Below are 143821 nucleotides of genomic sequence, written 5' to 3' on the forward strand. Positions count from 1 at the left end.
AGCAGCAGCAGCAGTATATCCTCTGCATCCTGCTCTCAGCGGTCAAACCTCTCTATACCGAGGCCTGATATCCAAGAGGATTGCCTGAGTCACTGACCCACTTCTACTCAGTTCTTCCCCCCACCAGCAAAAGCGAAGTGGCACGTTTCATCCCCTTATCTCCCCCCCCCTCCAACCCCTCTCCCTTCGTGTCCACACTCTTTCCCCGACCACGTGCGGGGGGCAGATGGCTGCTGCTATTTGCGGCAACGTCTGAGGCTACGAGCACGCCAGCTTGTGCGTATGCAGACTGTTTACTAACGCTTAATGCCTGACGGGGCCGAAACACTGCACGAGTTGTGTCTGGATATGTCGACAGCAGGGACGGTAACTGGACGGATGACAGGTTGACTGCACCGAACAGATGACTGGCTTAAATCCACCATGTTTGATCCACTGACACATATGGGATAGCAGAAAGGCCCACAGGTGGGTGGCTGACTGATGTCATGATGAATGAATAGTCCAGTAGAAACCCTGGACCAATCACAGGTGGCTGTGATCACGGCATTCAGCTCAGTCGCACAGCAGTTTGTGAAGTAGTCACGAAATTGAATGTATTGATTTGCGTACACAGACACAAATAGCACATTTTTCTTTGCACAAAATCAATTTGTATGTAATCCACGTAATTGTGAACTGGGAAGTATAGAGAGCGGCGAACAACATGTAGCAAGGAGGTCGGGGTGGATGGGTCGGTCAAAAAACACAGGACTTTCCCTCAGGAGACCGATGTTCCGTGTCCCATGTGACACCAGAAGTCAAAGTTGATTTATTTGTCACGTAACTTCCGTACTTACAGTAAGTAACGGCACCTCTAGAGATATTTTAACCCAAACCGCGTTCTTTTCCTAAACCTAACTAAGTAGTTTTGTTGCCTAAACCTAACAAGTCGATCTTTCCCTAAAGCTAATTAGGTCGATTTTGTCACATAACTTCCGTACTAAATTTTCGTCACTTCCAATGTTATTTAAACCCAAACCGCAATCTTTTCCTTAACCTAAATAGTTTTGTTGCCAAAGCCTAACCAAGTCGATCTTTTCCTAAAGCTAACTAAGTATTTTTTTTCACGTAACTTTTATACTTAAGTTACGCCACTTCCAGAGTTATTTTAACCCAAACTACAATCATTTCCTAATTCTAACTAAGTAGGTTTTGTCACATAACTTCCGTACTTAAGTTACGCCCCATCCAGAGTTATTTTAACCCAAACTGCGATCTTTTCCTGAAGCTAACTAAGTAGTTTTTGTTTTGTAATTTCTGTACTTAAGTTACTCCACTTCTAGATATATTTTAACCCATACTACAATCTTTTCCTAAAGCTAACTATGTCAATTTTATCATTGTAATGTCCGCACTTAAGTTACGCCACTTCCGGTGTTATTTTAACCCAAACCGCGATCTTTTCCTAAAGCAAACTAAGTAATTTTTATCACGTAACTTCCGTACTTAAGTTACGCCCCATCCAGAGTTATTTTAACCCAAACTGCGATCTTTTCCTGAAGCTAAATAAGTAGTTTTTGTTTCGTAACTTCTGTACTTAAGTTACTCCACTTCTAGATATATTTTAACCCATACTACAATCTTTTCCTAAAGCTAACTATGTCAATTTTATCATTGTAATGTCCGCACTTAAGTTACGCCACTTCTGGTGTTATTTTAATCCAAACTACAATCTTTTCCTAAAGCTAACTAAGTAGGTTTTGTCACGTAACTTCCGTACTTAATTTACTCCACTTCTGGATATACTTTAACCCAAACCCTGATCTTTTCCTAAAGCTAACTAAGTAGTTTTTGTTTCGTAACTTCTGTATTTAAGTTACTCCACTTCTGGATATATTTGAACCCAAACCATGATCTTTTCCTAAAGCTAACTAAGTAATTTTTATCAAGTAATGTCCGTACTTAAGTTACGCCACTTCCGGTGTTATTTTAACCCAAACCGCAATCTTTTCCTAAAGCAAACTAAGTAATTTTTATCACGTAACTTCCGTACTTAAGTTACGCCCCATCCAGAGTTATTTTAACCCAAACTGCGATCTTTTCCTGAAGCTAAATAAGTAGTTTTTGTTTCGTAACTTCTGTACTTAAGTTACTCCACTTCTAGATATATTTTAACCCATACTACAATCTTTTCCTAAAGCTAACTATGTCAATTTTATCATTGTAATGTCCGCACTTAAGTTACGCCACTTCCGGTGTTATTTTAACCCAAACCGCGATCTTTTCCTAAAGCAAACTAAGTAATTTTTATCACGTAACTTCCGTACTTAAGTTACGCCCCATCCAGAGTTATTTTAACCCAAACTGCGATCTTTTCCTGAAGCTAAATAAGTAGTTTTTGTTTCGTAACTTCTGTACTTAAGTTACTCCACTTCTAGATATATTTTAACCCATACTACAATCTTTTCCTAAAGCTAACTATGTCAATTTTATCATTGTAATGTCCGCACTTAAGTTACGCCACTTCTGGTGTTATTTTAATCCAAACTACAATCTTTTCCTAAAGCTAACTAAGTAGGTTTTGTCACGTAACTTCCGTACTTAATTTACTCCACTTCTGGATATACTTTAACCCAAACCCTGATCTTTTCCTAAAGCTAACTAAGTAGTTTTTGTTTCGTAACTTCTGTATTTAAGTTACTCCACTTCTGGATATATTTGAACCCAAACCATGATCTTTTCCTAAAGCTAACTAAGTAATTTTTATCAAGTAATGTCCGTACTTAAGTTACGCCACTTCCGGTGTTATTTTAACCCAAACCGCAATCTTTTCCTAAAGCAAACTAAGTAATTTTTATCACGTAACTTCCGTACTTAAGTTACGCCCCATCCAGAGTTATTTTAACCCAAACTGCGATCTTTTCCTGAAGCTAAATAAGTAGTTTTTGTTTCGTAACTTCTGTACTTAAGTTACTCCACTTCTAGATATATTTTAACCCATACTACAATCTTTTCCTAAAGCTAACTATGTCAATTTTATCATTGTAATGTCCGCACTTAAGTTACGCCACTTCCGGTGTTATTTTAACCCAAACCGCGATCTTTTCCTAAAGCAAACTAAGTAATTTTTATCACGTAACTTCCGTACTTAAGTTACGCCCCATCCAGAGTTATTTTAACCCAAACTGCGATCTTTTCCTGAAGCTAAATAAGTAGTTTTTGTTTCGTAACTTCTGTACTTAAGTTACTCCACTTCTAGATATATTTTAACCCATACTACAATCTTTTCCTAAAGCTAACTATGTCAATTTTATCATTGTAATGTCCGCACTTAAGTTACGCCACTTCCGGTGTTATTTTAATCCAAACTACAATCTTTTCCTAAAGCTAACTAAGTAGGTTTTGTCACGTAAGTTCCGTACTTAATTTACTCCACTTCTGGATATACTTTAACCCAAACCCTGATCTTTTCCTAAAGCTAACTAAGTAGTTTTTGTTTCGTAACTTCTGTATTTAAGTTACTCCACTTCTGGATATATTTGAACCCAAACCATGATCTTTTCCTAAAGCTAACTAAGTAATTTTTATCACGTAATGTCCGTACTTAAGTTACGCCACTTCCGGTGTTATTTTAACCCAAACCGCAATCTTTTCCTAAAGCAAACTAAGTAATTTTTATCACGTAACGTCCGTACTTAAGTTACGCCACTTCCGGTGTCATTTTAACCCAAACTCTTTTCCTAAACCTAACTAAGTAGTTTTATTTTGAAAAGACTGGAGCAGAAATTGACACATGCGTCACATGTTGCTGGACATTCGTAGGAAAACGCACAAAAAATATGTTGTCGAAAGTCGTGCTAAGCTCAGGAAAAAAAGGGAAATTCGTGTCTATGTACACAAATCAATTAGATTAAATAATGTGACTGTTTCACAAACTGCCGTGAGACTGTGTTTTGGCATTACATCGCAAAATAGGTCCATAAAACTAAAAACTAAAAGTTCTTCAAGCTGTATGGTTGAGGTTTGGCCGACTAAAACTACTGTATATAACTATATGTCAATCTGCCATTCAAATGGAATTTTTTTAAATATCCTGTTATCTTTCTCATTCTCACTATGAAAATGACTCCCGTACCTCAGATAACATTACAGTAGGTCAAAGGGCAGCCCACTGCATCTGTGTTGCACATAAAACAATCCCTCCCAGGGATAATGATTACCTCTCCTCCACAGAAGAGAAAAAAAAAAAGGTTTGCAGGCCGTTTGTAAACCTGAAATTTAGAGCACATGGATCAAAAAGGCTGTTAAATTATTCATACATTGAGCATTACTCTGCACTATCTAAAAACAGCGAAATACACAAAGAAGGCCCTATAATGCTATTATGGGGGAAACTGAATTGCAGTCTAGCACAATGGAATGACTCCATAATGGAAACCAGGCTGATGTTGTGAGTCAGGCTGACTATGTCTCTGGTAGAAGCAAGGCTGTATTACAGTTCAGGGTAGTGTGATGGAGGTACATCCGAGCTCAGAAAGCCATTACAGCTTTGTTATCTGCATTTAAAGGGGCAGTCCAATGGCATTACCAGCAATATAGAAGAGCAATTAAAGGGGCCATATCATGCTCATATTCAAGTTGGCACTTGCATTTTGGGGTTTCTACTAGAACATGTTTACATGCTTTAATGTTCCAAAAACACATTATTTTTTCTCATACTGTCTGTCTGAATATACCTGTATTCGCCCTCTGTCTGAAACGCTCAGTTTTAACGCCTCCTGTCTCTTTAAGACCCCCTCCTGAAAAAGCCCAGTCTGCTCTGATTGGCTTGAGAGAAAAATATGGTGCACCTTTGGAAAGGTAGTTCTCAAGCTGTGGACGGTATATTCTAAGTTTGCATGTGACATAGGAAGGGGAGCCAGATCTGAATAGCTTGTTGAATAACATGTTTTCTGATCCAGGCAGCACAATATGTCCCCTTTAAGGCATTCAAAAATCTAACTTTGAGCAAATATGATAAAAAGTTACTTAATAAAACTGTCATTATATCCTGACAGTGCATGAGACAGGTAATCTGTAAAAAACAACAACAATGTTGCTCCTCCAGTGCTCCTAAATAATGACATTTGCAAGATTCCACCACACCCAAAGGAAAACAACCAATCAGAGCCAAGGAGTCTCTGAGCAGTCAATCACTCCCGAATTCCGACCAAACGGTCAAACTAGGCAGCGCTGATCAAATATGAATCAATATTCTGTCACTGTAATGCCTATTTCTCATGGAAAATGTTTTGAGAAACATCTCATAGTGTACTGATTAGCTGTAAAATGAGAAAGTTTGTGACCCGGCAGCCATGTTGAAAACAGTCAAGCCAAAACCAAGCACCAGCCAAAGACTGTGATTGGTTGTTTTCCTTCCTGCCTTTCCATGTTGGGGCCCAAGGTCCACTATAGCCCTTCAATATATCCGCCCTTTTAAAAAAAAAATAATAATAATAATAAAAAAAAAAATATATATATATATATATATACTGTATATATACGCCCTTGCTAAGAACCCCCCCACCCCCCCGCCCCCTAACAAAAATATAAATCTTAAACGAAATGAGTAAACATTTAAAGGAAGAGGTAATTACATCCATATGAGCGAGAGAGCGAGAGAGCGAGAGAGAGAGAGAGAGAGAGAGAGAGAGAGAGAGAGAGAGAGAGAGTTCCATATGATCAGCATCTAAGCTAGAGAATATAAAATCATACTGTTATTTCTATTTCTGTCTACAACTTTATTGAGACAAACAACAAGTTTACAACATTTTGTGTATTCAACTTGAAGGTTTACAAATCATTTGGTAATCATTAACAAATACTTAAAGGTCCCATATCATGCAAATTTTCAGGTTCATTCTTGTATTTTGTGTTTCTACTAGAACATGTTTACATGCTGTAATGTTCAAAAAAAAATTATTTTCCTCGTACTGTCTGCCTGAATATACCTGCATTTACCCTCTGTCTGAAACGCTCCGTTTTAGCGCATTTCGATGGAATTGCAACAGGATTGCGTTGCTAAGCAACAGCTTGGGTCCATGTTTACTTCCTGTCAGCTGATGACATTTACATACACTGCAACAGGAAATAAACTGGGACACATTTAGAACGTTTATGTTTAAAACTACGTAAAGGGTCTAAATATTGTATATTTGTGACATCACAATTGGACAGAAATCCTGACGGCTTGTTTCAAATGCAGAGTTTCTGAATACGGGCTGTGTGTACCCTCCTGTGGATTGAGCGTTTCGATACTTTCACAGTATTTATATTGGACTGAAGCCTGTTTTATAATAAAAAAAACATGAAAATCTCACTTTTTTATAATATGTCCCCTTTAATATAGTATATAAATGTGATAATTATGTGCTACAATAAACTGTTAATAAATAGTTTACGAATGTAATCAGAATGTAACTGTTATCGGTTGAATATGTCATTTATAAACAAATTATTTCATATTACACAAACTAATGATAAAAAAACATGAATTATATCATTACTAATAATTAGTAAACATTATTAAATATATTTTCTTTCGTTGTTAACAGTAAAACAACTATTAACTAAGTTTAATTAATTCTCAATTTACCGTTTATATAAATGATGGTTATTATGAAGTGTTATTTATGGCTGTCAAATTTTTAAAGAAATCATACTATTATGTCTCACAGCAGCACACCAAGGACATGAAGTCCTGGGCCCCAACCCGGGTTCACCTGCAATAACAACCCCCCTTCCACCCTCCTCCACCCTTCAGGACCACAGACTGGCTTCAACACACGTGCATCGCTCTAGCGGGGCTCCTATTGGCTGAGACGCGTGGCTAAGTCCCGCCCCCTTCCGCGTCTACGTCACCGCGGGCGCTCCGCAGCAGAGAAAGAGTGAGGAGAGCAGAGAGCCGCACTGCTCAGTGAGAGCAGCTTGGACTGGGCGAGGCGAGGTGATCCCAGAGTGGTCCTCCATCCATCATCGCTATGGGTATTACCACAGCGTTCTGTGTGAACCAAGCCCTGATCCCGGACTACCTGAAACCGGTCCATCTGGAGACCCGGACTATAAAACAGTGCACTTGAGAGTGTTGTCGCTGCAGCAGAGACCAGCAGCTTCTCTCCTCTCCACTGAGCTGAGGATGATGATGATGATGATGATGATGAGGAGGAACATCTAGAGAAGAGTTTCTCTCTAGCAGAACTTGGACAAGGACGTTTTGCTCGACCCCCCTCATCTGTGTTCTTGTAGACCAGGACCATGTCTGCCGTGTGTGTGTCCGCAGTGGTGAGTGCGTTTTATTCTTTATTCTAAGGGATTCCTCTAGCAGGTTCTCCATTTAAAGGGACAGTGCAGGTTTTTTTTTTTTTGGTTTTTTTTCCGTCCCAGACAGAACTTCAAAATCATCCAAAATAATCTCTAACTTTGACTGTTGAATACATTGTTTTTCACTCAATTTTTTTTTTTTTTTTTTACATTTAACATCATCATAGCAGTGTGTAAATTGTTCCTCTGTGGGACACACAAAGAGTCTCCAGTGGAAGGATGGAGAAAGAAAGGGCAGTCTATTGTTTACCCTGTAATACTGTGTGTCAGCTGAACAACTGGAAATGTCAGTCTGTTGACTCTGATCCTGTCTCAACAAAGACCTGAAGTAAACAAAGAGAAAGGAAATGAAATTACATGGGTTTATTGAGCAAATTAAATACAAAATGTGAGCTCTGAGGTACTTTTTTTTTTTTCTTTTAACAGAAAAGGACATTTTATTATCATCATAATTTAAGAGTGGATGATGATGTGTTTATGGATGTTTTTATGTGCCAGTCATCATGATGTCATGCAGGCAGGGTTCCCCTTGTTCCCATGGTGGAGGTGTCCCTTTGTTAGATGCCACTGATGTGTTGACTCTAGTTGGATCTGGAGCTGCTGGAGTTCAAGGTTCTCCTCATCCTCAGAGAGCCAGACGAAGCTCTTTGTCCCCCGGGTTCATCAAGCAGACGTCAAATTCACTTATAATGACTTAATGAGATTTTTAGTTTGGAGTGTTTTGGTATTAACACAGGATAATGGTAAATAAAGATCGGACATAATCCAAAGTGTCTTATTCAGTGAAGACATGGGAATTCACCGTCCAGCTGTTGCTGCATCAACACAGCTGTTTCTCAGGATGATAAGTGTGCGAAAAGCGGATTATTTTAACTCCAAATTCAAATCAAACAAAAGCATTGTTTGCCACACGTTAATTTTTTACCAACTTCACCATTTTAAAAAAAACACAGAATATGAAAAATTCAGAATTAGGACTGTTAATCTAAAATATTTGATCGCGATTATTCGCACATTTTCTATCTGTTCAAAATGTACCTTAAAGGGAGATTTGTCCAGCATTTAATACTCTAATCAACATGCGTGTGGACAAATATGCTGCTTTATGCAAATGTATGTATATATTTATTATTGGAAATCAATTAATAACACAAAACAATGACAGATATTGTCCAGAAACCCTCACAGGTACTGCATTTAGCATAAAACAATATGCTCCAATCATAACATGGCAAACTGCAGCCCAACAGACAACAACAGCTGTCAGTGTGTCAGTGTGCTGACTTGACTAAGACTTGCCCCAAACTGCATGTGATTATCATAAAGTGGGCATGTCTGTAAAGGGGAGACTCCTGGGTACCCATAGAACTCATTTAAATTCACATATCTTGAGGTCAGAGGTCAAGGGATCCCTTTGAAAATGGCCATGCCAGTTTTTCCTCGCCAATATTTAGTGCAAGTTTGGAGCGTTATTTAGCTTCCTTTGTGACAAGCTAGTATGACATGGTTGGTACCGATGGATTCACACGAAGCACCGTGGCTGCTAAGTTAACGCTCCTGGACGGTGAACTGGAGACTAGTTGTCTGTTTTGCTCGTACACTGCAGCTGGCGCACCGCTGCATGCGAGGCACAAATCTTGTCGGTTAACGGTTAATAATCGGTTAACAAGGGTCGGTTATCGGTTAAGAATTTCTTTCAAAATTAACAACCCTACTGTGAACCAAAGACTATGTTTGCACACACTACACGACAATCAAGCTGATTTTGGGCCCGATTCCCCCCTCCCGACAATCGTCAGCAAAACCCAGATTTTTCGATGGTTCTAAAGATGATCTGGATTATCTTCTAGATTCTTGTGAGCTACGTTAGATTGCTTTTAACATCCCCCTCGGAAGTCCATCCTGGATGCACCGATTTCAAATCGTAAATATTAAACTTGTTCAATATTCACGATGTGATCTCTTACTGTGTGTGGGGAACCCCGAGGACAGCCGATGACGCAGCCACGTGGGAAAGAACGACCGCCAATTGAAAACCAAGCTGAATGAAGAATGAAGGCAAAACACTAAGCATAAAGTAGCAGTGAGATGGAGCCCAGAAATGGAGGACCAACTTGTTGATTTGTGGCAACAACACGAGTGTTTATTTAACGTGTCTCTGTGACTTCATCCATCCATCCATCCTTCGTAACATCGCTAATTCTTCTTGCCCGTCATCCGCCATGTTTGTTCACACTAAAGTCACATTCTATCGTGAGGGATTTTGTGAGATTTACGTTTTTTTAAGTCGGGACTTGTTCTTGGTTTTTGTTGCTCACCACACACTTCAGGAACAAAACTGTTCAATTATTTTAGTGTGGGCCAGCCTTAAGTTAAACTTTCACAAAGGGAGGAGCTCCCTGCTTCAGTCATCAGCAGTAGACTCAAATATTATCTACACAGAAACAATCACCGTCGGCTCATTGTCAGCGATGAATTCAGCTCGGCTGAATCCAAACAGAGTCTCTTTTCTCTGAGCTGAAATGAGCTGCGACCGCACGACCGCAGACAACACGGGGACACACAGCGACAGGTGCTGCTGCGCTGCCTGCTGTGTGGGTGAGCACGTGTGTGTGTGTGTGTGTTGGGGGACGGCAGTGAGTGTGTGCATGTGTGTTTATGGTGGGCCCTTCTTTAATTGGATCGTAATTACAGCTTAAATGTCTTCTGCCAAAACACACACAAAACATCCCACCCACATCCAAATGTTTGTATGCACACACCTCATTATGTAACACACACACACACACGCACACACGCACACACACACACACACACACACACACACAAGCCTAAACAGTAGCTTGATTGTTTTCTGTCATGATTCACCGTGTACAGTTAACGAAGTCGTTACTGAAAACCTGCAACCTTTCTAACAGAAAGACGGTATTGAGCCATCTGAACCGTCTCCTCTTTTGGGCCTCCGTCTACTTCCTGCTCTGTGGTGAAGTTTGCTGCCGCTAGGCATGAGTCGCGTCTTGTCACAGGATGAGTTCAGTTGGTGTAGCGGAACTGCGAGGCCTCACGGACAGACGGACGGCTGTACGTGCAGCCCTGTCTCTCCACGTGCACGTTAAAGCTGAAGTAGTAGTGAGATTGGAGCAAATATTATTAAAAAAGTATTTTTTTATAAAACGGTCGCTATATCGTGACAGTACAGTATAGTGCATGAGACAGGTAACCTGAAAATAATCATGTCCTCCGGTGCTCCTAACGGCATCTGTGAGATTTCACGGACCGGAGGAAAACAAGCAGTAAGAGCTGATCTGAGGTCCATCTGCCGTCTATGAGAGCTGGCTGTCAATCACTCGCGAACTCCGACCAAACGGTCAAACTAGGCATCAAATATGAATCAATATTATGTTACCGGAGCACAGCCAATAGGAACGCTCTCTCTCTCAATGAAATGACCTGTGATTGGTCAAAGTCTCCCGTCACGGGCTAGATTTTCTTAAGCCGGAAAACAGAGCCATGAGGAGGAGCAGAAGTATAGTTATCTCTCAGAACATTTGAATTACAATATAATGAAAGGTTATTATGGAATTTTTGCCCGATGATGCCAAAAATATACTGCCTACTGCCACTTTAACTGCTTATTTTGGGATGTTTTTTAAGAAATGTAAAGACACTCGAAGGTGCTCCTGTCTGTTGTTCATGTCAAGTTTCAGGTGGCTGGGTTAAGATGTGTTGTAGTCAATGGGGGATTAGATACAGTAAATTGTATAGGCAGTGGTTAAAAGTGCTGCATACATTATTATAAAATCAATTACAACATTGTTTTATGTATTTAATTTAAGTACAAAAAGAGGTTTAACAGGAGGCTCACTGTCTTTCCGACACAAACAGAGCTGCAGGTGTCAGAATTCCTCACAACAGCAGATAGCGGAAACAACGAATAGACAAAACAAAGTCACGATTCAGCACTTTTGATAACAGCATGCACAAAAGCATTCACCCATAAAACACATCCGGAAATGTGTTTTTTTATGTTACAGGAAGTCAACAGGCCTGAGCAAAACAACATTAAAGGGCAACTCCAGAGATGTGCAACTTGGTAGTGTCTTAAGCCTTGGTTACGCCTCATTTCTACATAGCTCTGTGTACGTATGCGTGTCAACCAGAAGTTCACTCATTCCTATGGTAACCTCCATTATCTCCGGTGTGTTTGCTAAACTTTTTTTTTTTCGATTTGCCTCGAGTACGTTGAAAAAAATTTAACTTTTGAAGCAGATACAGCTCTATTTATACCTTTTTAAACTACTTTATGCACTTTATGTTACGGCTAGCATGCTACCAATGCTGTGGAACTTTTTTCATTCGTCTAATGTCAGACTGGACTCACATATCTGCGGTGGTGTTTCTATCCATCCTTAAAGAGAAGCATTTCATTGCGTCGACCAGTGGGCTACCACCGGGTCTGAGAAGTGAAGCCAATATGGAACTGCCTTAAACTTGCAAAATGAGCCTAGATCTCTCTTGATTTATTACCTCAGTAAACATTTTAAACATGAGTTTATGGTCTCAATCGCTAGTTTCAAGTCTTCTTCAATACAGCATGATGTTCATTTAGTAAATTATGGTCCCATTTAGGGCGGGGCTACCTTGTGATTGACAGGTCGCTACCAGGGTGTTGTCCGGTATGGGAGTTGTTTGTGTTTTCGCCTTAGAACTTTAACCCTTTCACAGTGTGTTTCCAGTTTATGAAAGTTAATTATAACCTTTGGTTAGTCTTTTGGTTGTACTTAGCTCCACCCTCTCGTGTCAAAAACCAACATGGAGACGTCCAAAAACCAACATGGCGACGTCCAAAAACCAACATGGCGACGGCCAAAAACCAACATGGCGACGTCCAAAAACGACATGGCGACGGCCAAAAACCAACATGGTGACGTCCAAAATGCCGAACACGAGGCTTCAAAACGGCAGCCCACAAACCAATGGGGTGAAGTCCCGGTGACTACGTCCACTTCTTAAATACAGTCTATGTTCATAACGTCTTCCCTAGAAACTTATGGAGCAACGTCACAGATGTTTTTGTACAATCCACACCAATTCACCAATTCATCATGAGACAACAGTTGTGGCGTTGTGTAATTCTAAGATATGGCATCCAATAATGCATAGCAAAGTTTCAAAATGCTCCAGGCAACACATGCACACAAAGACAAGACTGTTGGTGCATATTGTTATTAAAACGAGAAAACCCCCCGTGAAAAACCACCCGTATTAACACACCCTCATTCACTGCTCCATTACTGTCCTCACCCCTCTAGAACTCTCATACCAGTCAAAACAAATATTGTGTGTTGAATTATGGGTGCAGCCATCACATGCCGAACATGTGCAGACGATGTACTTGCTCACGCACGAGAACAGGGAAGTGAAAAGAGGTTCAGGTTTAGCCGTCCGTCACCTAAAAAAAGATTTGACCTATCGGTTGTGCTTCTGCTCCGATGCCGACGAGCAAACCGGGTCCTGGGCGTGTCTCCTCTGGATGGCCTGTAGCTGCTGCTGGGGGGTAGAATTACAGGGTGTTCTGGTGGGGAGTCACAGAGTTAGGGTGGGGGGAAGGGGCGGTTGAGGTTTTTCTCTCAGTGCCTGTGTGTGTTAACAGAGGAACCTGCTCTGCAGTGCTGGTGCAGTGTTGTCTATATGATGTAAACAAGAGCTGCCTGACTGGCGACTCCACCCTCGGATCTCTCTCTTCTTCACCCTGTGTCTGCGCTGTCCTTTACTCTGTCAGTGAGTCATCAGCTGAAATGTCCCCAGTGATCCCAGCTCCACAGTTTCCAGTAACAGACTAAACCCCCGGGCATACAGCACAATCGAAGCGCGCAGTGTGTTTATCGCGAATATGACGATAAAAAAACATTATATTGTGCAGCCCTAATCATTATGACATCATTCTCAGACTTCACAAGGCTTCTCCAGAGCCACAGAATACATTATACATTGGTGGAATACCCTTTTGACTGTACATTGAGAACAACTAAAGCAGGTTTGTTTCCAACAAACACATGGACGGGCCATAGTTGTTGGCAGTGACAAGAACTGCAGTGCATAAGAAGCTGGACACAAAGATGTGGGAGTTAAAGAGGGATAACGTTAGCCCAGTTCTTGTCCCGTCACCTTGTGTCTGTCTGGCCGTCTGATTGGCTGCTCGGCCTGTGCACCAGGCAGAGGGTGTAGTTTATAGGCAGTGCGGCAAGACATAGAGACAGAGTTGGCATAATAAGAGGAAGGTCTGGCAGCACAAAGACTGAAATTGATTCATGCTTTGCTGAGCTGCAGAGGTGGCTGTGCAGAGAGGCTGTCTGTCCTGCGTGTGTGTGTGTGCAAGCAGGGATGCACTGACAAAATGCCAGCGCTGCACTTTGTTTCCTCTTCTGCTTTTTTGTGTCTTTGTGGGCATTTTATTTTCCTAATGGTAAACAGGAAATGCAGGAAACAAAAGACCGGTTTGCATGCTTGTGTCTGATCGGGAGGGAGCGGTGCTCACAGAGATCCACAACCACAGAAAGACACACACACACACACTGACCAAATGTGAGCATCTACAGTATTACGCTGCCATCAGCTTACTGCACTCTTTCATAGCAGTCGTTGCAGTAATTATCCTCATTGACTTAGAAACCGTGGCTTCAGACAGAGATGGGCCGCCTTAGGTCAGTAGAGCTTCATCAAACGCCAGAGAGAAACACAAAATAACATTAGCTCGGTGAAGAATTAAAGGGACTGTTCGTAACTTCTTACACGTATAAATCATTGCGGGTCTGTGTCCTATGCGCGCTCACGTGTGGCTACGCTGTTCAGACTGAGACTCCAACACAAATTACACGAAAGAACCAAAACCGCAAAGTTCTATCTAGTGAAGCCCGTCTGTTAAACAGTGTTAAAGGTCCCATATGGTGCTCATTTTCAGGTTCTTATTAGTATTTTGTGTTTCTACTAGAACATGTTTACATGCTGTAATGTTAAAAAAAACTGTATTTTCCTCATACTATCGCCCTGAATATGCCTGTATTTACCCTATGTCTTAAATGCTCGGTTTTAGCGCATTTCGACAGAATTGCGACGAAATTGCAACAGAATTGCGTTGCTAGGCAACAGCTTGGGTCCATGTGTACTTCCTTGCAGCTAATGACATTCACATCCACTGCAACCAGGAATAAACTGGGACACATTTAGAATGTTTACGTTTAAATCTGTGTACAGGTTCTAAATATTGTATATTTGTGACATCACAAATGGACAGAAATCCTGACAGCTTGTTTCAAATGCAGAGTTTCTGAATACGGGCTGTGTGTATTTCCCTGTGGATTGAGTGTTTCGATACTTTCACACTATTTATATAGGACTTAAGCCTGCTTTATAATAAAAAAACATGAAAATCTAAATTTTTTAAAATATGGGACCTTTAACTCTTCCTGCTTCAGCCTCCCGACCGCGGTCAGAAGACACAGAGGAGACCGTAGCTTTGGTCTCCAGGACCGGAGTCTCTGCTGTACTCTGCTCCTCTGCCTGCTTGCCTTCACTCACACACCGCGCTCGTTCTCACTCTCTCGCTCCACCTCTACACACGCATATGCGCACACTCCACACTGCAGAAGAGTTAGTTTAGCTCTGAGCATATCTAGTGAATGTACAGTGGACGTTTGTGCAGAAATAACTGCTGCAGCTCCTCCAGACCAACAGAGGTTTCCCGTGTCTTGTGAAGTGACGGGGCTCCGCAGAGAGAAACGTTATCATCTCCGATCAAAACTCTGGTGTCTCCCCTGTTCCCTCCGGCCGCGGTCGGGAGGCTGAGGCAGGAAAAGCCAACACTAGGATCAGCACTGATTCATGGAGGGACCTCCGTCTGGTCAGCTAACATTACTGCCAAGCAGCTGAAATATAGAGTGATATTGTGCTTTTAGCTGGCGTGTGTCGCCTCACTGTTTTGAGTGATGCTCGTTCATGTCTATGTAGAGCGAGCGCGAGCAACAGGACGCTGACTTTGGTTGATTTAACGGCCACAGGTGTCGCTGTTAACAAGACATTTCTGATTCTTACATAGAGTCCCTTTTAAGTATTGCTCAGTTTTGGTTTTCCGGTCTTCCATTGGCTTCAAATATTAAACGCTATGTAATAGTGGAGGGTAAATACAGTACATGCAGACTCAGCGTAGATGGCCCCTTTATTTACTGTGCAATATTTCCAGAGTGACATAAATCATCATGGCGTATAAACACTGTTCAAAGTAACAGTAAATGGGCGTGACAAGGTCCTGTATAGAAAATATTTCTATACAATATATCTCTATTGAAAAAAAATACGATCAATGATTAACATCTATGTGTAGGGTTTTTCATCCACATTCCCAATTGATTTGCATGGTGTCTAGCCTACGTACGGTACTGTATGTTCATGAACTTGCAGATGCAGAAGTGTATTTCAGGCTTTAGAATGAGCAATAGAGGAATCGTTTATCTAAAAATGAGTTATTAAGCTCCTTTTCTTGACTCTTAGGAGATGCCTGGTATTCTTTAATGAGTCTACTTCCCGGGTACCGGCATGAAAAGCATGAGCATTGTATACTAAGCCATCCCAAAGTTCCTGTTTAATACCAGCATTCCTTCTCTTCCACACGCTCACATTAAATAGTGAGTGATACACCTTAATTATGGTAATATTAAGGGGCATGCTGTTTCAATAATAAAAACCCTACAAACAAGCAGAAAGAGCCACGGGGGGGACCATCCATTGTCCCGTAACAAGCACAATGTTCCCATTCACGCGCACGCGTGCTCTACCGGCGTCTCACTTTGAACGTCGATGTGAATGAACGCATTGATGTTAACTGACGCAACCGAGTTATGAGCAGCATGTCGAGAACATGCGCTGATGTTTATGGATGAGGTTCTGGGAAACGAACACAAAGAGCCGAATGGGTTGGTGTGTGGTTGAGAGGGCAATGGAGCGTTGAAAGAATGGACTGCTTTATTCTTATTAGCACTAATTATCAAATGTCCTCCTTTGACTGTTTGATCCATTATCTTCCTCGATATCTCGCAAAAAGCTCACCATTTTTCTCCGTAGTGGATTCCATACGAATCAGGATGTCCAAACAATTATGACACAATTGATGATTTATATGTGTGGGCCCCTAAACCACTCCACTTCTGAAGGAAACTTGATGCACCGGTACTACCTTAGTGTGACCCTAAACTAATGCTTTTGTACAGTGCTCATGGATGACCAACATTCATGTGCTTCATCAGCTAAATTCTCCCCTCAGTGCCTCACTTCAAACCCACCAGAACTGTTTGTTCTGAACACACACACACGCACACACACACACACACACACACACACACACACAAGGGCTGCTAATCTTCATTCACTTTTGTCTGAATACACACATTCTCACTCTCAACTCATCGAATACCGCCCCCTTGGCAGAGGAGTCCGACGCACGACGGAGTACCCCTCTTGGGTTACTTTTAGACGGACCGGGGACGGCGTAGCAATATACTCACTCGTTACATGCATAGTGTCAAAATAAACCTCTGTGGTCGACGCCAAAAACCAAGATGGGGACGGCCAAAAACCAGAACTCGAGGCTCCAAAACCGTAGTCAACAAACCAATGGGTGATCTCAAGCCGCCTACGTCCACTTCTTACAGTCTATGGTCAGAAAAAACGATAGTCTTTCACTATGACACAATGCTCAGGATGACATTTTCCTTCCTGTCACCACACGTCTGTTGGTCTGGGCCATTATTGGGCTGATATCATATAGTCAGATCCTGACAGACTCACAGATTGAGATACAATTCTATAAAGAAAAGTACAAAGAGAAGTACAAAGAGAGCATAAGTATCAAGTTAAAATTGCTATGAGTTGAATTAGAACAATTCTTTATCACTTTTGACTGGGATTGTTGAATTGTTCTACAAAATAAAAATAGTAAGATGCTGTCAGCCCTCTAGCATTATTGGAGAGGAGGCTGTCTTATTGGCTCTGGCATGACTCAGACAGTGTGTGTGTAAACTTAGACGTGTGTGGGTTATTCCCCTAAAACTAGTGAGCTGTCAGCTTCCCAGCAGAGTTGAGAGGGGATCCTGGAACCCCTACCCCCCCCACAAAAAAACAAAGGAAAGCCAGAGTCATATGTCTGTTAAAAATCTCTGTTGGGGTTGTAAAGTGAATGCGCCCTGCTGGGCACTCAACTCAAGAGGGACAGGATGAGTCAGTGGACTGATTAAATGCAATGATGTGGGGTTAAATGGGTTTTTGAAAGAGATATTTTCCTACAAATCTCATCAAAGCAGCCTGATACATTGGGAAACTAAATGGCAGCAAATTGGACTTTCCAGAATCCATGTAACCCAACACACAGCACCCCCATGTCTGCCTGCCTGGTACGTGATGTCTCATACCAAATTATACAACGAGAAATCTGTTCGTAAGGCTTGGTCATTGGATATGTTCATGCTTTTTTTTTGGGGGGGGGGTCTTAATTTGTGACCTCAAACCCAACATCAAAAGTGAATTTAGGCAAACAGAGTGAAAAGGAGTCTCAATGAGATTGGGATGGGGGCGCTTTTGGTCCTTGTTGTCTGTTGCTCCGTCCAGCCAGCTGTCCATCTGTCTGTCAGTCCATCTGTCTGTCCAGCCCCTTTGATCAAGAACAAGACAACTTCTAGTCAGCTTGCTATTAAAAATCTGTGGGTATTCATGGTATTTGGGCGAGGATTCCTACTGGTGTTGGTCTCCTCTTGATTGTTCTTCAGTTACCGTTTCTGTTTTTTGGTGGATCATGGATTGGAGAATTATGACTGTTATTGGCAATTGCATGAACTTTGCTTTAGGGGCCCCCATTTCATGCTCCCTAAGGCAAGAACCATTCAGAGGAACCATTTGGAGATATCTAATTTTGTGACCTGTCCATTATCCTAGAAGTTATCAGCGCTATTAGAGCACCATATGACAAGCCAACAGTATACAGAAGACAGACACAGTTAGCGACTAGCTATGTATATTAACCTCAGGAGTTGGTGGAGACCAAACAGAGAGTGAATGTTGGCTAGAAACATGAATCAGAATGAATGCATATGTTGCTTTGGGACTGCTGGATGTGTATACAGCTACTTGAGAACAAGTTGGCCATATGAACTTTAAAGGTGTTGCATGAAAGTCGTATCTACTGTATGTAAATACCATTGCCTTCTTTTAGATTTCTCTTTAACTTCCACCCTTTCTTCTCCTCTCAGCTCTTATGTACTGTGGTGGTTGACATCTCAGCTCGGGTTTTGACCACGACCAGCCCAGCTGTCCAATCCATCCTCTCTCCCCGCCACTATCAGCACACCGACCCCGACTCGGGCACCCAGCTGGTCTGTGACAAGTGCCCGGCGGGCACCCACGTGTCCGTCCACTGCTCCCCGACGGCCGTGAGGGAGTGCAGCCGCTGTCCCGAAGGCACCTTCACCCGGGGAGAGAACGGGGTGCAGAAATGTCATCCCTGTCGGGCACCGTGTCCTGCAGGCTTCGTTGAGAAAGCGACCTGCACGCCCATCCAGGACCGGGGCTGCGCATGTCCCCCCAACAGCTTTTTGTTTGGGGATGGTGGCTCAGAGTGTAAGCCCCACTCGCTGTGCCCTCCAGGGACCAGGGTGAAAAGGCGGGGCGGGGAGACAGAGGACGTGCTCTGTAAGCCGTGCAACAAGGGGACTTTCTCAGATGCAGAGTCGAGTACGGCGAAGTGCCGAACCCACACGGACTGCCGAGCTCAGGGGTTGGTGCTGCTCACCCCAGGGACTAGAGAGACAGATAATGTCTGTGGATCCCCGTCTTCATCTTCGCCTGCCTCCACCACCACCCTACTGGGGCCTGCACAGGCTGGGCTTGTACAGGAACCCCTGACTTCTTCATCCAGTCCATCATCACTACTGACTGGACCTGCACATAAAGGTGAGAACCATTGTTTAGAGTATGTTAATTACTGTGAATATCTGTTAAAAACAAAAAAAAATAAATAAAGGCTATTTAGGTGTTCGTACTGGGAAGTTGATTCACCTAAAAAAAAAAATAATCCGCTGAGTTACAGACGTCTCTTTCCCAATGTCAGTCTATGGGAAAAAGTCTTTTTGGGCCCAATGGCATCACATGACAGACATGAAAGTTGTAGTACCGTCTGTCACGTGCGACAACTTCAGACAAAAAATAGGCTACGGACTTGGTGTGCAAGGCCTTAAGTATGGATGTACTTTCCTCAATAATTTCAGTGGCAAACCCATTGTAAAACGTTTTTGGGACATAGGCTTATTCACTTTCTAGATTTGAGTGTAGATGAGAAGATGCCACTCCCGTGTCTATGCCATTCGTACGGAGCTGGGGTCAGGATGAGCATAGCTTAGCATAAACAGTGTAAATAAGGGGAGGGGGGGGACAGCTAGCCTAACCTACCAGCACCTCTAAAGCTGACTAATTAATAACATGTTGTACCTTGTTTGTTTAATCTGCACATAAACAGAAATGTAGTCAAGTCAAGTCAATTTTATTTGTATAGCCCAAAATCACAAATCACAAATTTGCCTCAGGGGGCTTTACAATCTGTACAGGATACGACACCCTCTGTCCTTTACAGTACGACCCTCTCATCGGATAAGGAAAAACTTACGAAAAAAAAAACATTTAAGAGGGAAAAAAATGGAAGAAACCTCAGAAAGATTAACAGAGGAGGGATCCCCCTTCCAGGATGGACAGACGTGCAATAGATGTCGTCTGTACAGAGTAACAACAAAATAAAAATACAACATAGACAAAAAATAATACATATAATGTGAACAAATGTGAGAAAGTGGATCCAGGAGGATGTCAAGCAGCTTCAAGGCGTCGCCAAACAGGTAGAGCCAAAGCACACAAACTCTTCTCGACGCCAAACAGATAGAGCCAAAGCAACACGACCTCCTCTCCACGCCAGATAGGTAGAGCCAGAGCAACATGACCTCCTCTCCATGCCAGATAGGTAGAGCCAGAGCAACACAACCTCCTCTCCACACCAGATAGGTAGAGCCAGAGCAACACAACCTCCTCTCCACGCCAGATAGATAGAGCCAGAGCAACAAAACCTCCTCTCCACACCAGATAGATAGAGCCAGAGCAACACGACCTCCTCTCCACGCCAGATAGGTAGAGCCAGAGCAACACAACCTCCTCTCCATGCCAGATAGATAGAGCCAGAGCAACACAACCTCCTCTTCACACCAGATAGATAGAGCCAGAGCAACACGACCTCCTCTCCACCATGGAGCCTAGAGTTTTGTTTTTAAGTCACAGTAAAAATGTAAAAATGACAATTTGCGCTTTTTCTATTTCTTGACAAGGAATCCATTCACTCAGTACTTCTGTGCAGCGTCTCCGGCCATAGAGTGGGTTGCTAGCCCAAGTTCACAGAGAAATAATTACAATGCATAAAACCACAAACCACATTTCTGTTTGTATACGGATTGAGCGCAGCGGTACAATGTGTTCATTAAGTGATTTCAAGATGTGCCGGTTGAACCAGTTTTTAGTTTCCCTCTGCCTTCGGTCTTCAATTTAATCTAGGCGAATTTCCTCCTTGCTCTCCTCCATAAATACCATTAATTTATATTAATTAATATTTAAATTTATTTCCCTATAAGAAAATAGTTTGATATAACATATGAATATGCCATCTTTTCTGCAAATGATGCATTTAAATTATGCCTTTTAAAAGGTGAGTAAAACAATCAGTAAATGGCCTTATTTTTCTTACATTAACTACCGTACAGTATAGAACTGTTCCTTTGTAATGAGACTCAATTAGAATCATTCAGTTTACTCATTCCGATTTTTTAGAGAGTATAGATATTATTACGCATTATTACTCAAGATGCTGTTGCAGCATCCTCACATCAATGACACTGTGGGAATTCCTAAAAGGGAGGACATTCGTAGTCATGGAAACAAACTGGTGGCAGCTCCCTCATCTCAGGAATGTTACTATTTGTGGTCAGGAGGAGTTATGGGTATTTCAGTCTTTCACATTCACCCTCTTTTTTCTCCTGCTCCCTCCAGATCAGAGAATGTGTTTCCCTTTTGTCTTCCTGTTCTCCGTCCTCCTCCCTCCTGCGTCATCTCTGTTACTGTTTTTACATCAGCCTCGTCACCCCCAGTCATTTCTCAGAATCAACCATTTGTAGCCAGTATACCCCTCCTCCTCCCCACATAGACCCCCCACACCTATAATACTGTCACGACCGCTTGTGCTGGCATGGAATCGATGGCTTCTCAGCCAGTTAATTTGACCCTGTCAGTGCTGTAAGAGGGAAAGTGGGGGTTGGGGGGTGTTACACACTCACGACTGTTATTTTTCACCTGTCTTTACTGTCAGTGGAGAGGGTGGAAAATGAGCAGAGAAAAAGCTTCTTTAACTGCTAACAGCAGTGATAAAAGCCAAACTGTCTTCACCGTATTTCAATTTATATGATTCTCTTGACGTAAAGAGGCTCTAAAGTTACATCACAAATCTATTAGCAACCGTGGATGTCCCGCAGATCATTTCCTGTGATTAATATAATTTATATCAACTGGGTCTAAGAAAAGGAGATACCTGTAAAATAATGACTGCAACTGTACTGGACACATTTCAAAGGCTGCGGTCGAAAAGTCAAAAGATTACATCCTAACGTCTTTTCCTAATCAGTTTTCCTTAACCTCGATTAGGGATGCTAATTTTGAAAAAAAAATTCCTAACCGATAACCGACCCTAGTTAACCAATTATTAACCGTTAACCAACAAGATTTCTCCTCCTTGAAGGGGTGGTCTCGGTTTGCTTCCAACTGCGGTACGGTTCGGTACGCTTCGTTTGTAGTGAGAACATGATCCGACCCAACTGGAGAAAGCATTGCACCTTTTTGGATTAAACCAGCTCCGGTAGTGAGCTGCACTGTGCATGTCAACACCAGACACCAGACAACATCACTACAAAAGAGCCAATCTTTGCCCTCGCTATTCACATCAGTACTAAACAGGTGTAACGTCAGGCTGTGTTGAAGACCACGGGCATACGTGATGGGTCTTCGGAAATATTTCTGGCCGATGAGCATGTCACAGTTTAGGAGGGTTAATGCACGCCTCCTCCTCCGTACGTCTTGATATGCGCCTTCGGCGACTCCAGTGCATCAATACATTGTTTTCCAGTCGCCTCTTTTTCAAACTGTATCGTTTGTATTGAGTGAAAAATTGCTATGAGGTAAAGAAAAGATGACCAGGGCCAAGATCAAGCGGCGTAGTTGTTCCTCCATGGTTGCGTTCTGGAAGTCTGCTCTTCTTTGTTTACTTCCGGGAGTTTTCCAGCATGGAAATTCTGACCAATTAGAGAGCAGTTTCTTTGCGCACCACAATTTTGGTCTGCTTGTAAACGCTGCCGTGTGAACACAAACCAAACTCGGGGCAATATGCAACATTGTAACAATTCGGTCCCTGATTCGGACCAGAGCAAACCAACTACAGGTGTGAAAACGCCTTAGTTAGCTTTAGGAAAAGATGTGGTTTGGGTTAAAATAACTCCTGAAGTGCTGTAACTTAAGTACGGCAAAGTTACGTGACAAATAAATCAACTTACACTTGTGGTTTCACACGGGACCCAAACACCGGTCTCCTGGGCGAAAGTCCTGTGTCTTTTAACCCACCCCCGACCTCCTCCGTACGTGGCCTTCGCCGATCTTTATACCTTCCGGTTCACAATTATGTGGATTACATACAAATTCATTTTGTGCGTACCATCACAAATTTGTGTCTATGTAGACGGATCAATTCATTAAATTTTGTGACTATTTCACAAACTGCTGTGCGACTGGGCTGCATATCCACAATCATTGTTGCTCCAAACTCCACTATGGTTCGCAAAGGGTGCACCTGAAAGTCTCCTGTATTGCTCTAAAAAGTTGACTTTGTATGTTAAAGACTTTGCTTGCTGCCAGCCAAAACATCAGCCTTAATTTGTGGATTAGACCTGCACCTGTGTACCTGTCTGCTGATAAGAGGATGAGAGGGATTAACACCCTTCCGAGTGACAATCCAAAAAACATTCAGCCGCCCATTTATGATCTAATGGCATTATACAACACCAATCCCATTAGCAGCAGCAGCACACGGGCACAGAGCGAGCAGCAGGGAGGTGATGGCAGCCACGTCGATAATCGATAGAAGTTAATGACGCACTAATATCGACTGACCATTACGGTTTGTTCCCATGTCTTAAAAGCACTGTCCCCTGCCATTGTTTATGTCATACGGGACAGTCCTAATGGTTCTTTTTCCATTTCAACATATTACAGAGATTTGTTTGGCTGTGAATTGTCAGCCCATCCCAATGCCCTTCTCCTCTTTAGTTTTTTCTTCTTCAAATTATTCCTGCCTAGGAACTAGCCCAAGTCTGATTAGATTTGCCCTCGCTTAAGCTTAATCAAGGGTCAGACTGTGGGGTGAGCAATTCAGAGCTCATCTGCTGCGAGATTACGAGGTGGAGCACAGCTGGGCCTCGGCGTGGTGGAAAGAGTGCAGGCAGATTGTCAAAATTATGAGTGAATATCTTGGTATATTCCCTTAAAAAAAAGTACAAATGAGCAAATTTCCATCATGTTTCCTACATAGTTTTCTAATATCTGAGGTTTGAACGGAGCTCTTTTTAAGTACGTCATCTTGTTTTGCCCTCTTCTTCTGCAATGGAGTAATTGCACCCGACTTGAGAATTGGTGCCAAATCCTAATTTTGCCAATTTTTTGGAAATTTGGTTCAAATTTGCGCTACATTTGGATAGAAACCTGGCTATTGACGACCAGATAACTTTTATTGAGCATGGCGCATCTGTCATCGAAAATATCAGGTTTTTACCTGACCGAGTAATCTACTCAACTCCTTGCACAGGCATTGGCCTCTGCAAATGGTACAAAATGTGTAGGACTTGCATTAAAGGGGCCGTTTGTAACTTCTTACACGTATAAATCATATAGTCCCGTTAAGTTCAAGTCATTAATGCTTGTCTATAGAGTGATAGCCACCTATTTAAACTCCATCCGTCATTCAGGTTTAATCGCCTTTTCATTCGCCACGATCAAGCAGTGAACGCCAGCTAGTCCTGTGAAGCTGGAAATCTCAATCCAAGCTCTTCTCCTGAAGCCCTTCCAAGAGGACCTAACCTAAGATCACCAAACATGCTCTCTTTGTCGCTTATCTCGAAGAGCAAAGAGTCTCACTTCCCACACACTCGAACCTTTGTAATACTTGTATCAGGTGGAATTCGGGACTGAGCCTTGTGGCACTATATTCTTAGCGGCTTCTCCTGTATCTATCGTACCTCATTCATACATCACTTTGTCAAATGAGTAATTGTGAATATGAAGGTAAAAATGTCCTGCTCAATACCAGCCTTGTCACACTCCCAGGACATCAAATAACGACAATTGGGCAGTAGCCCTCGGCGTCTTGATAGCGACGCCCATGGGACTGGCGTTATTTGGACTCAAGACGTTATATCACGTGACTTTATGTCAGAAAATTGGCTGATAGATTGTTTTCTGACTCTTTAAACTCTCGAAATATCAATATCAGCCTCAAAAACCAAGTATTGGTTGGGCTCTAGTTAGGTGTACACCAGGTGGGCACCCGAGTATGGAGGAAGTCAGCAGAGGAAGCAGATGACTGAGAGCAAAGTGGGGGAGGTTATTCCTCCTTCTGTTTGTGTTCCAGATTGCTTGCATGGATTAAAGTGTTAGGATTCCCTCCCGTGATGCCTTCTGTTTTCATTGTCTGGGTTAAGGAAATCTCTGAAGTGAGTGAATTGATTCCCTCTCTCTGTGTTGTCTCTCACTTCTGTACTATCTTGTGTCTTTGCTCTCTTTGTTCTCAATTCTCTTCTTCTTCTTCCTTGCTCTATCTTCGTCTCCATCAATCATTCTGTCTCTCATCCCAGGCACCTACCACCAGTCAGCAGCCATTCAACTGAGGGGAAACCCGGTTGGGGAAGACCACCGTGCGGAGGGGCTGCTCCTCAGCCGGCCTGGCGCTCCCACCCCACCGAATCGTGATCCCTCGCGGACTCCACCGCTCACTGCTCACAAGCAACTCATTGACCTCGAGCACCAGCAATTCGGGCAACCCAATTCTGACCCTGTGCCAGGCCCCAACAAGGGGGCGGTAGAGGGTCTGGAGGGTGCGGAGGTAGTCAGGGTTGGGACGGGTATCAGCAAGGTAGCCGGGCAGGGGAGCGGAGGTGTTGGGGTCTCCAGCTACTACAGGCCAACTCGCAGGGGGTCCCCGAGGCCGAGCACCCACGACCACTTTGACATCAACGAGCACCTCCCCTGGATGATCGTGCTGCTGCTCCTGCTGGTGCTGGTGGTGATCGTGATCTGCAGCGTGAAGCGGAGCTCTCGCGTGCTGAAGAAGGGCCCCATGCAGGACCCGAGCAGCATCGTGGAGAAGGCGATTCAGAAGAAACCATCCCCCCCATCGCAGGTCAAAGAGAAGTGGATCTACTACTCCAACGGACAGGGTAAGCCTGCTGTAGCTTTGATTTCAACAAGAGTTGTTCTAACGAACGACGTCTCTAGACTTTATCACCCGTCTGTACCTACATCACAGGTCAGAAGGTTGTTTTCGAAATGCAGTGACGTATGAAGCCATGCTAATCCACTATATAGAGGATTCTACACGTCAAGACTTCCTTTTCTGGGTGCTGGTCATTGTCCAATTAGCAACTTAAGATGTGGGAATGGAGTTGGAGTTAAGACAGGATTGTTTAAGTTAACATAAAGCGAAATTGTAGTCAGACGATAGCCGATTGGTTCTGATATTGCATTCCAGCAAATGCCCGCTCAAACGTGATTGGTCAATACTACTCGGACTCCAAACGGAAGCCAGATTGCTTCTTGTCCCCATGCCTGCAGATTGTGCATTCATATATCTGTTTATAGAGATTTGGTTGGGAAAGTTTACTTGAGCAAACAGGTACTCAAAAGCACACTGACAGTAATTGGTGAAGGGATTTCTCATTTACATCTTACATCAGACTCTGGTGCCTTCCAGTGGTAGTATAAAATAAGATGCTGCAATTGATGCGACTGGTGGACAAGGAGATGAATGAGACATAGACGGCACCAATTTTCACCGAGATCGCCTGATTTGTCTATAAAAAAAACTTATTTTAAAGATGCTAAAATAACCTAAACATTTGTGTGTGTGATCTTTTGGCTATAATTTGTAGTAAAACAAAACGAAATCTCGCCGAATGAAATTTATTACAGTCCTGCGACAGCCACAGACACCTTGTTTTTTTTGTCAGAGCATTTGATTTATTGATCGGGACTGTCGGGATATAAGAGAATTTCAACAAATATAACATTTCTTTTTCTGAAATGCATTACCCACCCTAGCTCTAAAGTTGTAAAATGTCAATAAGCGAACCTTCTACACAGCTCCACGTAGGATTACAGTATGATGTCATGCTTATGATAATGTTAGTGACATTGTGATATCCTCCTCAGCAATATGCAAGACCAACCCGATATCACGCCAAAGCGCGCAATAGACCCGCCTGTCCACTAGAGGATAGCGTGTCAGTGTCATGTTTTGCCTCACAGAGACCAATATTACACGCCTGTATGAACGTGCAGTACCAGCAGGTGGCAACAAAACCACTCACTTAGATTCAGGCAGGGAAACCATTCACTTAGGATGAGGCAACAAAACCACTTAGTTAGGTCAAGGGAAATCACCATGGTTGGGCTTAAAATAAGTACGTTAACTAAGTAAAACACGTACGGAAACAATTTAACGTCAGTGCGGACACGTGACAGCCATCACTACAAAACACTTGACAAACGTCACTAACTTAACTTGCAAAACAACACCGGTTGAAAGTCCTGTGTCTGTTTGACCCCTCCACTTCCCTACCTGCCCACCATAAGTGGTCTTTCTCACTTTACCTACTACGTAACTCGCTCTGAAGTTAGACTTCTGTCACTACACAATACGTGACAACCGTCACTACGAAACACTGCACCTTCATGCAGGCGTGTAATATTCACGTCTCAGCAACACAAAACGTGACACTGACACGCTTTCTTCCGGTGGACGGGCGGGTCTATTACACCCTTTGCCGTGAGACTGGGCTGGCAAGATACAGTATACGCCTTTAGAGAAAGTTATTACCACAGCTCTGCAATGCTGTTTTTGTAATCTCAGGACTGGTGGCTCTACATGGCCTACATCTGCAGCCAACATGCGAGGTCATGGACTTTTAGTTACATGCTGGCTGGATGTCCCAGTCGGATGTAATGACATGCTTCAGTTCTGCTCCTGAGCCGCGTAGAACCATCTAACAATGTGATCGAACCACTGCGGGTATCTGATCCAATCAATTCTGCCCCACAGAACACATGGTGGTGGAGGGCAGTGGTTACACAAGCAAGGACGTGACCCCGTTGTAGTGCCACCTTGCTGTCACTATTCACCCCCCCAACACTCAGGTTGCATCACTGCTCTCGGTTCTCCAGTTTCATCTTGGTGTCTCCTTCCTTTCCTTGTCGCTCATATTTTACCTCTTTGTTCTACTACAGGGGTCAGCAACCTTTACTATCAAAAGATCCATTTTAGGCAAAGAATAAAAACAAATCTGTCTGGAACCGCAAAGCATTGTGATGAAGGTAACACAGTTTATAGTCTAAGTATATAGTATATAAGTCTAATGCAGTGAGAGCCAAAGTGCAAATGTACTACGGCGTATTAGGGCCATATTGAGGGAAAAGATTTCCAGAATAAAGTTATAATATTCAGAGAAAAAAAGTCGTAGCATTACAAGAATAAAGTCATAACTTTATGAGAAAAAAAGTCGTAACATTAGGTGAATAAATTCATAACTTTGCGAGAAAAGAAAGTCGTAACATTACGAGAATAAAATCATAACTTTCTGAGAAAAAAAGTCGTAACATTACGAGAAAAAAGTCAGAACTTTACGAGAAAAAAAAAGAAAATAACACGTAAAATTACTACTTTATAATATTATGACATTATTCTCATCATATTACGACTTCTTTTCTCGTAAACCTTTGACTTTATCCTCGTAATATTATGACTTTATTCTCGAAATCTCAGATTTGTTTTTTTTTTCCTCAATGTGGCCCTAATACTCCGTCATACCGTCGTACCATAGATCTTCAACAATGATAAATAAAAATGAAAATGTAAACAAAAAACAGTTATTCATTTCCATTTTTATAAATCCACAGGGAGCCACTGGAGAGTGGCTAAAGAGACGCATGTGGCTCCGGAGCCGCAGGTTGCAGACCCCTGTTCTAGTAGCTTCCCTCTTCCTTTGTCATTTCTCTCTACCTTTATTTCTGCTCATTTTCTCTTCCTATTTTGTTCTTTCACTCAGACTTTTTCCTCTTTCTCTACTGTTTCACTCGTGCAGCTTTATTTTTTTTTTTTTACCACTTCCTGTCTCCAGCTTTCTTATCTCCTTTGTGTACCTTCTACCTTTATTTGCCTTCCCTTCACCTCTCTCTACCCTCTTGTAGTGCTCTCCACCTCAGAGATTTCACTTCTCTCTATTACTACTGTTACACCCCCCCCCCCGCCCGCCCGCCCCATGCTCCTTTAGCTCCCGTCTATTGACACTGTGACTATCAACAGGTAGTGTACATTTTGCCCCCACAGCTGAGCTCTTGATTTCACACTGAAAGAGAGAAACAGACCCAAACCCAGGGGGACACCTCCTGCCTGAGACACTCGACTCTCCACTTTGAAACTCTGTATGCGTGTGTGTGTGTGTTTGTGTGTGTGTGCTGTGATAAAGCCGAGCCACCCGCCACCCTCTCTCTCTGGCTCCCTCAGTGCCTGACCACAGAGAACTGGAATAATCTGGTTTCAGCTGCATCAGGGTTGTTGTTTGGTTGGCAAGGCACATTAGTGGGTCAATCGGGTCTCTTACAGGGCAACAAAGAGATATACAGACAGAAGGGAAATGAAGAGAGAGTGCGATGGTGAAGGAGTGGTGTGTGTATTGGTGGGGGGGGGGGGGGGGGGGTTGACAGGGGGAAATGTTGTATTGTACAGTTGTTGGCGAACCACACCGGGGTTTCCCTGCCGTTACCTAGTAGCCCCTTGTTAGCCCGGATACTTAAGATGCCTGACAAAGAGAGGTATGGATATAAAAAGAGACACTTTTACGCAGCTTCTTTGACGTCGTAAGAGATAAAGTGCAGGTTTTCACCAACCCATGGACTGTATATCGTTACGCAAAAAAGTCTTTGAGTTTAGTGCCAATGCATACTGTAGTTACTGTACGTTAAATGCAAATGCTTAAAGAACAACTTTCTTTAAAGTCGCACTAATTAAAAGAGTTGTTCCGATACCAGTTTCGGAAAATGCGTCCGATACTGCCTAAAATTGGGTATCGGGTGTTGGCGAGTACGCCAGTCTATGCAACCGATCCGATACCATAATTTATTACAGGTCCCATATTGTAAAAAATGCGATTTTCATGTCTTTTACATTATAAAGCAGGTTTGAGTGCTATATAAATACTGTTAAACTATCAAAACGCTCAATATACGGAGAAACATATACAGACCGTATTCAGAAATTGTGCGTTTGAGACAAGTCGTTAGGATTTCTGTCCATTTGTGATGTCACAAATATACAATATATATAGATCATCACACGGTTTGTAAACTTAAACGTTCTAAATGTGTCCCAGTTTATTTCCTGTTGCAGTGGATGTGAATGACATCAGCTGACAGGAAGTAAACATGGACCCAAACTGTTGCCTAGCAACGCAATTCAGTTGCAATTCCGTTGAAATGCACTAAAACAGAGCGTTTCAGACAGAGGGTGAATACAGGTATATTCAGGCAGATAGTGTGAGGAAAATAAAAGTTTTTTTGAACATTACAGCATGTAAACATGCTCTAGTAGAAACACAAAATACAAGTATGAAATGGAAAATGAGCACAATATGGGACCTTTAACCTCCTTCTTGACAAGCTAGTATGACATGGTTGGTACCGATGGATTCCTTAGGTTTTTCTAGTTTCATGTGATGCCAGTATCTTCTCACTGCTCTAATAGGAATTAATCTGAATTGTAACAGATGAAACAGTGCTTCTCACTTCTGGTCCTCACAACTCAGAGCCCTATTGGTTTCTACTCTGGAATAGAATAGGTCAATGCCTTCCAAGACTCCTTATGTCCATCACAAAACAATTCATAATAGTGTTTTTTGATATGCTACCTCCATAATTAAGGTTTGGTTAAGCTTAGGGTACCTTAACTGCATGGTTAAGGTTAGGGAAAGATCTTGGTCATTGCTGAAAGAAACCGACGTTGACTGTTGGTAGGAGATGGGACGCAATTAGTGGTTTTTGGTGTCGGACAGAGCACGCTCTCTTCAAATTTAATCGATTCAATACTTTTCTTCTATTTTTTTTTAATTATTGAGCAGCTCAAACCCACAGACAAGCATAGATGATGAGCACAAGCATCATTATCTTTATGCTTGCATCATCTATGCTTAAACCTATTTTTGATGCGTGCCGCGCGCGGTTCACATCTATTGACTATATATTAACATCCTACCCGCTACATTGCTACAGTTTCAATGTCTATCTGTAGAAAATGTTACGGAGATCAAAAAAAGTAAAGATTTATTTTTAAATCAACACTTCCCACTTTCATTTCAAAATAAAAGCCCTCAAGCATTTTTTCTATGGACAGAATTCCTTCATTTGTTAACACAAGGCTTTTATTCTGAAATATGTGCTAATAAGTGTTGTAGAACATACAGTGACTTGGAGAGCTCCATGAATGAATATAGTACGGAGTTTTAATTGGGGATTATTAGTATTATTTACAAATTACCACACGTTTCTTAACCTTTCTCGGTCTAAAATAAATATAAATGATATTTATTTGCCATTAAAAGGCAAACTCTTTGTAGAAAGAAAGGGCTGACGGAAGCAGCAGCAGAAGCGCAGCTGACACACAGCTGAAATGCCTGACACGTGAATCACGCAGCCACCATGCCACGCAGCCGCCACGCAGCCGCCACGCAGCCGCCACGCGCTCCTGACGTTCCTGGTGTGTCCGGGCTGTAACCCAGAGGATGTTTCCCGGGAAAAGATTCATAGCATTTGGTCCCTAAGGCTGCCACTACGGGTAAAAAATTGTGGAAACATGTCGAGCTGAATCCCCATTTTTAGTGTCGTAGCCTTTAAGGCATTTAAAGAACAATTTTTAAACTGACCTTTTTACATTTGAGTGTGTGTATGTGTGTGTGTGTGTGTGTGTGTGTGTGTGTGTGTGTGTGTGTATTGCATATGTGTTCTCCTGATTGGATGAGTAATCCCGAGCCCATGCGAATGTATTTACTTTGAGATGTATATGTATGCACATGCAACCCAGATAGCCATTTTTTACACCGCTGTTTACTCTCTGGAACATGAAACAAAACAGCTTCTTAATCCTTCCAAGGTGCGTGGCTGGCTCCCCTTGAAGGTTGTAATGCACCTTTACTAGAGCAGTTAAAACACTCAGGCAATAAAGGGGAAAAAGAAAGGGGAAACGTCAAAGCGCAGATCACACACATACAGTACTTGGCGTTTGCTCAAAGCCGGTCAGGAAGTAGTGAAAACTGCTACTCCTCCACAGCGGGGGCTGAAGGGGGCTTTCCAGGGCCACGGGCCAGAGTTTTATTGCACAGGATCTGAAAAAGCTATTTGTTTATCCGAAACAAGGGGCGCAGCAGTCAAATAAAATAAAAGGGAATCACAAAAATGGTGTATAAAGGTGAGCTTGAGGCTACACTAAGATGACCTTGCTGTTGTGCCCTGTTGCCCTAAATTTTTGCCCAAAAAAACATTGTGTCGCTTATAGTGTTGATTATGTTGCTGTTTAGGGATACAACAGACAATCTGACAATCATGCCCACTTTACACAGTGATCAGAAGAGATAACAGGAATTGATCTGTCTCAAGCTCTTTTTTTTTTTTTTTTACTGCTTTTTGTTTGTACAACCCAAGTATGATACCATGAATGTCTTTAGCGTCAATGCTACAAAGATACAAAAAGCCCAGATTTCTTGGAGACATTGAGGAGGCAATAAGATGCAACCAAGTGGAGGCTATGACAGCAAGCTTTTTGCGCCGCCTTTGAGTGTGGCTATTCTGAACAGATATGTGACTGTTAGCAAGGCTATTAAATAGGCGTTATAGGTCGCTATAAGCACCATAGTTGTGGGTCATCAGGGGCCTACTATGCCTACTACGTTGTAAAAGTGGAGGCGAAAACGAAAGCAATACGTTTTAACACGTTGTAAAACAGAATGAAACGTTGCGTTTTGAGCACAAACGAAAAGGCTTCTTAAGGTTTAGGCAACAAAACTACAACTTCTTTAGGTTTAGGCAACAAAACCACTTAGTTAAGTTTAGGGAAAAACATCAGGGTTTGGCTTAAAATAACTACGTTTCAAAAGCGAAAGTGAAACTTAACTCTCGTGAACACAAAGACAGCTACACGTAGTTGGTTTCACAAATGCAAACCCCAGTCTCCTGGGGGTGAAAACCTTGTGTTTTGTGTTTCATCCATCACCCATTAACCCCAACTTCCACCCTACATGGAGTTTCACGCTGTCTGTACTACAGCACCTGACTTCCGCTTCTGCTCATGTCATAATTTCTATGGTTGCTGTTGTGTTCTTTTATACCTTCTTTCGGTGATCTCCCATACGAATAGATGATAAGACATAATACTGGGTATAGTAGGCCCCTATTCTACCCACATCTATGGTGCTTATAGCGACTGATAACTCCTATTTAATAGCCTGTCAACAGTCTAATCAGCTGTATAAACAGATTGGCCTGAAGCATAATGAACCCTTAACGGACCATGCTGGTGGTTTTACATGTTTCAGTCTGAGATCGCAATCCATCACAGCGAACATTTTATTGGCCAAATTTTTTGTCAGAGTTACTTTTTGTGGCTTGGTAATGCAATTGCAAACAGGAACTGTTTTGATAGCTCTTGTTGTTGATGCATTAAGAGACACTGGGAAATCAGAAATTTGGGAATCGGTTGCCAGTAGTTATTGCCTTTACTAGCCATGCAGTCCGAAAATAATACCTGGAAGTTAAACAGTACGTAAGAGGTGGACATAATAGGAAGTTGGTTCTTTTTTGTTTTCCAAAAGTAGCTTGTTGGTAGCTCGCTGAAATCTCGCTGATTTCAGATCAGTATTGAAATCTCTCATTAACCCAAGGTAAACACACAACAACAGAATTGATTTATATCTATTTTAAAGTTTTGGCATCGACTCGTACCAAGTCAATGCCAAAATTCTGAAAACATGACGTTACTTGTTTTTCTACAGTACCGCAGGTACCGTCAGGGCTCAAGACTAACGGCGTCCTATTGTCCCAGGGATGATAGAAAATGTGTTTAGGATGCAGTAAACTCACTATCGACACGTCTAGGGGATGTACCCTATTTTGTCCCTGATAATGGTACATTGCGAACAACACATCCGTGTTGAAATCGGCAAGATGAGAGCTAGTTAACGTTAGCCGTTAGCAGCCGGTGGGCAGCGCAGTCTTGCCCGGAGCTAACATTATGATGCGTTCAGGTTCTATTCAGTAAAAATGTATTGTATGTATAAGTATTTGGCGAAGGTAAATTCTAACGTTATCATGATGTGTTCAAAATGTAATCTTGTGAAATTAAGTTTTTGGAGAGAAACTTGAGTAATTCCAGTTGTTTGAAGGAGATGTTTTCACATCAATATAAAATAGATAAGAGAGGGAATTATGACCTGTTTAACTTCCTAACAAAAACCAGTATACATAAGCATGGTAATAAAGGAATGGATATTGAGGTAAATGGGATTTATTGTTTTACTTTTATGTTTTTTACCGTGGTATCGAATTGGTATCAGCAGTCGAGGAATTCCATCCCTACCTCAGTGAAATGATTAAAACCCATTGGCGGTCTAGCAATTGAAGTTAGCAAATCAATCCAAGACTTTATGGTATACTTTGGAAAATGTTCATCAGTAATGTATGGATGCAGTCTGTAGTTAATGGTCATAAACATTGAAAAGACCCTAATGGTTCTTTAAGAGAACATCACATAGAGGCAGGTTGCGCTTGGTGTGTTCACCAGGCATACTATTTACAACATACATTTCCAAAGTCAGATTGGGATTGTAGAGGAAAACACGAAGGAAAACAACATTCTACCTAGCCACCATCGTCCCTCGTTAAACATCCACACCGTTAATAATGCCAAGTTCCACATCCAAGCCCAGTGGGGAGCCACGTGTTAGAATATACTGCGCTGTGCAGTAGTACCAGGGTGGGCTGAGGAAGCCTGCTCTCAGTTCAGCCTGGGTTTGATTGTGAAGAGCAGAGAGCTTGGGGGGGTGGGGTTGTTGCCTGGTTGGAAGTATACAGTGCTTGTTGTGCTCGCACACATTTCGCCAATTTAACGTTGTGTGTTCTGATATTGGAATGAACGCGAGAGGACTACGTGTTGTGATTAACTGAATGGTATTTTGTAAAGATGCTGACGCACACAGCACCCTGCTTCACATCATGTTACACAAAATAACAGGGTGCTGAAGTGAAACCACTTATTTTATCCATATGTTTTCTTTTTCCTCACTTTACCATTTTTCATTTGAGTCTTTCATTTGAACCCTCAAAATGTAATTGTTGCTTAAATCAGAATCAAGAGTGTGTCAGACAATGTAGCGTTACTAAAGAGCTATAATATGGCCATCGGTGATTAGTAGGGCTGGGTATCAGTACCTGATACCTTTAAGGTATCGACTGAAACAACCCAGTACCAAGTAGTATTGAAACTTCTCCAGTCAAAACGATACCTGCAATCAATCCTTTTTGTGCCCAGATCTAGAAAAAGATGGCTGTTTTGCTTGCAGTTGATCACTGTGAGCGTTCTTTGATTTATTGCGACTAGGGATGAACGTCCGATGCTGTGCTCATGTACTCGTACTCGCAAAACGGCTCCGATCCTACCTCAGCCGGCGCGCTACGGCCCTCACTTTCATTGCGCCACAGGGTTTGCTTGCACCCTCTGACTCGCACGTGCGTTAGACTCCTTGGTCCATGTTTCCACAGACCCCTGGCGCCTTTACGTGGGCCGAGCCCCGATCTGGCGGCATGACGCGGTTGAGGCGCACTGAAAACAGTCGCACAACGATGCGGCAAGGTTCTGGCGGGTAGCACTGTAAAGCTTCGGCCGCGAGCCACCTTCGCCCCGAGCCTTTTCAAGCCGACCTAGAGCCGGTCGCGGTGCACCGCCTCGTATGCGGGACTCCCCAGCCTGCCCTGTGTTGCTCACAGCCTCCAGCTGGCTGTTAACGAGGGAACAGAGAAGTACTGGTATCGGTACTCGGTATCGGCAAGTACCCAAATGTAAGTACTTGTACTTGTACTCGGTCTGAAAAACAGTGGTATCGGTGCATCCCTAATTACGATGTGTGATTGGCCCATTACTGCAGCAGCTACAACCCAACCCATTTTCTTCCGCTTATCCGGGGGCCTAGTTTTTGTGGTGCGCTGTTGGCTCTAGTCTGCCTGCATCTGCGTTTTTTCGGCCAATTCAGCATGTTGAATTGGCGGTGGAGCCCGTCGGTGAGAGAAATCACTCTGATTGGCTGTACTTTCTTTTTCAAGAGAAATACACGGATATTTTCACAATGAGGTGGCCATCTGGAATGAAGCTGATGAAGTGATGAGTGAGAGTGGTGTGAAAATGGTCAGCAAACGCTGCATTGTTTCATGTACGTACAACGTCTTGTTTATCCGCAGTCTTCGAGGTTTCCTTTTTTTCAATGACGAATACAGACTACCGCGACCTGCTGGTAGGGAGAGTTATTTCATCCCATGCAGGCGCAGGACGTACGTGGTAGGTGATGGTCGGCTGTAGTCTTTGCAGTGTGTTCCAGTGTAACCTTTTTGCCAAGACAAAGGCGACACCACTGCCGGACTTCGTTGCCGCTACCTCTCTTAATGCCGGGTTTGTGTGTCTGGGCCTTAAGGCTGAGCCCAGCCACCCTACAAAGGAAGCTCATTTTGTCCGCTAGTATCTACAATTTCATTCTTTCGGTCACGAAGCTCATGACCATAGGTTTATATGATGTTTTGGACATTTATGCTACAACACCCACAATCCACAGCTGTTGCTATGAAGAAAAGACCAGCCAGAGCTTTGAAATCAGATACGTTGCATATTCAGAATGCTGTGTCACTGTCATTGTAGTCAGACTGCTCAATTTGTCCAAAACCTTCTCTAAAGGTCAAAATATTTTTTTCTGATTCAAAGGTTACATTCTTTTTATCCTGTGGCATTACTAGAGTGGCTACCCAGTTGCCCCAAAACAGTGAAATGAGCCACTAGTAAAGGAGTTATTGGGGTCTTCAGCAGTAGTATTGCAACAGTATTGCAGATGGAAGTGGCGTTGAGTGTTTTCCTTGGTTTCTTGGTCTTGGGAGAGCCATTGTGTAATAGTCCTGTGGAGATCAGCAGTGTGTCATCATTGATCATTCATGTAATCAGGTCATTGCAACAGAGATGTAAAGATAGACAACAACAGAACAGACAGTACTTTTTAAATCAACAAAGACAATACCCGAGACTCCCCTTGTCCCCATGTGTATTGAGAGACCTCAGAGACAGACACAGGGATCCATTGTTTAGAGGATGTTAATCAAGCGCCACCTGTTCTGCTCAGAGCTGTTGTGGCTGGTTTGCTTCCTCACTGTTGCTCTTTACTGAAACTAAAACCAGCTCCATTCTCATCACACTCTGGCCGCGCTTTGGAGAACTGTGCATCCGTTTTGTTCCCCTTGTTCCACTATTCAGCAGTCAAACAAAAAGGAAATGCCCATGGCAAGACCCCACATTGTTTTATCTGACCAAAAGTCTAAACCCAAAGCTATTCACTCTGATATAAAACAGAGAAAAGCCGCAAACCTTGAAGTTCCAGAAGCTGGAGCCATTTTTTATCACTCTAGTGGCATGGCTTTAGGGATGGAGGATGAATTCATATGACTTCTGTGATCCCCTGACTTTTTCGCCAGCGCTACCATGACATTTCTATTTGTCCAGTACTTTTGGTACTAGCCTACTACTATAAGCAAAACTAATGACATTCCCCATCAGCCTCAGGTGTGCTTTGTGCTTAGCGCTAATTAGCGAATGTTAGCATGGTAGCATGCAAAACTAAGATGGCAGCTATAGTAAACATAACCTTTTAAACATTAAAATGTTAAGCTAACAATGCTGGCGTCGAAAATGCCAACCGTCCTGCTTGTGTGATTGTAGATTCGTAGTCTTGTTGTTTGATAAATTACTTAAACAATGTTGATTTAACTTTCTGTTGATTGACATTTCAACGCTTAAGACAAAGTCCTATTATTTATACCGCTTTTTTTTTGTGCGATTAAGTTGCACATCAATATTTTTTAACTGTTGTTTTTGCCATGAATATTTTAACACAGAACATTAATATTATATGGCGATATAGTGACACTTATTTTTTCGGAACAAGGTCGATTTTTCTGAGTTTTCGCACCGCAGAATAAAGGCATCAGACCTTTGACCCACCCATCCACTCCGACCTCCTGCCTACACGGTGTTCGCCACTCTTCATACTTCTTCGTTCACAATTACGTGGATTACATACCAACTGATTTCGTGGGATGTATACGAATTACAGTGCATTTACTTTTCGTAGGTATAGCTACGAACGGTGTATGAGAACAGCCTGAATATTCGCAGGCGAGTATTTCGCATTTTCGTTTTGTTTATTAGTCACGCCCCCGGTGTGTAAAGGCCAAGGGCCTTGAAGGAGGTTATCTTTTCACCGGCGTTGGTTTGTTTGTTTGTCTGTTAGCAGGATTACTCCAAAAGTCCGTGATGGATTTGAATGAAATATTTTGGCGGGGTGGGGTGTGGCACAGTGAACAATCCATCAGATTTTGGTGGCGATCCAGATCATGATCCAGATTCAGGTTTTTTTTTAAGGATCAGCCTGAGCATTAAGACCACAGGGTATAACACATGTACGAGAGATACGTGTTTGGATGTGTGGAGCTGCTGGCCGTCCACGATGAGAAAGAAAAAAGCGGTAGATGACGGGATGAGAGACAACGTGGTGCAACGTTATACAGACATAACAAGGCTGCTGAATGAGAGAGGCACTAGCCATCACGTTACACGGAAACACACCGTGTTAATAATAAGCCGACCACCTCACGGTGCCGCCAGCTGGGAGCTGTGATCTGTTTTTAAAGTCACGCACCGTGGCGGAGGTTTGCGCTCTCCGATTGCCATTCTAATTTTAAATAGGAAGAACTTGCTGATTGAATGTGTAGCACATCCTGAGCTCAGAGCACCAAAAACCTTTGATAGTTTCTTTGCAACAGAAGTAGCGTGATGGAAAATACAAAGCAATTAGTGTCACAACAGAAGTCATTATCACCTGCACTGCCAAATAGGATGAGTCATTTTCAACTCAGAATGAGTCTAGGATAGGACATGACACTGTTGTGTTACTTTCCAACACGACAAATGTTAACAAAAACAGTGCTTCATTATGTGCTGTACTGTACTGTATATGCAAAAAACCTTAAGGATAGCTCACGGTTTGTCCCCTCCCAGGCAGCTGTATCCTGCTTAATATGACAAAACATGTCAGTTTGGATAAATACCAGCAACTATTTGACATTAGTTTTTTATGCTTATAGGGGCGTCTACATATAAGGCAGGGACACACTGTAATACACACAAATACTTCCCCGTGCAAACACATAAACACATCCGCAGGCTGACATACTGAATCATCACGAGACTTATATAGGTCATTTAAATGTGGTCAGCCATTTCTGTCGCTGCGCGTTAATGGCGAGCGAAGTGGACGAGAGTCGGCAGGCTCCCGGGGCCCAGAAGGCCGGCACGTAAGCTCCTCCAAGTCCCTCCAGGATTCACAGGAGTTTATTAATCTTGAGCAGAAGTAGGGGATTGTGTATGTTTTCTTCTTTACCTTTGCAATTTTTAAGCCACTTCGAGTAAGGACACTTTGCAAAATGAGGGTCAAATTAAATACATGGGTTTGGGAAGAGAAGAATGAGTGTAAAGGATAGAGCTGTAGTGTGTCTGGCATGTCAAGGGTGTCTGTGTAAGCATGTGTGTAGGCTTCACACATCTATACTTGCCTCACAGCTTGTGTGCCCTTGCATTTCTCTCTGCGTATATATATTTATGTACACGTGAGTGTGTAGCCTATATTATGCGCCCGTGGAGCCACGATGGCTCACATCCATTTAATCTCTCTGAATCATCCTGGATTTATGCACTTAGCATGTTTTGCTGCAGCAGACATTAATCAGGGATCAACCTGATACTTATCAAAAGTGGTGGAATTAATTCTGTGTTGATGCTCTGGAAGTGTAACGGCCGTGTAGTACAGAAAGCTTCAGTGGGTAAAATATGGCTTGGTGAATTTACAGAACCAGAAAATATTTACTATGGAGAACGGAACCTGCCAAAATAATTAATAAATAAATAAATAAATAAAGCAAAAATTATATTAAAAATAAATGTAGCCATTAAATTAATTGATAATTCTGTTTTAATTTGCTTCTTTGTTTATTTGTATTTGTATTAATTCCCTTATTTATTTACTCATATGTTTAATTTTTCCCTTTTATTTATTTATGTATTTACTTTTTATAATTTTTTACATTTATTTCTTTTTGCATTTCTTTTTGTATTTGTTTTATATTTGATCAGAACTTTAGGACCTGATTTATTTAAAAAAAAAAATCATCAAAATCATGAAAACATCTTTGCACATCTGAATAGGCAGCAGATGTGGCGACAGGGCAGCACAACTTGAATAAAAGTCTTGTATACTGCTAGTATCTTTAATATATTTCTTTTTTAATACAGCAATTTGGTGTGAACAGCCTTCATCAAGTATGTAAGAACATGCATCACAACAGTTCCATATAGAGACATACGGTAGATACTGTACATTATCCAACCAGAGGACCAGAAAAAAGTCAGTTAGTTAAAACACCTTGGGCTAACACACAAAAACCCATTCAGGTTATTTAGGTTAAATGAAAAGTGTGTAACATTTAGGGGGATGTATTAGCAGAAATAAAAGCCCAACATGGACAAACCAAACACTGACTCTAGAGAGAGCCTTTTCGCGTTTTCACGTTTAGCTGAATGCCACCGTAGTTCTCTGACACGCTTGTGAAAGTGCGGTATTGTGAGCTGCGATGTGCAAAACCGTGGTACCGCCAGCCAGACGCCATCTGACTTCCGTTGCTCCTGAAGTAGTGTTATTACGGTAAGGGTGGCTCACGTTACCGCAGTCTTGGAAAGGGAGCAGTGAGCGGAGGGGTGCTCAGTTGGTTGCAATCTGCAACCACACCGCTAGATGCTGCAAATCCTACACACTGTACCTTTAAAGGTCCAATATCGTGCTCATTTTCAGGTTCATACTTGTATTTTGTGTTTCTAATAGAACATGTTTACATGCTGTAATGTTAAAAAAACAACTTTATTTTAATTGTACTGTCTGCCTGAATATATCTGTATTCACCCTCTGTCTGAAACGCACCGTTTTAGTGCATTTCAACGGAATTGCGTTGCTAGGCAACAGTTTGGGTCCATATTTACTTCCTGTCAGCTGATGTTATTTACATACACTGCAACAGGAAATAAACTGGGACACATTTAGAATGTTTACGTTTAAAACCGTGTAATGGTCTTAATATTGAAGATTTGTGACATCACAAATGGACAGAAAACGGCTTGTTTTAAACGCACAATTTCTGAATACGGGCTGGGTATATTTTTCCGTATATTGAGCGATTTGATGGTTTAAGAGTATTTATAAAGCACTTAAACCTGTTTTATAATATAAAAGACCTGGAAATCTCACTTTTTACAATATGGGACCTTTAAGAGATACCTTCTGACCTAATTGTTTATGTACATCACCCCCCCCCATCCTACATCCTAAATACTTCAGAGCCATAGGCATCATTCCCTGTCATGTCAAATCCTCTGATCAGACCTCCTACATCAGTCATTTATCATTATCAAGGTTCTGTTTCCTGAGTGGCATCGACCAATTTGTATCATTAAAAACCTGCAGACATGCACCAATAAAACCACGGCTAATGCACACACACATGAGAATCGCATATCAGCGCAGCCTTTCCCGTGTCAACACAAAACAACTGTGTTTTTGCTTGCAGAACAGATGAGTCAGCATTTCTATATTTCCAGCCAAGTTATTGTCAAGTCGCGTAACAGTCAGCGAGGAAGTGGAGCAAGAGAGAGTCTGAACAGGCAGCAGAGCGTCTGAGGGGGGAGAGCTGCTCGTGAACAATCAGCGTTTGTGGCTAAAGAGAAACGCCAAGTGGTGATGCGAGTGTGTCACGAGAGAGAGATTGTCATTTCTCAAAGCCGTTCTGTAACAATAACTTGAAAAAGCATCTTAGCTGAAAAATATTTCCATGGCAACTTGCTCCAGTAATCGAATACGACTCTGACAGCTGCCTTGCACAGCTGTGACTAGCTGTTGAAGATTAGTTGACTAAACAAAATCCTATCCAGGTCATGTGTGCTTCTCTAAAAACCACAGCTGTTCCTAACGTTAGAAAGGTGCCTTTCCTCAAAAGGCCACTCCACCTTTTCATAAAAAGTGCTGGCAGTTAGAAAATAGGCAGAACAGTGTCAACGCATGCATGTTTCTCTCTCTATAGAGGACATTTCAGTTGAGATAACAAAAACATACTTGTTTACCTAGTGGTGTAGTTGGAGGATATACGCAGGTATACACCTTGCGGTTTACAGTATACCCACCTATCAGCCAAAAAGCCATTGGAATATACACCGATCAGCCATAACATTATCATCACCTGCCTAATATTGAGTAGGTCCCCCATTTTGCTGCCAAAACAGCCCTGACCCATCGAGGCATGGACTCCACTAGACCTCTGCAGTTTGGGGGCAAGACATAGTCAAGTCAGCACACTGATACACTGACAGCTGTTGTTGCCTGTTGGGCTGCAGTTTGCCATGTTATGATTTGAGCATATTTTGTATGCTAAATGCAGTACCTGTGAGGGTTTCTGGACAATATTTAGGGCCCGAGCACTGACAACGTCGGGCCAGCGAGTCGGTTTCACCGACAAGTATGAAATTTGGCAGGCAAATGTAACATGTGGAGACGCACAAAAAAGCCTCCGGGAGGTATGCCCAAAACTCAACAGGAAGTCAGCCATTTTGAATTTAATATGCGATTTTCGCCCATTTTTAGCGTTTTATAGGCCTGGCAAAACGTGCAAACTCTACACAGGCCCCAAGCTGGACCCTCTTGCTGTGAGGCAACAGTGCTAACCACTGCACCACAGTGCAGCCCCTAATGAAAACATACTTGTGAAAATTGCATTCCATCTCTGCAAATAGATGCCCCTGTATCCTACACACTGGCCCTTTGAGTGGCTATTGGGCTATGAAACTCTCTCTATATACATGTATATGGGCCTTGCTCTTTCAAACCTTAAAAGGTAAAATATGCAGTTGTCATTGTAGATAGATATAGGTACGTGTCGTCCGCTGATAAGTCAGCAGAAAGACTAACGATTCAAGAGCAAAATGCACCTTCTAGTATTTCCTCACGTGTACGAGCACTTGATAAATAACAAGCGCTGACAGGTCCAGTATTTGCTTTGACCTCTCCTGCCTTTTACTGGTTACACAACAAAACACTTGTGAGTCCATGTGACTTGTGTTTACAAGCCCTGATTTTCCTAGAAATACAGTGTGAACTTGAATTCACCAAATAAATGATGCTGTAGCGCTCTCTCTCTCTATGTGTAAATTCAATTTTAGATTGATTCTCCACTGTGATCGATCCAACCTGACGTGTCTGGCATGATAACAAAAGCTTTAGAGAATCAGATCCTCAACAGTGGCTCAACAGCTGTGTGTCTTCAAGCTGAATGACTCTGTGTATTCCAACCACACAGCAGGTGTGGCTCTACGTGCTAAATTAAGAGATTGCCCCCAGCTGATCCAGGGAGACCAAAGACTAATGCTGCCTCTTGCATCACCCCGTGTGTGTGTGTGGAAAGCCGAGGTGTTGGTTAAGAGGTGGATCCGTTTGCGCTGAGTGGATACTTGGAGTTCCTTGAGTGCCACTGGCCTCATGACTCAGTTGGAGACACCCTGATGAGGAAAGCATGATGTCGTACCGTCTGCATGGGATGAACTTGCTCTTCTGCATAGAATTCTCCTACAGAGGACTTGTCTTTGTCTTTGTATAGGCATCTTCCGTCATTGTACTTCCTTAAACAAGTCTACTGTAATGTGGAATTTCCACTGCATGGTTTGGCTCGGCACGACTTCGTAGCCTAGCAGAAGAAAAAGGTTCCCATGTACCTGCATTGCATTTTTTGGCACCTGTTTTTTTAGGACCCTAATGGTGTCTTGTTAAAGATTTTTTCGTGTTGCCGAGGTCAACTAATGGCCCATGGGGTTCGTTTGGCGGCCATCTTGAATTGTTGTCCATTGTTGATTGGATGAGGCACAACAAATCTTCCAGTTCTGGCTGGCAGTCGACCGATATATAAATTATACCTTCCAAGATTCAAAAGAAAGTCTACAGACTATGAATGTTCTGTACAACAACTTCAAATGACACTGCCTGAAGCCTGAATCATTCTGAGATGGAGGTCACAACTTTGTTCACAATAAACAGACCAAACTTATACATATCATGTATAAATAATATAACCGTGTAATTCCAGACACACTCTCACACACGCACTATATAGAAGTTCAGTTGTAATTGACAGAAAGAGAACAATGGCGTATTGTGTGGTGCATAGCATGAGGGCTCCATTAGTTGGAAATGAGGCAATTGTTTGCTGCTGCATCCTGTTACAGCTACATTCTTCAATTAAGAGGAAATCCAGCAATCATCTGACTCTCATTTTCTTTTTTTTAATATTGAATAGTGGCTAAACATATGATCACAAACCCTCTTCTTTCAACTTTAAAGGGCAGGTCCATTATCAACTTAAATGATACTTGAAATTGATCCTTTTTGTATTGGTACTTGCATCGTCATTTTTAATCGATGCCCAGCCCTACATACAACCCCACTTCAAAAAGACCCAAATTCACCCTGGCAGTTATTTCCAAACTTAGCACTTAGCATGACTAACATTGATTTAGCCAGTGCTAGCAGTCACTTTATTCATAACCTTATCGATTAGTTTATTTTGGCAACCTACGTCACTACTTCTTGCTAACAGCTGAGTGGGCGTTTCCATTTGAAAATGAAATGAACGCAGATGGAGTCGACCCTTAAAGCTCGGGGTTCTCTAACTTTTTCTTTCTCCGCTCAGGGGTTGATATCCTGAAGCTGGTGGCGGCCCAGGTGGGCACCCAGTGGATCGACATCTATCAGTCGCTGGCCAACGCCACGGAGCGGGAGGTGGCTGCCTTCTCCAACGGCTACTCGTCAGATCACGAGCGGGCGTACGCCGCGCTGCAGCACTGGACCATCCGGGACAGCGACGCCAACCTGGCCAAGCTCATCAACGCCCTGCACCGGCAGCGCCGCATCGACGTGGTGGAGAAGATCCGCTGTGTCATGGAGGACAACCCACAGGTAAGGCTGGATGGACTTGAACCAGGTTTATTCAGAAGTGTAGCAGTGAAATATGTTTGCGGTGTTCTTTGACATCTTTTCCATCCTCGGCTCGGTCGACATCGCCGGCACACACCGTAGTGCAAACTGTTCTTTGCGTCTTTCTTCCACCGAAATCTAATCTGTGAGGAAAGCTGTCTGGTGCGTCCCACTGGAGCCAGTCCCATGTGGTTTATCTGCATTCCTCACATTAAAGCAACAGCTCACTTTGGGAGAATGATTGGATGTTACAGCAGTAATTACACTCAGTGTTGCAGCCTCTCTCTCTGCATCCTACACAGTTTATGGAAATTGCTTGTTGCGATGGGTGAGTTGGTGAGAGAGGAAGTGGTGTGACCGTTTGTCTGTTTGAGGACAGGGTGACATCACCAGCTGAGGCGGAGCCAAAGTGGGCCACAGAATGCAAACACTAGATGGCAGCACAATTGGACATTTTTACCCATTTATTCTGTTATTAGTCTGTTGATTGAGATATATTAAAATTAGGGCTGTCAATCGATTAAAATATTTAATCGCGATTAATTGCACGATGTTAATAGAGATTAATCGCACATTTTTTATCTGTTCAAAAGGTACCTTAAAGTGAGATTTGTCAAGTATTTAATACTCTTATCAACATGGGAGTGGGGAAAATATGCTGCTTTATGCAAATGCATGTATTATTATTGGAAATCAATTAACAACACTAAACAATGACACATATTGTCCAGAAACCCTCACAGTTACTGCATTTAGCATAAAAAATATTTTTTAATATTATTTTTCCTCGTACACTCTACTTCTAAATCTGAGCCCCGCTACATACTAAAAAAAAAACAATTTGCGTTAACGCGTTATTATTACTAAGAATGTATCAGCCTCATACTGCAATCTCCGCAGAACACACACACAAACAAACAGGAAGCCATGAACACAGGGGACATACGGAATCCTTCATCACCATTTACTTTCCTCCTTCTTACTTCCCAATGATTCGTATCAAATTGGTGCCCTTGACTCCTCTCTCCAAAGTCAGCGCTGCACAGTTACAGCCTTGTTCTGGTTTTAAAGACGTCCCCGTCGTCTCGATGTCTCAGCTCTTTAGTCATCTGTTGTAATTTGGCCTTTCATCACAGCTTAATAATGGAGCAGATCATCTCCGACAATCGTTTTCTGTCTTGCTCACTGGATTGATGGTGGATAAGATAGCGGATGATGAAATTGTTTGGTGAGGGGGAGACATGGGGATAATGGAAAACTCAGTGTTGAAGTTACCAAAGGAAGTTGGATTTCAAGCTCCGCCAATGATTAAAGCTGTACCACAATGTAGTTGTGTGAAGCTCATGAACACATACTGTACATCATTATTATTATTATTATTATTATTAATAAATGGCTCCACATAGGGGAAACGTCAATTTAACGGTAGGCAGACTGAAAATGCCTAATGAATGACGTGCAAGTACTGTCGGCAGTGCAGGAGAATTTCGGTATTACCGTGTGGCGCAACTGATTCCCCAGATTTCAGCTGATCAGGGGGAAGCCTGAGAACCAGAACAATTGCCTCTCCTCAGTAATATTGAAATAATGCCTCTTCAATCATATAAAAATGCCTCTTCAATAATAAATAAATAATTTATGAACAATATAGAACTATCAAAATTAAGAGGTTTCATACCTGCCCTCACTGTGGAGGGAAGCTTCAGTACAGGCAGAATGGTGAAACCACGGCTTTAGTTACAGACAAGAAGGCAGACAAACAAACAAATAAAAAAAGAGGGATTGAAAAAGAGAAAAACAAAAGAGTGTAAGACCAACCACGACATTACACATGTCATGAGTACGCATTTTAGCGTTTTTTGCGTGTCATTTGTACGCCACGCAAATGTCCACAGTTAGGTTTAGGCAAGAAAACCACTTAGTTAGGGTAAGGGAAAACGTCATGGTTGGGCTTAAAATAAGTAAACTAAGTAAAACACGTACGGAAACATCTAGGGAATGTCAGAAACGTCAATAAAAAACATGTAACGTTCGTGACACCTCACCAACGTAACTTAAAAAAACAAAACACTGGTTAACGGTCTCGAACACGAGTGTCTTGGTTAAAAGTCCTGTGTTTGTTGGACCCATCCACCTCCCAACGCGCCCACCATAAGTGGTCTTTCTTGCATTTTATACTACGTCACTAACGGTTACCGTAGCAGGATACATGGTGTACAAATAACACGCGGGAATCAAGAAAGGCATTATTATTGTACGCTAAACACCTGGCGAATTTTCGTGGCATTTATACGCCTTGTCGTGCGAACGGGCTGACAAGACATACTTTAAAAAGGTCAGGTTCAATGGATGTACTGCATGTTCTCACTCGTTTCACACCAGGTCAATGTGACTCACTTATGGGAAGCATGTCAATGCATCAGTTACATAACAGCAATATATGACATTGGTGTTTGAAAACACAGTAGAAAAAAATCATTCAGTGTACCGGCGGTATTCCCACCGGAACAACTGAGTGTCAGCTGTCTGATGGATGTTTCTATTTATATCTCTGCTGCTCCATGAGAGCTGAAACCAGACGGTAGAGTGACGGATGTGATTCCCTTTTTCTTTACGCTCATTTCTGTTCTTCCACACTGGGAACTATGAGGCATCTGCTGAGGAAGTGACAGTCAGATCAAAAATATGACCTAAAATATATATACAATCACTGCAATGATACTGATCCGTATCCATAATGTTAACCACTACCAAAGACTAATTTTGCACTTAAAAAAACAACAAAATATACTCTGAATAATTGACCAGAAGGTGAACAATCTTATTTTCTATCTGCAAATAGCATAACTCGAGATTATAGTCAACTTCTGTAAAGTCACCTGCTTTATTCATGCATTAAATGAATGTTTAATAGCTGTTGTGCCTGCCTGCTTTTTTGGCATCATCGGGCATCATCAGTATGTACAAAATAAGTGATTAAAGAGCAGCCATGCTGTTTCATTTTGATAAGCCTCCTCCTGAGTGTGGCTAATGAATGCATCATGTTAGAGACTGCAGCAGACGGAGCAGCTGTCCTCGGGGAGGGGTGAAGAACAAGGAATCAGCGAAGGGGAAAGATGGTGATTTATTTAATTTTTTTGCTGATCTGTCTTTTCTGTTTATCAACACAAAGCGGAGTCAAGTGTATCCTTCAAAAGTCAGAAAAAGAATCAAAAGGGCAAAGAAATAATAGACCACCACAAAAACAACTATAGGAAAAAACATATTTGCTGTTGGTGCGAATGGGCCAATGTTGCCTTGATGGTCCTTCTCATCACCAATATTTCAATATATCAGTCAAGTCATGGCTAGAATGGATTATTATGTGAATGTTTCGGCTCTGAACTCGTCTACTAGGGGTGTAAGAAAATGTTGAATATCATGATATTACATTTTGTGAAATTGTATCAATTCTAAAAAACACTTTTATTGATTTTTAATTAATAGTTTAAAGGTTAACTTGGTCAGTAATCTATTTAATTTGCAAAGAGATGCGCCCACTCACTGTATGTGCCCTTTCAAAGTAGTGCTATGATGTTGGATGTTACACAGACTATGATAAATGATTGCGTAAAAAAAGACACACTTTTTTACTAAGATTTTATGCATATGGCGATGTCTTCTTTATACAACAATTTTTCCTAAAACTAGATTTTAAAAAATTGCAGTATATCCCCTTGCTTACAGTATCACAATATATCGCGATATATTGAATTGTAACCCCTGTATCATGATGCGTATCGTATCGCCAGATTCTTGCCTATACACAGCCCTACTCCCGACAAGGAAACACCAAGCTCAGCACCGCAGCGAGTGACGATTATAACTTCTCCCCAGAATATAGACCTGAGTGACTGCAGGTGGATGCTGGGGTTGGAGGTGGGGCTTTTGCGGACTCAAAGTGACTTTCTGATAGTGATGCGCGGTCAGGGTTTTTTAATATGCATACACACCCGACCCCTAATGAGAGCCAATCCGCACTGCCCAACTCGCAAAAATATGCGTTAATCAACCACCCGAACCCGACCCACTAAAGCAGGAGAAAGTGGACTATTGCATGCAATGTTTCTGTAAGTTATTAATAACTTACTCGGAATGCTACTTTGTCACTTTTTGACCCGGACGCCCAAACCAGTGATATTTTCTTGTAAGTTTACCCTTTCCTGCGGGTTGTAGGTCGACCCGAGCATCACTACTGCCTGTATTAGCATGCAGGCTTTTCTTCATATATGTTTGTGTTGGACTTTGGTGTTAAAAGAGGGAACATGGGTTACTATAGTAACTATAGTGCTAGTATGAGATTACCAATGTAAGCCATTAGTTAGTATAAAGTGAATGCATTCTGAGCTGCCCTTTGCCTCGAACCAATACTTGCGTATGTATGTACAGAGGAAGTGGCTGCCTGAACTTTTCAAAAGACGACCAAATAAAGAAATCATATAAAGATACACATGATTGGCCCTGCTGTTGGGTCGGCCATGTTGGGTTTCCAACACTGCAGCAAGTACTTACTGTACAATGATATCAAAAAGCAAATAACCCTGTTAAGTGCATTGCATCATACAGTATATCCTGCAGTAGCAGAACTTAGGTTGATTCAAAGTCCACATTGAGCCAAGTATACGGTCTAAATTGCTGGAAGTGTGTCGACCAATTGTAGCCAGGATGCTTTGAGAGCTGACTTGTTTGAACTTGGGGCATCCTAGTAGGGCAGCCGCCTGACACATTTGTTGATTTGAGGGCCCGTATCCTTTTGTAGCTGTAAGCGCCCTAATACACTTACTAGTCTAAAGCACAAAGAATCAAAAACACTGCTGCAGTCCGTTGATGTGATTGTTGGTCAATACCAATGACTCAGCAATTACTTGGCCAAGTGCTGAGAATTCTGGCTTCCAAAAAATTAATTTCACTCTGTTTTGGAACACAAAGTGCCCAGCTAATTGGAATTTGAAGATGGCCCATGACCAACAGCTGAAGGCTGTCAGCTCCTGAGTTATGAGTCTGCGTGAGGAAGCTGGCGGGCCAATCTTTGTGGAAGAATTACAATGGATAGAAACTGTATTCATTGCAGGGAAGCCTGTGTTGATGTGTTTTTCCTGTTGTGACAGATTGAAAGATAATTCCAGTATATTACAAGGTGGGTCTTAATTTTGTAGTTTTAGTCCATTATTTCTAACCATTTCTGAGCTCTGGGAAAGCAGCAACATTGTTAAATGTCTTCCCAGCCCTCTCTTTAGCCTCGGTCTGGGTCTCATTCACATGAACGGAGGAAGGCAAATAACTCCGGATTCGGATATTAGTGCATTTTACAACCTTTAGGACCTAATGATTTAAATAAGGGCTATTTAATTGTTCATACAGGGAAGTTGATTACCTCAAAAAAAAATGATCCGCTGAGTAACAGACGTCTCTTTCCCAATGTAAGTCTATGGGAAAAAGTCTTTTTGGGTTCAATGGCATCATGTGACGGAAACGGAAGTTGTAGTACCGCCGTTTGGCCACTACGAAAGTTGGTATCGACGACCGGCGCTCTTCCTGGGGACTTGGTCGAGACACTGACATGGACATACCTAGAGCCACGCTGGTATTTTTTTTTTTTTTTTTAAAGAAATGGAGTCTGGTTTTCAATGATTAGATTATTCACGAGACAGACGCACACAGACAGGAAGTCATAAACCTCTTTCTCCTCTTTGCTTTTTACTTCTTCTCTCCAAAGGGAATGCACAAAAAAAAAAACTACAGCACACAGCAGTCATCATCCCTTCCTGCCACAATGATGCACAATCAAGTGCAATTTCTTCCATAATTGGGTGTTTATGACTAAGGTCCTGTTAGACGCCTTTCAGTCCCTTCCATAAAGAGCCCCCTAAGATGATAAAATGAAACCACATCCATTACTTTACCGGAGAAAATGCCCAAAAAAATTTCCCAGAAACTGCATTGATTCTTTTATAGGTAATTCAGAGAGATTATGTGCATGTGTTTGTGAGTGTGTTTGACATTAAGTATGCTTTAATGCAGTCTGGGAGCAGGCTTATCCATTGATGATGTACTGTAAATGTCATAGATGAGTAAGTGGTAAAGTGGCTGAACATGCCATGACGTAGAGTTTGAGGCTGTGCTCTACACACAGTTGGGCCAAGTTCCCGTTTTAGCTGCATCTTAGTTAATAGCTCATCTGTTCCGTACTTAAGTAACGCCACTTTGGTAGCTATTTTAACTTAAACATTGAGTTATTTGTCACGTAACCTCCGTACTTAAGTAACGGTACGTCTATAGTTATTTTAACCTAAATGTTTACTTACTGTATGTGCTCTACACACAGTTGGGACAAGTTCCCGTCTCAGCTGCATCTTAGTTAATAGCTCATCTGTTTAGAGTAATTACAGCTGAGTGAGATTCTTTGCTCTAACATCTTTGGTCTAATTAATCAAAATATCCCCAGTGTATGTGTGTGTGTGTGTGTGTGTGTGTGTGTTTCTGTCCCCTGTGCCCTTCATACTGCAGCAGTCTGCCAGTGAGGCTAGCTGGCTCGGTCTGTATGTGTGTGTACATATAAGTATTGGGCTGTGTGCCTAGTGTGTGTGCATCTAAGTCCCTGTCCCCAGCAGGGCCTTGTGTTGTGCTGACAGGAGTAGTCAGCAACTGCTCTGCCTGATCTTTTTCTCTCACACACACACACACACAGCAGCCTGGGAGCTTTCTGGAACAGCAGTACTGTTCTTCCTCGCAGTGACCCCTGTGCCTCCAGCTCCGTCCTCGGTAGCTCAGCTCTGAGCCGTTCAAGGCTGCCAGCACTAGGAAACCAGATTCCATGTGGTTTGAGAAGCTCTCAGACAGAGTGGCAGACATAACACAAAGTGCTCTCTACCTGGGTGGGCAGAAGGGGACAAGGCTTTTCTTAATGTTTGTCACTGACGGCGTCAACTGTTGTATGGTAATGATTACAACGTGTATCCCTGCAGGCTGTTCGTAGCTCTACTTAAAAGTAATGCACTATAATTTGTATATACTGTAACCCACGTAATTGTGACGTAAAAACACCGAGCGTTCACCAAGGAGACCGCCGTTTGTGTCCCGTATGAAATCAAAAGTCAGCGTTGACTAACTTCTGTACTTAAGTAACACTTCCGTAGTTACTTTAACTTAAACGTTGACTTATTTGTCACATAACTTCAGTACTTAAATAACGCCACTTGAGTAGTTATTTTAACTTAAACATTGACTTATTTGTCACGTAACTTCCGTATTTAAGTAACGCCAGATCCGTAGTTATTATAAGTTAAACATTGACTTATTTGTTACTTAACTTCCGTACTTAAATAATGCAACTTCCGTAGTTATTTTAACTTAAACATTGACTTATTTGTCACGTAACTTCCGTATTTAAGTAACTCCACTTCCGTAGTTATTTTAACTTAAACATTGACTTATTTGTTACGTAACTTCCGTATTTAAGTAACGCCCCCTCCGTAGCTATTTTAACTTAAACACTGACTTATTTGTCATGTAACGTTTGTACTTAAGTACATACACACTGTAGTTATTTTAACTTAAACGTTGATTTATTTGTTACATAGTAACTTCCGTACTTAAATAACAACCCTTTCGTAATTGTTTTAACTTAAACATTGATTTATTTGGCAACATTTGCTTCATTCAACTTAATTTCTTGATGTTTAAACTGATCGTTGTGGTTGATGGGTGCTCCAAATGAATGGTACTTGGTATCGGCCGAATCTGCAAGTTCGGGTATCAGAATCTGTGTCAGGAAGGAAAAAAATGGTACGGGAACATCTCTATTATTGTCAGACCGTTAGCCGACTGGTTCCGAGTTTGGGCGCAAGCAGACTTGGTCAACGTTTTCTGGCATTATCATCCTTTTCCCATGATTATGAAATTAAATAGATTTTTTTCTTTTTTTTTGAGCCAAAGTTGCAGAGAACCAGCAATTGCAATGAGTTTAAATCTGTGCCGCAAAATTCAATATCAGATTATATAATTTTGGATTTGTTTTACGTTTCCACTGATTTCCTGTCCCCTGAGGCTGCTAAATTTGTCATCCCTCATGGGGGTCTGTGTTTTTTCTCCCCCTCTCCCACATCAGCTCTTAAAAAAAACATTTGTTCCAGTTACATCTGCTGCTGTGTGAAAGTCAGCATATCTTTGTCACGGTGTGCGTACGTGTCTGCGTGCATGTATGTATGCACGCCTTTGTGAGCGAGACAGAGTGTGTTTGTTCTGTCAGCATCACGTAAGTTGTGTCACGCTGGCAGCCCAGTGACCCAGACATTATGGAATAGAGAAAGAAAAAAACACCAGAGAAAGAGAACAGCGCTGGTGTTTTCTATGTCATGTCCTGTTGGAGCTCGTTCGTCAGGCCTGATAGTGAACAGAGCAGAAATCCATCACAACAGATTGAATCCACAGCTGCATGAAAATGGATTTTCATCAAAAGAAAAGAACATTTGTCTGTTTGTTTGACGGTTGTTCTGTCTAGTCCCCGCCCCCCCCCCCCCCCCCCCCCACCCCAGCTCCAATTTCCATTTTCCAATGAAATGACCTCTCTCTGCTACTGTGACCTTTAGGCCAGACTGGGCTCACCACTGTGAAAAACAAGACGTGCTCTCATGATCTCATCCCCCCCAAACCAGTCACTACTGGTTCAAACCACAGGTTCATTACCACACCAAAGAGAGACAGGGGCGAGGAGGGAGAGGAGGTGGGCTCTGCAACGATGGAGGAAGGAGAGAGAGAGAGAGAGAGAGAGAGAGAGAGAGAGAGAGTCAGACAGGGGAAGATGAAGCGATAGGGGAGAGAAACTGTGGGACACAGAGAGAGAAAAAGATGAAGAGGGAACAGAAAGGGACGAAAAGCTGAGGGAGAAAGAATCAAGAGATGGAAAAAGGATTGGAGCAAGGATTGGTGATAGAGAAGGAGGCAAATATGGAAGAAAAAGAGAGACAGAAACGGTGATGAAGCAAAGGTTTAACTAGAAAGAAAGAGGATGAATTGGAAGTGTAAAATAGATGAAGAGACAAATATGAAAGGATGTAGAGCTATAAAAAGGTGAATGAACCAAGAGGGGAACAAAGAAATGAAATGACATGAAGAAAAAAGAATGGGAGCAATTTTTTAAATGCAAAAAAAGGGTGAGAATTTAATAGGTCCAATACATCAGACCGGCAATACGTCGTCCAGAGTAGGCTCTCATGACCACGCCCCCTTTTGGGGTGGGGGAAACAATCCTGTGTCCCTCGTAGACGGTAACAGAGTAAACAGAAGAAGTAGTCTCCAAACTTCTATTTTAAACAAACCGGTTACAGTAACAACGCTATGCTGAAGAGTTGCTGTGTAGTTGGTTGCACCAACAATAAATCCAAAAACGCTGATCTCTGATTTGTTCCCCTGCTGTGTCCTAAAAAAGATCTAATAGAAGGTCTTTATGGCTCCAAGCTATAGACCAGACCAGCATGGCTTTATGGCTCCAAGCTATAGACCAGACCAGCATGGTCTTTATGGCTCCAAGCTATAGACCAGACCAGCATGGTCTTTATGGTTCCAAGCTATAGACCAGACCAGCATGGTCTTAATGGCTCCAAGCTATAGACCAGACCAGCATGGTCTTTATGGCTCCAAACTATAGACCAGACCAGCATGGCTTTATGGCTCCAAGCAATAGACCAGACCAGCATGGCTTTATGGCTCCAAGCTATAGACCAGACCAGCATGGTCTTTATTGCTCCAAAACTATAGACCACACCAGCATGGCTTTATGGCTCCAAGCTATAGACTAGACCAGCATTGCATCCTCTCCGAGGCTGCGCTCCCTTTTGGGGGAAAGAAACTCGCCGTCACAGGAGAGAAAATGATAAATGATAACCGAGGCTTTCACACTGATATCTGAGGCTCATACGATATGTGAATATTCACTATCAGGGTGGTAAATGGCTAAATGATACTGGTGACGGTGACTAGCATGGCTATCTAATGTTAGCTTGAGTGGGAGGCCGCTGCAGTAATACAGTCATACATTAATGTTATAGCAGCATCAGACTGTCGTCTCAAACTAAATCTCAGCCTTTAGATCAAACAGTTGATTATCAACACCTTGGTTATTTACAGACAACACTTAGCCATATACAGAAGTCTGGATACCCTTACAAAAAGATGTTTATTCATTAGTATATAGCATACTTCTTTTGAACTTAAAATAAGAGTATACTTTTAGTTTACTTTTTATGTACTTATCAGAGATATACTTATACTGACAAGTATACTTAAAAGTCTAAGTATATTTGGCTTCTAGGCCTTCTTACAGGTTCTTACTAATCTTTTGATCAACACATACTTAAGAAAAGTATAATTAAGTATTCATGCCTTATAGGCCTATAGAAAAGAATATTTGGTTTGTGCTCACTTTTTGATAGAGTAGGTTATGAAAGTGTGTTTGTAAAAGGATGTTTTGATATTAATTTACTTCAATTCATCAAGTTTTTCACAGTAGAGGCATACGAAAACAACACATTTTATAATTTTTTTTTTAATCTTATCAGAAATCATCAAGTCAAAGGAGCAAGTCTCTTTATGAAATCACTGGCTGAGTACTATAATTTAAAGTATACAAAGTATACTTTCATGAACTAAAAAGCAGAGATGCGCACAAGTCCAAGTCAAGTTTCAAGTCTTTAAGTAATATCCGGCCACTGTGTTGGACGGCGGAAGACTGAAGGGACGTGGCGGCGATCAACCTTCATTTATTAAAGTATCGCGAACGCTCAGTTTCAGGCGAGGTCGCAAAATAATTATTAGACGTACAGTACATTTGTATAAAACAAACGTTTGTTTAACAAGAGATTAATACGTAAACTACAAAATTACAATCCAAACATACGTCAAATTTGGGGTTTTCCATCCCCCAAAAGGAGGCGGGGCCTCGACTTTTTTTGCGAAGTACCCTTTTGTGCCGGTCTGATGTATGTGAGGATGGAGAGAAATAATGAGGGGAAAGAGAGTTGGGAATGAGCGAGATGGAGTGATAAAGGAGCTTATGTGCTCCATAGGCAGCAAATACCAACCCGAGTCTCACTCCCAACGCGTCCAAGTACTGCAGCTGGGTCAGAATACTAGCCTGTGTATCTGTGTGTTTAAGCGTCGGTTTGTCACACACTCATGTTTTTCTCCTCTTCTTCTCCCTCTACTTTTCCTCTCCCTCCTCCTCCGCTCTCTCTGTTTCTATCTACAGTTTGACATCAACCAGCTGATGACCTCAGTGAATGTAAGCCAAAGCCTCAGTCCCATCCACAAGCCGCTCGAGTCCCCCGGCAGCGTCGGCAGTGGCAGCAACAGCGGCGGTAGCAACAGCGGCGGTAGCAACAGCGGCGGTAGCATGGGCGGGGCCAGCGTCACAGGCGTGGAGCAGTCGCCGGTGGACCGCACCAAGGGCTTCTTCCCCGACGAATCGGAGCCTCTGCTACGCTGCGACTCCACCTCCAGCAAAGACTCCGCCCTCAGCAGGAACGGCTCCTTCATTACCAAAGGTGAGCGTGTTAGCCGGGGAAGTTAGCGTCAGTGCCCAGAAACCACGGGGAGTCTTTGCGCTGTCAGCGTAGTGTAAGTGAAGCCAAAACATCTGGATTGCCCCCTAGTGGCTGGCTGAAGAATAGCTCATAAAGCCCGCAGCGCAAATTCGTTTTAAGGCCACAAATTTATTTAGCACATTAACGCAACTTGCGATTTTTAGGTTGTAGCAGGCTCAGTTTTAAAGCTAGAGTGAAGATACTGGCATCATATGAGACTAAAAAAACCTAAGGATTCCATCAGTACCAACCATGCCGTACTAGCTCCAAACTTGACTTGCACTAAATTTTGGCGAGGAAAAACTGCCTTGGCCATTTTCAAAGGGGTGCCTTGACCTCTGACCTCCAGATCAGTGAATGTAAATGGGTTCTATGGGTACCCACGAGTCTCCCCTTTACAGACATGTCCCCATTACAGACACTTTATGATAATCACATGCAGTTTGGGGTAAGTCATAGTCAAGTCAGCACACTGACACACTGACAGCTGTTGTTGCCTGTTGGGCTGCAGTTTGCCATGTTATGATTTGAGCATATTGTTTTAATGCTAAATGCAGTACCTGTGAGGGTTTCTGGACAATATCTGTCATTGTTTTGTGTTGTTAATTGATTTCCAATAGTAAATATATACATACTTTTGCATAAAGCAAGCACGTTTGCCCACTCCCATGTTGATAAAAGTATTAAATACTTGACAAATCTCCCTATAAGGTACATTTTGAACAGAAAAAAAATGTGTGATTTATTTGTGATTAATCGCGATAAAATATTTGAATCGATTGACAGCCCTCATTTTTATTCAAATATTTAAAATGGTTCACATTGGGTCAATATTTTGTATGTCGGTGCCCCCAACTGGCAGATCAATGCAACTGAAGTTGACTAACATAAATACCGGTACCATAGTTTCCCAACCAGGCCAGTCTTCTTTTTTACATCTTCACTGAGTGTTAGTCTGATAGGGACACCTGTGTTTTCACATTAAGGTCTTGCTTAAAGCTGCAGTAGGCAGTATATTTTTGGCGTCATAGGGAAAAAATTCCATAATAACCTTTCAGCATATTGTAATTCAAGTCCTCTGAGAGAAAACTAGACTTCTGCATCTCCTCATGGCTCTGTTTTCAGGCTTTAGAAAATTTAGCCCGTGACGTTGACCTATTGGCTGTGCTTCCGGAACTTGGCGTTTCTTCAACTAGATTTTACAATGGCGGCGGCGTCACAAACTTTCTCATTTTACAGCTAAACCGTGCACTACAAGATGATTCTGAGAACATTTGAGGAGAGAAATAGACATTAACGTAACAGAATAGTGATTCATATTTGATCAGCGCTGCCTAGTTTGACCGTTTGGTCGGAGGTCGCGAGTGATTGACAGCCGGCTCTCATAGACGGCAGCTGGACAGCAGACCTCAGATCAGCTCTGACTGCTTGTTTTCCTCCGGTCTGTGAAATCTTGCAGATGCCGTTAGGAGCACAGAGACACATAATTTTTTTCAGGTTACCTGTTTCATGTACTACTGTCACGATATAGCAACCGTTTTATATTATTTTTGTGATCAATGTCGGTTATTCAAGAGTACTCATGACATTTAAAGCCGGTCAAACTCTGAGGAGAGACTCTGGTTTGTTGGTATCAGCATATTCACATTCCTCACACGCCTAGCAAATTATTCACTCACTAAAGTGTCTCACACTTATTGAAAATGATGGGACACTCACATCAAACATGGATGTGTGGGTGCTGACTGCCCTCATGTGGTCACTCTGGGTATTGTTGCAAAATGAAAACCATTTTCCAAGTTTTCCTCACTTCTACTATTGTATTAGCAATAATGGCTTATTTTAATTTATGATAAAAGAAAACTGCATTTTTTTTAGAATTTTTTTTAGAATTTTTATAATGCCAGCGTGTTTTACTTTGAAGATCCCTGTAGATTTCAATGATCTGTGACAGTTAACTGGGGTTTATTGGACTGATAATTAGATATATTTATTGTTTATTAACTACTACTAGTTCCTGTCAACTATTAACAATGATAATTAACTTTCTATACATATCTGAACTGTTTGCTAACTGTCAGTTAGCAAGTTTGTTAGCCCGATCACTAACGTAAGTTTTATTCATAAGACATATTCATACCATCCGCTCCTTCGTCATAACTGTCAGCAAACTAGAGCAGTTTATAGTCCGACAAAGGAGCTAACAAGCTAAAATAGCTTCCTTCTTTTTGGACATCAGCCGCTTGTTTGTTCAGTCAAAGGCCAGCACTGTAAAGGCTGCTTGCTCTTGGACAGGCAGGTAATCCACTGTTCAGATTGATCACATCTGAATTGCTGTAAATTATTTTTTTTTAAATGCGCAAGTTTGTTACAGATCTGTATGGAGCCCCCCTAGACCCTTAGGAGAAATTTCTTATTAACTCGTTCCCTCGAGTCAGTATCTCGTTCCCTGGAGTTACTTCATAGAGCACTTCCTCCAATCATTCCTGATAGTCCACATATTGCTGATGTATGGAGCCCCCCTAAATGATGTACTTCAGTAAAGTTGGAAAGATATTGACAGATTCAAACTTCCTAGATAACTCATAACCCAAACGTTGTTAAAACACAAACGACGGCTCTTTCTAACCGTAGTAAGGTAGACAACGAGCTACAACCTCAATTTAAATGACACATAACGCAACATTGGTCTCTATGTGCAGCCGGCTGTGAGACGAGTAGTCAGGGACCGTCTACAAAGGCAACGCCGAAAAGAGAAACATATTCAATAACTTCACTTATATGAAGTGTATTGCCATCAAAATGTCTTAATTAGTTTAATAAGTATATTCAGGAAGAGACCATTGATGTGTGAAGTGATTTTGGTGGTACTACACTGCATAATACTGAAGTTATTGAATATTTTTCCCATTAAAAATTCTAAAGAATTATGCAAAATCATATTTTTCCAAACTAAGTGTTGTAGTACAACTATGAGGAGATCATTGATGTGTGAAGTGATTTTGGTGGTACTACACTGCATAATACTGAAGTTACTGAATATTTTTCTCTCTTCCGCATTGCACTTTGTAGACGGTCCCTGACCACTCGTCTCTCAGCCGGCTGCACATAGAGACCAATGTTATGTGTTATGTGTTGATTGAAATGAGGTTGTAGCTCGTTGTCTACCTTACTACGGTTACAAAGAGTCCTCGTTGGTGTTTTAACAACGTTTCTGTTATGAGTTATTGATCCGGGAAGTTTGAATCTGTCAATATCTTTCCAACTTTACCAAAGTACATCATCTAGGGGGGCTCTGTACATCAGCAATGTGTGGACAGTCAGGAATGATTGGAAGAAGTGCTCTATGAAGTAACTCGAGGGAACGAGATAATACAAATGTTCTCCTAGGGGTCTAGGGGGGCTCCGTACAGATCCTTAAACTGCATTAACAGATTTATTTTGTGCCACTTGATGGCAATACTCACTCTCTTTTTAGCTCAGGGAAAGGACCTGAATGTTCGTTGTTTGTTTCTAACCGAACGTTGGCTATAGTTGCACACTGGAGCTGAAAATAAGGCACTTGCGAGCGCGCATGACGTCACATCAGTTGGCTTTGCCCAGAAAAACGGGGCCTGGGTTCTTCACATTAAAAGTAGCCTACAGGCTGATAGAGGAAATCCAGAAAGTCACGGAAGGTCTCATTTTTTAGGTTAGGTTACAACCTGTTTATACGTGTAAAACTGTGCCCCCTGTTATGATTTGACGCTATATAAAATGAAATTGAATTGAATTGAATTGAAAAAGTTACATACAGTCCTTTTAAGATAATGACTGTTTTACCCTCTCCGTCTCCCTTTCCAGAGAAGAAAGACACCGTGCTCCGGCAGGTGCGCCTGGACCCGTGCGACCTGCAGCCCATCTTCGACGACATGCTGCACATCCTGAACCCCGAAGAGCTGCACGTCATCGAGGAGATCCCGGCCGCCGAGGACCGGCTGGACCAGCTGTTTGAGATCGCGGGAGTCAAGAGTCAGGAGGCCAGCCAGACTCTGTTGGACTCGGTCTACAGCCACCTCCCTGACCTGTTGTAGTGGAGGAGGAAGGAGGAAGAAGAAAACACACAGATATGAGAATTGGCACAAGAATAGAAAGGAACGTCTCCGTGGGAGGGATGACTCAGATCTGGCGTTGTTCGGATGAAGCTATTTGATCTGATTAGAGTCTGCCTCGTCATGTCACGTTGTCACATGATTCAAGCTAGGTGTTGATGACTATTCTTTTACTGGTACTCCTCTTATCTTCCTCAATTGTCTTGTGTGTATACACTATTACTCCTTCAAAACATCCTCTACTATGATACAGGGTCAACGTTCAATGTAATTAAAGCGTTCCGAGGGTCGCACCAGGGAGAACCTTTTTCACTTTTCTCAAGTATGTTCAGCCTTGTTTAAGGTGGTATTAAGAGGGTATTGGGAGCAGAACGAATGAGGCTTCCCAACAGAGAAAAAGCTGGTTTGAAAAGAAGCTGACAACATGGAAAAAAAAAACATAAAACGCACTTTCTTTATCTTAACTGGCCAATGCCTTCACTTCTAAAGGGTAATTCCGGTGTTTTTTTTTCCATCGGTCATGCCAATCATTTTGGCATCCCTTGCCTTTAACGTGATTTCAGTGTTTTAAAAAAAATCTCATTTAACACTTTGCTAAATGATTGCAAGAAAGGAAACTACACACAGATAATAGTAAATAAGCTATAACTCTAAATGACACTGGCATTATTCTAGGGGGTTTCTTGTAAACCACATTCACAAATATATTTGCCCAGGTATGAACTGACCCGTTAGTCATGTGCCTGAGCAGATCCCTCATTTTTTTTCTTTCCACCCTCTCCAGTTGCCTGTACCTGGAGCACAGATCATCTGTGGGTCATTATAGCTTGTAACCACTGTGCCAGACCAGCAGAGAGCAGTGTTAGATTAGAGGGCAGACCTGCTGCTCTGGAACCAAAACCATATATCAAAAATACTGGATTAAAATAATCCAATATTACAATACTGGACCTAATCTAATATGATGATATATGGCTTTGCCTTTGAACTGTTTGCTTTTGGACAAATGATCCAAAACTAACAATGAACTGGACAGGAAAGGGTGCAGTGTTTACCGCCCCCTGCCCGCTTCTCTGGAACCAAAGCCATATATCTAAAACGGTTTTAGATACGTCGCTTTGGAAGCTCTGCCACTGTTGGACTCATGGACAGTATACAATAAATACTTCTACCAGTGCGCACATTCAGATCTCTGCTAGCTAGCCCTGTTTGCCTCAACAAATGTAGTGCTGATAAAGTGTTCCAACACAGTCTCACGGCAGTTCATGAAATAGTCACAAAATTGAATCTATTTGATTTCGTGTACATAAACACAAATTTCTCTTTTTTTTTCATGACGCTCAGCGCGACTTTCGTGCTTATTCCTACGAATGTCCAGCAACACGTAATATACAAGTCAATTTCCATCCCAGTCTTTTCAAAATAAAATTACTTAGTCAGGTTTAGGAATAGATCAACTTGATTAGGTTTGGCAACAAAACTACTAAGTTAGGTCTAGGAAAAGATTGTGGTTTGGGTTAAAATAACTCCAGAAGTGCTGTAACTTAAATACAAAAGTTATGTGACAAACAAGTCAACTTTTAAGTTAAAATAGCTACGGAACTGGCGTTACTGAAGTATGGAAGTTACGTGGTTAATAAGTCAATGTTTAATTTAAAATAAGTACGCAAGTGGCATTACTTAAGTACGGAAGTTACGTGACAAATCAGTCAACGTTTAAGTTAAAATAACTACGGAAGTGGCTTTACTTAAGAATGGGAGTTACGTGACAAATAAATCAATGTTGGATTAAAATAACTGCGGAAGTGGTATTACTTAAATACAGAAGTTAGGTAACAAATAACTCAACGTTTAAGTTAAAACAACTGCGGAAGTGGCGTTATTTAAGAATGGAAGTTACGTGACAAATAAGTCAGTGTTTAAGTTAAAATAACTACAGAAGTGGCGTTATTTAAGTACGAAGTTAAGTGGTAACTAAGTCAACGTTCAAGGTACAATAACTACGCAAGTGGCGTTAGTTAAATACCGAAGTTACGTGACAAATAAGTAAATGTTTAAGTTAAAATAACTGCGGAAGTGGCTCTCTTAAATACGGTGGTTACGTGATAAATAACCCAACATTTAAGTTAAAACAACTACGGAAGTGGCGTTACTTTAGTACGGAAGTTAAATGGTAACTAATTCAACGTTTTAGGTCAAATAACTACTTAACTGGCGTTAGTTAAATACGGAAGTTACGTGACAAATATGTCAGAGTTTAAGTTAAATAACTACGCAAGTGACGTTACCTAATTACGGAAGTTACGTGATAAATAAATCAACACTGACTTCTGGAATCACACAGGACACAAACAGCGGTGTCCTGGGCAAAAGTCCAGTGTCTTTTTAGCCACCCATCCAACCTTGACCTCATCCGTTCGCCACTCTTTATACTTCCCGCATCACAATTACGTGGATTACATACGAATTGATTTCGTGCTGACCATCACGAAACAAATCTGAAATTCGAGTCTATGTACACGAATCAATACCTATATTTTGTGACTATTTCCCGAGCCGCTGTGCGACTGGGCTGGACGTTCTTGATACATTTTTGAGCTTCACGTGTGGGTGTCTTGAGTGTTTCAGTGCTACGGTAAAAAACAAGAGAATACAAGTGATTTTTTTTTTTTCAGGCAGTTGGTATGTTGCTACATGCTCCATGTAGTCGATATTAAAATGTAATAATAATGCACTAATTCTATTCATTCATTTTCATTTTCTTTTATTCTGCTGTTAACTAACATTTATTTTCATGTTTTCTACATTTAGTTTGATTTATTATGTTACTGTAGCACGTCTTTGTTATCATTTTGACTTGTTTTCATGGGCATTCAGATGTATTTCCCCCCCGCTTGGCGTGGCGAGATTACCTGGCTGGGATGTAAGATATGCATACTCCATACTCTACTTGAAGTACTCGTGTTACTTGATTTAAATGAGGAAGAAATAATGTACTCTTTCGGTTCCTTCCAAGTTCTTATAATAATAAAACTGAAAAAAGCACCACCAAAAAACTCATCGACGTTCGGAGAGGATTTTTGCAGGCGCCATGAGAGCAGCAGATGACGGACTCTGTTTTCACCAAGCCAGTTACTTATCCAAGCTCCTGTGGTGCTAGATGTGAACTCTCACCGGGTTGGCCTCACACAGGGGGGTCTTAACCCCCGGACTAATGACTATTTCAAGTATTCCAGACTGAGTGAAGAAGATTGAAGGGTTGTGCTGCTGTGGACTACGGGATGTTGACAATGATGATGGTAGTGATGATGATGAGAATGTGTGAGCTTGCTCTCCGCGATACTGTGGAGACTCAAACTGCAGGGTGTGAGCTTTTTTTTAAATTATTTTTTAAGGAAGTTTTGACAGGATGGAAGGTGAGATGTGAAACGCATGTGTGGCTCGAGTGGATGATTTCATCAAAATTTCACGTGTGTAACCAGTATGTTTACTACTATGTAACCTCTTAAAATCAACCAATTAAAGCTCAAAGCATTTGTCATAACTTTGTGTGCAGTTGTCACTTATTCAGATTGTTGTATGCGATAAAAAGAATTCATCGACTCTTTGAAATAATTTTTTTTTTGTCGAAATTTTTAATTCTGGATAAAAACAAAATGATATTTAGATTTTTCCCTTAAAGGTACAGTGTGCAGAATTTGGCGCCATCCAGCGGTGAGGTTGCAGATTGCAACCGACTGAAACTTCTCCTTAAAGGTCCCATATTGTAAAAAGTGAGATTTTCATTTCTTTTATATTATAAAGCAGGTTTAAGTGCTTTACCAATACTGTTGAACTATCAAAACACTCAATATACGGAGAAACACACACAGCCCGTATTCAGAAATTGTGCTTTTGAAACAAGCCGTCAGGATTTCTGTTCATTTGTAATGTCACAAATATGCAATATTTAGACCATTACTCGGTTTTAAACATTAACATTCTAAATGTGTCCCAGTTTATTTCCTGTTTCAGTGTATGTGAAATTACATCAGCTGACAGGAAGTAAACATGGACCCAAGCTTTTGCCGAGCAACGTAATTCCGTTGCAATTCCATTGAATTGCACTAAAACGGAGCGTTTCAAACAGAGGGTAAATACAGGTTTATTCAGGCAGACAGTATGAGAAAAATAACGTTTTTTTTAACATTACAGCATGTAAAGATGTTCTAGTAGAAACACAAAATACAAGAATGAACCTGAAAAAGAGCACGATATGGGACCTTTAAGTAAAACTTCTCCTGTGTGCTAAGTGTGAAGGAAAACTACGGTGACTGACTCAAAAACGTGAAAAGGCTCTCTCTAGAGCCAGTGTTTGGTTTGTCCATTCTGGGTTACTGTAGAAACATGGCGGACTCCGTGAAGAGGACCTGCTCCCTATGTAGATATGAAGGGCTCATTCTAAGCTAACGAAAACATGATTCTTATTTTCAGTTGATTATACACTAAAGAAAACATACTTTTATATTAATATTAGGGCTGTCAAAGTTAACGCAAATTCCTTTTAATGCCACTAATTTCTTTAAAGCAACTTGCGATTTTTAGGTTGTAGCGGCTTATCTTGAATATGCTATGTATATTATCTGAAATTAGAAAAAACATAAGGAGTCCATCGGTACCAACCATGTCACACTAGCTTGTTGCGAAAGACGCTAAATAACAGTCCAATCTTACGCAAAATTTTGTCGAGAAAAAACTGTCATGGCCATTTTCAAAGGGGCCCCTTGACCTCTGACCTCCAGATATGTGAATGAAAATGGGTTTTATGGGTACCCACGATTGATTTTACAATAATAAATGTATACATACATTTGCATAAAGTAGCATATTTGTCCACTCCCATGTTGAAAAGAGTATTAAATACTTGACAAATCTTCCTTTAAGGTACATTTTGAACAGATAAAAAAATGTACGATTAATTTGCGATTAATCGGGATTAAGTATTTTAATCGATTGACAGCCCTAATATTACTTTCTTTCCAATAGATTCCCTTAACGCTACACACTGTTCCTTTAAAATAAACATTTTGATAATTGTTTTATTATTTTCTATATTTTTTGGCTTGTCCGTACATACGCACATATGTCTGGCACAAACATCCACTTGGACTCAAGGATTAACTTATTACAAGTTGACTGGCAAAGGTCACTGTGACCTGATAAAACATGTTTTTGGCCATAACTCCAAGAATTCATCTGCTAATTATGACAATTTTACACAAATGTCTAACAGGATATAAATGATGAAGTGATGACATTTTGGACAGGCATTAATGTCAACTGCAATTTGACTGGTTGGCGGAAACACACAACCACGAGGCGATAATTATAGGTTGTATATTAATACCAACCTGCACAAAGAAAAAGGTGTAACCATTTTCCGCATGACAGGAAAACCCAAATGATATTTTGTTTTTTCCCTTAAGGTTATGGCAGGACATGCTTTGTGATTGAATCCCGGAAGAATGTAAGGAGTGCTGAGGTCACGAATGGGCCTAGCTTGCTAGAATACTCTTAATTTTGGCAGGATTTTGGCAATAAATGCAACATCTTCCCGACATTTACATTGCAGAGCTGGTTTTTTTTTGTCTTTTTAAAAAATATATTTTTTTTTATACTTTTTTTTTTTATTATTATACATACACGTACACACACATAACATGACGATACCAAGAACGAAAGGAAAAATAAAAAACTAAAGAAAAAGAAAAGAAAAAAAAGGGGCAGGGAGTACAGAGCAATCACAGATTACAACAAACATTTTAACTTATATTACCGACTGACAGCAGTCACACAAAAATATCCATTCCACATTGCACGTCATTTCAGCATAAACATAATTTATTCATGCACAGTCAGACTCTACAACAGTGTGCGTCTCGACAGAATGCGGTGTGTTCAGGAATGACCTGATTGGAGTCCGAGGACCTTCGAGTCCACTGTCCAGTTTTTGAAGAGTCGTGGCTGCTTGTTCCATTGAGACCAAGTCCAGGTATTCCGTTAAGGTCCCATATTATGCTAATTTTCAGGTTCATACTTGTATTTTGGGTTTCTACTAGAACATGTTTACATGCTTTAATGTTCAAAAAACACATTATTTTTCTCATACTGTCTGTCTGAATATACCTGTATTCATGCTCAGTCTGAATCGCTCCGTTTTAGTGCATTTCAACGGAATTGCGTTGCTAGGAAACAGTTTGGGTACATGTTTACATCCTGTCAACTGATGTCATTCACATATACTGCAACAGGAAATAAACTGAGACACGTTTAGTATGTTTACGTTTAAAAACTGTGAAATAGTCTTAATATTGTAGATTTGTGACATCACAAATGGACAGAAATCCTGACGGCTTGTTTCAAACGCACAATTTCTGAATACGGTCCGTGTGTGTTTCTCTGTATATAGAGCGTTTTAATAGTTTAACAGTATTTATATAGCACTTAAACCTGCTTTATAATATAAAAGACATGAAAATCGTACTTTTTACAATATGGGCCCTTTAATATTCTACATCTCAAAATAGACTGATGTAGGAGCTTAAACACAGCACAGCTTGATACTTAAAAAACACACTCCTGCATATAAATATACATAATTATTTTTCTAATGTCTCAAACAAAGCACTGTAGAGCAGACTGGGTCAGCAAACAACACACCGACTGTAGCCGTCCTATTCAGCCTGAGGTTATTCTTGTGCTGTTTGTCCTTACACGACTGTTGAGTGATTTGCATAGCCTGTTATTGTACTCCTTCCCAGCAGTGCTACGAGGTTAACAATGCAGAACACTTTATCCAGCTGCACTAATATGGCCACAACAAAGGTCAAAATATTGGCATTTCAAACTCAATTTTTTTTAATACAGGCTGTGTATTTCTCCATGGATTGAGTGTTTTGATAGTTTAACAGTATTTATATATCACTTAAACCTGTTTTATAATATAAAAGACATAACAATCTCACTTTTTACCGTATGGGACCTTTAAGCATTGAAATATCGAATATGAAATGCAAAGTTATAAAGCTCTAACTTTACAAAACAATGCAAATACAAAACGGATGATCCAGCTCAACAAAAAAAAGTTGTCACGCAACCATGTTGACAGCACATTTCAGATGTTTTGACTTGTCATAGGAAAGTACAGTGAGCCCGCATGAACAGCAGCTAAACAGAATTCCACCACACGTACGGAATGTTCTACCTCTCTATGTTTTCCTTTCCATTCTTCCTCACTCCTAGTCTAAAACTACTGCATGCATGTGTAGCCTGAGAACCTTTGTGATTTATGTGCACATGCTATTAAATCATTCCTGGTCCTCTACACACCCAGTGACTCAAAGTTTTTCTTCTTACAGCTGCTCATATTGTTATGTCCTGGCTCTGGGACCGTAACAAATAGGGAAGCAAAAACTGCGAGGGAGTAACTACAAACAGAGATTTATTTAACAAAAGTTGAAAGTTAACAACAGGTAACACAAAATACGAATGGTAACAAATCAAGCCGACAGAAAATATGAACTTAAGAAATGGTAAATGAAATTTACCACAAAGCAAAGGCTGACATAGCACTTGATCACTTGATCACTTGATCCACCTTCATCTCCAGCTCCAACCAGCCAGGGACCAGGAACACTGCAACACACAGGCACAGCACAGCACAGCACCAAACAGTACACCAGCCCTGGAAGAGGCCCTGGGGCCGTCACAATATACACATGCAAGTTCAGTTTATATGGCAATGGCTATTGATTTATGTAGCACATTTCATTACAGGTAAACTCAAAGTGCTTAACATTTAAAGAGGAATTATTATGCTCATTTTCAGGTGCATAGTTGTATTTTGGGTTTGTACTAGAACATGTTTTTATGCTTTAATGTTCAAAAAACACTTTATTTTTGTCATATAAAACCTGCTGCAAGTCCGCTCCAGCTCCACTCTAACTAGCTTTTGTTTGAGGGCGTTCCAAATTAGTCGTTACTTAGTGACATCACCAAGTTACGGAAGAAAAGGCGGGACTTCAAGCAAGGCGTTTCAGGCAGTTCAGGAGCAGCATTTCTGTCGGGGGGGAGTAACTCTCTTTGTTGTGGACTTTGGTCCAAACCATTAAGTGCCTTATAGATTATTAGCTATGGAGGACAGAACCTGCCGAAATAAAAAATGAATGAATAAATAAAGCTAGCTAGCGATGTCTATTTCTGATTATCAACTCCAGTCTTCATTCCCCGGCTCCGTACAGCGGGTCGTTGGCCTGCCGCCGCTTCCTCGTAGCTACCGGTACAGGTGTGCAGGTGGTGTGCAGGTGTGCCACCGATCCGAGCTCAAGCAGAGTCTTGCCGTTGTCGCTGAGAGGCGCATTGGCCTGGAGGTTCCCACGGGAATGAAGTCAATAATCAATCTATGCATTGAGTTACAGCCCACTCATTTGCATAATGAGGCATAAATGCATTAAGAAATATATAAAGAAATGTACAAATAAATAAGTTTGGGAAAATAAATGAGGGGTGAAATGCAAAGGGATAGTCATGCATAAATAAATAAATACATACACTTTAAAATTAATTTAAAATAAATTAAACCTAAATGCAAATAAATAAATAAAAGGTATAAATAAACAGAAGAGTAAATAAATAAGGGAATTAATACAAAGGTAAATAAATAAACAAGCAAATTGAAACAATATCAATTTATGTCACATATCAATTAATTATGGGCTACGTTTATTTTTAATATTATTTTTGCTACATTTAATGACATATTTGTTAATTTATCAAGTCATTTATTTATTTAATTATTTTTTATTTTAGCAGGTTCCGTCCTCCATAATTAGCAGGATCTTGAAGGTGATTCTGTATTGAACCGGGAGCCAATGAAGTGATTTCAGTAACGGAGTAATATGTTCAAATTTTTCGTGTGTGTGTAAGAACTCTGGCTGCTGCGTTTTTAAAGAGCTGGAGACATCCTACTGACTGGATAATCCTGCAACTATAGTGCTAAAGTAGACTAACATACTTGAACCAGTTTCTGAGAGATAAGCTCGTCGTTTCTGTCCCCTTGTGTGTCCTCATTGTTGTAAATCCCTCACTTTCTCATTTGACTACAATGGGCTGCATAGAAAGTCAGTGTAGGCTCAAGTTACATTAACTGAGGTGGGTGCAGTTTTGGAACGACATTTGTTTTATGTGTGTGAGTTCACCGTACGGGGGCAAGGACCTGCCGAAAATTGGAGTCACAAACATGTCTCTGATCCACAAAGGACGTCTTATTTGACAAGAGTAGAATAGAGGGCGTGCAGGTGATGGAACATATCCTGTGGCAGCCATATTGCAGGTCTTACAGTGTCCAAGGACAGTTGATATTGGTTCCTGTTTGTACAACTTGCCTGTCTCGACTGATTTAAACAGACCCAAACAATACATACATACTTTTTTTGCTTTTAACTGTTATGTCAGCACTTGTGTTTCTCTGCACTATTCTTGTTCAGTGTGGTTTCGTTCATGTACTGATGCCGCCTAATAGCTAGTTCACACTACACGACGTTAGCCCCGACAGTTTTTGGAGATCCTTAACAAAAGCCCCAGATCAGAGGCAAATCGGCATTGGCTCGCCACTCGTGCGTCGGCGTTCGGGCATCATGTGTGAACTGCTCAAAGATGCGAGTCGAGAGGCTCGCTGACACTTGCCGATGCTTCGCAGACACACTGGCCCAATCCCAATATCCCCCCTAAAGCCTTAAGCCCTGAACCCTCAGGGACTTGACTGACGTCACCTGGTAAATGGTTGAGTTGTGAAAGTCATGTGAGAGGCTGCAAGGGCTTGAAATGGTATAAACATATTATGTTACCTTGACGATGCCAATTGTGTTTTTTTTTTTTTTTTTACTGGATTTTTTGATGTCTTCCAGGCTCTTGCCTTATGAGACTAGAGGTAACTAGATATCTATTTGCTTGTTTTTGTCAAACTTCCCTCCATCATCTGTAACAGCTTAACCTATTCAGGCTTGCGGGCAGCCTGGAGCCAATCCCAGCTGACATTGGGCGAAGGCGTTTTTTTTTTATCAAACTTCATTAAGCAAAATTAAAAGAAATGGTTGATGAATAAACCAGGTGAGTCAAACGCATTACTCTGATTTCATGTGTTTTTATTTATTTATCTAAAATCCTTAATGTTAATGTTTCTGTGTAAATTTAAAGATGCCTGCCTGAACACCCATGTGGCGTCCTCTTTGTTTACCTTTTTTTTTACGCCTCAATTCCCTCAGGCAAAGTCTGAAGAAATGCGGACTTACAGAGCCCCCAGGAGGAGCGCCGGTCGTTGATCCCAAATTTCGTAGTGGCCAAACGGCGGTACTGCAACTTCTGTGTAAGGCACATGGTGCCATTGGACCCCAACAAACTTTTTCCCATAGACTTACATTGGGAAAGAGACGTCTGTAACTCAGCGGATAATTTCTATTTGGGTGAATCAACTTCCCATTACGAACACCTTACGACGGTGTGGCGTTGGGACAGTTGGATGGCCTTAAACCCTCACGGACTTTGAGGGAACCCATAAATAACGCATAAAACAAGTCAACGTTATTTTTAGTTTCACAAACACCGGCCTCCTGGTTGAAAGTCTTGTGTTTGTTTGACCAATCCACCACCCCTCCCAACTGCCCACTCGCCCTTAGCGGACTCTCACGATATTAATACTATACGTCACTTGCTCCAACCGCCAAATAATGCCATGGGTGGGTTTACATTGGAGTTAGTTGAAAGCCCGGTTTGTCACATACTGTTGCTAACCAGCTGCATTTTTATTTGAAACGTCTTTAGATAATTTCTGTAATGATTTGATGCTATATAAAAATAAATTGAATTGAATTGAAGAAACTCCTAATATCCATTACATTTAACAGTCTGACTTACGGGATGGTGGCTCGTCCAGGGCGGGCATAGGTGACTCAGTGGGCAGGCCCGGACCCACGATGCCCGCCCATGCCGCCGGGACTTCTCGTATCTTGTATGGAAACAATTTTCATGAGTTACTCACAACCACGCTGACTCATTTATGCTGGTCTAACACTAACTCAGCTGTACGATCCACAGCATAGTTCAAGCATAACTACGGCTTTAAATTGTCATATTGGATGCTCAAATTAAGCTCTATAAGCACTTACCTTGTACGTACAAAAAAACAGCTAACTGTTCATTGAAGGATCATTTCCTCAAAAAACAATTTGAGCTCGAAGGCAAAAGGTGTCTTGCATTCTTTATATTCTTGTTGGCTTCTTAGAAAGAACAACTCTTAACAATGTCGGTCCAACTTGTTATGTAATTGACTCCCAGTGATTCACCACAATCAAGCCAAGCAGCAGAGATTTTGCTTAATAAATTAGCACCCAAATGTTGTGCTTTCATCTTCGAGCTCAACACCCGAATGGGGAAAACATGCACTCATGCAGTTTAGTTGTGGCTTCAGTGGTATAAACAGGCTGTCGGGTTTCCTGCTCCTCAACTGTCCAATGAAAAAATGGAAATTATTTTCAATGGTGCCCTTATTTATCTCTGTCAGTAGAAAGTTCCAGAGAGGTTGGAAGTCGTGATATCACAGTTGATGCTAACTCAAAGAACAACAAAACTTTTTTTGATTTTAAATTTTGGTGATACTATTTACAGGTTTGCCTCACCGTCCACCTTGTCCAGACTTGACCCCCTGTATCACTTAGCCCTGAGGTATGTCACTAATTCCGCCTGTAGGACCCATCATTGTACCTTATACTCATTTTAGTCTGTAAGAAGTCTGGCAGACTTCTGACTTAAGCCAGAACAGTTATAAATGAAGGTCACATAAATGGCTTCAGTTTAAAGCTCCTTCCATCAGTACAGAAGCTGGCAAAACAAGCCTGTTCCACTACGGTCCTTGGTCCTGGAATGATCTGCAGGCCAAGCTTAAATTTGAGACCCTTGAGAACACTTGACCAACATGCTGCCCTGTTAATGCACTGTATGATGATGTAATGTATTTTGTCGGTACCTATTGTTGCTGTCGTGATTCAATGTTGTCTTTTTATGTGTGTTGGATGCTGCTATTTGACCCCGTCTTGGCTATAGGTCTCACTTGTAAAAGAGGTTTTAATCTCAATGTGACTTCCCAGTTAAATAAAGGTTACGAAAACAACAAAATGCGTGCACTGCAAATAGAAACTAATGAAGTGACGACAATACTAAATAAAGTATAGAAAATGAAGGTGTGTGCAGGAGGTTTGCAGACTGTTCAAAGCTGCAGTAGTGGAATTACCAGGTTTTAAATTACACTGACAGACAGGAGGAGAAAAATGTCCCTTTGAGTGCCGTTACGTCTCAGATTCTTACTGGAAGAGGTGTGAAACCTGCCGAGCAAGTCCTCCAGCCTTGACGCCCGACTGGTGGCTGGGCGTCAACACCAGTGTGTACAGCAGCACTGCAGCCATGGAGTCTGTTGCTGATATTGACCAAACACAATAGGTGATCCGGTACTCCAAGCCACCTGCATATGATGCAGCTCTTGTACTGAAGATGAAGCCAGTTACAGATAACAGATAACCATGTTTCATCTTTCATTACACATTTAAGATGCTTAACTATTCTGCCAGGTAGTGTAAAGTGCTGCTTGCATGTGAAACCTCACATTCAAAATAAACTCTATATAACTATGAAAAATGAGATGAACATCAATTGGAAAATGAGAACTTTTCAAAATAAACTTCCAAAGTAGGTTTACTTAGTTTTTTAAGTTATCTTATGCAACAAAAGTACTTGGTTAGGCTTAAGAAAAGATTGTGGTATGGGTTCAAATAAGTATGTGTATTACGTAAGTGGCATTGAAAGTGCTGTGTTTGTTTGACCCGTCCAACCTCCCCTCCCACCCTCCCTACGCAGTCTTTCTCGCTGTTTATACTACGTCAGTTGCTTTGAGCGTCTAATAATGACACTGTCCGTCTCCTACAGACACTAAAGGGTGCCTCAATGTGTCAGTATCAGACACCGCTTAAGGGCACTGTCCCTGATGCTGTCTTTCTTCCTACATTTACCTTCAGATTTGGTGACCCAGCCCGTTCAAATTCCCAGGGCGTCAAATACTTTATCATGGCCGTCAATGTGTGATAACGGCGCTCAAGGGTGCCTTGTGCGGCGCACCCGGCATTCCATTAACAATGACGTTAAACCATCTGCGGCAATTATAAACGCTCAGAGAAAGTGCGCCGGGAGTGTGGTAACATAGTATAAAGAGTGAAAAGACACACTAAGGGCGGGCAGGAGGAGAGATGGTGACAAAGTGGCAGTATGTGACGTGTTGAGAACATGTTGTTTCTACTGTTTACTATCCTGTTTGTGACGTGGTATGTGACACATCAGAACAAAAATAAAATAAATAGGCATACTGCCCTCATCCTCATACTGGGATGAGAATGTGTTGAGTGATCTCTAGTAGCATGTAAATGATTTCTACAGTGCAGAGAAACAGGGGTGTAAACTGCAGTGCAGTTTAAAATGCAGCTTCTGAGGGACAATGGGGTTTGACAGATCATTTTTTCCCAAACAGCGCAGGTCGAAACCATTCCTAACCCTTAAACCGCAGTGAAACTAATGACAATAGCAGGTGTTTCCCAGCAGACAGTGTTTATAGACAAACACATCAGCAAGGGTTGGGTACATTGAACCAGTTCCAAGTTGGAAGACGTCCCAGTAAGAACTAAGGGACTAAGGCTTGGTGAAGACTTTCTCCTCCTGAAATTGCATTGCACTTCTACTTACAGCACTTATGTCAACCTGTGTATAGCAAATAGTGGAGAGGGTACAATAAAATCTAATCAGTGTGCAAAGATATGCAGCGCAATTTTTTGTTGATAGTCATAAAGCTAATGCCAGCACATCCAACTCAGCCAATGCTACTTGATCTCATCCCTACTCGTTATATCCACCACCGTTAGTGGACTTCTCTCTCTTAAATATGAAACCGTTGCTCTGCTAGTCTAATAATGATGCAGATGGGATTACATTGGAGTTAGGGTTAGGGTAAGGGTTAGGGTCAGGGTAAGACCAACGCCAAGTACAAAAATGTGAACATCCAACATTCGCATTTTTTCATTGCCATCCTCTTTGACACTCAAACAAATTGTTACTACTATTATATTGGCAATATCGGTAAGCGTGTGTCCAATTTGCCGCCACCTGGTGCTCTAGCTCTAGTTTCCACCATTTAATTCTAGTGTTGGAATTCTCAGTGTTCAATTCATGCACCATACTGTATATCAACTTCAAAAATTCCATACAATGGAACGAAAAAACTAATTTGCGTGGCATGTACACCATCCTGCAATGCAACGTGCCACATTTAAAGCTGGGGTCGGTAATCTTGAGAAACTACCAAGAGTACAAAAGAGCTAGATTTTAAAAATGATCCAACCGAAAAAAGGCCCAGTGCTGCCAACTCTTTTCCAATGAAAGTAGCTAGCAGCACTAGCTCCAAAAGTCCCTAAATCTAGAGAGAAAGTCGCCAAGTCGGCAACACTGACAGTCCGTCCCTTCAGGCCTCCCTCCAAAGCCTCTCCCCCCAAATTATCATTATGAACGTAAACAGCGAACATGGCCTTTGTTAGTACTCACAGCTGTCAAGCTACCAGCTTGTGGAAGATTCGGTGACGCGCAATGAGTGCACGCATACCTGCCAACCTTGACACCTCAAAAATAGTGAGGATTTCAAAACCAAAGCGAGGGGTCTGAGGGGGGAGGGGGTTCAGAGACTTTGTTTTCTGCATTCTGGTAACTTTTAAAGAATGAAAATATAAAAATAAGAAGTACACTGCACCAACATTTTTATGTCAAATAGGCCTACTTTTAATTTTACTTTTAATTCTCAGGAAAGAAAACTGAATAATTCGCCCCTCTGGCGTGAAGTTGTGTGAATCTCTGGTACAAACTAATATTCATTACTCAACACTATTAATTTTTTTCCCCCTGCTTGTCTTTCTCTTAGTACTATCCATTTCTCTCTCCATCTCTCACTCACTGAAGGCCCTTTCAGACACAACGCGGCAACGGCACCCCTGCGCTCTGAAAGCCATTATTACCAATGGCTTGGTCGCGCCATGACGGCTTTTTCGCTGTGTCGAGCAAAACCCAACTTTGGAAACAGTAGGGCTTATTATGGCTTATATGTACTCTGTGCAGTTCCCGAAACAGATTGTGATAATGAAAAGGAAAAAAAAGGGTGTGAAAATCGGGAGAAAAATGGGAGAATTGTGGCGCCAGGAGGAAAACCGGGAGAGGGCGATGAAAAACGGGAGTTTCCGGGGAAAATCGTGAGGGTTGGCAAGTATGCTATGCAGGCAGGTAGCCCGTGGAATGAAAAGATTGGACAGATTGCTGTCGGGACGTAAAGAGAATTTCAACAAATATAACAAAAAAAAATTATTAAAAATACATTACCCACCGTAGCTTTAATATATGGGAAAATGCACCTACACCTGTCAGTGATGATGACAAAACGGAATCCAAAATCTTCCTTAAGTGCAGACTAATAGAGGAAACGCAAAAACTGGAAATGAGTGAACTGAATGAGTGAACAAGACACTGGTTTGGGCCTCAGCGATTGTCAGCCAGTGTCAACTTCAGTCCTCAGGCTTGAGCGTGCCTCTCGGGGCTGCACACAGGTTCGTCACAGTTCATCTCATTTGACGTGCATTGTTGAGATTTGGAAGGTGTGCTCAGAGTCTTGCTCAGTGGCGCTGGATGTTTGGGCCTGGCTTTGTGTGATTCCCAGCAGGCTTTACATTTTTAGCATCTTGGTTATACCTAAATCATTCGTAATCAATCTAGAAAGCATTAAATTATCAATGTTCTTGATGTTAATTCATGAATAAAAGCAGTGAGTCTGTTCTGCTACACTGCCGATAGTGGATTTATCTAGACTTAAATCTAGCTGCCACCGTGTCGACCCACTGTTTCCTTTTGTGTTATCATCTTATCTTTTAACTGTGTTTTCAAGTTGCCACTTCCTAAGAATGCTCTCCTATGAATTATTAAGGGAAAAAAAAAATATATATATATATATATATATATTTCTTTCATTAACCTATTAACCTATCTTCTTGTGAGATTATTGACTTTTATTGACTACGTTTCCCCATATACACACATAGTAGTACAAAGACAAAATAGCTGATAAAATCAGACAAGGAAGCTGAGGCGAATAATTAAACCTGTTGAGCCACTGCCAGCAGTGAGTTTTCCTTACTATATTACAGGAAGTTAGCTGCCGCTCGCTGCATGTTTCCCATAGTTTCACTTGAGGGCGGGCCAACAGTCTTGCTACAGTCTGCTGAGCTTCTGTAATGAAGTGTGTATCATAAACACAGAGTGGATAAACGTGGCAGAAGAGAGAGGATGGTAAGAAGCTGTCTGTTAAAAAGTTGTTGGGACTTTATTGAAAAAGGCTTTGTAGTGTTTGTGTTTTTTCACTGAGGCTAAACTGGTTGTGTGTACAGATATTGTGACCTCTTTTCTGGTTATGTAGAAATCCTTCTACGGTGCCTTCTAGCTTTGTAAATTTGGGTCATTGTGTGAATTCATTGGGGTTACAGTGAAATAGTTTCCCCTACTGCTCAGTATTTGCTTTGTGTTTTCTTAGTGTTGTTACCAATCCTTTTGTGGACTGACTAAGGCTATACTAAATCATGTACAAATATTCTTGGACATTAATTTGGCTCAAAAGAAATCCCATTTATTTGTCTTCAGCTGGGTTTCTGACAGCTTAAAATATACTCAGTCTGTGTTTGATTATGGGACATTTCAGAGGGTTGATTTTTAACATTCAACACAACAACAGTTTTTCAGGTTTTGGCCAATTATTAATCAAGCAGAAATTTTCACAGTGACTCTTTTATCCTCCGTAAAGTGTTATTAGTAAAATGACTGGATCAGCAGCATTACAAGCCGTCAGTAATGACATTTATACTGATATTCGGCAAAAGGTGTTAAAAATAATGACAGCTTTAGATAAAAAAAAAAAGAGACAACATATCTTAACTGATCCACAGGAAGGGAAAGTTAGCATTGCAGCAGCACAACAACAGATCAGAGAGATAGGTGGAAACAGGATACAAGTATGTTTTTTATCTATTTATTTATTATACCAGGAAGGCCCTTGAAATAGAAATCTTTTTTCCCGTGGGAGACCTGGCCAAAAAAACGCGGCAGTTACAGTTTAAATAGAAATAAAACACAACAGACAGGACAGTATTGAATACTTGACAAATGTCCTTTTAAGGTAGATATATATCACACGTTTTATCTATTCAAAATGTTCCTTAAAGGGAGATTTGTCAAGTATTTAATACTTAATTTAATACCTCACAGGTACTGCATTTAGCATAAAAAAACAATATGCTGAAATCATAACATGGCAAACTGCAGCCCAACAGGCAACAACAGCTGTCAGTGTGTCAGTGTGCTGACTTGACTATGACTTGCCCCAAACTGCATGTGATTATCATAAAGTGGGCATGTCTGTAAAGGGGAGACTCGTGGGTACCCATAGAACCCATTTTCATTCACATATCTTGAGATCAGAGGTCAAGGGGACCCCTTTGAAAACGACCATGACAGTTTTTTTTCGCTAAAAAATATTGCGTAAGTTTGGAGCGTTATATGACATGGTTGGTACCGATGGATTCCTTAGGTTTTATAGTTTCATATGATGCCAGTATGTTCACTCTAACTTTAAAATTGACGACAGCTGCATCCTCCGAAAGTGTGTACTGACAACATTTTTTCCTACTGACAAGTACGAGTGAAACCAGTCAAGCACTGTGCCTGAGAGACCTACCCATTTCTCAGGTCTATTGATTTAAATGCCATGATCAATTGTATCAAACGCAGCACTCAGATCTAACAAGACAGACACTTTTGTTTGAATCAATCAATATTCTCAAGAAGTTTACTTAAAAAACTCCCTTTTTCAGTGCTTGTGCACATCTAACTGGGTATCTGGAGTGCCTACCAACCCACAAACTGTGAAATAAGACAACTCCAATCAGTTTTTTGTGGACTGACTAGATCATAAAAAACATGCGATTCAACAAGCTATTCAGATTTGGCTCCTCTTCCTATGTCACATGTAGTCTCATTAGAACATAATGCCCACAGCTTGAGAACTACATTTGCAAAGGTGCACCACATTTTTCTCCTGAGCCAATCAGAGCAGACTGGGCTTTTTCTTAAAGAGAGTGGCGCTAAAATGACACGCCTAAAGCAAGAATGGCATTCTTATTACACACTTTTGCCGGGCGCATTATCGTGTCATTCACACGCCTTTTTGTGCAACCAGGCTGAAGAAGAACAGGAAGAACAAGAAGAAAGGCACTTTATTAATCCCCGGGGGAAATTCTATTATTTTACACAGTACACACAGGCCCTTCTAACCCCCAAAAGGCACAACTACACCACACTGTCAACCATCATACCAAATTTGAAGTTCCAAAGATAAATACTTTCCATTTTCTGCTCCGGAAACGGAATTGAAGTCAGAAAAAATCACAGTTTTTGGCTGAAATTTCAAACATTTTGGGTACCCTGGTCTTCTAACCCCTTAAAGGCACAACTACACCACGCTGTCAACCATCATACCAAATTTGAAGTTCCTAAGTTAAATAGTTTCCGAGTTCAGCTCGGGAAACGAAAGTGTGACACGCGAACGGATGGATGGACGGACAGAAGGAGCGCCCCGACTACGTTGTTGCGGGGGTTTAATAACTAAAGTCAGTTCCTACTTTCCAAGGCTGTCAATCCTCTGTTGATGTGCAGGACTTCAGTGTGAGTTCTATATCACGGGGAAGAAGGAGTTTCTCCTCAATGTTTGGATGTCAGAAGCAAAGACGTTGGGACGATTCCAGAAAACCAGAAGAATTGTCTACAAAAGGAATTCCAATTTTGTAGCAATATCCTCTGTGTCAGATATGCAACTGGCGGATATACCGAACTTAACATCAGAGGACCCCATAACACACCGCCTGCATTCCAGGACAATGTGGAGAAGGGATAATAAAATATAGCTTCGGACTTTTAGACTTCTGAAGCTTGATGTCTTTTAATCCAACAAGTGTCAGAACTACAGAGGCAGAGGGATTTAATATGGAGTACACAAATAGGAAAAAAGTTTCAGTCTTCGGGATGTAAATGTGCAAGACCATGGAGGAGCCCAGCACAATTCACTAGGGGTGCCAAGGGGAAGCCGCCGCAACTTGCTGACGAGGCCGGGGGGAAGCTGCGCAACTTGGTGACGAGGCCGGGGGGAAGCTGCCGCAGCTCGCTGACAAGGCCGGGGGGAAGCTGCCGCAGTTCGGTGATGAGGCCGGGGGAAAGCTGCCGCAGCTCGCTGACGAGGCCAGGGGGAAGCTGCCGCAGTTCGGTGACAAGGCCGGAGGGAAGCTGCCGCAACTCGGTGACGAGGCCGGGGGGAAGCTGCCGCAGTTCGGTGACGAGGCCGGGGGAAAGCTGCCGCAGCTCGCTGACGAGGCCAGAGGGAAGCTGCCGCAGTTCGGTGACGAGGCCGGAGGGAAGCTGCCGCAGCTCTGTGATGAGGCCGGGGGGAGGCTGCCGCAGATCGGAGATGAGGCCAAGGATCGACACCAGATGCAAAGGATTTCCCACGGCGATCCAAAGACCCCTGACGGCAAGAGGTGATAGGCGGCTAGTCGGATGCATGGAGAATGTGGGTCGATGAGAGCTCATCCAGAATGCTGAACTTGTTGAACACCTGGATACCATGAGGTGGACTAGCAAAAGAGAAGCCCGCTGGCAGTTTCTGCCCTTGTGGACAGGGTGCCAAGGATCATCATATGATTAACTTGAGCAATGTTTGGTTTGGCTCCCTACCGAGTCCGTGGAGCTTCGGCTAGAGGAGGAGGCTCAACAATCTAGCTCTCTGCCTACTGTAACATTGGCAGCGCGATCCAGGGCTACCAGTGAGTCAAGGAGCTGCTTGTCATCATTAATCTGATAAAGTACAGCGATTCTTCCCTCAAGCTCGGAGATCTTCTGGCCCAGATGAGCTTCAAATCTATAAATAAGAAAGAAATATATAGCCATGAGAAAGGCTCAGACTCCCAACTCGTCAAACTCGAAGGGATGATGAATCGCTATGAGAGCTTATAACTATAATTATACAGGGCTATAAGCAGATTCTAATGCATTATAAGTGTTTTTAAAGGTCCCATATTGTAAAAAGTGAGATTGTCATGTCTGTTATACTATAAAGCAGGTTTAAGTGCCATATAAATACTGTGAAAGTATTGAAACGTTCAATATACGGAGAAATACGCATAGCCCATATTCAGAAATTGTGCATTTGAAACAAGCCGTCAGGATTTCTGTCCATTTGTGATGTCACAAATCTAAAACATTTGGACCATTTCACATTTTTAAACGTAAACATTCTAAATGTGGCTTAGTTTATTTCCTGTCACGTTGTATGTGAATGACATCAGCTGACAGGAAGTAAACATGGACCCAAGCTGTTGCCTAGCAACGCAATTCCGTTGCTATTCCGTTGAAATGCACTAAAACGGAGCGTTTCAGACAGAGCGTGAATACAGGTATATTCAGACAGACAGTATGAGAAAAACAATGTGTTTTTGAACATTAAAGCATGTAAACATGTTCTAATAAAAACACAAAATACAAGCATGAACCTGAAAATGAGCATGATATGGGACCTTTAATGCTGCATTACTGGACGGTAGACAGTATGGGAAAAACGTGGACGACAAAACAAAACACGCATGACAATATAGGTTGCTATGGTAAAGGTTATTTCATGTAATTATTCTAGTAATGCATGTAGCTGTAAAATGTAGCTTTCTCTTAATATTCTATTGAAAACTTAATAAACGTTCACCTTGTGCGAGGGAGCTACGTAACATCCGGTTGTATAATTCACCAGTAATTTGCACAGTTATTATAATTATATACACATATTATAGACAATTGTAACCCTAATGATAATGATGTAAGCATCCACCGTGATGTCACCTAAAAGTTTAAAATAAAACCTGTAGGGTGTACTTATACACATTCAAAAGAACTAGCTATTTAGATAATAATTATTATAATAATAATAGCCGTGCTGTGCGGCACAACAGCGGCTACTTTTCAACTATTTTCTCATGCTTCTCAATCATATTCTTATTAATAAGAATAAGATCAATAAAAGCTAAATCAAGTGCTTTGTGAATGTTGCATCTGCTGTTTCTGACCACGAAAACTATTTAGGCTATGTGTTTTTTTTGTTTGTTTGTTGTTTTATTTCACTTTGGTGCCTCCCAGCATGGCAAATTGGCTTGTGCCCCCCGTGAACTCGCCCAATGATGCATATACTGTATGGATAATCTGGCCTAGATTATTGATTGATTATTAATCATGAGGAGGTTTAGTCTCTCCGCCATGTCATCTGCCATGTTGAACGTGACGCCCTGTAAATTTGGATGGATTTTGATTGGCTGTCAGTATTTCTATCGTTTATCAAATGACTCAAAAAGTGACCCCAATGATATCGTTCGCCACTACGTTGTCGTTATAGTTGTGGTGTGGACTCCACCATCCACTTGAACTAAAGGTCCCATATCATGCTCATTTTCAGGTTCATACTTGTATTTTGTGTTTCTACTAGAACATGTTTACAATGCTGTAATGTTAAAAAAAACTTTCATTTTCTCATACTGTCAGCCTGAATATACCTGTATTTACCCTCTGTCTGAAACGCTCTGTTTTATAAATACTGTGAAAGTATCAAAACGCTTAATCGACAGAGAAATACACATATTCAGAAACTGAGCTTTTGAAACAAGCCGTCAGGATTTCTGTCCATTTGTGATGTCACAAATCTACAATATTTAGACCGTTTCACAGTTTTAAACGTAAACATTCTAAATGTGTCCCAGTTTATTTCCTGTTGCAGTGTATGTGAATGACATCAGCTGGCAGGAAGTAAATATGGACCCAAGCTGTTGCCTAGCAACGCAATTCTGTTGCAATTCCATTGAAATTTACTAAAACGGAGCGTTTCAGACAGAAGGTAAATACAGGCATATTCAGGCAGACAGTATGAGGAAAATAAAATGTTTTTTTGAACATTACAGCATGTAAACATGCTCTAGTAGAAACACAAAATACAAGTATGAACCTGAAAATGAGCATGATATGTCCCCTTTAATGCACTGTACAGCGGTCTCCTGGATGAAAGCTGTTGTTTTTGTTGAAGGAATTTCATACCTTTCTTGTAGGTCAGTAAACGACATTAGCCTTCCATCGTTTTATAGATCCATTGTCCTACTTAATAACGTGCTTGCCCATGTCTTAAAAAACGGCATCTTCTCTTACAGGTAGAAATTTAAAACTACAGCAGCTTTTACTGCATTTTGTTTGACTTTGAGGGATGTCATTATGGAGGATGTATTGAAAAGATGATATCTAGCTCACAACAGAGAGAGTCTTTATTCCCGGACGAATCTCACTTAAAATCCTGTGACAACAGTCGCTTTGTTACGTGCTGCACCTGTGAACCATGTGGTGTTCCCTCACACTAATACCTTCTAATGATGAAGGTCGAAGATCTGTCTACTGCTGTCAACACACCATGTCTTTGTGCCATGTCAATTACAGCACTATGGGTCGTCTTGAAATGTACACTCGGGCCAAAGAAGGACATTGAAGGGGCGATAGACAACTTTTCAACTTTACCCCCTTAGTGATTCCAAGTGTCACAAAGACAGCCTGCTACTAGCGACAAATTTAGCGACTTATACAGACCATCAGGGAAAAGGCAAGAAATATCATCAAATATTAGTGTTGTCAAAGTTAACGTGTTAATAACACTTTATAAATTTGTATTAAGAACAATAATTTCTTGAACACATTAATACAACCTGTGAATTTTAGGTTGTACCGTGCTCAGTTTTCAGTGAAGCTAGAATGAAGATACTGGCAACATATGAAACTAGAAAACCTGAGAAATCCAATGGTATCAACCCAGCTTGTCGTAAAGGAGGCTAAATAACGCTCAATTCTTACGCTAAAGAAAAACTGTCATGGTCATTTTCAAAGGGGTCCCTTGACCTCTGACCTCCAGATATGTGAATGTAAATGGGTTCTATGGGTACCCAGGAGTCTCCCCTTTACAGACATGTACACTTTATGATAATCACATGTAGTTTGGGGGCAAGTCATAGGCAAGTCAGCACACTGACACACTGACAGCTGTTGTTGCCTGTTGGGCTGCAGTTTGCCATGTTATGATTTGAGCATATTATTTTATGCTAAATGCAGTACCTGTGAGCGTTTCTGGACAATATCCATCATTGTTTTGGGTTGTTCATTGATTTCCAATACATACATTTGCATAAAACAATTTGCCCACTCCCATGTTGATAAGAGTATTAAATACTTGACAAATCTCCATTTAAGGTACATTTTGAACAGATAAAAGATGCAGATAAAATCGCATGATTGTCCCTAGTTAATCGTGATTAATCGCAAATTAATCATGAATAACTATGGACAATCATGCAATTAATTGTGATTAAATATTATAATTAATTAATTTACAGCCCTATCAAATAGATTAAAATGTAAATCATTCCCGTGCATGCTGCACAGAGTAATCGCAGTCCATGGCTCTTCTGTCAACAGCACGGAGTCTCTCCCTCGGTGCGACCGACACTACCAACCACTAAGCTTTATGCAAATGAATGTGGGATTATGTCGCCAATATGCAAATGAACGTATGGCGTCATCTGGCAAACTTTTAGCGACTTTTGGAGTTAGTGCTAGCTACGTTCATTGGAAAAGAGTTGGCAACACTGCACAGGACTCACTGCATTTTGGTTTTTACAGTTACTTCAGTTGTTCCAACCTCCGCTATCGGGGATAGTAACTGCAAAGAACTTATATTAATACTCTTTGGTAACTGAGGATAGCTACCCATCTGTTATGACCGGTAAAAGCCACATGTGCAAAAACAGGAGTCGACAGCACGACTCGGAGCAAGGCAGGCGAAATCAAACAGTCTTTGACGTCGTCAGAAATGGCGGAGGCCTTGGAAGTAAATTTTTCGGTGCATAATAAGTGAATACAATGTAATTTTAGTCGTATATTGTTTTTCTTCGTAATTTTATAATAAGTCTGAGGAAAATGTTGATATTCCCAACGGCCTCATCTGTTTCCTCTGTCATTATGTCTTTGCATTTCCTGCATTATGTTACCTGCTTGCTAGCTTGCGAAATTGTTAGCCTCTGTGGCTTCCAGACGCCGACAATAACGTTAATATTGCCATTGCTTAGCAGCGGTGTTCTCACAACTTAACAACTTGAACGCCAAGCACATCGTGTACACGACTTCCAATGTTGTAAACACGAGCTCACGTGTTTCATTTGAAGGCACCATTTAACATATAACCATTGGAGCTGGACGAGACACGACACCATTGCTACCGGGGAAAACAAAAAGTGATGGCCTTTAACTGTTTTGAAAGTGAGGCTTACAGGGACCTAATCTAAACGCCGATGGCGTCATCATTCTGAAGTCATTACATTGTGCGATAATCGTTTACTTCATAATGATAGGTCAAAGCAACGTAGCAGCGTATTGCCACTTTAAATTGCGTGTGCCATTGAAAATACACATATGATTAAATTGTATTATTATTTTTATATCTTCTGCATATATCTTCTTTTATATCACTGGATCTCGTTGACTCACAGCCAACACTATGTGGAAGCTTCTTTGTCCAACGCAGTAAACGTTAACTTGAAGAGGACAAGTCATTAAAGGTATGTAAACTGGACAACAATGTGAGGTTTGGGTTTATTGTTTCTAATGAAAGAAAAAACAAAAACTTTGGATATCTATTTCACATTTGACTTGGATATGAGTCAGCAGCACAAATGTGTCAGACGTCTGTGTCTCCCGGGTTCACCACTGTGCTTTTAGATCTTGTTTTTCCCGCCAGCCCAGTGTAGCGGGCGAACTAAATTTCACCTTGCTCTATCGGAACTAGTTTTTGAGGAAGTTGTTCTAGAAAAGTCAGTTAACAGTGAGTTATGTGAGTTATGCAGTGTAACTGAGACACTGATTCTGGAATGATACATTGCTGTTGAAGTGTCACTTTTGATGGATGCAAGCACCACCAAGATGGATATCTCAAACCTGGGAAAAGGAAAATTCTCTGTATGGCTGAATACCACTAGATGTTGTGAGATTTCTTTTTGGGGGGGCTCAACCAATATTTAGCTGTGACTAGAAGTCTCCTGACTTTTTGTGTGAAGTAATTTAAATTGTAATGACACTACATCTATGGTGCACATTTTTCCATATTTGTGGAAACCAGCCCATTTGCAGGGAAAAGGCGTATAAATGCCACAATAATGCGCAAGGCGTTTAGCGAGCAATAAATACGCCTTTCTGGATTTCCGCGTGTCATTTGTACGCAATCTATCCTGTACTTAAACACATTGGCGTATAAATGCTATGGTAAAGTTAGTGATGTAGTATAAAAGGCAAAAAAGATCACTTATGGTGGGTGGGATGGAAGGTGGATAGGTCCAACAAACATTGGACTTTTAACTAGGAGACCCGTGTCCCAGACCATTGTTGATCGGTGTGTTGTTTGTAAGTTGTGATAGTGATGTGATTGTCATGTGATGTTTGTCACGTTGTTATTGAAGTTTGTGACGTGGTTTCTGTACGTGTTTTACTTTGTTTATGTACATGTTTTAAGCCCAACCACAATGTTTTCCCCTTACCCTTAGTAAGTGGTTTTCTTGCCTGAACCTAAGTTAGTGGATTTCGACGTGCTGTAACTACCATGGTTGCGCTACTGACACATCAAAGCATGTCAAATTATAATACTTCATAATTGCTGGTCAATCCATGAAATTTTAGATTTAGGCTAATGATATTTTTTCACTTTACTTAAAGCAAACGATGACCACTTATAGTGACTTAGCTTGTAATGTATTATATCTGTGATAGGGGTTTAGCTACTGTTAGCTGTCTTTCATGGGTCCATTTGTGGCGATGGCAAACAACCAGACTGTCAGCACTCACAGGTAGTGCTGTAACGTCAGCATATTTGAATCATGACACAGAGTAACTAATGTACTGTACGCAATGTTCAAAACACAAACAAAGCAACTGCCAACAACAACCTTTCCAAAACTGGTTATATACAAGAAACATTTTTTAATTACCTGCTGACGCAGATATTGCACCTATCAAATTATAGTACCAATATTGTTAGGCGCAACCAGGAATTCATGCCACCTGAAGAACACTAATGGAGAAAAATCATGACAGAATCATATATGAAATATAATTTCCATCGATAAAGTACTCAAAACCTACATCAAAAATGTGTGTATCGATCAGCAAAATCTTAATTTAGCGAATTCATTCCAGTTTGACTATGCCTATACCTGGTACAGACAAGTTTCAGCATCCATGGCTTAAAATGTTGAGCTTGTATGAATAGCATTGATGTAATGAGATAATTATTTAAATTTTAGAAACCCTCAAAGTATTACTAATTGGCTAGACTTTCATTTATTTCAGTGGTTAGTAGATAGAGTTATGACTAATGGCTGGCCCACACATAACGACATGTTATGTTCAATTTAACAATTTTGTTCCTATAGTGTGTAGAGAGCAACAATTTGGCAAAAACAGCACACCATACACTAACAAAGGGGTCTGCAACCTGCGGCTCCAGAGTCACATGTGTCTCTTTAGCCCCTCTCCAGTGGCGCAAAAATGGAAATGAATAACTGTTTTTTGTTTACATTTTCATTTTTATTTATCATTTTTGTAGGTCTATGGTACGACGGTACGACGGAGTATTAGGGCCACATTGAGGAAAAAATAAATAAATCTGAGATTTCGACAATAAAGTCATAATGTTATGAGAATAAAGTCAGAAGATACGAGAAAAAAAGTTGTAATATTATGAGAATAAAGTCATAATATTATAAAGTAGTAATTTTACGTGTTGTCTTTTTTTCTTGTGAAGTTATGACTTTATTCTCGTAATACTACAACTTTTTTTCTCGTAAAGTTATGACTTTAATCTCGTAATATTACGACATTTTTTTCGTAAAGTTATGACTTTATTCTCGTAATATTACAACTGTTTTTCCTGTAAAGTTATGACTTTATTCTCGCAATATTACGACTATTTTTCTCGTAATATTAAGACTTTTTTTCTCGTAAAGTTATGACTTTATTCTCGCAATATTATCACTATTTTTCTCATAAAGTTATGACTTTTTTCTCGTAATATTATGACTTTATTCTGGAAATCTCAGACTTTTTTCCCCTCAATTTGGCCCTAATACTCGTAGTACATTTTCACTTCGGCCTTCACTGCATTAGACTTATATACTATATACTTAGACTATAAACTTTGTTACCTTCATCACAATGCTCAAATGTTTTGCGGCTCCAGACAGATTTTTTAATTTTTTTTGCCTAAAATGGCTCTTTTGATAGTAAAGGTTGCTGACCCGTGCACTAATCGATTCATTCATGAACAAGAGCCACAAATAAAAAAACAGAACTCTCACAAAATATCTCGCGATCAAATGTGAGTTTAGGCGGGCAGGAAGAATTAGCGATGTTAGTTTTTACTTTGTGCTGAAAATTCACAAAGGATGGATGGATGAAGTCACGGAGACACGTCAAATAAACACTTGTGTTGTTGCCACAAATCAACAAGTTGGTCCTCCATTTCTAAGCTCCATCTTACTACTACTTTACGATTCGCATTTTGCGCTAGTCCATGCATTAGACGCGGCAGCTATGAGGGCGGTTGATGTCCTTCCGCTTCAGTCAGCTTGGTTCCCAATTGGTCTATTGTCCTTTCCCACATGACTTCATCATCGGCTGTCCTCGGGGGTTCCCCACACACAAGGGGATATCCCATCGTAAATATTGAACATGTTTAAAATTTATGATTTGAAATCGGTGCGGCCAGGATGGACTTCCGAGCCGATCGGGGGGATACCTCACACCACAGGAATATCTGGAAGGATAATTTTTAGAACTATCAAAAAATCAGGGCTTTGCTGAGGATTGTCGAGAGGGAGGAATCGGGCCAAAAAATCGGCTTGATTCTCGTGTAGTGTGTACCCCACAAACAATCGGCTGTGGAACAATGCAGCAACTAAAGCTGGATGAAATCACTATGTAATTTCTTGTTTTTTTTTTCCTGTCTCAACTTTTCTTGAAAGGAATGGCAATACCTAAGTATGGCTTGATCATCACTGCCTTTCTACTGGCTATTGCTATTTTGGAAACGGGAAACTTTTCAAGGCAGGTTTTACCGGTAGGTCCACCACTGAACTGAAAATATGGGATTAGAGAGCCCAACACAAAGCAATGCTCTGAACATGATATCTGTTGTCTCAGGAACCCATTGAAGAAGAAGAATACTTTCTACCTCACACCAGGGAGAAAAGGAGCGGTTGGTCCCATTAATAAATATGATTAAATATGATATGAATATTGTGAAATACACTTTCTAAATGATAGTTAGATGAGAAGATTGATACCCTCTTACAATGTTTGTCCATAAATATTAAGCCACAGCCAGGAGATTAGATTAGTTTACTTTTGTAGTCAGGAGAAACTGCTAACCTTCGTGTTGTTGTTGTGAGGTTGCTAAGCCACCAGCGACGTTACCAGGAAGTCACTGCGCTCAGCCCAACCAAAAAATAGTCCAGTGTGAACCAATCCTCAATACCACAACTTGTTTTTTTTCATGGGTGTCAACAATTCACATTGTTTTTTTTTTTTTATCTAATTTCAATCTTTACAGCGCAAACAGGACAATGGAATTACATTGTTGAAGTTGTACTGAATGTCTCTAATGTACAAACATTTGAGCTGATTCGGTCCGCCTTGAATGCTTCCCGTCTTCCTATACGACTTGATAACAGCACAGAGATCTCTGACGTTAGCATCACAACCGGTGAGTAGCATGAGTAACAATCTTTGACCTTTTTTGAACAACTTGATGACAAAGATATTACCAAGTTTAATGTATGTAAATACAAATCTTCTCTTCTGACAGTGTGTTCCCCAACTGAAGTTGGCGTCCAGTGTAGATGTGAGGAACAATTTGCTTGGCCACACAGCAGCTGTGTCACAAACGGATGTGATGACATAATCGGTGGCATATGTAGTTGCACCAATGTCATTCCAGCTGATGGCCAGTTCTGCCAGCTAATATCAGGTAATCAAGTCATAAACTATTATTACGCTTCTTGCACACTGGGAATGTCAGGAGCGTGTGGCGGCTGCGCTGCGCTGCGCTGCGTGGCGGCTGCGTGATCGACGCGTCGGGTGTTCACACCAGCTGCATTTCAGCTGCGTGTCTGCAGCGTTTCTGCTGCTGTAGCTGCTGCTGTCTGCCCTTTCTTTCTACATAGAGTTTGCCTTTCATAATGCCCATTTCATTTCGTTATAAATGTATTTATATTTATTTTAGACAGAGAAAGTTTAAGAAATGTGTGGTAATTTGTAAATAATAGTAATAATCCACAATTAAAACCCTGTACTATATTCATTCATGGAGCTCTACAAGTCGCTGCATGTTCTACAACACTGTCCGGCACATATTTCAGAATAAAAGCCTTGTGTTAACAAATGAAGGAATTCTGTCCACAGAAAAAAAAACGCTTGAGGGCTTTTATTTTTAAATTAAAGCAGGAAGTATTGATTTAAAAACAAGTCTTTACTTTTCTTCACCTACGTAACATTTTCTACAGATATAGACATCGAAACTGTAGTAATGTTGCTGGTATGATGTCATTATACAGTCAATAGATCACCTTCACTGTCTGTTGTTGCTGTGAACCGCGCGGCTCTCGTCAAAAATACGCTGGCAGTGTTGCTGCTCTAACCTGTTAACACAGACGCCAAAATAAAAAACAACAGGTAACGCAGCCGCCACGCACTCTTTACGTTGCCATTGTGGATGAGGCTTTAGGGGTGGCCCCGACCAAGAATACGTGGTCGAATCTGATTGGTCGAGTCTTGCCTATCGTTGACTGATTGTCGCAGCATGTTTTGTTTTTTCTCATTGATACCCCCTTCGTTTAAGCTTTATGTATTGATAGAAAAATAGTATAAACAACAATATTATTGGCCGAGATACATGTGACTTTTGCTTAGTTAACACAAATTTAAAGTCTGGTTTGAGTTTGTCACACCACCCAGCCAAATTTGAACAATTAAAGAAAATCACCAAGTATATACAATGAGGTTTCAAAATCGTGACAAAAATAAACACTGGGGGTGTGTCCGCTAAAGGCTCTGAAACCACGCCCCAATTGCGGGTGAGGGTTGATTAAATATGTTCAGTTACAGTATATATGACACTTCTTGGTAGGCATCCCATTGCTGCGAGCTACTTTTGCGGCATGCGCACCAGAGACTTCCGTCGTCTCACTTCAGGTTAGGATCAAATAATAATAATAATAATTTAGGATCAAATTGATTTGTCCCGGTATGCCAGATGACTAGTACACCACGGCTAGCAAACTGTAGGCTGTGGTAAGTTAGTGTAATTGTACATGTCCACAGCCTCCGTCCTTTACACGCTTCCCATTCATTGTCCACGTAAGCAGCCGTGCAATGCATTCTGGTAGTGAGGCGGCGCGATTCGAAAGATGGGGCGTAACGTTGGCCGCTCCTCATTTGCATAAAGTTGAGGTCTATGCTACTTTATGCAAATCAGGGGCGTCCGGCGCGACACGCCACCTCCGGAAACTCCCTAGAAACTTATAAACTAACCACTGTCGATCCAAAATAAAGACAGATTCAGCAACTGCATGGCTTATTTCTTGTACAAAATGTTTTCGGAAACGCATTTCGGTGAACTATTTTCATGATATAAGAGAAGGAAGTTTCCAAACGAGCCGTCATGTTGGTTCCGGTTTGAAAGCCGGGAGCAGCAGCCCACGAAAGGGAAAGTGTTCGTCCAATCAGGTGCCGAGTGGCAGCCCATCAAGCGTCCCAACGCTGTGAAGCGAGGCGATCCCTCGTGATAAAAAACACCCATGTGGACATGTACCATGACTCATGATTGAGTGGGAGAACCACTGATACTACTATATGTGCTTATATAATGTTAGGGGAGGGGTTAATCTATGGATGGCTACAGCGCGTCATCGAGCTACGATTTCAGGCTTTTTCATGCCAGCCCAAAAAATCCTGAACACAAAAATGGAGAAAAACAGTTTAACTCCACAATTCAGTACTACATAGGTTACAGTCTTTTCACGTGTTTAGCACTTTTTTTCTAACATGTATAATGTGTTTCGAAAATCTTTGATTACTAACCCCGCACTTTAAGTTTTACCCTAAAGCACCAGGTTTAAATTTGATGTGATCTCTCTAACATGATATGTCATGAAACCAAAAGAGACCCTAAATCATGTTGTATTTTTTCCTGCAGAGCTGCTAACTCCGGTTGAGTATGTCGTGGATGTCGAGCTGAATGTTACAGATATCGCGACAGTGGACTTCCTTAGAAACGTCCTAGGCAACGGTGACTTTACCCTGACTTTGGGTCCCACTGTGAATTTAACACACATTAACATCACCACAGGTAAGAATGGAGCTTCTTCTGGTTGGAACACCACGGGGGTTCCCTTTTTTCCCCCATAGTTGACACAAGTGATTCATTCCTTTGAAACAATTCCTGATGGTTTTCTGTGTATATTGCTATTTTATTTCATGAAAACATTTTCTCATGTTGGAGACAAATATTACAGTTTCTTACAAGAATGCCTCGGGCTCTCCTTTGCATCATTGCACAATTAAGTTGTTTACTGTGTAATGTCTCACCTATTAAGTCCAGAAATCTGGAGGAAATGATACAGCAGCTAAAGTCATGCACCCGCTCTCACCTCTAAGCTGTTAAAAGTTTGTTTGTTTTTACTATATTTAAGATTATGCACTCCTTCCTCCTTATAAACGAGGACTTTCCCTTCTCACAAGCAGTGAGAGGCAGGGAACTGGATACTTCAGCACTGTCCAAATTCTTCTTAACTGCACTGTGTAGCACCTTTTGCTCTGGACAAAAACACCCGCTAAAATCCGGCTTTTGTCTTTAGTGGGGAAAGGTTACAATCGGCATTCGTTCCCAGGACAAATGACTCTGCAGTAGTCACGGGTATTTATCGGTTCCAGCTCTGAAACCGGTGAACATGTTATTTTTTTTAGAGTTGCTCCAATACAGGGTGCACAGTGGTAGAGTGGTCAGCACTGTTGCCTCACAGCTAGAGGGTTCCCAGTTCGAATCTGGCTTCATTTTCTCCGGGTTCTCAGGTTTCCTCCCACAATCCAAAAATATGCAGGTTAATTGCTAACTCTAAATTACGCTGTGTGAATGGTTGTCTGTCTCTGTGTCAGCCCTGCAACCTGTCCAGGGTGTACTCCACCTTCACCCACTGTCAGCTGGGATCGGCTCCATTAAACACCTTTAATTGCCGATTAGTTCTCTCTCTCTCTCTCCTTCTGACTTGTGTTTTTTTTTTTGCTTTGTTTAGTGTGTAACTCAAATGGTACCCACTTCCAGTGCCGATGTGAGGACCAGTATGTTTGGTCAGCTAGTAACTGCCTTACATACGGAGCTTGTGACAGGATCTTTGGTGGCACGTGTGGGTGTATCAACAGTATTCCTACCAATGGGCAATACTGTGAGCCAAGGACAGGTGATAGAGATTTTACATTGTGACTTTATGCTTATTATGTAATAAAATGCTTGTTCTTGTTTTTTTGCTTTCTACTAATAATCCTAGTCTTCATGTCATTTTAACTTTTTTTTTTTTTTTACTGAAGTTGACCTCATATTCTATATCAGCCCGTTCGCACGAAAAGGCGTAGAAATGCTATGATAGTGCGCAGGGCATTTAGCCTAAATATGTGTCATATTTTAGAGTGAAACAAGTGACTATGTTTTCCTTCACTTCATCATTTCATATCGCCTTGAATTTCTCTCCCTGTAGCTCCTCCAGCTCTTTATGAATACATCATTTCTGTTGAGGTGAACATCACACATAGTGAACTACTAGGTTTACTGAGGACCACTCTGAGAAACATCAATTACCCCATCACCATCAACAACAACATAAAAATCACTGACGTGAACATTTCTACAGGTAGGAATAATGACTGTACACAACTTGTTTTTACCATTATTTATTTGTTATACTCTCTGATGCTTACAAAAAGACAGTTTTTTCTGTTATTTTACAATCACTGCTTTCTTTCCCTCACCTTGCTATCAATGGAAAAATGTTTAGATTCAAGCAACACATTCTCACTCCCAACTCTTCAAATACCGACGCTAAGTGGCCCTACGCTTCAAACAATGACACTCTAGGTTCCCCTCTAGCATCAGTTTTGGACATGTCAGGGACGGCGTGTCAGTTTCCGCTCGTTACATGCACAATCTTTTCAAAATAAAATTCCAACATAGGTTTACTTGGTCAGGTTTAGGCAACAAAATTACTTAGTTAGGTTTAGGAAAAGATCGTGGTTTGGGTTAGGTTTAGGAAAAGATCGTGGTTTGGGTTAAAATAAGTATGTTGTCAAGTAAAATAAGTATGTTTGTTTTGTAACTTAAGCACGTGGCGTTAGTTAAGTATCTATGTTACGCAACAAAAGTAAAAAAATAAGTCAACATTGTTTTGGTTTCACACAAGAAACAAACAGCGGCCTCCTGGATGAAAGTATGTGTTTGTTTGTACTGTGTCTTTTCGAAATAAACTTCCAACTTTGGTTTATTTAATTTTTACGTTAATTTGGTTAGGTTTAGGCAACAAAAGTACTTGGTGAGGTTTAGGAAAAGATTGTGGTTTGGGATAAAATTAATATGTTTGTTACGTAAAATAAGTATGTTTGTTACGTAAGTTATGTACGCGGCTTTAGTGAAGTATCTACTTTACGTAACAGAAGTAAGATAAAGTAAGTCAACATTGACTTGGTTTTACTCAGGACACAGAGAGCTCTCTCCTGGATGAAAGTCTGTGTTTGTTTGTATTGTCTTTTTAAAATAAACTTCGAACTTAGGTTTACTTAATTTTTAGTTTTAATGTTTAGGTTTTGGCAATAAATTTACTTGATTAAGTTTAAGAAAAGATTGTGGATTGGGTTTAAAAAAGTATGCTTGTTACGTAACTTATGTACGCGATGTACAGATGCTAAAGGGTGCCTCAGTGTGACAGTATTAGACGCCGAGGGGCACTGACCAAGCGTCGGTATTTGGAGTGAGAACGGGTTGATAAAAAAAAAAATTTCAGGCACTTGTTATTGTGTTCTTTGAAAACACTGATTAATATCTATGTCCCCAGTTTGCCATTCGAACAATGGTAGTTACCAGTGCAGATGTGAGGATCAGTATCGTTGGCCATGTAACCAGTGTTTAACACACGGATCCTGTGACAACATCACGGATAACACATGTGGATGTATCAATGCCATTTCTCCTGATGGACAATACTGCCAGCCTGCTAATCAGCACAGTAAGCATGTTTTTTAAAAGATTTATTTAAAAAAAAAATTGCAGGCCTCTTTTTTTTGACATGTAAAAAAAATTCCATAGCATTCTTGGTAGAAGACTAACATTGTGCGTGAATTACAGTATCTTACATTTCATCTATAGTTTGCATCGTCCAAAATTAGCTAATGATCATTTTACCAAAGAAGCAAAATCATATATTTTTAAACAAAATTCTCATCTGAAAAAGCAGATTTATAAGATTTCTTATCTACTTAGTCTCTACTCCTCTCTCTTTGTCCTCCATCAGACTTCACAGCTTGTCCTCTGATAACAACCTCACCACCACCATCAACAAGTAAGACTGAGTATTTAATCAATCAGCAAACAGATGAAATATGTGTCATATGCTAGAGTGAAACAAGTGACTATGTTTTCCGTCACTTATAATTTCATATTGCCTTGAATTTCTCTCCCTGTAGCTCCTCCAGTTCTTTATGAATACATCATTTCTGTTGAGTTGAACACCACAGATGTTACACTAATAAATATACTGAGGAACACTCTGAGAAACATCAATTACCCCATCACCATCAACAACAACATACAAATCAATGACGTCAACATTTCTACAGGTAGGAACAATAACTGTACACAACTTGTTTCTACCATTATTTATTTGTTATACTCTCTGATGCTTACAAAAAGAAAGTTTCTATCTGTTATTTTACAACCACTGCTTTCCTGCCCTCACCTTGCTATCAATGGAAAAGATTGAAGATTCAATTAACACATTCTCACTCCTAACTCGTCAAATACAGACATTCGGTCAGTGGCCCTACGCTTCAAACTATGACGCTCTAGGTTCCCCTCTAGCATCAGTTCCGGACGTGTCAGGGACGGCGCGTCAGTTTTCCGTTACAAACATAGTGTCTTTTCAAAATAAATTCGGTGTTCCCAAGAAACATACAGTTACTGCTTGTAACACGAATACAGTGTCTTTTCAAATTAAACTTCCAACGCAGGGTTAGTAAAATATATATGTTTGGCACGTAACTTATTTACACGGCTTTAGTGAAGTATCTATGTCACGTAACAAAAGTAAGGTAAAATAAGTCAACATTGACTTGGTTTCACACAGCACACAAACATTGGCCTCCTGGATGAAAGTCCACGTTTGTTTCTCCTGTGTCTTTTTAAAATAAACTTCCAATGTACGTTTACTTCATTTTTATGTTTACTTGGTTAGGTTTAGGCAACAAACTGACTTGGTATATAGTAATTATGACAGGAGCAGAGGCAGAAGTCAGGTGCTGTAATATAGATAGTGTGAACTCCATAAGGGGTGGATGTCAGGGACAATGGATGGGACACAAAACGCAGGACTTTCACCCAGGAGACCGGAGTTTGTATGGCGTGTGAAACCAACAACGTGTAGTTGTGTTTGTGTTCAAATTTATTTTAACCTAAAACACTATGTTTTTCCCTAAAGTTAACTGTCTTTTTGTTGCCTAAACCTAAAGAAGTTGCAGTTGTGTTGCCTAAACCTAATGAAGCCTTTTTGTTTGTGTTCAAAACGTGATGTTTCATTCAGTGTTACAATGTGTTAGAAGGTGTTGCTTTTAAGTTTCACTTTAACACCATAGTATGTGTAGCAGTTCCCTAATGACCCACATCTATGGTGCTTATAGCGACTGATAACAGTCAAATCGGGTGGTCTCATACAGATGCTAAAGGGTGCCTCAGTGGGACAGTATCAGACGCTGAGGGCACTGACCAAGTGTCGGTATTTGGAGTGAGAACGGGTTGATCCAGAAAAAACATTCAAGTACTTGTTATTGTGTTCTTTGAAAACACTGCTAAATATCTATTTCCCCAGTTTGCATTCCGAACAATGGTGGTCACCAGTGCAGATGTGAGGATCAGTATCGTTGGCCATGTAACCAGTGTTTAACACACGGATCCTGTGACAACATCACGGATAACACATGTGGATGTATCATTGCCGTTCCTCCTGATGGACAATACTGCCAGCCTGCTAATCAGCACAGTAAGCATGTTTTTTAAAAGACTTATTTTTAAAAACTTGCAGGCCTCTTTTTTTTGACATGTCACTAATGTGATGTAAAAACATTCAATAGCAATCATGGTAGAAGACTAACGTTGTGCGTGACTTACAGTATGTTACATTACATCTGTATTTAGCATCGTCAATAATTAGCTAATGATCATTTTACCAAAGAAGCAAAATCATATATTTTTAAACAAAATTCTCATCTGAAAAAGCAGATTTATAAGATTTCTTATCTACTTAGTCTCTACTCCTCTCTCTTTGTCCTCCATCAGACTTCACAGCTTGTCCTCTGATAACAACCTCACCACCACCATCAACAAGTAAGACTGAGTATTTAATCAATCAGCAAACAGATGAAATATGTGTCATATGCTAGAGTGAAACAAGTGACTATGTTTTCCGTCACTTATAATTTCATATTGCCTTGAATTTCTCTCCCTGTAGCTCCTCCAGTTCTTTATGAATACATCATTTCTGTTGAGTTGAACACCACGGATGTTAGACTAATAGATATACTGAGGAACACTCTGAGAAACATCAATTACCCCATCACCATCAACAACAACATACAAATCAATGACGTCAACATTTCTACAGGTAGGAACAATAACTGTACACAACTTGTTTCTACCATTATTTATATGTTATACTCTCTGATGCTTACAAAAAGAAAGTTTCTATCTGTTATTTTACAACCACTGCTTTCCTGCCCTCACCTTGCTATCAATGGAAAAGATTGAAGATTCAATTAACACATTCTCACTCCCAACTCGTCAAATACAGACATTCGGTCAGTGGCCCTACGCTTCAAACTATGACGCTCTAGGTTCCCCTCTAGCATCAGTTCCGGACGTGTCAGGGACGGCGTGTCAGTTTTCCGTTACAAACATAGTGTCTTTTCAAAATAAATTCGGTGTTCCCAAGAAACATACAGTTACTGCTTGTAACACGAATACAGTGTCTTTTCAAAATAAACTTCCAACGCAGGGTTAGTAAAATATATATGTTTGTCACGTAACTTATTTACACGGCTTTAGTGAGGTATCTATGTCAAGTAACAAAAGTAAGGTAAAATAAGTCAACATTGACTTGGTTTCACACAGGACACAAACATTGGCCTCCTGGATGAAAGTCCACGTTTGTTTCTCCTGTGTCTTTTTAAAATAAATTTCCAATGTACGTTTACTTCATTTTTATGTTTACTTGGTTAGGTTTAGGCAACAAACTGACTTGGTATGTAGTAATTATGACAGGAGCAGAGGCAGAAGTCAGGTGCTGTAATATAGACAGTGTGAACTCCATAAGGGGTGGATGTCAGGGACAATGGATGGGACACAAAACGCAGGACTTTCACCCAGGAGACCGGAGTTTGTATGGCGTGTGAAACCAACAACGTGTAGTTGTGTTTGTGTTCAAATTTATTTTAACCTAAAACACTATGTTTTTCCCTAAAGTTAACTGTCTTTTTGTTGCCTAAACCTAAAGAAGTTGCAGTTGTGTTGCCTAAACCTAATGAAGCCTTTTTGTTTGTGTTCAAAACGTGATGTTTCATTCAGTGTTACAATGTGTTAGAAGGTGTTGCTTTTAAGTTTCACTTTAACACCATAGTATGCGTAGCAGTTCCCTAATGACCCACATCTATGGTGCTTATAGCGACTGATAACAGTCAAATCGGGTGGTCTCATACAGATGCTAAAGGGTGCCTCAGTGGGACAGTATCAGACGCTGAGGGGCACTGACCAAGTGTCGGTATTTGGAGTGAGAACAGACTGATCCAGAAAAAATATTCAAGTACTTGTTATTGTGTTCTTTGAAAACACTGATAAATATCTATTTCCCCAGTTTGCATTCCGAACAATGGTGGTCACCAGTGCAGATGTGAGGATCAGTATCGTTGGCCATGTAACCAGTGTTTAACACACGGATCCTGTGACAACATCACGGATAACACATGTGGATGTATCAATGCCGTTCCTCCTGATGGACAATACTGCCAGCCTGCTAATCAGCACAGTAAGCATGTTTTTTAAAAGACTTATTTTTAAAAACTTGCAGGCCTCTTTTTTTTGACATGTCACTAATGTGATGTAAAAACATTCAATAGCAATCATGGTAGAAGACTAACGTTGTGCGTGACTTACAGTATGTTACATTACATCTGTATTTAGCATCGTCAATAATTAGCTAATGATCATTTTACCAAAGAAGCAAAATCATATATTTTTAAACAAAATTCTCATCTGAAAAAGCAGATTTATAAGATTTCTTATCTACTTAGTCTCTACTCCTCTCTCTTTGTCCTCCATCAGACTTCACAGCTTGTCCTCTGATAACAACCTCACCACCACCATCAACAAGTAAGACTGAGTATTTAATCAATCAGCAAACAGATGAAATATGTGTCATATGCTAGAGTGAAACAAGTGACTATGTTTTCCGTCACTTATAATTTCATATTGCCTTGAATTTCTCTCCCAGTAGCTCCTCCAGTTCTTTATGAATACATCATTTCTGTTGAGTTGAACACCACAGATGTTACACTAATAGATATACTGAGGACCACTCTGAGAAACATCAATTACCCCATCACCATCAACAACAACATACAAATCAATGACGTCAACATTTCTACAGGTAGGAACAATAACTGTACACAACTTGTTTCTACCATTATTTATATGTTATACTCTCTGATGCTTACAAAAAGAAAGTTTCTATCTGTTATTTTACAACCACTGCTTTCCTGCCCTCACCTTGCTATCAATGGAAAAGATTGAAGATTCAATTAACACATTCTCACTCCCAACTCGTCAAATACAGACATTTGGTCAGTGGCCCTACTCTTCAAACTATGACGCTCTAGGTTCCCCTCTAGCATCAGTTCCGGACGTGTCAGGGACGGCGTGTCAGTTTTCCGTTACAAACATAGTGTCTTTTCAAAGTAAATTCGGTGTTCCCAAGAAACATACAGTTACTGCTTGTAACACGAATACAGTGTCTTTTCAAAATAAACTTCCAACGCAGCGTTAGTAAAATATATATGTTTGGCACGTAACTTATTTACACGGCTTTAGTGAGGTATCTATGTCATGTAACAAAAGTAAGGTAAAATAAGTCAACATTGACTTGGTTTCATACAGGACACAAACAGCGGCCTCCTGGATGAAAGTCCACGTTTGTTTCTCCTGTGTCTTTTTAAAATAAATTTCCAATGTACGTTTACTTCATTTTTATGTTTACTTGGTTAGGTTTAGGCAACAAAATGACTTGGTATATAGTAATTATGACAGGAGCAGAGGCAGAAGTCAGGTGCTGTAATATAGATAGTGTGAACTCCATAAGGGGTGGATGTCAGGGACAATGGATGGGACACAAAACGCAGGACTTTCACCCAGGAGACCGGAGTTTGTATGGCGTGTGAAACCAACAACGTGTAGTTGTGTTTGTGTTCAAATGTATTTTAACCTAAAACACTGTTTTTCCGTAAAGTTAACTGTCTTTTTGTTGCCTAAACCTAATGAATCCTTTTTGTTTGTGTTCAAAACGTGATGTTTCATTCAGTGTTACAATGTGTTAGAAGGTGTTGCTTTTAAGTTTCACTTTCACTTTAACACCATAGTATGCGTAGCAGTTCCCTAATGACCCACATCTATGGTGCTTATAGCGACTGATAACAGTCAAATCGGGTGGTCTCATACAGATGCTAAAGGGTGCCTCAGTGGGACAGTATCAGACGCTGAGGGGCACTGACCAAGTGTCGGTATTTGGAGTGAGAACAGATTGATCCAGAAAAAATATTCAAGTACTTGTTATTGTGTTCTTTGAAAACACTGATAAATATCTATTTCCCCAGTTTGCATTCCGAACAATGGTGGTCACCAGTGCAGATGTGAGGATCAGTATCGTTGGCCATGTAACCAGTGTTTAACACACGGATCCTGTGACAACATCACGGATAACACATGTGGATGTATCAATGCCGTTCCTCCTGATGGACAATACTGCCAGCCTGCTAATCAGCACAGTAAGCATGTTTTTTAAAAGACTTATTTTTAAAAACTTGCAGGCCTCTTTTTTTTGACATGTCACTAATGTGATGTAAAAACATTCAATAGCAATCATGGTAGAAGACTAACGTTGTGCGTGACTTACAGTATGTTACATTACATCTGTATTTAGCATCGTCAATAATTAGCTAATGATCATTTTACCAAAGAAGCAAAATCATATATTTTTAAACAAAATTCTCATCTGAAAAAGCAGATTTATAAGATGTCTTATCTACTTAGTCTCTACTCCTCTCTCTTTGTCCTCCATCAGACTTCACAGCTTGTCCTCTGATAACAACCTCACCACCACCATCAACAAGTAAGACTGAGTATTTAATCAATCAGCAAACAGATGAAATATGTGTCATATGCTAGAGTGAAACAAGTGACTATGTTTTCCGTCACTTATAATTTCATATTGCCTTGAATTTCTCTCCCAGTAGCTCCTCCAGTTCTTTATGAATACATCATTTCTGTTGAGTTGAACACCACAGATGTTACACTAATAGATATACTGAGGACCACTCTGAGAAACATCAATTACCCCATCACCATCAACAACAACATACAAATCAATGACGTCAACATTTCTACAGGTAGGAACAATAACTGTACACAACTTGTTTCTACCATTATTTATATGTTATACTCTCTGATGCTTACAAAAAGAAAGTTTCTATCTGTTATTTTACAACCACTGCTTTCCTGCCCTCACCTTGCTATCAATGGAAAAGATTGAAGATTCAATTAACACATTCTCACTCCCAACTCGTCAAATACAGACATTTGGTCAGTGGCCCTACTCTTCAAACTATGACGCTCTAGGTTCCCCTTTAGCATCAGTTCCGGACGTGTCAGGGACGGCGTGTCAGTTTTCCGTTACAAACATAGTGTCTTTTCAAAGTAAATTCGGTGTTCCCAAGAAACATACAGTTACTGCTTGTAACACGAATACAGTGTCTTTTCAAAATAAACTTCCAACGCAGCGTTAGTAAAATATATATGTTTGGCACGTAACTTATTTACACGGCTTTAGTGAGGTATCTATGTCATGTAACAAAAGTAAGGTAAAATAAGTCAACATTGACTTGGTTTCACACAGGACACAAACAGCGGCCTCCTGGATGAAAGTCCACGTTTGTTTCTCCTGTGTCTTTTTAAAATAAATTTCCAATGTACGTTTACTTCATTTTTATGTTTACTTGGTTAGGTTTAGGCAACAAAATGACTTGGTATATAGTAATTATGACAGGAGCAGAGGCAGAAGTCAGGTGCTGTAATATAGATAGTGTGAACTCCATAAGGGGTGGATGTCAGGGACAATGGATGGGACACAAAACGCAGGACTTTCACCCAGGAGACCGGAGTTTGTATGGCGTGTGAAACCAACAACGTGTAGTTGTGTTTGTGTTCAAATGTATTTTAACCTAAAACACTGTTTTTCCCTAAAGTTAACTGTCTTTTTGTTGCCTAAACCTAATGAAGCCTTTTTGTTTGTGTTCAAAACGTGATGTTTCATTCAGTGTTACAATGTGTTAGAAGGTGTTGCTTTTAAGTTTCACTTTCACTTTAACACCATAGTATGCGTAGCAGTTCCCTAATGACCCACATCTATGGTGCTTATAGCGACTGATAACAGTCAAATCGGGTGGTCTCATACAGATGCTAAAGGGTGCCTCAGTGGGACAGTATCAGACGCTGAGGGGCACTGACCAAGTGTCGGTATTTGGAGTGAGAACAGATTGATCCAGAAAAAATATTCAAGTACTTGTTATTGTGTTCTTTGAAAACACTGATAAATATCTATTTCCCCAGTTTGCATTCCGAACAATGGTGGTCACCAGTGCAGATGTGAGGATCAGTATCGTTGGCCATGTAACCAGTGTTTAACACACGGATCCTGTGACAACATCACGGATAACACATGTGGATGTATCAATGCCGTTCCTCCTGATGGACAATACTGCCAGCCTGCTAATCAGCACAGTAAGCATGTTTTTTAAAAGACTTATTTTCAAAAACTTTCAGGCCTCTTTTTTTTGACATGTCACTAATGTGATGTAAAAACTTTCAATAGCAATCATGGTAGAAGAATAACGTTGTGCGTGACTTACAGTATTTTACATTACATCTGTATTTAGCATTGTCTATAATTAGCTAATGATCATTTTACCAAAGAAGCAAAATCATATATTTTTAAACAAAATTCTCATCTGAAAAAGCAGATTTATAAGATTTCTTATCTACTTAGTCTCTACTCCTCTCTCTTTGTCCTCCATCAGACTTCACTGCTTGTCCTCTGACAACAACCTCACCACCATCAACAAGTAAGACTTAAGACTTAATCATTCAACAAACAGATGAAATATATGACTATGTTTTCCCTCACTTATAATTTCATATTGCCTTTAATATGCCTAATAAATAGACTGAGGACCACTCTGAGAAACATCAGTTAAGAGCAGTCAAGCAGTTATTATCCAGCCACTGGGTGTCTCCCTAGTCCTGTTGCCTGATAAGGCGTGTCTATATTCCACAGTAATCACCAAGCACCATTCATTCAATTGCCGGGTGTAACTATAAGATGGCGCTTCTTTCACAAAACATTCGCAGACATTCACACACAAACCAGCGTGTGACAGCCCACAGTACACTGCAGAATCATGTTTTTTTGTCCAGGCCATGGTTTGTACGAGACTTTCAGTCGTTACTGGAACTTAAACAAGGTTTTAACAGCATTATCCTTGATTTTACCCTCACATTTCACCTTAATGACTTTGGATTTCAAGAAAAAAACACTGACAGTATCTCAGAAATATTGTGTATCATATGATGTTAGTAAAATATTTTAACTAAACTCCTTTCCAGACTTCCTTAGAAAAAATCATGGTTGCAAAGTGGTCACAGCCTATTGCCACAACACATTTGAATGGTATACCCCTTACAGTTACACCATGGATTGTCAGGATGGCCTTTCTTGTTGTTACACAGCAGTGTGTAAATTAAGATTTAACCTGCACTAGGCAGAATATTTTTGGCATCATTGGGCAAAAATTCCACAATAACCTTTCAGCAAATTTGTAATTCAAGTGTTCTGAGAGAAAACTAGACTTCTGCACCTCCTCATGGCTCTGATTTCCGGCTTTAAAATGGCCAATCACAGGTTGTTTCAGAGAGAGAGCGCTCCTATTGGCTGTTCATTCAATGGAGGCAGCTGTCAATCACTCGCAAACTTTGATCAAACGGTGAAACTAGGCAGCGCTGATCAAATATGAATCATTATTCTGTTACTGTAAAAGTTTTCTCCGGCTGGTGGGTGGTGCTTGGTATTTCCTCTACTGGTCTCAACATGGCCGCCGGGTCACAAACTTTGTCATTTTACAGCTAAACAGTACACTACAAGAGGTTTCTGAAAACATTTGAGGTGAGAAATAGGCATTACATTCACAAAATATGAATTCATATTTGATCAGCGCTCACTAGTTTGACCATTTGATTAGAGTTTGCGAGTGATTGACAGCTGCTCAGAGATGACAAGACTCCAGCTCGGCTCTGATTGGTTGTTTTCCTCCGGTCTGGGAAATCTTGCAGATGCCATTAGGAGCACCGGAGTTCACAGAGGCACATGATTGTTTTCAGATTATCTGTCTCATGCACTACTGTCAGGATACAGTGACTGTTTTAAAAAAATAGTTTTTTTTAATCATATTTGCTCCAATTCTACCCATTGCAGCTTTAAGTGACATACTTAAGCTATGCTAGGTTTGTGCCGATTGGCGATTGGATTGTATATCGACAAATGACAGGTTGATCACAGATTTTAAGTAACTCTCAGTAAGTTATTAACTTATTGCATTTAGAGATGTTTCTGGTGGAGCAGCATGTCCGCCCGCTGAGATCTGTTAATCAGCACGAGTGACAAGTGTTTTTTTAAGTCCTTCATTACAAACCAGTTTGGCCGTCTCTCTTCCATGGATCTGACACCCCGCATCTCCATATGCCTGCTCACCAAAACTTTGCTCTAAACTCCATAAAAGTAGTTAACGTTATGGGTATGATTTAGATTGTGATTTTACAGATAATATAACAATGTTAAACGGAACACTATGCTGTGATCTGAGCATGAATCACACTGTTTTATTATTGTCAGCTGTAATATACGATTGTAAAATGTTCTTTTCAGATTCAACAACTACTCCTACGCCTCCTGTGAACAGTACAACACCCACAATGCCACCAACAAGTGAGTCCTTCAAAACAATTCTTACATTACTCTATCTTGTTATAAAAAGGCAACTATTGTCTTCATTGACTTGTCAGATTTTATTCTTCAGCTTAACATGTACATGATTATGAAATGGTCTTTTTCAGACTCAACAACAGTTACTACAACGGGTGGGAACACAACACTTACCCCAACAACTGTAACAAGTGGGTGCTTCAAAAGAATTGTTCAGTATTTTGATGTGGGCTTATTTTGTTTTTTAATTGTAAACACTTATACCTGATGATAAATGTTACACCTTTTCATTCACATATCTTAGAGGTCAAGGGACCCCTTTGTAAAATGGCCATGACAGTTTTTCTACGCCAAACTTTAGCGCAAGTTTGGAGCGTCATTTAACCTCCTTCGTGACAAGCTAGTATGACATGGTTGGTACCATGCCAGTATCTTCACTCTAGCTTTCAAACTGAGACCGCTACAACCTCCCAAAGGTTGATTGCATTAATGCGTTAAAGAAATTAGTGTCATTAAAGTTATTTAAAGTTAACGTGTTATTATCAAGCTTAAGACACAACATCAAAATGCAGTGGAAATTGCAGTAATTGATCTGGACTTGAATATATATATATATATATATATATATTATTTCTTTATTTTCAACAAGTTGATCAGAATATTGTTGATCCTGACTTAACATCTATTGCCACAACACATCTTAATGTTATAACACCAAAAATACACCAAGAATAGTTACAATGGTTTTCGTGCTTATAACATGGCAGTTGCACATACTTGCAGGGCAGTATGAATGTGGTAAAAGCAAGTGATCAGGGCTAGAATCATTTTTGCACATTGTCATAAAATGGTCTTTACTACACCAATATCTCCCCCAGCAACTACCGTTACCTGTGGGTCTTTAGAAATAAGCAATAGGATAGCATGCCGCTGGTTGATATTTGATGAAATAATTCCTGTAATTCACTCTCATTGGAAGGATTTCACTTTTCAGTTTAACATAAGTGATTATGAAATCATCTTTCCAGATTCAACAACAGACCCGAACACAACAACAGTTACTACAACACCTACAACAATTGTAACAAGTGAGTGTTGGAGACAATAATAGTTACAGCAAAGAAATGTAAAAGAAAATGGCAATAACTAATCAAGACTTGAATCATTTAGTTTTTTATTGTCAGCAATAACACATTTTTATAAAATGATTTTTTTGCAGATTCAACACCTAATGTTACAACACCCACAGCTACACCAACACCTCATGTTACCAGTAGGTATTTAGACACACCTACTGGGGTGATGGGGTAACCCTCCCCTGGTTGAGATTTGTAATTTATTTTAATTTGAAGGATTTCACTTTCAGTTTAACATACATGATTATAAAATCATCTTTTCAGATACAACAACAGTTACCACAACACCTACAACAGTTGTAACAAGTGAGTGTTGGAAAATTAATTGTTACAGCAAAGAAATGTAAAAAAAAGGCAATAACTAATCAAGACTTGAATCATTTAGTTTTTTATTGTCAGCAATAACACATTGTTATAAAATGTATTTTTTGCAGATTCAACGCCTAATGTTACAACACCGACAGCTACACCAACCCCCAATGTTACCAGTAGGTATTTAGACATACCTACTGGGGTGATGGGGTAACCCTCCCCTGGTTGAGATTTGTAATTTATTTTAACCTCGAAGGATTTCACTTTTCAGTTTAACATACATGATTATTGAATCATCTTTTCAGATACAACAACAGTTACCACAACACCTACGACAGTTGTAACAAGTGAGTGTTGGAAAAATAACTGTTACAGCAAAGAAATGTAAAAAAAAAAGACAATAACTAATCAAGACTTGAGTCATTTTGTTTTTTATTGTCAGCAATAACACATTGTTATAAATTGTTTTTTTTGCAGACTCAACGCCTAATGTTACAACACCCACAGCTACACCAACACCTAATGTTACCAGTAGGTATTTGGACACACCTACTGGGGTGATGGGGTAACCCTCCCCTGGTTGAGATTTGTAATTTATTTTAACTTGAAGGATTTCACTTTTCAGTTTAACATACGTGATTATAAAATCATCTTTTCAGATACAACAACAGTTACCACAACACCTACAACAGTTGTAACAAGTGAATGTTGGAAAATTAATTGTTACAGCAAAGAAATGTAAAAAAAAAGGCAATAACTAATCAAGACTTGAATCAATTTGTTTTTTATTGTCAGCAATAACACATTGATATAAATTGTTTTTTTTGCAGATTCAACGCCTAATGTTCCAACACCCACAACTACACCAACACCTAATGTTACCAGTAGGTATTTAGACATACCTACTGGGGTGATGGGGTAATCCTCCCCTGGTTGAAATTTGTAATTTATTTTTAATTTGAAGGACCCCACTGCAGTGACTCGTAATATTATAGTATAATGTTGAGAAACTATAAGTTCCGTGCACTTTACAATTGAGGACATTTTAACTAATTATACTAATGTTGCTTTTTCAGCTACTAGTGTGACCAGCCCAAATAACACAGGTAACTCCACATCAGGAGTTACCTCTGCTCCAACTCCAATCACAACCCTCACAGCAGTTACAAGTACCACTACTACCACTATCTCCACCACCACTGACAGCACAACTGCTACCAGTACCCTTTCAACGACCACGACACCTACAACTACATCTGCAACTACAACAACGCTTCCTTCTACAACTGCTCCAGGTATTGTTTTCTTGACAAAAAGGGGGTATCGCGGCACTATGGATCACTTTATGATCACAAATTATATCTTATATTATTGATTACCTTATATCAGATATCTTAAACCACTGGTCAACCTCTGGGTCTGAATAGAGAAGCCAATGCAAAGAGCCTTAAACTTTCAAAAAAAAAACGGAAATGTTTATCCACAGCTTTGCTCATGTTTTTCATCTCTTTTTAATGAACAGGATTCAATGTGGAAATGTTTGTTGAATTAAACCAAACATTCACAGAAGATTTAAATGATGCTTTAAGTGTTAAATACAAGGAACTTGAATCAAGAATAAAACCATTGGTAAGTGCATTGATAACACCATATACAATTGTAACTTGTATTTTCAGTTCATCATGTTCCAGTGTTGATATTATTAACAATATCTCTCCCACAGTTAAATGAGGAGTACAAAAAGATAACAGGGTTCATGAGTGTCTCTGTGACTGGATTCAGGTATTGGAAATTCTGGCATTAAAAACATGGAGGCAGGAATCCGTACACATTTTACACTGCAATGTTGACTTGTGTTTGTTCTTGCAGAAAAGGAAGCATAATTACAGACTTCGTTGTTCGGACAACAAAAGTTAATCCGGTTGAAGTAGCCCAAGCAAATGAAAATATTATAAAAGCAATCGTTGATATTGCTCCCGTCATTGGCGCCGTTACTGCATTTTACAACAGTAAGTTAAAAAAAGCTAGTAGGTGATTACTTTTTGTTTAACTTGATCAAATTCCAAGCTGATCTCTTTTACTTTCTCAAAAGGTCCAGATCAAATGATCATTTCAAGTGACATCATTTATACTGGTAATACCATGACGCTGATTTGTGGGCCTCCTGACAACCTTGATGTTGGAAATTTTTCTGCTTCTGAGTGGAAATTTAAAGGAAGAAAAATTACAAGTGGAAGGATTGAAGTAACTAATTCTGCCGTGAACTCTATGCTCAAGGTTAACAACGTCATCCTGCTTGATATTGGTAAGTCAAAGCTAGCTGAATTTGTTAACTAATAAGTAATCAGTAGTCATGAAATCACCATAAAATGTGAATAATGCAGTAGTTACCCAAGTATACACCATATAAAGCTTGGTTCTACATTTGATGACATTGTGAAATGACATCTGATACATTATAGTTTGGGATTTTTTTAAATGTTGTTTCACCAGAATATTGTTAAAAATATTTTTCTATATTTTCTTAATCACAGGACGTTATGAATGTGGTCTGACGGGCGGAGTTATAACTTTCAACCAAAAAAGAGATGTAACAAACGAAATCAAACCAGCTCCCATTATACGTCTAAAGGAACAAGTTAACATTAAATGTTTGGGGACAGAGGGAAAGACAGAATTACTAAAGTGTTGTGTGCAGTCCCCCTATAAGGTCAAGTGGTTTAATGGCTCAAAGGAATTACCCACAGGTAAGTATGAAGTGATGTTGAAAACTCCTCAAATGACCATACTGAAAGGCTGGACTCAGCTGTCATCAGTTTATTTTATTAACAACACTGTTACATGTTCACAGCTGACCCCACTAACGATGGATGCATCACATATGTTTACCAGCTAAGGAGCTGCAGCGAATTACAGCCAATAGTTTTTACTTGTAAGGTCGATGATCTAGATTTTCGAAAGGAAACAGCAATAACCCTTTTCACAGACGGTAAGAACAACATTTAAAATGTAAAAAAAAACAATTCTGTTCCTTAACTATTTTTACGATCTTTTTTGTCTAACACTAATTTATTGTTTAACTCTTAAGATATTATATGCGATGATGATACGTACGGGGCTGGACGAGAAGGCGACATATCAAGAATAGGATGTGATATAGGTCTAGAGGGGAGCAAGACTGCGGAGTGTCAGATCAGATCAGGATCAGGAGAGTGGACATTTTTGAGAGACACTTGCATCGTAACAGAAATCAAGGAATTATTAATTAGTTCAGAGGTAAGTGATCTGCTGGGGATAACACATCATCCCCATTTCAAATCTCTGAAACATACAGTACACCATACAGGCAAATATGATTTATTAAAACCATGGCATAAAATCAGTTGTGCCATGTCACCAAATGTAACTTCAACTTCACTCAACTTCTGGTGTATCACCCATATGTATCACACATATCACCAACGTGATATAGTCTGTCAATCAGTACCTTGACATGCTCACATCATCAGGTTGTGGACATGATATTAAACATACACTCACAAACCCGGTTATTCCATTATTCATTAATTGTTTAAGGTGCAGGTATTATTTGGCAAGCTGTTTTAACATTTAATAGCTGGACAGGGTATCCATTAGAGATATCTGCAATGTAATTTTGCCTCCACTCTAACAACTCTAATTCAAGATATCCCTAATTCTATTTTGACTATGCAAAACTCTAATTTTAGATATCTTTAATTACATTTTGACTAGTACGATTCAAGCTGCTTTTGCCATTCATGTGTATGGGGTTTCAGATAATTCTGACTAGTCATAATTCCAGTTCAAGATATCTTTAATTCCCTCTCAATTGTTGATATCTACATTGTCATTTTTAGATATCTAAAATTAAATTATGACAAGTCAAAATAATGTTGTAGATATCTCTAACTGGAGTTATGGATAGTTAAAATGTAATTACAGATATCTAGAAATAGAGTTTTGACTAGGCGAAATTACGTTGCAGATATCTGTAATTACGTCAGCAGTCACGGCAAGTGGGAGGCGGAAGCTATTTAAAACATACTATGGCTGCTGCACTGCAGACGTATGGATTTATAAAGTGTGTCTGGAGACAATAAATCTACGATACACTATAAACTTCTACCACAACTCGGTAGAGTTCGGTAGAACTCTTGTTCGCCACAGATCCCTTGATGATGAGCTCTTTCTATTTAATGGCATTTTCTAACTATCTGATCCACAGCGGTCCCTCACGGCTGGCTGCGCATAGAAACCAATGTTATGTGTCCAGTTCGGAGGACTAAAGGCTCATTGTGATTAAAATAAGGTTGTAACTCGTTGTCTACCTTAATATGGCTAGAAATATCTGTTGATATGAAGATATGTTTCCAACTTTACCCGAACTATCCATGTTAGCAGAAGCTTCTGCTAACACTGTTCAGATGCTTTGTTGGGCCAATGGGAAGCCTTGCATGAGCAACGTCATGCACAACAACTCTGACAATCTTGTTGCCAGTCCTCTAAATCCTGGACGAGCCCCCATTTGTTACGTTCCCCTCCGTTTAAGGTCCAAGGGATGGAGGGAGTAACAAAATAAATTTGTAAACCCGGGAATGAGAGGACTGGCAACAAGATTGGGTGAAAAATAATCATACAATTTATTAACAAAAAGTATGGTAACAAAAAGGTACAAACACCAAATGAAAACTACTCTCGAACAGAAAATGGGAGATAAGATATGACAGTAACCAATAATAAAACACTCAAATTAAAGCTACTGCTTAAAAGTGCGGCGCAAAACAACCCGAAGGTACTCAACTTAAATCAACAGCTCCACAAAGAGAGCAAATGATCAGGGAGTAAAACAATTTGACACTACTAGTCCACAGAGACAGCAAACAATACAACCTTAAACACCATGAAGTTTAAAGCACACCCGTCAACCACTGACACAACCACGCAACACCGTCTCGGATATATTGCAGATTGCAGGCACTGGGCAACTTCTCCGTTCCGCGTTATATACTCCGCCCTGATTACTGATCAGCCGCAGCTACGCACACTCATCCCTCACAGCTGCACAAGGGGGGAAGGGCAGCACCTGAGAGAGACAGGAGAAGAGAAAAAAAAACAACGACCTTCCACTGCACGTAAAACTAGTAATAATGACGTTTGAGATATCTGTAACTGTTATTTTGGATACTCAAAACTGAATTACGGCTATCTCTAACTGTTGTTTTGACTAGTCAGAATGATGTTATAGATATCTTGAATAAGAATCCTGACTAGTCACAATGTTATACTCAAAACGCAATTGTGGATATCTCTAATTTTAATTCTGGATAGTCAAGCTTAGCTATTAAATGTGAAAACGGCTTGCCATAGGTATTATTGGGATCAGACTTTCAGCTGTGGATGTCCTGACCAAATTTTATGACACCATATTAATTTAAATTCAACATTATACAACTTACAATGCACAGTTTAAGCAGACATTAAAATAATGAAGCAATTCGGATATGTTTTACAGCTGAATACTTTTGCATTAAAAAAATCTAACCTGCTGGTTTCCAACAATATTTTGCATTGTGCCCTGTAGTATTTTCTATAATATCTATACAGAGTGGATGTCAGTGGGGGTCTGTTATGTGAAGAGCTGGAGAGGATTCAGATACTTGTTAACTGCAGCATTAACAAAATACGGAAGTTTTCAACGAACAGCAGCACTTCACACATCACTGAAATAGACGCACAACTACCACATTGCTAACATTGTTCACTAACTCTGCTGTCATATAATTAACTGAAACTGACTGCTTGAATTGAGAACACACCTGTGCACATAGTAGGCTATATTTGTCCTGGTTGAGTCTTGTCCCGGAGCATGTTATGATGTTTGAATGGAACATAAATTACTCTTGTGTTACACAGCAGTGTGAGCCAATGAACCGTTGGGTCACAGAATAAGTGGCAGCCAGTAGGTCAATCCGTCGCCATGTTGAGAGCCATGTGGAGGCAATAGATATGCTCCCAATCTTGCATTTAGCACCTTTAAGTAAATATTGGACTGTATGGCAGATACCCCAATATTGAAGGACTCGGATTGGGCCAAACAAACTTGGACATCCCTAATTCCAGTTTATACTTTTAGCCTGCCCTGCATTCCTGTGACCTTAAAGGTGGTTGTCTGTAACAGTTTCTAGTGGCCAGAAATAAACATCTCTGCATTTGTCATGAATAGTTTGCAATCTCTAAAATGTGATGTCATACATTTTTTGTGTGATTTTAACGTTTCATTCTTTCAGGATTTGGTTAAAGAGGAAGTGTCAGACTTCGTGGGAAATCTAAGTGTCACTGTCAAAGCAAATGCAACATCGATTACAAAATCATCTGAAACCATATCAGCTATCGTTGACATCCTAAACAACATTGCAGCTGTTTCCAATGTTAATGTCACTGAATCTGTCATGATGGTAGGTTAAACCTTCACCTCAGTAGCCTCTTATTAAAGGTTATGTGTGTTATGTCAAAAATATACTTTGGTTGTACCCTCACAATGAAATGTCTCTTCATCTGCAGGATATACTTGAAACAGTTGATGTCATCATCGGGGATGATGCAAGAGAGTCCTGGGCACTTCTGAATGCAAATGAAACCCGCAATACGAGCTCAGAATTACTGGGTGCACTGGAGTCCCTCGCTAATGGATTGGTAGGGGAGTTTTCCTTTACGACTCAACGGATCCTGCTAAACAGAACCACGTTCAACGACTCCTTCAAGGCAGATCTGAACAACAGCATCATCATATACATTCCAGACACCGACCTTGTCAATGTCTTTATCACCACCATCACCTTCTCCACCCTTCATAATGTTATGCCAGTACGGAACTCCAACTCTGATGCTGGCCTCTTCAACGACACCAGCAATAACACTGCCATCGATAATGCCATCAACGCTGCGGTTGTACTAGTCCAAATAAGCGAAACAATTGACAATGTTACTCTGAGCTACGACAAGCTAAATGAGTCCCTGACACTAAACCCTCAATGCGTCTTCTGGAACTTCGCACTTTTTGATAATCTGGGTGCTTGGGATGATGAGGGTTGTACGTTTGTTTCCGACATAAACAACACGGTAACCTGCAGCTGCAACCATCTCACCTCCTTTTCAATTCTGATGGCAACAGACATCCCTCAAGATCTGAGAGAAGCCTTGGATATAATCACTTATGTTGGAGTTGGGATATCTCTTGCAAGCTTAGTAATATGTCTCATTATTGAAGGATACGTTTGGAAAGCCATTACTAGAAATAGCACTGCCTTCATGCGTCATGTTTCCATCATTAACACTGCGCTGTCTCTGTTGATCGCTGACATCTGTTTCATCATTGCCGCCTCTATTGCTAAGAACCCCCTTGAAAACCCAGGGGAGGACCATCAAGTTGAAGTTGGACCATGCAGCACAGCAACATTTTTTATGCACTTTTTCTACCTTGCTCTGTTCTTTTGGATGCTTGTGTCGGGCCTTCTGCTCTTTTACCGGACAGTCATGGTCTTCTCTCACATGTCAAAGTCAATCATGTTGGCCATTGGCTTCCTATTAGGCTACGGGTGCCCTCTGATTATAGCTGTTATCACTGTTGCCGTCACAGCACCAGATAAAGGATATATCAGGAAAGACAATGCTTGTTGGCTCAACTGGTTCGAGACAAAGGCCCTGCTGGCATTGGTGATACCTGCCTTGACTATAGTATTTATCAACCTTTTAATTGTAGTTGTGGTCTTGTTCAAAATGCTGAGAAGAGGTGTGGGAGATGCTGCCCAAACAGATGAAAGGCACACGGTTATGGTCCTTATAAGGTGTGTGGTCATTTTGACTCCTTTATTTGGACTGACGTGGTCTTTGGGAGTGGGAACCATGATATCGTCAACAAATAAGGGACTCCACATTGCCTTTGCATTCTTCAATTCACTACAGGTATTTGCATCCAATGAAATACAAGGTTAAAAAGTAATACTTACATGACACATTTTGTGTTCTTTCCTTTCAATCATAAAGAAATGTGCATGTCTGTCTTTTCTCAGGGTTTCTTCATTTTAGTGTTTGGGACACTATTCGATTCAAAGGTATGTTGACGTCAAAGAAATAGTTTGACATTATGGGAAATACAGTTATTTGCTTGGTATAAAGTCTGGGAGCAGCTAGCCAGGCTCTGTCCAAAGTAAAAGATTTTGCCTATACCAGCATTTAAAGCTTGCTAAAATTACACATTATACGAAAGCAAATAAGATTATTTCCCAAAATGTTATTTTAAAGTGTTGATTTTGCTAAATATTTCCCAAATTACACATTAGTTGAATACTATTGATTTTGACATTGACATGAATTTGATTTTGTCTGTAGATCCGTTCTCTCCTCTCAAGAAACTTGCCTACATCAAGCACAGGTTCTAATAATCAAACAAGAGTAAGTGATTTTTTTTAACATCCCAAAACTGTTACATAAACATTTTTAAGTTCAAGTTTTTTTGTTCGTAATGTATCCTACCTGTAATTGAATCTACAGACCTGTTAAATTCTACAGACATTATTACAATCACTCTCAATAACAATGTAGGAGTCTTTCCTGCAATTACTTTATTTTACATGCATTTGTATTTTTCTACTACAGAGTACAAGTGGTGGCATTTCCTCTCTCAGCGGACTAAACTGGATAAATCGACTGCGTGGAAGAAGATGTAAGTTCTTGTTTTAAATTCAGTAGTTTTTTCGTTTACTTGAATAAGCCGTCATTAACAATTTGTCATTTGACTTTCAGATGTTTACCGCATGTCAGAAGCTGCAAACTCAAGCAGCAATGGCGCATCGGAGTCATTCATGAATATCTGAATCAACACATCACACATGGAATTTATTTCATTACCGATTCAAAAGATCTGCCAGTTATTGTTCATAAATCAGAAACTAGAAAGTGTGAAGTTCACTGATATTGTAAAAGCTGGTCAGCTTTGAAATCAGAAGAAAATGGTGTGTTACAAGATGTTTGCATGGTAATATTACTGTTTGAATTTCTGTAACAAATGTGACATATATGAAATGTAAAGTTCAGTGACATTTCATTGTGAATGGTATTTTTGAAGCAGTACCCTTGTGCTGCTGATTTTGAAGTATGAAGTGTATTGCTGCTTGGTTTGGTAACAGTTGAGATGCACAAAAACCAAAAGGAAGGAACTAGTAAAGAAGTAACATAATTAATGAATGTCTCACAACTCTGAATAACTCTATATCAATGACTGTGTAAGAAATGATGCAGTTTTTATGTACACTCAAATAGTGAATCATATCAACTAGTTTCTGGGTTTTTCATGATTACCTTACCATCGCCATGTCTACTGTATGTCCCCTTAAATTAAGTAGAGCATCATACCTCCTATCTGAAAAGTAGCTACTAAGTATTTAACAAAGTACTACTATCTATTTAAGGCTGAAACTTATTACTTATGTTAATGACCAAACAATTATTTAGCTTCTTTTAGATCATTTTAGGTAATTTTTTGTCTAATAATAAAAACTGTACCTGTGTATATGCATTGGGTTTATCTTGTGATAAACGTTTCCTGTATGCATGTAGCCCACACTGCTTGGAAAACAGTGTCAGCTAACTGCTAGCCACTTAGTTTGCCACTTGTACTGGCACAAAAAAAATTTCATTTTGTGAAATCACTAAATTTAAAAGTGCAGTATAAAGGATTTGGCGGCATCTGGCGGTGAGGTTGCAGAACATGGCGGCTGGCTCCGTGAAGAGGACCCGCTCCCTATGTCCAGTAGATATAAACAGCTCATTCAAAGTTAACAAACACACAAAGATACCTATTTTCAGTCGATTAGACATTAACAAAACATACTTATTCATATTATATTTCATTTCTGCCATTGGATCCTCCTAAATGCTATACACTATTCCTTTAAGTTGAAGTGCTGTAATAAAATCACAGTCTGTAGACTTTTAATCTAATTTGTGCATTGGTGTGGAAAGGTAAATTGAGTTTTGGTAGCATTGTAGCTTAGTAATAATTGTTAGCTAAACAGCAGCCAAAGTCCAATGGCATAGCCTACCTCTGGCTATGCCGTCTTTGTTGTCATTCACCAATAATTTCAATGACCTCCCCACAGAGAGCTGTGGTGTACTTACATTGCTTTATTGTTATTGTAATGGTTTATTCATGTTTGGCCAAGGGCTAATATGTATTGTGCTGGTAACAAATAAAATAAAATAATGAAAAGTCAATTTGAAAATAACTACTAATGCAATGAAATAATTGTTCGTTGTCCCGCAAAAAACATGCTTGTTAAGATGAACTTTGCTGTTTGTACAGTTTGAGTTGTGAATGAACAGTAGATTTATTTTTTTAAATCATGTATTTCTTTTAAATTATAAATAAAATGCTCTTACAAGATTGAAATAATTTTTTTTTCTCTTCAGATAACACAAAAAGTACTGCTTTCCCACTATGTTTACTACTGGATTTAATCCATCATTAAAATGAGCACACAAAGGTTTTAAAGATAGATTGTTTCTGATAATATCAAATCATGATGTCAACCAAAGATCATCACAAAATGACATAGTAAAATCCCTTTGGCACTGTCTTCTATATTTTAAAACTCATATGTATACATTGATGGACAGATGTCTGAATCAACTGACTTAAATGCTTAAATGAATGTGAAGGTGTCTGTCAAGATGCAAAAAAGACATGACGAAGAAGAGTGATTGTGTTCAAAACACAAAATTGATTGGACCCCATATAATTTATTTTCCATTCTCTGTTGTACATCTGAAGGCCTTTGCACACCAAGTATCTATTTTCTGTATGCATTTCGTAAATCTGTCATCCGATAAAAATGGTTATGCACGGAAACCTTGCACACTGAGTCCAATGTGTGTTATTGCGAATTTTTGCAATGAATAGAATAATAAAACACATTGGCACTGAACAACTACTACCGACACACAGGTACCCCTCTTGTGTTGCTTTTGGACGTGTAAGGCATGGCGTGTCATCATACGCTTGATAGATGCATAGTGTCCTTTCAAAATAAACTTACGTTTTTACAGGAAGTTAGGTGTAGGCAACACAACCACAGTTAGGAAACGGTCTTGGTTTTAGACTATTTTGTCAGTTTTAATCAGGATGGAAGTAACATATTAAATTTACTCTCCTTACTGTAACAAAGTCAGGTTATTTTGTGTTCTTATATTTTTTTGAGTATTTAAAAAAAAAACAGTAATTCTACTTTTACTCAAGTATTTTCAAGTGTTGCACTTTGCTACAAATCATGCACATCTGTTAAAGAGTAAAAGCAAAAGTCACATTTTGCTGCTAAAATTAATGATTAAGATCTTACTGTAAATACACTTTTTCAGTACTTTGCAGGTACCCTGCTTTATTTAATATAATTCAGAAAGATGAAACTTCCATCTTTTTCTTAATCCCTTTACCATCTGCAGCCAAAACAAAATGATGAAGGCGCTGACTAAAAACTACTGTTAAAGGAAAGATCATTTCACCATTCATTAATTCCTTCCAGGTCAGTTTAAACCTTTGTGTACTATAGCAAGGGCCTTCCTTTTAATTATGAAGTAATGTTCAAAGATTATAAATATTGTTCACAGAGACAAAAATTCAGAAACATACTCCTTCATTCAACTCCGAGGCAGTGCCTGCAGAAAGATAATACCTACAGTACAAACAGTAAATGAGACACAATATGGATCCTACATTTATTCACAGGCATTCACACTGAGATTACATTTTGTTTAAGGGGCTATCTAGGCACTGAGTTGTACAAACATACTGTATGCATAGTACAATGGCAATTTTGGTGGAAATATATGACATGCAGTGGAAAAGAGATGCTCATATTCAGGGTGAGACTACATCATTAGTGACATGTCAGCACTATATGGTAATGAGTCAAAAAAGCTTATGATTAGTAAAATCACATTGAAATATTTTCCCAGAAATGATCATTCTGAAAGCTGATCGAAACCAGGCGTAAAAGAAACCATAGACAAATGGATTGAGCATTGAATTTGACCATCCAAGCCACTTAAACATGTCAATCACCGGAAGTGGTATTGTGTAATTACTCAAAAGGTTAAAGGAGACACAAAGAGAGAACGGAGTCCAACACATTAGAAATATTCCCATCACAATAGCCAGAGTTTTAGTGGCTTTTCTCTCCATCTTGCTGACAGTTGCTCCAGACTTTTTGTTTTGACAGGTTGTGTTCTGGATGCTGCGTGCCTGTCTCTGTGCCACCGTAAAAATCTTTAGGTAGATGGAGAACATTACGATAGCTGGGAGGTAAAAGGCGAACATTGCTCCCATAAGTGCAGTAGGCTTACTTGTATGTTGAGATATAACACACCTGTTAGTTTGGCCTTGGTTCAGTCCCTGAATTGTGTTTCCAATTCCAATTAGTGCAGAAACAGCCCAGCTCACCAGGATCATGTTGACAATAACACGGACATTTATTTTAGTGCTGTACCTCAGAGGCTGACACACTGCGTAATATCTGTCAATGGATATACAGCACAAGTTCAAAATAGAAGATGCGCACAGAAGCATATCAAAGGTGCTTTGTATCTTACAGAACAAGTCTTCAAGATAACAACATGAGCATACAGCCAGTATAATGCTAAAAGGTAAAACTAAAACCCCAACAAGCAGGTCAGCCACAGCCAGAGAGAGGATCAGATAGTTTGTAGGAGTGTGGAGCTGTTGGAAGTAAATTATGGAGATTATTACAAGAAGGTTTCCACACATTATAAGAAGTGATAAACAGCCAATAAATATACATAATAAATATAAAGTTGTAACTGCCATCATGCCAGATACATTTGCTGATTCATTACAGAAATCATCAGACCTGTTGATAAAGGATTTAAGTTCCATGCATACATGATCATTAATACTGAGATAATATTTGCAACAAAATGCCTTAATGAAACAAAATATAACACAACAGTATGACTTTACTCTATAGAGAGATTTTTCAGTGAATGTTTGTGCTCGGTATGTTTCACACCACCGCCTATTAATCCTAGTTTGTGCATCTGTGCTGACAGGGCTCCTTGGTCTCTGTGCTGCTGAGCAGTATTTTGAGATTAGGTTTTTATTTTTCTGGGCTCATTAGCATATCAGGTTCAAGGGAGTGGCATTTAATGTAGGTCGAAGTCATGACTAATCATACAACTCCTTGTGTATGTGCATTTGTGTTTTTAATCTTCTACACATTAAGTTAGCTCTTAAATGAATCACTGCAACTTTAAGAACTGTGGGGCGTCACAAGTCGCACAACGTTGGCAGTTCGATCCCTTACTTCTCATGTCCGCATGTGCTTGAGCGAGACACTGAATCCCAAATTACTCCCCGGCGCTTACAGCTGCCCACTGCTCCTAAATGCTTAGGATGGGTTAAATGCAGAGGTCAGATTTCATGTATTTACCTGTGTCTATTTGACGATTGCAATAGAGTTTAAGTTTTTATACCATTTTTATACGTGCTGGTCTGTTTAATGTTGTACAAGAGTGAATAATGCCAACCGCTGCTATGTTAAAGGACTATCAAATCCTTCAACTGTTACTATTGATATGGTGATTGTTATAGTTATTCATTTAATTATTAATCAGAGTTCCAAATTGGTAGTTTACTTAATGTGTCATGTATTCAGATTGGCAGCTTAGGTTTTCCTTGTGTTTCCTTTGTTTCCCTGCCCTTGTGTCTCCTGTTTATGTTTCCCTGTTTGTCTAGTCTGTCTGTGTGTTGGGAGGTGTGGCCTTCTGTCTCCTCCTCCTACTCCTCCTCTGGGCGGGCATGCAGGAGCAGCTGAAATCAATCATCACAATCACCAGCAGTATATCTACCCCGGTTTTCCTACAACTCATCGCCAGATCGTTCCGTCACCCACAGTGGTACATTCACTAAATCAGGCTCCTAGATTTTGTACTCTTGTCTCTGCGGTTGCTCTTGTGTTTCTTTTTGGACTTGTTTGGACTAAACCTTGTTTTTTTTGTTGCTCTATACTCAGGTCTGTTCTCCTGCCTGCTGTGGCTGCTTCAAGACCTGCCTGCTCACTCCTGCTCTCTGCTCCTGGATCTACCTGGAACCTTTTTGTTAAAATAAATATTCATTTTTGTTCATACTTTAATACGTCTCTTTGTGTGCTGCATTTGAGTCCACGCTGTTGTTTAAACCAGAACATAACAGAACGATCTGGCCATAACAATGGACTCAGCAGACACAAATGTTTTTCAGGAGGCTGTTTCCAGCCATGATATTTTGTTAGGACAACATCACCAATTACTTCAGGGGTTATTAGAGACCCAACAAGCCTTAGGAAAACAAATGTCTCAGATGGGAAAATGTTTGGAGACTATTTCAGGCCAATTAGCCCCATCCCCCGCTCTGCCTCCTCCTTCTCTGCCTCAGCCACTCAGAGAATCACCTGTTCCTCCACCTGAACCATATGCCGGTGATTTGGGGAGATGCAAGGGATTCCAGCTCCAATGTTCTCTGGTTTTTTCCCGACAACCAGTCACCTTCACTACAGACCAGGCCAAGGTAGCGTATGTTACGGGACTGTTAAGAGGGAGAGCACTGGACTGGGCTGAAGCAATGTTGGGAAGAGGAGGGATACATTTTTTGTCCTATGATTGTTTCATGAGTGAAATGAAGAAAGTTTTTGACCACCCTGTATGTATTGGAGACGCTGCTAAACGTTTGCTTAACATACGACAGAGTCCAAGAAGTGTGGCGGAGTATTCTGTGGAGTTCCGGATTCTGGCTGCGGAGGCTGGATGGAATGACGAGGCATTAAAAGGAGTTTTTCTACACGGTTTGTGTGAGCAGTTAAAGGATGAACTTGCTGTCCGTGATGATACTAACTCCCTTGATGCTCTTATTGATCTGTCTATAAGACTGGACAACCGTATGCGGGAGAGACGCCGGGAGAAGAACTACAAATCCCACACTCCCGTGAACTCTTTTGCCGCTACCCCTACTCTCGCGAGAGTTGCCTCCAGCCCGTCAGAGACTCTCGGCTCCGGTTCCAGCTCCTCTGCTCACTCTGATGAACCCATGCAGATGGGCCGGGCTAATCTCACTCCCGCTGAACGTCAGAGACGGATCCGAGCGGGTGAAGGTATCTACTGTGGTCAAGTCGGACATTTCCTTGCTGCATGTCCTCTCCGCCCAAAAGAGCGGGCTCACCAGTAGCTGTGGGGATACTGGTGAGTAAAACTGATGTCTCCACCAACACTAGACCTCGTACTCAAATACCTGCTAAACTGTGTATGAGTAACATGTCCTTGCCCCTGTTAGCATTGATTGACTCAGGTGCAGAGCAGAGTTTTCTAGATGCTGAGTTAGTCTCTCAGGCTGGCATCAGCATTGAACCTCTTGAGTGTCCTGTCAGAGTCTGTGCTTTAGACGGCAAGTCTTTAGCGTTAGTCACTCACCGCACTGAACCTCTGTCTCTAATTCTGTCTGGAAACCACCGTGAGCTAATACAGTTTTTTGTTTTCTCTGCCCCTACGACTCCTCTTGTTCTCGGACACCCGTGGTTAAAGCTACACAACCCCCAGATCGACTGGTCAACTAGTAAGATTATGGGTTGGAGTAGTTTTGTCATTCCTCGTGCCTGCAGTCAGCATTACCACCAGTAGATATTAGTGTTGCTCCTCCGCCCTGTGTTCCTCCTGACTTGTCTACTGTGCCTCCTGAATATCATGATGTCGGGGAGGTTTTCAGTAAGGAGAGAGCGTTATCCTTGCCACCTCATCGTCCGTATGATTGTGCTATTGAGCTGCTACCTGGTACCACTCTGCCTTCAAGCCGCCTGTACAACTTGTCACGTCCTGAGAGAGGTGCTATGGAGACCTACATTAATGACTCTCTGGCTGCAGGCCTCATCAGACCTTCCTCTTCGCCTCTAGGGGCAGGATTCTTTTTTGTAAGCAAGAAAGACAAGACTCTCCGCCCGTGTATTGATTTTCGAGGGTTAAACAATATCACGGTAAAGAACAAGTACCCTCTACCATTAATCAGTTCTGCTTTTGAACCACTACAGGGAGCTACTGTCTTCAGCAAGCTGGATCTGCGAAACGCGTACCATCTGGTACGGATTCGGGAAGGAGATGAATGGAAGACAGCATTCAACACACCACTGGGTCACTTTGAGTACTTAGTGATGCCTTTTGGACTGACTAACGCTCCTGCAGTGTTTCAAGCACTGGTTAATGATGTTTTGAGAGATTTTTTGGACCGGTTTGTGTTTGTCTACCTGGATGACATTTTGATTTTTTCTTCTGATCTCGCAGAACATCAGCTTCATGTGCGCCAAGTGCTCCAGAGGCTACTGGAGAACAAGCTGTTTTGTGAAGGCTGAGAAGTGCGAGTTTCACGTAAGCTCTGTTGGATTCCTCGGTTACATCATCGAGAGTGGGCAGGTGAAGACGGATCCGGAAAAGATCAAGGCGGTGGCAGAGTGGCCGGAACCATCCTCCAGAAAGCTATTACAACGCTTCCTTGGATTCGCCAACTTCTACCGCCGGTTCATCCGTGATTACAGCAGAATTGCTGCACCACTGACCAAGCTCACATCCCTCGCTGTTCCTTTTCGCTGGACTCCTGAGGCGGACCAGGCGTTTGCCTTATTAAAGGACCGCTTTACGTCCGCACCTATCCTGGTGCAACCTGACTCTTCTCTTCAGTTTGTTGTGGAGGTTGATGCCTCGGACATTGGTGTGGGGGCTGTTCTCTCCCAACGCTCCAGACCAGATAAGAAATTACGTCCCTGTGCTTTCTTCTCTCGACGCCTGTCTCCAGCTGAGAGCAACTACGACGTGGGAAATCGTGAGCTGTTAGCAGTGAAGTTGGCCCTGGAGGAGTGGAGACACTGGTTGGAGGGTTCGGAGATCCCGTTTATTGTATGGACTGATCACAAGAATCTTGCTTACATTCAGTCAGCCAAACGACTGAATTCCCGCCAGGCTCGGTGGGCTTTATTCTTTGGTCGATTCGACTTCACCATTACTTACCGTCCCGGTTCCAAGAACATCAAGCCTGACGCGTTATCCCGGCAGTTTTCATCAGAGGAGTCACCAAGTGTTTCAGACACCATTCTGCCGGCAGCCTTGGTGGTGGGGACGTTAACCTGGGAGGTTGAGTCAGCGGTTCGGGAGGCTCAACGTGAAGAACCGGATCCAGGTACTGGCCCCGCTAATCGTTTGTTTGTTCCTGTGTCAGTTCGCTCCCAGGTCCTGCAGTGGGGACACGTTTCCCGGTTCGCTTGCCATCCTGGGATGAGTAGGACTTTGTCACTCCTCAGACGACACTTCTGGTGGGCCACAATGGAGAAGGACGTCAAGGAATACGTTCTCGCCTGCACAGTCTGTGCCCGGGGAAAGGCATCTCATCGGCCGCCTGTGGGATTGCTCCGCCCATTACCCATACCTGGCCGCCCTTGGTCCCACATCGCCTTGGATTTTGTCACTGGTCTTCCTCCTTCTAATGGTAAGACAGTGATACTTACCATTGTTGATCGGTTCTCCAAGGCCGTTCATTTCATTGGCCTTCCCAAGCTGCCTTCAGCACATGAGACAGCTGATCTCTTGACTAACCATGTTTTTCGTCTGCATGGTATTCCTGTGGACATCGTTTCAGACCGTGGTCCTCAGTTCATCTCTCAGGTCTGGAAGTCTTTTTGTCAAGCCCTTGGAGCCACTGTCAGTCTGTCTTCTGGTTTCCACCCTCAGACGAATGGACAGTCAGAGAGGGCTAATCAGGATTTGGAATCCGCCATACGTTGTGTTGCTGCTATTAATCCATCTTCTTGGAATTCACAGTTATGTTGGATTGAATATGCGCATAATTCTCTCTCTTCTGCTGCCACTGGTGTTTCTCCTTTTGAAGCCTCATTAGGGTACCAGCCTCCACTGTTTCCAGCACAAGAGGAGGAGTTGGCTGTGCCATCTGTGCAGCACCACCTTCGACGCTGCCGCAAGGTCTGGAGGGACACTATGGCTGCGTTACTTCGTACGGCTGAGAGAAACAAGAGGATCGCGGATCGTCACAGGACCCCGGCTCCTGTCTACATCCCAGGTCAGAGAGTTTGGTTGTCCTCCAGAGACATTCTGTTGAAGACTGACTCCAGAAAACTGGCTCCTCGTTTCATCGGACCATTTGAGATAGAGAGAATTATTAACCCTTCCACAGTCAGACTCATCCTGCCTAAATCCCTAAGGATTCATCCTTTGTTCCATGTCTCCCAGTTGAAACCGGTCCTCACCAGTCCTCTGGTCCCTCCAACCAATCCCCCTCCTCCCGCCCAGATCATTGACAACCAGCCAGCGTATACGGTCAGGCGACTGATGGATGTTAGACGCCGAGGCCGGGGGTTTCAGTATCTGGTGGACTGGGAGGGATACGGCCCAGAGGAGCGCTCCTGGGTACCTCGTTCCCGCATCCTGGATGCTGCTATGGTTCGGGAGTTTCATCAGGCTCATCCTGAGAAACCTGGAAGATAGCCTGGAGGCTCTCGTTAAGGGGGAGGTACTGTCATGTATTCAGATTGGCAGCTTAGGTTTTCCTTGTTTCCTTTGTTTCCCTGCCCTTGTGTCTCCTGTTTATGTTTCCCTGTTTGTCTAGTCTGTCTGTGTGTTGGGAGATGTGGCCTTCTGTCTCCTCCTCCTACTCCTCCTCTGGGCGGGCATGCAGGAGCAGCTGAAATCAATCATCACAATCACCAGCAGTATATCTACCCCGGTTTTCCTACAACTCATCGCCAGATCGTTCCGTCACCCACAGTGGTACAGTCACTAAATCAGGCTCCTAGATTTTGTACTCTTGTCTCTGCGGTTGCTCTTGTGTTTCTTTTTGGACTTGTTTGGACTAAACCTCGTTTTTTTTATTGCTCTATACTCAGGTCTGTTCTCCTGCCTGCTGTGGCTGCTTCAAGACCTGCCTGCTCACTCCTGCTCTCTGCTCCTGGATCTACCTGGAACCTTTTTGTTAAAATAAATATTCATTTTTGTTCATACTTTAATACGTCTCTTTGTGTGCTGCATTTGAGTCCACGCTGTTGTTTAAACCAGAACATAACATAATGAGACTTATCTGTGACACTAAATTAATTGGCTTAATTGGATAATTTTCTCTTTGTTTCAAAATGTGGTTCCCCCGAGCTGATTTAATATAAATTAAATCATATTATTCAATATAATTAATAATTATTTGGATAATTATTAATTACATTTGATAGCAATTTTATTGCCTTTTTGAGCTTATGTAACAACATAATTGGGTGCTATGTTTTTATTAATATATATTGATAATTTAGTATTTTTTGTTAATATTATTAATCTATTTATTATTTGTTATTATTAATTTCATTGATATTGCTAATAATCTTTTATATTTTCTAATAACTAGACCAGCTCTTACTTGCGTCCCCAACATAATGATGCCCCGTGTGTGGCATAGTATTGTTGGCAATTGTTCATAGTTTAATTTTAATTTCAGCATTTCAATTCAGCATAAGGCCATTTCAGCCTTCTTTGTCCTGTGTCCCTATCTCTGGCGGTGTGAAACGGATTTAAGAGCAAGTAAAAAAATAAATATAAAAACATAATTCAAAGCAGTAAACACCCACACCATAAATCCAGCTGTCCTTCCTCCATTTGTCAGTTTAAACTGGGTTGTTTTAGCCTACATTATGACTTAAACTTCTTCATATGTGTGTAATATTATTATACGATCTGCGCACCGAGCTCTACCCTTTTATACAAGTTGATCTCTTATATGGAACATAACATGCTCCATACCAGGTTAGCTGTTCAGCATAAGTTACCATGGCGTTCTACCCCGGTAAGAAGTTATCCACCTTTGTAGGACGGAAAACCCTGGGTTAACCCTGAAGTTACCTTGCTAACACCAAACAGGTCAAATCTGGAATTTACGGTAAAAACGTATCAAAAGGGGATTAATCATTACATTAATTAAAGGAGCCAAGGGTAGGGTCTGTTGTGTTATGATGTTTTTGATATATCAATGTACCCAGAAATATGAATCAATTTTGTGTTGACTGCAGAGACGCAAGGCTTAAATCTTTTATGCAAATAAAGGGTCTTTTGCATCTTAACCAGCCTTTTTCTCCTGAGTCAGATTTCACCAACAATATCAAAACAGTCAGTCCAAATGAGAGCAACAGAGAAGAAGGAGTGGTCGCTCTGAAACAGAAAGGCTGCTGTCTCAGTGGGATTCTGTGGGCTTTGATGAGATAAAAGTTACCAACATAACAGTTAGAATTCAACTTAGACGACATGAAGCTAGGGGAAATGTAAACAGAGTTGATTATCATGAACTTCATTCTATATTTTGTTCCAGCATATAAACAATGTAACAGTAAAAAGGAGTCAATTTATGTATGGTTCAAAATCAACATTAAAAGGTGTAATACACTTTAAGTGGATTAAAAACATATATCAAAATATAAGATTAACTGAGGCGTTAGTGTGTACCCAAATTTCAGTTTAAGCTCTTCGGGGACGTATAATATACAGTACATATATAGAAATAACATGTAGAGGGACCAAGTGATTAATAAAAGGATAGGCTTTGTTCTACAGTCTTTGGTCAGTTTAACTTGCTTTGGTTTAATTTGTTACGTCAACAATTTCCTGTTATTAGAACATATGTTAGCTCAGCATCACATCAATTAAAGTACATGTTAATCTGCATTAAATGTCCATTTCATTTAGCCTTATTCACAGTTTGAATGTGTATCTGTTTATCTGACTATTTGTGAGCCACTCAAGAATGTGGAGAGCCGTAAAACCAAGGAAAAATTATGAATAATGAATGTAAGACGGGGAAAATTATGAAACATGGCTCTATTTTCATCATATCACGATTGTCTTAATCAAATTGTCTTAAAATTAATCAAATCACTTGATAATGTATCACTCCATTTTTCATTATACATCCATTTTTACGGCTCCATTTTTCAATTCACATGCAAATTCATCACCTCCACTTTTATCAATTAATTTTTGTTAGTTCCACCTAACTTTGTCTTTAATTTGTGTCTCAATTATGTCTATCCTATAACATCATCATCGTATACATCTTTTTCTTTACCCTCCTTCCACCCCCCCTTTTCCTTTTAAAAGTGTTACGCAGTAACATTTACTCAGAGTACATTTGACCTGAATTATTTTTATCGAAGTACATTTGTACTAGGGCTGTCAAAGTTAACGTGATAATAACGTATTAACGCAAATTCGTTTGAACGCCACTCATTTCTTTAACGGATTAATGAAACTTGCGATTTTTAATCAACTCCTTCAAAATCCGACGGGATTAAAATGACTGATTTACACCTTACTGTAAATACACTCATTCAGTAGTGTATTTAATAATATTTAGAATGATGAAAGTTCCATCTATTTCTTAATCCCTTTACCATCTGCAGTCAAAAAAAAATGATGAAGTCGCTGAAAGAAAACTACTGTAAAGGAAAGATCATTTCACCATTCATTAATTCCTTCCAGGTCAGTTTAAAACGTTGTGTGCTATAGCAAGGGCCTTCCTTTTAATTGTAAAGTAATGTTCAAAGGCTCAAATATTGTTCAGGAGTATGACACTCCTGCATTCAACATACGGAGGCAGTGTCTACAGAAAGATAATGACTGCTCTGAATAAAAACTAAATGGGACACAATGAGATGTACAGTATAGATCCTACATTTATTTACAGACATTCACAATTGTAAGATCACAAAAGATTACATATTGTTTCAGCCTCTTAATCTACGCACTGAGTTGTGCAAACAGATACTGTAGTAAAAGTACAGTGGCAATTTTGGTGTAAATATATGACATGCAGTGGAACAAGAGTGGATAAGATAACCTTCAGGGTCAAACTACATCATTAGCAACATATCAGCACTATATGATAGAGTCAAAGGAGCTTATACTTAGTAAAATCACCTTGAAATATTTTGCCAGAAATGATCATTCTGAAAGCTTTTCGAAACCAGGTGTAAAAGAAACCACAGACAAATGGATTGAGCATTGAATTTGACCATCCAAACCACTTTAAAAGGTTAATCACAGGAATTGGTATTGTGTCATTGTTCAGAAGGTAAGAGGAGATACAAAGAAAGAAAGGAGTCCAACAGATTAGAAATATTCCCATCACAATAGCCAGAGTTTTAGTGGCCTTTTTCTCCATCTTGCTGACAGTTGCTCCAGACTTTTTGTTTTGACAGGTTGTGTTCTGGATGCTGCGTGCCTGTCTCTGCGCCACCATAAAAATCTTTAGGTAGATGGAGAACATTACGATAGCTGAGAGGTAAAAGGTAAAAATTGTTCCCATAAATGCAGTACGCTTTATTGTATGTTGAAATAAACCACACCTGTTAGATTGGCCTTGGTTCATTCCCTGAATCATGTTTCCAATTCCAAATATTGCAGAAACAGTCCAGCTCACCAGGATCATGATCACAATAACATGGACATTTATTTTACTTCTGTACCTCAGAGGCTGACACACTGCGTAATATCTGTCAACAGATATACAACATAAATTCAAAATAGAACATGTGCACAGAAACATGTCCAAGATGCCTCGTACCTTACAGAGTAAGTCAAAATAACAACATGAGCATACAGCCAGTGTAACACTAAAAGGTAAAACTAAAACCCCAACAAGCAGGTCAGCCACAGCCAGAGAGAGGATCAGATAGTTTGTAGGAGTGTGGAGCTGTTGGAAGTAAATGATGGAGATTATTACAAGAAGGTTTCCACATATTATAAGAACTGATAAACAGCCAACAAAAATACACAATAAATATGAAGTTGTAACTGCTGTCATGCCAGATACATTTGCTGATTCATTACCGAAATCATCAGACCTGTTGATAAATGATTTAAGTTCCATGCATAAATGATCATTAATACTGAGATAATATTTGCAACAAATTCCTTAAATCAAGAAATATAACACAACAGTATCAGTTTTCTGTATAGAGAGATTTTTTGGTCAATGTTAGAGCTTGGTATGTTTCACATCATGCCTATTAATCCTAGTTTGGGCATCTGTGCTGACAGGGGTCCTTGGCCTCTGTGCAGTTGAGCAGTATTCTGAGATTAGGTTTATTTTTGTCTGGGCTCATTAGCATATCAGTTTCAAGGGAGTGGCATTTAATGTAGATCAAAATGATGAGTAATCTTACAACTCCTTGTGTATGTACATGTGTGCGTTTAATCTTGCATACATTAAGTTATCTTTTAAATGAATCACTGCAACTTTAAGAAACAATTTTATTGGGGTGACTGTGGCTCAGGTGAGAGAGCAGGTCATCCTTTAATTACAAGGTTGGCAAACAGTAATAGCGGTGCTTAAAGCTGCAGTGGGGAGAAATGGAGCAAATATGATTTAAAAAGCTTATTTATATAAAACAGTCACTATATTCTTTGAGAGTAGTGCATGAGATGGGTAATCTGAAAAAAAGAATGTGCTCTGAAAAAGCGACACTGTTTTAAACAAAATTAAGTTTATCAATGAATTGCCACCTTATTGTGGTGGAGGAGTTTGTGTGCCCCAGTGATCCTGGGAGCTGTGCTGTTGGGGCGCATTAGCTCCTGGTAGGGTCTCCAAAGGCAGAGGAGAGGCCAGACCAAGAGCTATTCACATACCTCAATGAATTGGACTACATCAACTGGAGCAACCTCACCCGGACAAGGGAGACCGGGGACCCCCTCCTGGAGTCAGACCAGGGAGGGGGACTCGCTGGCGAGTATCTGGTGGCAGGGCCTTGGTCCATGGGGCCTGGCTGGGCACAGCCCGAAAAGGCATCATGGAGCCGCCACCCTGTGGGCCCGCCCCCCACAGACATAAGCATTGGGGTCGGGTGCAATGGCAGTCGGGCTGCATGCAAAGGCGGGGATCTGGGTGTGCGGACCCGCCATCGCAGACTGGCTCTTGGCACATGGAACGTCACCTCTCTTGCGGGGAAGGAACCGGAGCTGGTGCGGTTAATGTGGAGCGGTACCAACTACATATAGCTCTGGTTCTGAAACCACACTCCTGGAGAGGGGCTGGACTCTCGCCTTTTCCGGAGTTGCCCAGGGTGGGAGGCGCCGGGCGGGTGTGGGGTTACTCACAAGCCACAGCTGAGTGGCGTTGTGTTGGAGTTGTCCCCGGTGAACGAGAGGGAGTCTCTGGCTGGCGTCCTGGAAAGGGCGCCAACCAGGGACTATATAGTTCTCCTGGGGGACTTCAATGCTCACATGGGCAACAATGGAGAAACCTGGATGGCGGTGATTAGGAGGAACGGCCCGTCTGATCTGAAACTGAGTGGTGTTTTGTTGTTGGACTTCTGTGCTAGTCATGGATTGTCTATAACAAACACCATGTTCAATCATAGGGCTGTTCACAAGTGTACTTGATACAACCACTAAGTCGATCATCGATCGTTGGTCTAGAGTGTTCTGGTACCATCAGATCTGCGGCCGTATGTCTTGGACACTCGGGTGAAGAGAGGATCAGAGCTGTCAACTGATCACCAGCTTGAAGTGAGTTGGACCAGATGAGGGGGGAAACGTGTAGTGAGGATGAACTGGGAACGTATGGCTGAGGCCCCTGTGAACGAGGTCTTCAACTCCCACCTCTGGAATAATTTTTCGCACATCCCGGGGGAGGCTGGGGACATGGAATCCGAGTGGGCCATGTTCAAAGCCTCCATTGTGGAAGTCGTTGCTAGTAGTTGTGGCAGGAAGGTCATCTGGGCCTGTCGTGGCGGCAACCGAAGAACCCGCTGGTTGTGAAGGAGGCCGTCAAGCTGAAGAAGTACGCATCTTGGTTGGTTCGGGGGTCCCCGGAAACAGCTGACAGGTACTGGTTGGCTAGAAGGGCTGCAGCTGCAGCGGTCACAGAAACAAAAACCCGGTTGTGGGAGAAGTTGGAGGAGACCATGGAGATGGACTTTCGGTTGGCCTAAAGGAAGTTCTGGCAAACCGTTAGATGACTCAGAAAGGGAAAGCAGGGCTTGACTCAGGCTGTGTTCAGCAGGGGAGGAGAACTGCAGACCCGGACTGGGGATATCATCGAGCAGTGGAAAGAGCACTTTGAGGAACTCCTGAACCTAACCAACAAGTCCTCCGTAGAGGAGGCAGAGTTTGAAGACTCGGGGGAAGGCTTGTCCATATTCTTGGCAGAGGTTGCTGTGGTAATCAAAAAGCTCCTCAGTGGCAAGGCGCCAGAGGTGGATGAGATTCGTCCTGAGATAATGAAGGCTCTGGTCATTGTTGGGCTGTATTGGCTGACACGCCTCTTCAGTGTCGCGTGGAGGTCGGGTATAGTACCTGTGGCATGGCAGACCGGGGTGGTGGTTCCAATTTTAAAAAGGGGGACTTGAGGGTGTGCTCCAATTACCGGGGTATCACACTGCTCAGCCTCCCAGGAAAAGTTTATTCTAGGGTGCTGGAAAAGAGACTCCGACTGATTGTCAATCCTCGGATTCAGGAGGAGCAATGCGGATTCTGTCCTAGCTGTGGAACAGTGGACCAGCTCTTTACCCTTGCGGGGCTGTTGGAGGGGTCGTGGGAGTTTGCCCATTCAGTCTACATGTGTTTTGTGGACATAGAGAAGGCTTACGACCATGTCCCCCGGGGAGTCCTGTGGGGGGTACTACGGGAATATGGGGTACTGTTACGAGCCATCTGGTTCTTGTATAACCAAAGTAAAAGTTGTGTCTGTATACTCAGCACAAAGTCAAACACGTTTCCAGTGGGTGTTGGCCTCCGCCAGGGTTTTCCCTTGTCACCGATACTGTTTGTGATTTTCATTGACAGGATCTCAAGGCGTAGCCGGGGGGAGGAGAGTGTCCGGTTCGGGGACTTCAGAATTGCGTCTCTGCTCTTTGCAGATGATGTGGTTCTGTTGGCTTCATGGAACTGTGACCTGCAGCATGCACTGGGGCGGTTTGCAGCCAAGTGTGAAGAGAGCAGGATAAGAGTCAGTACCTCCAAGTCTGAGGCCATGGTTCTCTGCTGGAAACCAGTGGGGAGTGAGTCCTTGCCCCAAGCGAAGGAGTTGAAGTATCTCGGGGTCTTGTTTACGAGTAAGGGAAAAATGGAGCGGGAGATGGACAGGTGGTTTGATGCAGCGTTGACAGTTATGCGGGCGCTATACCTGACCGTTGTGATGAAAAGGGAGCTGAGCCATTCCATCTACATTCCAACCCTCACCTATGGTCTTGAGCTTTGGGTAGTGACTGAAAGAATGAGCTCGCGGATACAAGCAGCCGAAATGAGCTTCCTCCGTAGGGGGGCTGGGCTCAGCCTCAGCGATAGGGTGACACAGACATCCGGAGGGAGCTCGGAGTAGAGCCGCTGCTCTTTCGAGTCGAAAAGGGCCAACTGAGTTGGTTCGGGCACCTGATCAGGATGCCTCCTGGACACCTCCCTTTGGAGGTTTTCCGGGCACGTCCAACTAGTAAGAGGCCCCGGGATAGACCCAGAAAACGCTGGCGGAGTCCCCCAGGAAGAGCTGGAAAATGTTGCTGGGGAGAGGGATGTCTAGAATTCCCTGATTAGCCTGCTGCCACCGCGACCCGGCCCAGGATAAGTGGAAGAAAATGGATGGATGGATGGATGGAAATCAATTGACAATTTATCACTCTTTTTTTTCAATTCACATACATTTCCATTATTGATTCATTAGCATTTTCATCATTTAATTTTTCTTTAATTATTTTTGTTACTCCCACCATTGAGGCCACTTTCATTTAATGATAAATGTCAATTTTGTGTTGTGAATCATGAATAATGGATGTAAGACGGGATAAATGTTGAAACATGGCTCTGTTTTCATCATATCACGATTGTCTTAATCAAATCGGCTTTAAATTAGTCAAATCAATTGATAATTTATCACTCCACTTTGCATTATACATCTGTTTTTACGACACCATTTTTCGTCCATTTTCATCACCTTCATTTTTATCAATACATTTTTGTTAGTTCTACCCCTCATTCTGTGGTATGATGTCTATACATTGACATGTTAATGCACTTTATTTTTTAGCCCAACTTTGTCTTTAAGTTAATATGTCTATTGTGTAACATCATCATTATATACATCTTTTTCGTTACCCTCCTTCCACCTCCCCTTTTAAAATGTTACACAGTAACATTTCCTCATGGTGCATTTGAACTGACTTACTTTTATCCAAGTACATTTTACTAAGGCTGTCAAAGTTAAAGTGAAAAATTACTTGTTAACACAAATTCCTTTTAACACCACTAATTTCTTTAACGCATTAATGAAACTTGTGAAATGAACCGACGATGAAAAATCCGACGGACCGCCGTTTGTCACTACCGAAATGGCTCAAAATAAATGTATAATAAATATGCATATTATTATAACTATTTACTTACTGACTTATTTATTTATTTATTTATTAAACTTTTTTGCCCAGCCGCTTTTCAGAGGATCATAAAGTGAACGATGGATATAAATGGAAATTAGAAAAATCAGCAAACAAATTTTGAGAGCAATCTCAAACTTTTTCATGTCAAAGACCTCCAAAATCTATGTCCAATAGACCACAGACCATGGATGTAAGAGGTTGAGCCCTGGCTGATAGCCGGTTATTTTGGAACAAAGACATTGATACATCCACCACGATACAGGCTTACAGCATACAGCCCATGGGTGTATTGTAAAATAATAAAAGTGATGAATTACAGCCAATATATTCATTATTACAGCCACATACAGCTAGCAGGAAGCTGGCAGAACCAGATATGTCATGTAAGCGTGCAGGGTGGTGCAGCTTCCTTTTAATTGTAAAGTAATGTTCAAAGACTGAAATTGTTGTTCAGAATTATGTCACTATCAACATACGGAGACAGTGTCTGCAGAAGGATAATAACTGAATACAAACTGAGACACAATGAGATATATGGATCCTTGTTACGGTCTCAGAAGTGACTGTTCGTTATTGTTTGTATTGTTGTATGTTGCTGTGCGGCGCTCTCCCTGTGCTCTTTTCTTTTGGTGCGCTCTGCTGTCCCGTTGCTCCAAGACGACGTCACGTCTTGGGGATTCCCTTCAGGGCCACGCCTCCGGAACGCCCTCAGGTGGATGCCCTTCGTTTCCCGCCGTTTGTGGTCCTGCCTCTGACACGTCACATGTGATTAGCCAATCACCAGCCGGCTGGGCCGCGTGGAAAGAATTAAAGGCCAGCTGTGACTAGACCAAGGCGGGCAGTGATTTCAATTGATCTGTTCCCCGTGCCTCTCGATTGTTAGTGTTGTGTATAAGTTCTACTGGAGTCAGTGGACTTTAGATAGTGAAGAATTGTTAACCTGAATGTTAACTAGTTGAGGTACTCGTTTTGTTTGTATTTCAGTGTGCATAGAGCAGTGGCATAATTTGTCTGATGGTTAGGATCGTTCAGGGCTAGGGTGTGTGCCTTTTGTTTTTCTCCGTTTCGGCCACCCTAAACCCTCGTTTTCAGTTGTTATAATTCAATCCATTGTATGTTTTATTTTGCTTTAATCAATCACCCATCAATAAACAAGTGATTGCCTGATAACATCGGCTCAATGTTACTCCCTTTACCCCTACACCAACTCCGGGTTGTAACAATCCTACATTTATTTACAGACATTCACACTGAGATTACATCTCATACATCTGTACAAACAGATACTGTATAGTACAGTGGCAATTTTGGTGTAAATATATGACATGCAGTGGAAAAGAGGAGCTAAACTTAAGGGTCAAACCATATCATGGGTGATGTACAGTATATATCATGACAGCACTACATGTCACAGTCAAAAAAGTTTATAATTAGTGAAATTACCTTGAAATATTTTGCCAGTAATGATCATTCTGAAAGCTGTTCGAAACCAGGTGTAAAAGAAACCATAGACAAATGGATTGAGCATTGAATTTGACCATCCAAGCCACTTAAACATTTGAATCACAGGCGGTGGTATTGCGTTATTATTGAAAAGGTGAAAGGAGGTACAAAGAAAGAAAGGAGTCCAACAGATTAGAAATATTCCCATCACAATAGCCAGAGTTTTAGTGGCCTTTCTCTCCATTTTACTGATAGTTGCTCCAGACTTTTTGTTTTGACAGGTTGTGTTCTGGATGCTGCGTGCCTGTCTCTGTGCCACCATAAAAATCTTTAGGTAGATGGAGAACATTACGATAGCTGGGAGGTAAAACATAAAAATTGCTCCCATAATTGCAGTAGGCTTACTTTTATCTTGAAATAAAAGACATATATTAGATTGCCCTTTGCTCAGTCCCCAAATTGTGTTTCCAATTCCAATTAGTGCAGAAACAGTCCAGCTCACTAGGATCATGTTGACAATAGTACGGACATTTATTTTACTTCTGTACCTCAGAGGCTGACACACTGCGTAATATCTGTCAACAGATATACAACACAGGTTCAAAATAGAGGATGCGCACAGAAGCATATCAAAGGTGCTTCGTACCTTACAGAGTGAGTCGAGAAAACAACATGAGCATACAGCCAGTATAACACTAAAAGGTAAAACTAAAACCCCAACAAGCAGGTCAGCCAAAGCCAGAGAGAGGATCAGATAGTTTGTAGGAGTGTGGAGCTGTTGGAAGTAAATGATGGAGATTATTACAAGAAGGTTTCCACACATTATAAGAACTGATAAACAGCCAACGAATATACATAATAAATATGAAGTTGTAACTGCTGTCATGCCAGATATATTTGCTGATTCATTACAGAAATCATCAGACCTGTTGAGAAAGGATTTAAGTTCCATGCATAAATGATCACTAATACTGAGATAACATTTGCAACAAAATGCCTTTAATCAAGAAAATATAACAGTATCAGTTTTCTGTATAGAGAGATTTTTCAGTGAATGTTAGAGCTCGGTATGTTTCACACCATGCCTATTAATCCTAGTTTGTGCATCTGTACTGACAGGGGTCCTTAGCCTCTGTGCAGCTGAGCAGTATTCTGAGATTATATTTATTTTTTCTGGACTCATTAGCATATCAGGTTCAAGGGAGTGGCATTTAATGTAGACTAAAAATGATGAGTAATCTTACAACTCCTTGTGTATGTGCATGTGTGTGTTTAATTTACCACACATGAAGTTATCTTTTAAATGGATCACTGCAACTTTAAGAAACAATTTTATTGTGGTGGCTGTGGCTTTAAGCTTGGGGCACATATACAACCTCAGGGGCGCGTGGCGGCTGCATGGCGTGGTGGCTGCGTGATACACGTGTCTGGTGTTCGCAGTAGCTGCGTGTCGGCCGCGTATCTGCTGCGTTTTTGCTGCTGCTGTCAGCCCTTTCTTTCTACATAGAGTTTGCCTTTTAATGGCCATTTAACTTAATGATAAATGTGATTTGTATTTATTTTAGACAGAGAAAGGTTAAGAAACGTGTGATAATTTGTAAATAATAGTAATAATCCACAATTAAAACTCAGTACTATATTCATTCATGGAACTCTCCAAGTCACTCTATGTTCTAGAACACTGTCCGGCACATATTTCAGAATAAAAGCCTCGCGTTAACAAATGAAGGGATTCTGTCCACAGAAAAAACGCTTGAGGGCTTTTATTTCAAAATGAAAGCAGGAAGTGTTGATTTAAACCCTATACTTTATCGATTCATGGAGCTCTCAAAGTGACTGCGTGTTCCACAGCACTGACTGCTCATATTTCAGAATAAAAGCCTTGTGTTAACAAATGAAGGAATTCGGTCGATAGAAAAAATGCCGGAGGGCTTTTATTTTGAAATGAATGCAGGAAGTGTTGATTTAAAAATAATTCTTTACTTTTTTCCTCTCCGTAACATGTTCTACAGATAGACATCAAAACTGTAGTAAAGTCTTGCTGATATGATGTTAATATACTGTCAATAGATCACTTTCACTGTCTGTGACATATTCTACAGATGTCTAGACATGTAAACTGTAGTAATCTTGCTGGTATGGTGATAATATACAGTCAATAGATCACCTTCACTGTCTGTTGCTGCAGTGAGACGCAGCTGAGACGTGCGCGGCTCGCGTGAAAAATAGGCGAGACCTCTATTCTATAAATAGAATCGAAAATAGAATAACGTTTGACGCGCGTCTCATGCAGGCGGTGTGGCTGCTCTAATTTGTTAACATGGACGCCGAAATAAAAAACAACATGCCACGCAGCCGCCACGCGCTCCTGACGTTGGATGTGTGTCCACCACGTAAGTGTGTGTGGGGGGGGGTCATCCTTTAATCACAAGGTTGGCAGCTCGAACCTGTATAACATGTCCGCATGTCTTTGAGCGAGACACTGAACCCCAAGTTGCTCCCCTGGCGCTGACAGCAGCCTACTGCTCACAAATGCTTAGGGTTAAATGCAGAGGTAAAATGTCAACTATGTACCAGTACTTTGCTACATTTCAAGTCACATCTGTTACAGAGTAAAAGCAAAGGTCACATGAAAGAGTCCTGACAGTGGAGCTGGCTGGGCTTGTGTGCTGTGCACAAGGAGCCTTTTGCTTCTCCCGAGGGAACGCAAGGCAGGTGGGGCATGAGTCGGCCTCGGCCCGATGCTGCCAGCCACGGCAGCAGAAGCAGACATCCTGGCCATCCAAGGGCGGCAGATGATTATTTTGGGCACAGATGGCAGAGGATTTAAGGCATGTTGGAACAGAGCAGTTGAATATTTTGGTAAACACATATCTCTGAAGTAGCTTGTGATCAGGCCCTGGATGTGATATGGGATGTGGTAGTCAAACTGTGGGGAATGGACCCATACATGTTTTTGTACGATGAATTCTTTCACTGCCCTCTCTTGATTTGCTGCTGCCATTGTACTTGTTGGGGATGCAGATAGGACCTGGTCTATTTATTAGAAAATATTAAAGATAATTATCAATATCAATAAAATTAATATTAATAAATTATCAATATATAATAATAACAGGGCACAAAATGACATGGCACATAAGCTCAAAAGACATTAAAATGTCTATCAAAAGTAAATAATTATCAAAATAATTATTAATTATATTGAATAATATGATTTCATTTATATTAAATCATCCTCGGGGCACTATTCTTTGAAACAAAGAGGAAATGATAGCACATTAATGTAGTCTCATAGATAAGTCTCATTAAATATGCTAAACTATCAATTTGTAACTTTGATTAATAATTAAATTAATAACTATAACCAAAATAGATAGTAAAGGTTGAAGGATATTGGAGTTCTTGACACAGCAGTGGTTGGCATTATTCACTCGTGTACAATATAAGACAGACCAGCATGTATAATCCACAAACATTTATTTACAAGTTAATAAAGGTTTAAAACACAATATTAATCTAACTAAATAACTAAACTAAACAAACCAAACACATTGTGAGCATGTGTATGTTTTTTTGTGTGTGTGAGAGAGAGAGGGAGAGGGACAAAGACAAGATGGCTACTTGTCTTGCATGGCCTACAGACAATACGTGCATAATGCATTGATGATGTGACTTACAAAAACTGTCAAGCTGCGTCCCACTGATAAATCTTGGCTGACTGGGGAGGTTCGCTCCTTACTGAGGCTTCGTGATGCTGCATTCAGATCTGGTGACACTGAAGCGTACAATATGGCAAGGAACAACCTAAAAAGAGGAATCAGAGAGGCGAAAAGGGCATATGGGAAAAAGCTGTCCAGCAATTTCACCGACACCAAGGACACAAGGAGCTTATGGCAGGGATTCCAGAGAGCTACAGGCTACAAGCCTACTGTACGGGCAACGGACAATGACCCCTCCCTACCAGATAACCTCAACACCTTTTTCTCTCGGTTTGAGATTACAGACAACAACAGAGCAGCACAAAGGCGGGCACTGCCTCCCACCAACCAGGCACTGCAGCTGACCGCAGACAGCGTAAAGAGGGTCTTCTCCAACATCAACCCTCGAAAGGCTGCTGGTCCAGATCACATCCCAGGTTGTGTGCTGAGGGAATGTGCAGAACAGCTGAAGGATGTCTTCACGGACATATTCAACATCTCCCTCAGCCAAGCCAGAGTGCCCATCTGTCTCAAAAGCGCCACCATAATACCTCTGCCCAAATCGCCGAATCCAGCCTCCATGAATGACTACCGCCCTGTAGCCTTGACCCCTATAGTCATGAAATGCTTGGAGCGGCTTGTCATGAATCACATCAAGTCATGCCTCACAACAAGTTTGGACCCGTTGCAGTTTGCATACAGAGCGAACCGTTCTACAGAGGATGCCATCTCCACTCTGCTCCACCTCACTCTGACGCATCTGGAGAACAAGAACACTTATGCCAGGATCCTGTTCATTGATTTCAGCTCGGCATTTAACACAATCCTGCCCCAACAGCTCATTGAAAAGTTGTTTTTGCTTGGCGTGGATCCTGGCATGTGCAGATGGATCTTGGACTTTTTGACAGAGAGACAGCAGACAGCCAGAGTAGGCAGGCACCTGCGTAGCAGAAGGTCCGGCCACTACGCACCGCCATATGGCGGACCATAGAGGTACTGATAACAAGCACCGAGGGAGGGCGTTGTCTCTCGTTGAGCACACCTGAGCCTCCAGGGGTGTGGTGGTGGTGGGATGGAGCCCGATGTTGGGACCCCCGTTGATGGATAGCCGCTGTGTCAGGATGTGTCGATGAAGGACCAGGCTGGGGGTCTTGGCGCTTGGTCCGCTGGAAGCCGAGGTTTGAGACAGAGAAGATGGTGGAAGGTGGAAGCATTCCTCCACGGGAGGAAAATCCTGCAGACTCAGGATGTTGAACTTGTTGGCCAGAGGGATATCCACAGGTGGAGGAGGAGGAGACGGGCGCTTTGCAGCATGTTTCCCCTTGCAGATTACAGACCAGTGCTCTGGTCTGTATGGGGTCGAACTCACCGGTGCTTCCACTCTGATCCCGCCGATGAGAGAGCATGTCTCCACTCGGACATGACATAGAGAGGTGCTGGCTGTTGTCTTGGGCTTTGCTTTTTTCAAACACCACAACTCCTCGGGTTCGGTTGAAACAGCCCCAGACTCTGGTTCTTCTGCGGTGATGGATCCAGACCACGGTAGAGTGGTGTCGTTACTGCAGACAGACAAGCCCAGAATTACCAATCTTTTAGCTTGAGCCGCAAATTATAAATTATTATTTATTTATATTCTCATTATATTATTATTTGTATTATTATTATTCTGTGTTATATCATTAAAAAAGCATGTGAATAGAATATATATTTATGAGTTTTAAATTTGACTTTCAGACTTTAATTAGGTATCACAAACATACTTGCTAACTTTGAGACCTAAAAAAAAGAGAGGATTTCTAAAACTAATTGGAGGGTCTGGGGGTCCATCCCCAGAAAAATTTGAGTTTCAGAGACTTTGTTTCCTGCATTCTGGTGACTTTAAAAGAGTGAAAATAACAAAATAATAACTTCACTGCAACTGCATTTTATGTTAAACTTTTAATTTAACCTTTAACTCCCAGGGAAGAAAACTGAATAATTGACCCCTCTGGTGTGAACTTCAATGTTGTCAAAGTGTCAGACTGTTGGATATGTGGAGGGAGTGAGTTCCAGAGCCTGGGAGCAGTGCAGCTGAATGCCCTAGCACTCATGGGTGCTAAGATGTGAGGTGGGGTTGATCAGAAGACCAGCTGAGGATGAGTGCAGGGAATGGGCTTCTCTCACTCACTGAAGGTCCTTTCAGACACAACGTGACAACGCCACCACTGACCTCTGAAACACATTGTTTCTAACGGCTTGCGCAGCGCTGCGACGGCTTTTCACTGCACTGAACAAAGCTGAACTCTGGCCCCTGCTCGCTGTGGAGAGCGCAGCTTAAACATGAGCTCAAACTGAGCTGTGTCGCGAGCACAGACTGCTCTCTTCCCCTGAGAAAAGACAGTTGGTGAAGCTCTGTTGCCGTCCGGGTGGCAACAGTAGGGACTTAACACACTGTTCAGTTCCAGAAACAGGTAAAGATAACGAAAAGGAAAAAAAAAGTGTGAAAATTTGACATAAATTGGGAGAAATACGGGAGAATTGTGACTCCGGGAGGAAACCGAGAGAAAGCAATGAAAAACGGGAGTCTCCCGGGAAAAACTGGAGGGTTGTGTGTGGCTGCTTGCTCGATGCTAAGTTGCTTTCACTGGAAGTCCGAGAGTGGAATATCCCTCTTGTAAATTTGTAACCACGGCGATAACATGGTGTTCACCGTGTGTCCTCGGGAGAAATTAATGCTTTCAAGAGGAAGAAACTCTAAATTTCCGCCATGGGTAATACCAAGGAAGAGAGCCTCCATTTTCCTGACTTGACACAGTGAACGCCATGTTGGTGAAAGTTTATGAAGATGATACTCTGATGACCTGTTCCTGTGAAGGCAGCATATGGAGCAGTGCTACAGAAAGCTGACAGAAACACGGAAGTAAAGATGATACACCGTCTCATCTAGTTGTATTGGTGTAAACTGGCAGGTTTTCTAATGTTGCAGACCACATTCTTTTGCAAGTAGTTGCAACTTTCAACTCATGAATCTTTGGTGTAGTTCAAACGCCCCCCAAGAACACCTCAACGCCCCCCTTACAAAAATATTTCTTCCAGCGCCCCCCGATGTCCTCTGAACGCCCCCTGGGGGGTGGTACCACCCCCGTTGAGAAACACTGGTTTAGGGTAAGAATATCAGGGAAAGCCAACTAGAGGCAGTGTAGGACAGGTCATGCTTTTGCCATGGTAGGAAAAATGACATTGTGACTGGAAAGGTCTGATTTTGCATAATAATTAGCCATGTGCTTCTGTTCTGGATAATGGGCTCAGGACATTTTTTGGCACCACCTAGCATTACTACAAAAGATAAACGAGTATTTCATTAGTTAACTGCATTTTTCTCTTTCAGGATTATAGGTTACGTTACAAAAAAAAACAGATCATAACTATCACATACTATTTTCCCAATGCGTGGAAGCCGGTCCTGGATGTTACTACATCATAGTGTGGGGTAGTGTTAGTAGCTCTGTCCTGCTCTTTATTGGAATCGGGAAAGTTTATACTTCAGCAACCCCGACCAAACTTGTTATGCAATATGGCATTACATTCAGTTGTCATGTTCTGGCTGTGCCAGTCTCTTGGTATTATTTACTTTTATGTGATTTTGGATTTGGTGTCTTTTATGATTCCGGTGTTTCCTGTTTTATTTTGGTAATTCATTCCTCCTGAGTCTTGTCTGGTTTTACTTCCCACCTTTGTTTGTTTTCCCGCCTTTTGTTGATTGTCTGTCCCGCCCTGATTTGTTTCACCTGTGTGTAATCATGTCTTGTATTTAAGCCTGTGTGTTCCCGTCTGTCCTGGTCGGTTCGTTTGTCTCT

At 41.0% G+C, this 143821-nt stretch overlaps 5 protein-coding genes across 7 annotated transcripts; 2 read left to right on the plus strand and 3 right to left on the minus strand.

The window, feature by feature from the left end:
* The first annotated feature begins 343 nt into the window (after positions 1-343).
* Positions 344-64444, plus strand: tnfrsf21 (tumor necrosis factor receptor superfamily, member 21). Of its 2 annotated transcripts, XM_037751485.1 has the most exons (7): positions 344-468; positions 6699-7302; positions 18636-19335; positions 25365-25946; positions 44908-45173; positions 56476-56770; positions 60653-64444. In XM_037751485.1, exons 2-7 carry the CDS (start codon positions 7276-7278, stop codon positions 60880-60882), a joined length of 2100 nt encoding a protein of 699 aa, XP_037607413.1. In that variant the 5' UTR covers positions 344-468; positions 6699-7275; the 3' UTR covers positions 60883-64444. The 2 variants fall into 2 exon arrangements, with proteins under 2 accessions (XP_037607413.1, XP_037607414.1); XM_037751486.1 differs by lacking the exon at positions 344-468 and having other exon boundaries at positions 6688-7302.
* A 21247-nt stretch (positions 64445-85691) lies between these two features.
* adgrf8 (adhesion G protein-coupled receptor F8) lies at positions 85692-117791 on the plus strand. 2 transcript variants are annotated; one of them, XM_037751473.1, is made up of 46 exons: positions 85692-85787; positions 89241-89335; positions 89419-89473; positions 89828-89980; positions 90083-90244; positions 92471-92623; positions 93567-93731; positions 94026-94178; positions 95373-95543; positions 95829-95876; positions 96001-96153; positions 97398-97568; positions 97865-97912; positions 98037-98189; positions 99435-99605; positions 99902-99949; positions 100074-100226; positions 101446-101616; positions 101913-101960; positions 102085-102237; positions 103457-103627; positions 103924-103968; positions 105825-105884; positions 106013-106072; positions 106910-106969; positions 107101-107154; positions 107282-107323; positions 107452-107505; positions 107635-107676; positions 107807-107860; positions 107989-108030; positions 108160-108213; positions 108406-108624; positions 108852-108958; positions 109053-109111; positions 109199-109338; positions 109422-109634; positions 109864-110076; positions 110181-110318; positions 110418-110605; positions 113638-113805; positions 113912-115312; positions 115420-115461; positions 115739-115801; positions 116006-116072; positions 116153-117791. In XM_037751473.1, exons 2-46 carry the CDS (start codon positions 89243-89245, stop codon positions 116221-116223), a joined length of 6249 nt encoding a protein of 2082 aa, XP_037607401.1. In that variant the 5' UTR covers positions 85692-85787; positions 89241-89242; the 3' UTR covers positions 116224-117791. The 2 variants fall into 2 exon arrangements, with proteins under 2 accessions (XP_037607401.1, XP_037607402.1); XM_037751474.1 differs by having other exon boundaries at positions 94035-94178.
* Positions 117792-119312: 1521 nt separating this feature from the next.
* Positions 119313-120227, minus strand: LOC119477441 (trace amine-associated receptor 1-like). Its single transcript, XM_037751530.1, has 2 exons — positions 119993-120227; positions 119313-119920 (listed from the first exon to the last, which is right to left on the minus strand). Exons 1-2 carry the CDS (start codon positions 120225-120227, stop codon positions 119313-119315), a joined length of 843 nt encoding a protein of 280 aa, XP_037607458.1.
* A 9135-nt stretch (positions 120228-129362) lies between these two features.
* On the minus strand, positions 129363-131797 carry LOC119477442 (trace amine-associated receptor 1-like). The gene is made up of 2 exons (XM_037751531.1): positions 131458-131797; positions 129363-130387 (listed from the first exon to the last, which is right to left on the minus strand). Exons 1-2 carry the CDS (start codon positions 131795-131797, stop codon positions 129363-129365), a joined length of 1365 nt encoding a protein of 454 aa, XP_037607459.1.
* A 4434-nt stretch (positions 131798-136231) lies between these two features.
* Positions 136232-139008, minus strand: LOC119477443 (trace amine-associated receptor 1-like). The gene is made up of 4 exons (XM_037751532.1): positions 138930-139008; positions 136936-137115; positions 136285-136866; positions 136232-136242 (listed from the first exon to the last, which is right to left on the minus strand). The coding sequence occupies exons 1-4, from the start codon at positions 139006-139008 to the stop codon at positions 136232-136234; spliced, it is 852 nt and encodes a 283-aa protein (XP_037607460.1).
* Between the last annotated feature and the right edge of the window lie 4813 nt (positions 139009-143821).

Source organism: Sebastes umbrosus, chromosome 18 (genome assembly GCF_015220745.1).
Source record: "Sebastes umbrosus isolate fSebUmb1 chromosome 18, fSebUmb1.pri, whole genome shotgun sequence".
Lineage (NCBI taxonomy): Eukaryota > Metazoa > Chordata > Actinopteri > Perciformes > Sebastidae > Sebastes > Sebastes umbrosus.

Bases quoted from the DNA above. Each gene is read 5' to 3' on its own strand.
- LOC119477442 (XM_037751531.1), bottom strand. From the start codon at position 131,797: ATGACTAGCACAGAAGTCCAACAACAAAACACCACTCAGTTTCAGATC. The intron at 130,388-131,457 runs GTACCGCTCCAC...TCTTGATTTAAG, and splicing joins ACCAGAGCTATATGTAGTTG to GAATTTGTTGCAAATATTAT.
- LOC119477441 (XM_037751530.1), bottom strand. From the start codon at position 120,227: ATGGCAGTTACAACTTTATATTTATTATGTATATTTATTGGCTGTTTA. The intron at 119,921-119,992 runs GTAAGATACAAA...GTATATCCATTG, and splicing joins TTATCTTGAAGACTTGTTCT to ACAGATATTACGCAGTGTGT.
- LOC119477443 (XM_037751532.1), bottom strand. From the start codon at position 139,008: ATGCCCCACCTGCCTTGCGTTCCCTCGGGAGAAGCAAAAGGCTCCTTG. The intron at 137,116-138,929 runs GTCAGGACTCTT...GCTGTTTATCAG, and splicing joins CAAGCCCAGCCAGCTCCACT to TTCTTATAATGTGTGGAAAC. The intron at 136,867-136,935 runs GTAAGGTACGAA...GTTGTATATCTG, and splicing joins TTGTTTTCTCGACTCACTCT to TTGACAGATATTACGCAGTG.
- adgrf8 (XM_037751473.1), top strand. From the start codon at position 89,243: ATGGCAATACCTAAGTATGGCTTGATCATCACTGCCTTTCTACTGGCT. The intron at 92,624-93,566 runs GTAAGAATGGAG...TGCTTTGTTTAG, and splicing joins ACACATTAACATCACCACAG to TGTGTAACTCAAATGGTACC. The intron at 93,732-94,025 runs GTGATAGAGATT...CTCTCCCTGTAG, and splicing joins ATACTGTGAGCCAAGGACAG to CTCCTCCAGCTCTTTATGAA.
- tnfrsf21 (XM_037751485.1), top strand. From the start codon at position 7,276: ATGTCTGCCGTGTGTGTGTCCGCAGTG. The intron at 19,336-25,364 runs GTGAGAACCATT...CTCTCATCCCAG, and splicing joins GACTGGACCTGCACATAAAG to GCACCTACCACCAGTCAGCA. The intron at 45,174-56,475 runs GTAAGGCTGGAT...TTCTATCTACAG, and splicing joins TCATGGAGGACAACCCACAG to TTTGACATCAACCAGCTGAT.